At 41.4% G+C, this 144,179-nt stretch overlaps 2 protein-coding genes across 9 annotated transcripts in view; one reads left to right on the forward strand and one right to left on the reverse strand.

The window, feature by feature from the left end:
• The first annotated feature begins 39,415 nt into the window (after positions 1-39,415).
• SMPD3 (sphingomyelin phosphodiesterase 3) lies at positions 39,416-106,196 on the forward strand. The gene is made up of 7 exons (XM_034788569.1): positions 39,416-41,038; positions 69,229-69,304; positions 82,948-83,103; positions 89,249-89,338; positions 92,264-92,327; positions 97,940-98,102; positions 101,406-106,196. Exons 1-7 carry the CDS (start codon positions 39,695-39,697, stop codon positions 101,505-101,507), a joined length of 1,995 nt encoding a protein of 664 aa, XP_034644460.1. The 5' UTR covers positions 39,416-39,694; the 3' UTR covers positions 101,508-106,196.
• A 21,436-nt stretch (positions 106,197-127,632) lies between these two features.
• The window catches only part of PRMT7 (protein arginine methyltransferase 7), a 43,186-nt gene continuing 26,639 nt past the window's right edge, over positions 127,633-144,179 (reverse strand). For 4 of the 8 annotated variants that reach the window (XM_034788839.1, XM_034788835.1, XM_034788836.1 and 1 more), the window contains 7 exons: positions 143,388-143,435; positions 140,637-140,726; positions 139,049-139,210; positions 132,040-132,114; positions 130,276-130,436; positions 128,479-128,575; positions 127,688-127,849 (listed from right to left, as the gene is read on the reverse strand). In XM_034788839.1, the coding sequence (XP_034644730.1) occupies positions 127,688-127,849; positions 128,479-128,575; positions 130,276-130,436; positions 132,040-132,114; positions 139,049-139,210; positions 140,637-140,726; positions 143,388-143,435 (795 nt within the window). Of the gene's footprint in view, positions 127,850-128,478; positions 128,576-130,275; positions 130,437-131,420; positions 131,623-132,039; positions 132,115-139,048; positions 139,211-140,636; positions 140,727-143,387; positions 143,436-144,179 lie in introns of those variants that run through there. The other 4 variants (XM_034788834.1, XR_004648052.1, XM_034788838.1 and 1 more) reach the window with 4 other exon arrangements.

Raw genomic sequence — 144,179 nt, forward strand, 5'->3', positions numbered from 1 at the left:
GACCCTCCACGGGCCCTGGCCCCGCCCATTTCCCCATCCCTAGCCCCGCCCCAACTCCGCCCCTTCCCCGCCCTAACTCCGCCCCCTCCTCCCTCCCACTCCCAGCCACGTGGAAAGGGCTGCCCGAGCGCTACCAGCTTCATGGTTGGGCGCTTCCCCTCCCAGGCTCCAGCTGCGCTCGGGAAGCGCCGGCCGGGAGCGCAGGGTCTGGGGGCTGCTCGGCAAACCGTGAAGCCGGTAGCACTCGGGCTTTGGGCAGCCCCCTTGCCTCCGGACCCTGCGCCGCCGGAGCCCAGGAGGGGAAGTGCCCGGCCGGCGGCTGGGGTCTGGAGGCAAGGGGGCTGCCTGAAGCCCATAGCGCTCGGGCAGCTCGGCTCTTAAACAGAGCCGAAGAGTCGGGGAGGAGCAGAGCCACCATTTTCCCAGACATGTTCGGCTTTTTGGCAATTCCCCCCGGACGGGGTTTGAGTGCCGAAAAGCCGAACATGTCCGGGAAAAAGAGGACGTATGGTAACCCTAGCAAACAGCATCTTTTGCTCTGGCAAAGTCACTTCATATGTTACCCTAGTAGGCACTGATCGGCCTAATATTATGCAAGTGAAGGTGCTATTGTAACGCAGGAAGATACATGTGTGCCACCTTTAATTTTGTGAGCATGGTAACGAAGCACGTGTAAATGTGATGGTATAGCCGCCTGAGTACAAGCTGGCTGCAGAACCTTGGGTGCATGCTGAGGTGGCTAGCTCACGCTGGAGCCCAGGCAGCTATAGCTACATGACTATTGGTACCTGTGCTAGCTAGACTAAAACTACAATCCCACTCTCGCTTTCAGCATAGACATACCCTTAGAATAGCTGGTCTTTCAGGGGGAGATTTTCAGAGGCACAAAGAGCAGTTAAATGCCTAATTCCTATATAAAGTCAATAGGAGTCGGGTGCCTAACTCCCATTTGTGCCTTTGAAACTCTCCTACCCCCCTTTCCAAATGGTCAGGTGAAAATGCTTAATAGTATATTTTGACATTTCTTTATATACTGTTTTAGAAGGATCCAGAATGGACCTGTCTCCAAGTCTATGAGAAATTTCCCTCACTCCCCCTTGGGATCATTGCACAGTAAAATTACCCCTGCTGATTCCAGAGCTGCTGTGATGAATATTTAAGCATGGCATTCTGTGCAGTGGAGAGAAAAGACTGTATGAAGAGAACACTGCTGCAGCCTTTTATTCTATTCTTCTCTGTCTCCACTATTATATTTTATGGTAAATTAAAGTGTGTGTGTGTGTGTGTATGTGTGTGTGTATATGTGTGTGTGTGTGTGTGTGTGTGTGTATATATACACACATATATATATATATATATAAAAAATATTCTGCATTGCGTGAATGAAAGCACTCCCCCATAGAGCCATTAGCACCAGACAGAGGGAAGACAAGCAGTGTTAGGTAGGCAGACCAGAACCAAGAAAAAGCCCCCAATTCTTTCCTGCTATTATTAAGCTGCTGTGTAATCACATAACAGCATTACCAGCCAATATTAATATATGCAAATATACAATTTAAAGTTTATGCACACCTACGCACTCATTAATTCACACAGACAAAATCTTAGTGGAAAAGTCAAGCAGGCATGTGCAGTACAAATGAACAACTCACATAAAGACTAAGATTCCGATCCTCCAAGTTGTTCTGCCTGAGCAGGTTCCCAGAGTGTATGCCAAGCCCTGTTAATTTTATCAGGGCTCAGCATGGGTGCAGGGGTCTGCCCATATGGAACAAACTAGAAAGATTGGGGCCTATGGACAAATTCTGCTCTGAGATACATCTAGCTCCCATTAAGTCTATTGTAACCTAATCTGAAGGAGGAATCTGGCCCAGAGGAAAAAATACAGCATTATCAATTGTAATGTGGGCCATGGTCTGCACTTAGTTACAGTTGTGCAGCCCCACTGAGGTGCAAAAACTGCACAAGTGTAATACATGTAGAACTGGGCCCATTATATTCAAATAATGTGAAGTATGGGGTTGGGCATTTATCATAGCCACACTGTTCAAATACACTGATGTGGTTTGAAGAATTGCTAATATTTAGTAATTACCATCTGATTAACTACTAAGCATTTCTCATTACTTTGTGATCCCACCCTTGCACATACATGATTTTTATAAGAAAAAATACTTGGATTGTAACTTTACTGTGTCCCATTGATTATTCTCATTCCACCAATTTTCAGTGTTGCCTCTTATATCAATATCCTTATTTAATATGAGGCACTCTATTTCACCCATCTCATTATTTAGACTTCTAGCATTTGTATATTAAGCACTCTAAAAAACTTGCCATTGTCAGCCAGTGAATGCCTAAGGGTGAAATCCCTCCCGGAGGGCTTTAGTCTGAATTAAGAAGTATGTAGGCCTTGTGCTGGCCCTCTGTATAGGGGTGAAATTTGGCACCCATTCAAGAGCCTAGGGGATGGGGGGGACTATTTACAAACCACCAACACAATGAAAGCCTTTGCATTTACTTGGATCGGCATTGGATCAGATCCAGAGATAAAATTACTCAGTCACTTGGGAACCCAACATGTGTTTCTTGGGGATTAAAACTTCGTTACAATAAATTTTAATCTGTAGGATGGAGTAAAGTGCTACTCACCATGAGTATAGGTGGCAGAATTGGATGATAAAGGACAGACTTGACTGACAAATAAGATAGTAATATACACGAGGAAAGCACAGGGTTAAGGTAGGACATAGATTATGGGAACATGATGACATGGTTAGTGGGTTAGGGATACATACATCTAGGTGGTTCCAGAAAGCTTTCTTTTAAGTGTAAACAATTTGCATAAGTAACAGTAAAAAATAGCTGGGGAAAATTCTCTTGCATCTCTCCAGGTGAATTCTTTCAGTTGCAAAGGATTTGAAGGGGTAAAGTCTAAATTTTTGCTTTTTTATTTGCAAGACTGGGAGACTGAGAATAGATTTGGACAGAGGAGAAAAGGAAATGTTTTGATAAAAGGTCTGAGGGGGCTTACAAGAAACTGATTGTGGTATTAAAGACTAACTTTGGGGGGAGGAGGGAGCGCTTTTAAATATTTACTTTTAATCCATGAATGCTGTGTGACTCCATTCTTCTCTAGATGTAAAGTGGAAATATTGAAACTTAACTACATTTGCTAAGTACTTTGAGATCTCTAGATGAAAGATGCTATTTAAATACAAAGTGTTGTTGTTGTTAGTTAAATTGGGGCTCTTACTTTCTATGCAATAATACCTAGTTGATTCAAACCCCTTTAATCTGAGACTTCCTTTCATCTCCGTTTTCATTATGTCAATTGGTTTGAATCACTTATCTGGTCATTTCCCAATGATCTTAAATCCATATTATTTCTAATTGTGTTTGTTCGCCAGAATATTTTGACTAACCTGGCTTTGGTAGTGTTTATATTCAAAAGCTGTTAGTTAAACTTTGTATCAGTGGAGTTGCATAACTGTAAAAGCAGTGTAACCAGTCTCACTCCAACCCCATTGTGGACTCCTGATACTGGCTCTGACCACTGGACCTGACAGCCATGACTTAGACCTCTAGGCCTGATCATCCCCATCACAGTTTCTGACAACGGGAACCTTCTGTCTGAGGTACATGAAAGGCTGTGCCCTTCACTAGTAAATCTAAGCAAAATTCTCATGGCTGCTATCACTGGTCCAACTACACTGGAATAGTAGTGGTGGGAGCCCAAGTATTAACAAAACTGTAGCACCTTCCTGCATCTTAACTACCTGGTAATGAAACCCAGTCAAGAGTCAGTTGAATTGACCCAGAGCTTTTCCCATTATGTCATTAAGCTGCTGAGGAGCTGTGACGGGTTGGATCACAGAAACCCCCTTGGGAGCTGCCACCCGATGTGCAAAGGCTACCTCTGCTTCTGTTTTCCCTGCCAGCTCAGGACTTCAGCACCCTGTCTTGCTGAGCCAGACACTCCCGTCTGGCTCCAGACAGAGACCCAGGGTCTGAATCACTTGTCCCAAAGCTGCAAGCTTACCTGAAAACAGGTCCCAGTAGTGTGCTTGTCTTTAGCACTCAGATGCCCAACTCCCAATGGGGTCTAAACCCAGATAAATCTGTTTTACCCTGCATAAAGCTTATGCAGGGCAAACTCATAAATTGTTCGCCCTCTATAACACTGATAGAGAGAGATGCACAGTTGTTTGCTCCCCCAGGTATTAATACATACTCTGAGTAAATTACTAAATAAAAAGTGATTTTATTAAATACAGACAGTAGGATTTAAGTGGTTCAAAGTAGTAACAGACAGAACAAAGTAAGTCACCAAACAAAATAAAATAAAATGCCCAAATCTATGCCTAATCAAACTGAATACAGATAATTTCCTCACCAGTTCCAGAGTGCTCCCTTTTACAGTCTCCTTCAAGTATCCTGGGGGTGGGGGTGGGGGTGGAGAGGCTCCTTCTTTAGCCAGCTGAAGACAAAATGGAGGGGTCTCCCTCGGGTTTAAATAGACTCTTGTGGGTGGGGACCCCCCTCCTCCTTCCTATGCAAAGTCCAGCTCCAAGATGGAGTTTTGGAGTCACCTGGGCAAGTCACATGCTCCTGCATGACTCAGCCTTTACAGGCCGACGCCATTTGTCCATATGGTGTCTTGCATGTCTCCAGGAAGACTTCTTATGTGGATTGGAGCATTCCAAGATGCATTGTTCTCCAAGTGTTTCCTGATCAGGTACTTAACCTGGCAAATTCCTTCCTAAAGATGCTGACCAAATGCCTCCAAAAGCTTACTTAGAAACCAAGCAAGCATACAGCCCATATTCTTAACCTCAAGTAGAAAATGATAGATATATGTACAAATAGGATGAATAGATATAGTAGACCATAACCTTTATGGAGATATGTTACCTGGCACAGGCAGCACAAAACATATTCCAGTTATGTCCTACATACATTTATAAGCACCCCCTCCCTATAAAGCCTTATGGGGTACACTGTCACAGGAGCCTTGCCCTGCATTAGGGGAACCAGCAATGCAGCTAAATGGATTGTAGCACAAGTAAGAATTTTTATCGGTGGGCATTAAACTATGGTGCAATGATTGGTTTCTCTCTATTTTGAAAATTGCATGTTAATTGTAGGGGATTTTGTAACCATCTTGATTCAGTTGATGAAATGAGATGAGCCTAAAACAAAAACAAACTTCCTGAAACCAACATCTCATTCTCAGTGTGACTGTAGTGAAGATACCTGACAGTAACCCTCCCAATAATGCTCTCTGTCCACCATTGAGAAAATAAATTAAAGATATTATGACTGTCTATTACACTGTTTCCAGTAAGAAAGCCACTGTGTTGGGCAAATGCTTGTTCCTAATGGGCAAGTATAGTGTCCTGTGTTGTTTTTTGTTTTGTTCCTGTTTTGGCTGAACAAGTTAAAATACAATAGAATCAAATCCAGTTTTGTTTGCATAGTACTCACAATAAAGGTAAGACAAGTCCCTTTACAAGGAATGAGTTAACCCTTGAGGGCTCAGCCAAATGCTAGTTCATCATTTAGCAGTAAGGCATTCCCTGGAAAATATCCCACCCTCTGACTCCTGCACCTCAAGCAAGCTTCACAATCATCATCACTGTGTACCATTATTAAATTGTTTATTTAAAACTTCTACTGTGTGTGTGTGTGTGTGTGTGTGTGTATAGATAGATAGATATAGATATAAAATATAACCCAGTGTTTCTCAAATGGGGGTCGCCGCTTGTTTAGGGAAAACCCCTGGCAGGCCAGGCCGGTTTGTTTACCTGCCCCGTCCGCAGGTCCGGCCCATCGCGGCTCCCGCTGGCAGCGGTTTGCCGCTGCAGGCCAATGGGAGCTGCTGGAAGCGGCGGCTAGTAAGTCCCTCGGCCCGCGCCACTTCCAGCAGCCCCCATTGGCCTGGGACAGCGAACCGCGGCCAGCTGGAGCCACGATCGGCCGGACCTGTGGACGGGGCTGGTAAATAAACCGGCCCGGCCCACCAGGGGTTTTCCCTACACAAGCGGTGATCACAGTTTGAGAAACACTGATGTAACTAGTCCCCCTGCTGGGAAGTCAGGCATATGTACAGTAACTCGTCATTTAACATTGTAGTTACGTTCCTGAAAAATGCGACTTTAAGCGAAACGATGCTAAGCGAATCCACTTTCCCCATAAGATTTAATGTAAATAAGGGGGTTATGTTCCAGGGAAATTTTTCTTTTCCCATCAGCATAGAATCTGAGCCCCTCCATAGGAGACCTCCAGAAGACACTCTCCAGGAAAGCTAAAGGTCACAAGGCACGTTTTGAAAAGAACAAGGAATAAACCTACAGCCTCTACTCTCCTGTTTCAAGTCAGGAATAGCTGCCATTAAATCTGACTTGAAACAGGAAGAAGAAATGCAAAGAAAAGAAAAGCAGAAAGAAACAGTGAATCATTGGAAATCCACTTGGACCTGTTCACATTGGGCTTAGTTCTGAAGTCCTTGTATTGGCAAAGAGGGGTTTCGTAAGGACGTCAGGGTTTGGGGCTCCAGTGTGGCACCTGAACCCCCTCTGAAGCTGTGCTCCAGAGCGCAGTCTTAAACTGTGGCATGGAACAAGCTCCTTATTCCCCTGTCCCTCTTTTTCTTTGCTGCATTAGGATTGGTGCTGCTGCGGATTATCACAGTCAGTTAGTAATAAAGAATTTCAATCCAAAAAAAGAGAGCATGCGCACTGTTGGGTTATGGGAACACCAGTGAATTGCATAACTGACAGTCGCATCACGGTTGCTGATCTGACACCACATAACAATAATGTATGATGGCTAGAGATACTATGATCTTTGAGCCCCTCCATGCTCATGTTCTTTAGCTGCTGTATTCATTGCTGGTAATTCAGTAGGCTAGGAAACCACAGAGAAAATGCATCTGCTGACCTTCAGTGAGTGCTTTGGTCCCCATGCTGAGACACTCGTTGAAGCAGATGGGGTAGAGCAGCATTCAGTTTGAAAGAATCTCCAAGAGAGGATGGATTTTCAGACATTTCGAAGTCTGGGAGGCATAAGAGTAGGCCCTGTTTCAAGTTTCCAGGCATGAGCATGCATGCGATTCATGAGGGCATGTCCTGTCTGCTTTGTTCTGCCTGCTGGCTCTGCTATTGTGAGCCTGCAGAGTATTGAAATGGACAACAATCCTGCCCATAACCACAGGATCCTCATAGATTTCAATGGGAAGCCCACGGGGTATTGACACATACAATAATCTAGTGCCGAAGCCCAGGATTCCCGTAAATTTCAGTATTCTACCAGCTCAAATCAAGTGAGAATAGCAATTAAAGCTAGAATACCATACAGCATCCATGCACGCTGTAAAATGTATGCCCAAAAAACGCATGAGGCCTAACTCCCTGACGGTGTTTTTGTCCACCCAGAATCAGGGATTTGTTTTCATTTTGGTGGGATGATAGCACTGTGGTATCAGATGAAATTTTTTTCTAATATAATTATCTGGAGTTAGGGGTACAGGGTGAGAGCAATCCATTTTCTGTCTGTGAAATTTGACAGTATATTTAAAATGTTTAAATGTAGGCTGTATCTCCAGCCTGGAGGGCAGGGGAACAGGCTTTTGGGTTTTTTTGTGAGGGTCTGACAAAGGTAGGGTTTTTTATTTCAAATGTTTTTGTTAAGTAAACTGGACAAAAATTGTGCGTGTGGGTGGAGTTTAAAGAAAGAGAGGATGCTGCTTTTTCTTCAGCCTTTGCAGTTCCCCACTAATGTTTGGATAGGTGGAAAGAGAGTGACTGAAACTCCTCTGTTGCCCAGTAGCTAAGAAGGAGAGAAAGCTCTTTGGATGACTTGAAAACTGCATGCTTAAGACCGTGCACTAATCTGCTACTGAACTTCCACTGATGTTGGTCGGAGCTGCACATGCAGACTGAGGACACTATATAGCTCATGAGCTCTGTATCTGTGCTCACACATAATGATTCTGCACTTGTAGTAAATAAATAGATAAATAACTTATAGTTGTAGATTTGTCACGACATCTAACTAGTATATGCATTTCCCCAGTGAATTTCCTCAGTAACAACACAATCGAGGAATAAACCCTATAAAACAATCTGATCAACATATAGCAAATAATTATGACAGGAATAAGCATTTATTCATAATAACCAGCAAACCTCTATACTAAACGTTCAGATATTTAGATTAAAATTCAAGTGAAGCCCAACCACCGCTAACTAATTTCTTGGAAATAATCATTGCTCAAGTGCATATTGAACTTTTTCACCTGACCATTATAGGAATGTGTTTAAGTGCTGCTCCTCAGTGAGATGTTAATATTCAGATCATGTCAGTGACCTGCTCACAAGAGCTGAAAGACCATATATATAAACTGACATAGGTTAATGATCATTTTCAACCTTAACAGGATGGGAATGCAATATCTTTGATGTATACAACAGACACTTCTAGACAAGAGACAGGAGTCAAAGAAGGGAATAAAAGAGATTCAGGATTTCTGGGGATAATACACAATAACTGGTTGATCAGTAAACTAGTCACCCAACAGTTACAAAACTGACTTATCTGATAACATAGAGGCTGGGATTTTCATAGCAGCATGGAAGATACTCATCTTGCATTACTTTTTTAACTCAGGAAAAACTTCTCCAGTCCAGACATAAAATCCCTGGCTGAGATTTTCATATTAAAGCATCAATTTGGATTCCAACATCACTGTTTGAAATCAAGAAACCAGTTAAACTCTCAACATCTCTCAGCTTCTTCATTTCAGACCCAGCCTTCAAAACCAAATGATGCTCCCAGAAAGTTTTCCCTGAAGTTGTCACAGTAACAACGGATGATCTGTCTGGTATGTTGTGATTCCTGGGAAAGCTCAAGTGTTTTGCCTCAGACAGAGAGCAGCTCTTTCATAAACAACTAGAGAGTTCAACCTAAGGGTGATTGAAAAACAAATGCATGTTTTAAAATATCAGCAGTTGTACCAAAACGCAGATTTACCTAGAGACACTGACAGTTTATACTTGGCGGATAATGCATGCACCACAATAAGAGATCTTATTAATATTAAATACCTGTTTAATTAGATGACTGGGAAGCTCCTTATGAATTTCTAAAACTTACACGATAGCAAGTAAGGGAATACAATTAAAAAAAAACCCAAGAATGCATTACAAAAAGTACTTTAATATTGGCAAATTGCTGTTTAGTTTTACTTATGATGTATTAGTAAATTAATTGTTACTGATTTTGTAGACATAAGAAAGACTTAGTAATAGATCTCAATAGAGCCCTCTTTTAAATCTTTGCTGTGAAATTGGGAGAGACAACCAATATGTTGTGCAGCTTACTGAAGAACTGACAAGGAAGTTTCTACTGTAATATGTAGCTGAGGAGCCTTTATGTATATTTTGATGTATCCACAAGATTATTCTCCTCTTTTTGAACACTCCCTCCTGCCCCCAGCAGTTATTTAAAGGTTGGGGAACTGAAATTCTCTGCTTAACCAGATACAGCATGTTCTGCAGCATTTTAAGCCTTCTCAGCTTGCTCCATCACTCCCATCAGTGTGTCTTTAGGATGAAGTCAAAAGTTCACATGGATTTGTGAATCTACTCTGGCATATCCAGCTACTACTGTTGCAGTCAGAATGCTGGATACCTTAACTATTTTTGTGTCCAAATGCCTTATTTCCATTCAAAGATAGGGGGATAAATGTGCATGCAAAATATGCAAAAAATGTGCGGTCATTGGGCCTGTAGATTTATGCCAATAAGCTGTAGTGTATTTTGGTTTCTGTAGGGTTACCATACGTCCAGATTTTCCCGGACATGCCTGGCTTTTTGGTCCTCAAATCCCCGTCCTGGGGGAATTGCCAAAAAGCCGAACATGTCCGGGAAAATGCTGGCATCCCTTCCCCAGTCCCCTGCTTACCTGAGCGGCTCCGGCAGGCTGCGAGCTGCCCAAGCACTACCGGCTTCACGGTTTTCCGGGCAGCCTCCAGACCCGCTGCGCCCCTGGCTGGGCGCTTCCCCAGCGCAGCCAGAGCCCGGGAGGGTAAGCGCCCGGTCTGGGGCGCAGCGGGTCTGGGGTCTGCCTGGCAAACCGTGAAGCCGGTAGCGCTCGGGCAGCTGTTTCGCGTGGCTGGGAGGGAGGAGGGGGAATGCAGGGCGCTCAGGGGAGGGGGCGGAGTTGGGGCGGGGACGTTGGGGGAGGGACGGAGTTGGGTGGGGCTGGGGCAGAGTTGGAGCGGGGACTTGGGAGAAGGGGCGGGGAAGGGGCGGGGCCCGGGCCCCGTGTAGTGTCCTCTTTTTTAAAAACTTAAATATGGTAACCCTAGTTTCTGTGATGTGGGTACTCATGTACTAGGAAATCGGCTGAGATCACCAACTTAGTTCACGTGGACTTCTGAACACTCTTTTGAGGGTGACTATTTTTATCATTTTTTACTCACAATATTGCCTGTTGAGGCCTAAATATTTCAAGGTGTCTACTGATTTTCATAGATTGCAAGGACAGAAGGGACCATTGCAATCAACAAGTCTGACCTCCTATATAACACAGGCTATCGAACTTCTCCAAAATAATTCCTAGACTCTAGAGCATATCTTTGGCTGGGGGGAGGAGGAGGGACTTCAGTTTTTGGATGCTTTAAGTGGCCTGATCTTCAGAAAGCGCTGAGCACCCACTTTTTGAAGGGCAGGGTGCTTGCATATGCCCATTGTACTGTAGGTGTGTGCGCATCCCATGCACAGGTCACAGAGAGGTTTCCTAGCAGTCATCCTGCCTACAGCAGAGGTCCTTGAACTACAAAGTAAGAGTATTAAGGGGAGAGCTGTGCCAGTCCTCTTTCAGTTTCTTCCCGACTTGCAAACTGCATGCTATCATCTGTGGTTGGAACTTTTATGTTCCCTGAGAACACAAACTTTTCACATACTCTAAAAATCTTTATTTTATTTTATTTCAAGAACTTTTCGTTCTGTTTTGTTTTGTTTTCCCCAGTCAGCTGGGCCTCTGGGTCCTGCCCAGTATTGGAAGAGTCTATGCCAAGGTCCCAGGTTTAAAACCATGCTCAGGCTGCAGAAAGCCTATGCTTGTCAGTGACCTTCATTCATGCTGTCTCAAGTGCTTAGGTAAGGGTTACATTAGAGATGGGTGTTGTATTTGTCCTGGTTTTAAGACCAGGACAAAGGAGCTGAGGGAGGAAAGTCTCCATTATGTCCTCATGGAGGCTACCCTTAAACTGGCATTGGAACCCCTGTAGTGGTCCAAGGGTAGTTCTTTGACTCCATCCTGAAGTGCTCCCCCAGCTTTGCCTGCATACAAGACCCATGGGAGATCTGATACTGCAGAACAGTCTTCTTCGAGGCCCAAGATTTCAGATCAGGCCCAGTCACAGAAACATAAGAAGAATTCAGCATTGGTTTCTTCAAAGTCCAGAACCCAGGATTCCTCTATAGAAGATCATTCTGGTACCACAGTTCCCTGGTACCAGCTCACATGGAGAGATCTGAGTATCGACTCCAGTGCCCTCCCAGGGACCATCAAGACTGGTTACCTCTCTGGTGGCAATGGAGCAGTCATCCATGCTCACGGTGGGAGAGAAGCTCATGTCTGTACCAACTATGCCAGAGGCTTATTCCACAGCCAGGGACTTGTTAAGCCTGTTGGTATCGTCATCACCATTGCTTCAGGTCAAAGTCCCTTATCTGGCACCAGTGCAACTGCTGAGACTGTTGGCACCAGTGCGCTCCATTTTGATGCCATCAGCTTTGAGCTCTGTACTGCCTCCTTCCACCTCTTCTGGCACAGTACTGGATCCCCCACACTGCACATTCCTGGCAGCCAGGAGGCAGTGCATGCTTTCCCTGGTACTGCATCCCCAATGCAGATTTAGATCTTGGTCACCAAGGACACCTCCAAGTACTGTGCCACTTTGGGTCAGGATACTCTGATTCTTCATCAGACTGCGAGGTAGCCTCTTAGGTGTCTCAGTGCTGAGAGTCCAGCACTTTCTGCCAATCCCGTTCCTGCACATATTGGCCTGGGTTGGAGAAGACTTCAGTCAGGGATTGGGACACTTGGCCAGACATGCCTTGGGGGATGCCTCCAGCATCCAGATCTAGATCACCCCTTCCTCATATGGAGCTTTCCCAAGGGAGAGCCTTCTCTTGCCGGTATCAAGAGAGCGGTGATGATTGGTACCAATCAGTCTTCAGATTCCCAAGCTCAGGACTTACTGCAGCCTGCCCTGGTGCCACAGGAACAGCCTCAGGAGAAATCTTTTCCTTTCCTTCAGGCATCCTCATCAACTGATGAGACTCTGATACCAGAGGCATCATCCTCAGTTCCTGATTACTTCAATACATATCAGGAGCTCTTCTTCAGGAAATGGTAGCTTCTCTGGGATTCATGTGGAGGAAAAAACTTACAAACTGACATTCTCCATCCCACTGTGGAAGGAAAAGCTCTGCCTATCAGCAAGGCCATTATGCAGCCAGCCAAAACACTCTGGCAACCCTCTTCTTCCAGTCCCCCTGTGGACAGACAAATGAAACATAAATACCAGGTTCTGTCCAATGGGTCTGAGCAGTTCTATATACATCCCATACCTGGCTCACATTGAAGGAGAAGAGCTGGCAGAGATGGGCTAAGGCTACTCCTGAAGAAAAAGACGCCAAAAAGCTCAACCTATTCGGTAGAAAAATTTATTCTGCAGCAAGTTTACATTGCCAGTCACCATTTTTATGCTCATACAAAGCACATGGGATCTTTATAGAGGAAGGTAAATATGCAGCATTTATTGAGAATACCACAGTTAGCATATGCTTTTTAGACACACACACCTACACACATAGTCCTGCAGTGATGTTTATAGTTACCAGTCCAGAGTCTGGATCAATCTAGTGGCCAGCCAGATTGGTCGCAGAGGGGAACGGGGCTCTATCAGTCGTGATCCGATGCTCCTGGAGTATGGCAAGACGAACCCAAAGTCCCATGGCCAAGCACCCTGTTCTTTTATAGGGTTTTTTTTCTCTGTTGAAGCCTATGGATTTTGCTGTGTCAGTTTGTGACCAGTTACTTCTTAATTGGTATAAACATTCCAATTCACCTCGAGAGGGTCATCCTGTTCTTTGTTCCAATTTAATCAATTGTCCTTAGGGGTGCCAGCCTTCACCTCGGGGTCGTCAATCTGCCCTTCATTATGGATGCGCGTTGATGATTCTTTGATGTCCTTTAAGTCTCTTCACGCCTTCTTCCTTGACTCTGGCTATAACAATTGCCTTCACACCTTATCTTTTCCTGATGCATGCATTCCTCATTTACACAAATAGATTGAGAATACAAACAGTAGTATTTTATATTGAGCAAAAAGGCATTGCAAATTAAACCTTGCTAAGTTTTACAATCAATAACCAAAACAATTTACATTGAGACCCAGGCCTTCAATGTTCCTCTAATCTACTTAACATAGCTACAATAGAGAATCCTGTCTCTTACTTACTAAAACCTTAAAACAAAGAAATGTATATTTAACTTGAGTGCCTAATTTGTAATACATATAGGAAACCATTGCATTTCCTAGAAGGCTAGAGACACTATGGTTATGTCTACACTACGGGATTAATCCGAATTTATATAATTCGAATTTTGGAAACAGATTGTATAAAGTCGAATGTATGTGGCCACACTAAGCACATTAATTCGGCGGTGTGCGTCCATGTACCAGGGCTAGCGTCGATTTCCGGAGCGTTGCACTGTGGGTAGCTATCCCATAGCTATCCCATAGTTCCCGCAGTCTCCTCCGCCCATTGGAATTCTGGGTTGAGATCCCAATGCCTGATGGGGCCAAAAACATTGTCGCGGGTGGTTCTAGGTACATCCTCCCCCATCTCCAGGGAAGCAACGGCAGACAACCGTTTTGCGCCTTTTTCCTGGGTGAACAGTGCAGACGCCATACCACGGCAAGCATGGAGCCCGCTCAGCTCAAGACAGCAGTCATGAACATTGTAAACACCTCGCGCGTTATCGTGCAGTTTATGCTGAACCAGAACCTGCAAAACCAGGCGGCAAGGAGTTGGCTACGGCAGCGCGGCGGTGAGAGTGATGAGGACATGGACATGGAATTCTATCAAACCGCGGGCCCCGGTGCTTTGGAGATCATGCTGTTAATGGGGCAGGTTATAGCCGTGGAACGCCGATTCTGGGCCCGGGAAACAAGCACAGACTGGTGGGACCGCATAGTGTTGCAGGTGTGGGACGATTCCCAGTCGCTGCGAAACTTTCGCATGTGTAAGGGCACTTTCATGGAACTTTGTGACTTGCTTTCCCCTGCCCTGAAACGCCAGAATACCAAGATGAGAGCAGCCCTCACAGTTGAGAAGCGAGTGGTGATAGTCCTGTGGAAGCTTGCAACGCCAGACAGCTACCCGTCAGTCGGGAATCAAGTTGGAGTGGGGAAATCTACTGTGAGGGCTGCTGTCATGCAAGTAGCCAAAGCAATCACTGAGCTGCTGCTACGAAAGGTAGTGACTCTGGGAAATGTGCAGGTCATAGTGGATAGCTTTGATGCAATGGGATTCCCTAACTGTGGCGGGGTGATAGATGGAACCCATATCCCTATCTTGGCACCGCAGCACCAGGGTACCCAGTACATAAACCGCAAGGGGTACTTTTCAGTGGTGCTGCAAGCACTTGTGGATCACAAGGGACGTTTCACCAACATCAATGTGGGCTGGCCGGGAAGGGGTCATGATGCTCGCGTCTTCAGGAACACTACTCTGTTTAAACGGCTGCAGCAAGGGACTTACTTCCCGGACCAGAAAATAACCATTGGGGATGTTGAAATGTCTATAGTTATCTTTGGGGACCCAGCCTACCCCTTAATGCCATGGCTCATGAAGCCATACACAGGCAGCCTGGACAGGAGTCAGGAGCTGTTCAACTACAGGCTGAGCAAGTGCAGAATGGTGGTAGAATGTGCATTTGGCCGTTTAAAAGGTCGCTGGCGCTCATTACTGACTCGGTCAGACCTCAGCCAAACCAATATCCCTATTGTTATTGCTGCTTGCTGTGTGCTCCACAATCTCTGTGAGAGTAAGGGGGAGACCTTTATGGCGGTGTGGGAGGCTGAGGCAAATCGCCTGGCTGCTGATTATGCGCAGCCTGACACCAGGGCGATTAGAAGATCACACCAGGAAGCGCTGTGCATCAGAGAAGCTTTGAAAGCCAGTTTCATGACTGGCCAGGCTACGGTGTGAAAGTTCTGTTTGTTGAAAACCTGCCCTCTTAATTGACTCATTCCCCCCTTAAATCACAGCTTGCTTTTAAAGGAAATAAAGTCACTATAATTTAAAAATCATGTATTCTTTATTAATTGATTATAAACATAGGGAGAGAACCGACAAGGTAACCCGGATGAGGTTTGGATGGAGGATAGGAGGGAAGTAAAAGGCCACTGAAAAAATTCAATATAATGACAGCCTTTTGGTTGGGCTGTCCACTGGGGTAGAGTTGGAGGGTGCACGGAGCCTCTCCCCCACCCCCACCCCGCGTTCTTACAAATCTGGGTGAGGAGGCTATGGAACATGGTGAGGGGGGAGGGAGGTTATGCAGCGGCACTCTGTTATCCTGCTGCTGTTCCTGAAGCTCCACCAGATGCTGGAGCATGTCCGTTTGATCACGCAGCAGCCCCAGCATTGCAGTCTGCCACCTCTCATCTCGAGCGTCCCTCATGACCTCACGTTCACTGGCATCTTTCCTGTACTTAGATACCGTGTCCTTCCACTCATTCAAATGAGCTCTTTCACTGCGGGTGCATTCCATTATTTCCGAGAACATCTCGTCTCGCATCCTCTTTCTCCGCCACCTTATCTGAGATAGCCTTCGGGACGGAGGAGGGAGGCTTGAAAAATTTGCAGCTGCTGGAGGGACAGAAAAAAGAAGAGAAGTTTTTAAAAAGATACATTTTACAGAACAATGCTTATACTCTTTCATGGTGAAAAACACTTCACATTATATAGCACATGTGATTTCAGTACAAGGTCGCATTTTCCATCTTAATATTGAGTGCCTGTGGCTTTGGTGTTAGAGATCACAGACGCAGGTCCGGGCAACCGAATTCGGCTTGCATGCAGCCATGGTAAGCCATTGTCTTTCAGCTTCTGCACCCTCCTTTCCCACATACCAAGCAAAGCCCGTTGACTGCTGCGGTTTTCCTGTTAACCTTCAGCAGCAGAAAACAAACTACCCCCCCCATCCAATTCTCTGGGATGATCGCTTTATCCCTCCCCCAATATCAGGGAAGATCCCTTCAGAAACCAAACTAACCCCCTGCCCCCGCCCCCGCCATGAATTATCTGGGATGATCGCTGTATCCCTCCCCCCTCCGCGTGGCTGGTATCAGGGAAGATCCCTGCTACCCAAAGGTGAAAAGCTCAATGCCAATCCCCCCACACCCCGCGCTTGGCTAACTGCAGGGAAGGATTTCTTTTCAGCCACAGGCAAACAGCCCAGTAGGAACGGCCACCTCTGTCCCCTTAATTAAATTCTCATATTTCAACCAGGTTACCATGAGCGATATCACTCTCCTGAGGATTACACAGTGAGATAAAGAATGGATGTTGCTTGAATGCCAGCAAACACTGGGACCATACGCTGCCAGGCTTTGTCATGCAATGATACCAGATTACTTGCTACTAGCATGGTGTGGTCAAGTGTCCTACCATGGAGGACAGAATAAAGCTGCACTGCCCAGAAACCTTCTGCAAAGGCTTTTGGAGTACCTCCAGGAGAGCTTCATGGAGATGTCCCTGGAGGATTTCCGCTCCATCCCCAGACACGTTAACAGACTTTTCCAGTAGCTGTACTGGCTGCGAATGCATTCCAAGTCCTCAGGGCAAATTAATCATTTAAAAATGCTTGCTTTTAAACCATGTTTTATATTTTAAAAGGTAAACTCACCTGAGGTCCCTTCCATGGGGTCATGGTCTTGGGTACTGGCTTAGGAGGCTTGGGAGGGTACTTCAGTCAGGCTGAGAAAAAGATCCTGGCTGTTGGGGAGAATGGAGTGCTGGGTGCTCTCCGCAAGCTCGTCCTCCTCCTCCTCCTCTTCCCCATCCACAAAATCCTCAGGTGTGGCTGATGAGATTACCCCCGCCTCGGAATCCATGGTCAGAGGTGGGGTAGTGGTGGTGGCTCCCCCTAGAATTGCATGCAGCTCAGCGTAAAAGCGGCATGTCTGCGGCTCTGACCCGGAGAGACCGTTTGCCTCCTTTGTTTTCTGATAGGTTTGTCTGAGCTCCTTGACTTTCAAGCAGCACTGCTCTGAGTCCCTATTGTGGCCTCTCTCCATCATGCGCTTGGAGATTTTTTCAAAAGTTTTGGCATTTCATCTTTTCGAACAAAGTTCTGCTAGCACTGAATCCTCTCCCCATATAGCCATCAGATCCAGTACCTCCCGTATGGTCCATGCTGGTGCTCTTTTTCGATTATCGGCCTGCATGATTATCTGTGCTGATGAGCTCTCTGTGGTCACCTATGCTCTCCTGTGCTGGGCAAACAGGAAATGAAATTCAAATGTTCGCGGGGCTTTTCCTGTCTACCTGGCCAGTGCATCTGAGTTCAGATTGCTGTCCAGAGCGGTCACAATGGTGGCTCCCGGAGGCCAATACCATTGAATTGCGGCCACACTAACCCTAATTCGAAATGACAATATTGATTTTGGCGCTACTCTGCTTGTCGGGGAGGAGTGCAGAAATCGATTTTAAGAGCCCTTTATTTCGAAATAAATGGCTTCGTTGTGTGGACGGGTGCAGGGTTAATTCAATTTAACGCTGCTAAATTCGAATTAAACTCATAGTGAAGACCAGGCCTATGTCCTTCTGGATGGGTTGCAGCATCTTCCCAACATTAATGCTGCGTGAAAGCTCCTTGTATCTCTATAGCAGAACTGGTACTCAGCTGCTTTGGTGTTTCAAGAATTTACATGAAACATCACAGTGTCTGTTCAGTAATAAATGGACAAATGAGTGTTGTGCATCCAGTGTTACTAAAGTCTTGAAGCCTGTGACATTTATTTAAAAATATAGCACTGGCAATAAAGAGTATTAACCTGTGTTTTTAAGCATATTGCTTTTATAACATAATCTACCCCTTGATTATGAAAGTAGGCCATGTTAGGAGCCCTGAGGGGATGCAGCTTAAGTACATGAGTGGGTAGGAGGACAATACAAAATTGATCATTATTAAAGTTATTTTTTTCCCCTGGAAAGCCCATAAACCTCTTTGTTGTTTTAGCGTTCCAAATATACTATTGAGAGCAACACAATGGAGGAACATTTGAACTGAACTGTACCCTATTAGATACTCAGTGACTAAAGTACTGGAAAAGGAATGCTAAGCATGAGGTTCCTGGCCCTCTTCAGTACCAATCAACTTTTGTTTCACAGCATTTCATCTCACAGTAGATTCCGGATAGATTCCTATACTTGGTAAAAGATAATATGTAGACTGGCATTGAGCATTAGTGACTGCAAAACTGAGTGGGCTGAATGGCATTCTTGAAGAGACCCAGCTATGGAGAGACTGCTTAGAATTGGTTGACTCAAATTGTTTGTTGCAATCAATTACCCAGGGAACTTCACACTTCTTTCTGTTGGAGACCTGTTTGCTGATTGATCCTGGTGTGTGTGTGTGTGTGTGTGTGTGTGTGTGTGTGTGTGTGTGTGTGTGTGTGTGTGTGNGTGTGTGTGTGTGTGTGTGTGTGTGTGTGTGTGTGTGTGTGTGTGTGGACAGTGGGTCCTAAGCAAGTAGTCAAAGTGAACATTTCACAATTTCTGGTGTGTGGTTGGTTACCCATATCATATAATGTCATTTTTCCTGCCTGACTGGGTGACTGAAACTGGCTGAATAGAAGGATAACAAATGGTGAACAGCCAACATTCTTTTTCGCCTGGGGAAACATGGGTTGATATTAAAAATGGCCATTCCCCAAACATTTGAGCAAACAAAACCTGCGTGTGAGAATGTTTGTTTGCAAATAGGAAATAAGAGATACAGAGTCAAACAGAATAGCTATTTGGAATCCAAACAAAGGTTCGCAAACACAACGTTTTAAAAAAATATTTAATCAGCTTTATTTTGTATGTCCTATCACAAAGACAAAACTAGGAAGTATCTGTTTTCGGGTGTGTCTAGAGATAATGTCACAGTAAAGAAAGTTCTGAGTGCTGTGGAGAATATTCAGTGTGACAATATTTAACCTAATAATTAATGTCTGATTTTAAAGAAAGGATTTCATTCTTAGATAAAGTTTTCAGAACATACCAAATTTAAATACTAATCCATAGCATTGCATATTCCTGCTCTTTGTTTTTCTTTCTCTTGTAATTTTAGTGGTGTATGTAAACATGTATGTTCATATGTGTATATAATATATATTTATAATTGTACATGTACATAAGTCATGGAAAGGCTACAGATAATTATATACAAGGAATCATGTTCAAGAGCCCTTCTAGAAGCAACCATGCTTAAACATAAATGTTTCTAGACTGCTGTTTATCTAGATTGGAGTTGTCAAAGAGGCCTGTGAGACTTGGGTGCCTAAATCCTTTACACTCTGAAAATTCCAGCCCTAAGGGCATGAGCAACAGCAAGATCTTACTGCCTTTACTGCTCACTATCTGTGCCTCTTTGCTTCAGTGAAGTCACACTGGTCTACACTGGGGGGGGGGATTGATCTAAGATACGCAACTTCAGCTACGAGAATAGCGTAGCTGAAGTCAACGTATCTTAGATCGAATTAAAATTACTTACTTCGCGTCCTCGCGGCGCAGGATCGACGGCTGCGGCTCCCCCCCGTCGACTTTGCTTCCGCCTCTCGCACTGCTGGAGTTCAGCAGTCAACAGGAGAGCGATCGGGGATCGATTTATCATGTTTACACTACACGCGATAAATCGATCCCCGATAGATCGATCGCTACCCGCCGATCCGGCGGGTAGTGTAGACTTACCCTGGGCACAGCTGGTGACAGAACTGTCACTTACAAAGTGATTGGCTGTGATCTTAATCACAGGGTGATGAATTCATTGTATGCTCAAGACAAGATGTGCTATAAGGAAGAGAATTCTCATTAGAACATATCTTCAATGGTAATACCAAAGGGAACAATTAAAAATGCTGGACAAGCAAAAATGTCCTTTGGTACGATAGTTCATAGCTTAGGGAGACTGGATGCTTAGGAAATTGCTAATGGGCTATCCAGCCTTTTATCTCTATGTCATCTGTTCAGTCCAGCACAGGCAGTTATAGCCAAAAGTTGAACCAGCTGAAGGCTGTTTATTGCCCCATGTGAGTTTATAGTCTCCCATCCCCAATAGATAGATAGATGTCTCTCACAAAACTATTTAGCATTGCCTGCTAACAGTGAAGGAGCATGGAGATAACTACCTTCTCCACAAATTATGATATAGAGGTACTTGTATAATATACAGATTTGGGGCATGTCTTTCAGTGGCTGGACCCAAAGATTTTAACAGCCTGCTACATACAGTCAAGGGAGTTACTCCTTTAGGTCATGTTGTAGTAGCTTGTACTTCTGGTTCTGAGCATCCAAGTTTGTCCTGTTCATGAAAATGGTTTCTGTATGTATGTGGCCATGGCACACTGGACTTTCAGGTACTTTATATACTGTACTGTTCTCTGTGGATACCCTTCAGTTCCTAGTGCTGAAAATCTATCACTTGTCTGAAGCTAAATTCACATGATATACACCTCTACCTCGATATAACGCTGTCCTCAGGAGCCAAAAAATCTTACCGCATTATAGGTGAAACCGTGTTATATTGAACTTGCTTTGATCCACTGGAGCGCTGCTTTACCGTGTTATATCCGAATTCATGTTATATCGAGTCACGTTATATTGAGGTAGGGGTGTATTAGGAGTAGAATTAAATAAGGGTTCTTCTTTTAGCAGGTTTGCTCTTGTGTTTGTTCCAGTTTTTGTTGTTGTTTTTTCAGTCTTACAGTTCACACTTGTGAACCCTGCAATAATTATCTCAGAAATCTACTGTGTTTGACTCCCATTGATAGTGAAGCTCATTAGACCCCTATTATAATTATTACCCTCTTTATGTACACCTTGTTAAACACTTAAAAAGCTAGGAATCCAGGGGGTGCTGTTTTAAGAATGTATTTAAATTATCAGGATGAATTATGTAAAGTGCTTAACAGTATGTTCCCTCCACTTCACTTACAATTTTACAGAACTCAGGATGCATAATAATCAGTTATTCTGCTTACCAGTGCTCTGATGCTCAGTATGCATTTGCTTCATTAATGCAAATTTGTCTCTGGAAATAATCCCTGTAAAGGCTGGGTGGGAGATCTAGGCATGACCAACTAAGGGCTGCTTTACCTGCAGCATTTATATGAGTGTACCTGATAGGACCTGCAAAATATAGCACAGGCACAGGGAGTTCCTAGCAATGGCACTGCACACAACCAGTAACAACTAATGAAGAGAACTGTGGTTGCCATTAAAAAGCCAGCAGGTGCCACTTGGTCACTATCATTTTAACCTATTCAGAGTACAGTGAGACAGTCAGACCACCAGTAGGTGATAAGGGTGGACTTTTTTAGTGGCAACCACTTTGATGCCAAACGGAAGCACTTGCACAAAATTAGGCTTGGCAGAATCTGATTTTTTTTTAATATAACTTCACCAGCAAATAGCGATTTTTATTTTTAAGCATTTTTTAGATTTAAATTGATGAAAACTTGCACAGTTGCATGAAATTGGGGCGGGGGGAGGAGAGAAGCCAACATCACATGTTAAAATATACAAAGTAAATTTCCTTAATTCAAACTCTAATAAGTTCTCAAGCATTATTTTCCTTACTTTGCCTATCTGTACATTCAGATTATCATCTATGGAAATATTTTGTTCTTCAGTTTGTTTGTACAGTGAAATCACTGTTTATTGGCATTTACCAATACAAATATAATCCTCTCAAGCCTACTCATAATAGAATGGGAGTTCCATTTCCACTGGGTTTCATGACCAAGATATCTTATGGCAGAGTTGAGCATGTGACATGCACAGCTATTTATCCTAATAAAAAGCAAGAGAGAGTCCTGTGGCACCTTTAAGACTAACAGATGTGCCACAGGACTCTCTGTTGTTTTTTACAGATCCAAACTAACAAGGCTACCCCTCTGATACTATCCTAATAAAGAATCTGCAAGGATTCCTTAATGCTTTTAGAGATGCATTTCTGCTACATAAATTAACTCTTTAAAAATTATATGGGGTCCCACATTTATCATTGCCTGGTGATTTCCAAATCATTTGTTTAGTTATAAGTAAAAACTTTCAACGCTGCAGGCTCATCATTGGATTTGAAAATCTGCTATCTTTATGGCTCATGCATCTCCAATAATAAAGATTCTACAAATGCTGCCCTCATTTGCACCCGCGCAACCCTATTAACTTCCGTGGTGATTTACAGATGTTACTGAGGGTACCATTTGAAGATAATGGGCCGCACAAATGGCCCTGTAAATTTTATTTAGTTAATGAATATATTGATGATCCACATGCCCCCCCATCCCCAAATCAAGTTCAGTTCCCAGAGTTGTGCTGACTCTGCAGGGGCTGATTAGTAAAAACAAAATTTTTCACATTAAACTTAGTTGCTCTAGCTCTGAATATACACACACAAAGCAGCCCTGTTGAATAAAAAGGCGCCATTTTTACATGGTCACTCTTTTGATCATCATCAAACTTTAATCCACCATGATCACTTTTTCAATTAAATAATTATACTACCAAGATATTGTCTTGCCCAGATATTGTTTTCCTAATGGCTCCTCTTCAATACCATTATAGCAGTAGAACCGCAATTGAGAAAATAGGGATCTGGGAGATGTTTGTATGCTAAAAGTTCTGAGGACCATACTGTTCATATTGGAGATAAGCCCAAGTCTAAATGAAGATGCAGAGTTCCAACACCTTAAAAATCAGTGTTGTTTTGATTTGTTGAGTTTGATTGATTTGTTGTCTCATCTCCTACTCTAGTTAGGCACATAGCCTCTGCTGATTGGTTATGTAACAACTGCTGTTTTAGTTAAACATTTTACTTTCAATTGCAAGTAAAAGAATTTATGACAGTGTTGGCTCAGTAAAATTTTAAAAACCCAGTGTATTAAATATTAACCATATTTACCTTCAGTTCAGTGCTACTATATCTTCATATGACGATGCTAAAAGAAAACTGTAGTTATTAATTTTAAAATGCTAAATATTCTCTAGAAAGAGTATGTTTGTGTATAAATATACATACACACAAAGATCTATAGACCTATAGAAATGATATTTCAAAACAGTTTTTAAAAATCCTATCACTAGTGCCAATACTTCATTAGATGGGGTCACCTCTTCCGGAAAAAAGGTGAGACAGAAAATGCACCTCACCATTGGAACAAATGGAAGATTTGACACTTTCAAAGCTGTTGCAACATGAATTAAGAAAAAATAGAACTTTGGTCAATTTAACTATTGGTTAACTCATGACTATAACCACACGTAACTGAAGGACAATTAAAATGACAAAATTTAAGAAAAATATAGAATTTAACCTCCAGAAACTTTTGAGACATCTAATTTCCAACTGATAACAATACTGAGATGCATTTCCTGTGCTCTAACATGCAACACCAAATTATCTGAATAGTTGCTTGTTTGCTTGTTCATTAATCTTTCTATTATATTTAAGATGCCAGTAAAAGTCTCTTACTAATATATTATTTTGTATTATATAGTGAGGTATAATGACACAGCTAGGGTTACCCTACGTCCGGATTTTCCCGGACATGTCCGGCTTTTTGGGCCTCAAATCCCCGTCCAGGAGGAAATCCCCAAAAGCCGGACATGTCCGGGAAAATAGGGAGGGAGAGACCGGCGGTGCTCGGCCAGGGGCCGGAGCCGCTGGGGCCGGCAGTGCGGGGCCGGGTGGTGCTCGGCCGGGGGCAAGTGGCTGGCGGTGCAGGGCCGGTGGCCGGCGGTACTCAGCCCGGGGGCTGGGCTGGGGCCGGCGCTGCTCGGCCCAGGGCCGGCGCTGCTCGGGCCGGGGCCAGCGGTGCTCGTCCCGGGGGCTGGGCCGGGGCTGGCGGTGCTCATCCCTGGGGCCGGGCCGGGGCCGGAGCCGACGGTGCGGGGCCCGGGGCCGGGCGGTGCTCAGCCGGGGGCCAGTGGTGCGGGACCGGCAGTGCGGGGCCGGGGCAGGTGGTGCTCGGCCGGGGGCCGGCGCCCCAGGGCCCGAGCCAAGCCGGGCGGGAGACGCCTGGGCCAGAGCCTATTGGACGCGCCCCCCTCCCCAGCTTGCCTGCTGCTTCAGGCTTCCTGCGAATCAAATGTTTGTGGGAAGCAGGGGAGGGGGAGGGGCAGGGGGGCGAAGCGTCCAGGGGAGGGGGCGAAGCTGGGGCGGGGCCAGGAAGGGGCGGGGCTGGGGCAGGGGGCGGGGAAGGGGCGGAATTGGGCCGGGGCCCGTGGAGTGTCCTCTTTTTGGACACTTAAAATATGGTAACCCTAACACAGCTGCCTCTGACACAGTTTTGCTTGCCTGTTTTCTTTTAAACAAGGATCACTTTTCAAACAACAGACATGAGCAGTAGCAAGATTGCTCTTATTCTTTCTCTTCTTACACAAAGATTTAAAATATTTTGACTGGCTGGCACCAGCAGCTATAAATGAGAAAAATACTTCTGCGGTTTCACACTATTTGGCTGTGCTAAATGTGCCCACCCATTCATATATATAAACACAATGGAGCACATGGACTAGGAACCTCTGGAAATTTGAGACTGAAAGGCAGCACTGTAATGCAATTAGAGACATTCTGACATGAGCGAGTATCTGTTAGCAAACAATAAGAACAGAAGAGTTATAGACTATAGACAAGAAACCTGGTTCTTGTCAATCAGTGTCAATACATTTCAAAAGATGCTTTATTAGTGAGCAGTGCTTCCTATACTAAAGCCTTCCGATCATACGGAACATATATTTTGTAATTTTTCAGGATTTCTAAATAGGATTCCTAAAGGAGAGGAACAGATTTTATCGATACTGATTTTTGTCTTTTGAAAAACTGTAAAGTTATTATGCTTAAAACTGAAAAAGAAGTTTAACTTTAAGATTAAGTAGGAGTGTGTTGCGATCAGCCATTTTTTCTTGTAATGTGAGAGTCGGAAAGACTGTTCAGTGATGCTCTTTTGGGACCATGAATAAAAAGTAAATAATTGAGAGCAAAGCTGATGCCGGATAGCATGTCAAAGAATTTCATTATGATGGGGAATTGAATGGACAGCTGCATATGCAAATGCTAATTACCCCCTTTGTATGTATGAAAGACTAGAAATGGGTCTTTATCAAACCCTTGGATCTGAACCCATGTGAATGTCACACATTTTATGATCCAGTTCCTGTTCCAAACTGTCTAGCAGGTCCTCATCACTACACTAAGCCCCAGCCTCTTAACCATGGCTCTAGAATTCTGCTAACTTTGGGAAAGTTCTGACCTGGATTCTGATCCAAACTTTGATTCCAGTCTCCCTTGATCAAAATCAGATGGGATTATCTATCAAATATTGTAGGCACCAGTGCTTAAGAGGAAAATATTTTGAAAAATCTGAGCAAAATTCAGCCATAGCTTGTTTTAAAATGTCAAGAAATCCCTCTGTTCCCCCAGCCAAAGTACAGGTTAACTAGACTGAATATAAAAATCCTATTATGCTATATATCTTCTCTGTTGCATATATGGATATGAAAGAATTAAAACAGTCTAGTCTAACAATGTTATAGTGATGGAGTGGGTTTAAAAACTAAACAAAAAACATTTCTGATAGAAACTGGAACAGATTTGAAATACCATGATGCAAGAAGTAGTGCCCTAATCTTGCTTAAATTCCTGATTTACGGAAAGTCAAATTAAACTGGTTGAGGATGCAGTGAGCTGTGTTTGGTGAATCTCAAAAATTTGGGTTTCGATGAGAATTTCAGTGGTTGGATATTTCTTTGTAAATCTGTCATGAGGACTGCAACTCTTATGAAAACAGGGTATCTCGAAAGATTCTCAATACATGCTGTTTCTGAGCCTGACCACTACTCGGTGAATTTTGGCAAGCGCTGACTCTTTTATGATCACCACCGTACAATATTAATTCTTTCTGCTCAAAGGCAACATGATCAGGATAGGATATGGGAGTGGGAGTCAGGAAACCTGATTTCCATTACCAGCTCTGTTTCAGACTCTGTGACACGTTGGCCAAGTCATAACCTGTCAGCCTTTCAACTTTTCCATATGTGAATAATTGTAATTAATTTCTCCTATGTACTTTGAGAGCAGTAGATGAGAACCTCTATAGAAGTACTATTATTTATTAGCAAGGACTTATGTGTTTACTGTAGCTTACAGTAACTTGTTACCAGGTGGTAAGAACCAGTTCAGCAGTATAAAGAGACCAGTGCTATGGAGAATGATCACTGATTGACCCATAGTTGGCTAATGAGAAGCTTGAAGGTCTTGGGTGTCACATGAGAATGAATAGCCTCGCTGCTTAATGGGAAACCCCCACACAATGTATGTAGCAGATGTTGTATTCTGGCCTCTTTGTCAGTTTTAGCAGCGTTGGTGACATATGAATAGGAAAAGTTTTCTCTCAAATTCTGGCTCTGGCAGCCAAAGTTAATATTGTTTTCCCTCACTAAGATTAATTAAACAACCTGTCCACAAAGATCAGATTTATTTGGCCATTATTGAGTTATACCAGCTCCTATGAAATAGGAGGCTAAACCAGACCAAAAATGATTTTGTAAATAGAGCCCATTCCAGTTCTATTGTATAAACAGAGCTTAGTAGCACAGATTCACACGCTTGCATGCTGTGGTTGACCTACTACAACTCTGCACCAAATAAGGACTCAAAATAAAGATTGTTCTACTTTTCAGGTATTCAATGAGATCAGCAAGTGGGTGGATGAGATTTTTCCAAGTCCTGCCCAATAGCAAGTCTCCCTTGAAACCCCTAGTTGTATGCCTGCTGTTTTTCCACACTTGGCAGAAGTATGTTATAGAGTCTTACTTCCATCACTTGCCAGTCCAGGAGACTGCGAGAACCTTCTTAGGATTTATTGCAATGCGCTATTATAGGAGCATTCTGAGAATCTGAGAGGCACGTTCTGTGCAACAGCATAATATATGAGCAGAGGTAGCTTTGGATTTTTTATTTTTTGTTTGTTTTATTTTTTGCCTATCTCCTCCTCAGTTTGTATAGAACCCTAAAATGCAGGTTTCCACATGGCAGATGTCTAACAGCTCGGGTTGTTTGTACAAATTCCTGGGGCACACACAAACTTGGATGATGCAAAATTATAGGCCATTTTTGCAAATTTGACACTATCTTTTCAAAATGCTTAACAAAACTGCCCTAATCATTAATAAAACACGCATTAACAAAAGCCATTTACTGAGCCCTCTAGCCTAAGAGTATATGCTCTACACTGCTATGCAGGAGTCAGAAGTTTGCATCACAGTCCCAATCTCTTGCTCTTCAGGGTGGAAGTGTTTGGGAGTACTGTGGTAGAAGCATATCCATCTCTTGGGGCTGAGAGAGGAGTATCCTACATCACTCAATCATAATGCTTCAACTGATTAAAGAACAGCCTGGGTGACATCCCATAAAGACTTCACGTGGAAGAAAAAGCGTAATGACATCACCCACAAAATAAGGGTTTTAATAATGAAGTATGTATCCCTGGTCTTTATACATCACTAAAAGAATTGAGTGTGCATGTTTGTTTTCATGCCCACATAACTTGGGGCTTGCATTTTTGAGGCACTTCCATTTGGAGGTTCCATTGATAGGGCAGAGGACTTTAATAAAATTAATGGCCAAAATTCTTCTTTCAGCAATGAGGATAACTGAGAGCCTCCATTCTCTGCCATACTAAACTCTGTGAAGTTCTACCGATAATGCTAAATTAAAGTTATTTTTGACATCTTATCAGCTACTCATTCTAGTGTCTGAGAAAATGCTTCTATCCTTTCTCTTTATTGTATGGCAGTCATGCAGAGCTCTCCAAGCAATACCACAACCCAAACAAGTGATATGTTTGTTCTCATGCATTGTCCAAATGCACCTGTGTTCAAGGTCATGTCCCCAGCCAAATGAGAATTAGTAGTTTTCTAAAGCAATGCATGTAGCTCACTTGTGACATTTATTCAGGTTTCATGAGACAGTTTGCAAAAGAATAAAAAATGACATTGCACAGTTCTTTTACCTAGAAACATGCTTCCATCTTTTTTGTTATGATCCTAAATCTGCAACCTAATTTGCATGGACAGACCCCAATTAAATCAATAGGGCTCCATTTGGGCACAATTGTAGGATTAATGCCCAGATTATGGGGGGCATTGGTTGTGATTCCATTGTTAGAGCTGAGCTTTACATTTAAAGCAATGGTTAAATCTCGTATGACTGAATGATATAGTGTATTATCTCCAAATTTACAGCACTTTCAGTACAAAAATAAATTCTCAGAAATTTTAAAACAAATCTGTTGCAATGGGGCAGAATCAAGGCTACTTGCAGGGCTGGTCAAACATTTTTAGCAATTTTGATTGAAAAAAGTGACAATTTTAATTAAAAATGTATCCCATTCTTCAGCAAGCTCCCATTATTTGTCTTATAAACATGCATTAACATGTTTGGATTTTAAATCTAAACTTAACTCTGAATTTCCTGGATATACAATACTTGTATTCTGGTTAATTACGATCATTTAAAGTTAATGATATGTACTTTTAACCTTAACTCCAGTTTGATATAGGGTTTGAGGTTTTTTTGGTCTGAGAATTTGTAGAGAATTTGCGACTGGTAAAAATACCTGATTGAGAGCTCTGGAGATGGTAGTAGTTTCCTGTCTATCCACACAAGAGGCAAAGCACAGTGCAAGCATCACCATTTGGACCACCAGTCGGTCTCAGCTCTGAAATAGAGAAACCCACCTCTAGGTGTGAGAGAGTAGCTTAGGTTCCATGCCAGTTCAGTGCTTAGTTTCTCTGCTAAGGGAGACAGGAAGGATGTCAATTAAAACCAAATGCTGTGTTGAGTGAACACAACTGCAACCGCCAACTCATGTTATATAAGCTGTTAAGTAGCCAACAGAAGGTAACTTTCTCTTCCTACTGATCTGACTGTAATAGAGTTGGACAGTTACCCCAGGACTGAATTAGATCTATAAAGTTGATATGTTTCGTATCCCATTCCAAATACCCTGAACTACCAAGGCTGTGCCAAAGGGAGTTAGGTGCCCAGCTCTCATACAAATTCAATAGTAGTAATGTGCCTGACTCCTTTAGGCTCCTTTGAAAATTCCAGCCCAAGTCCTCAATACCTTTTTGTTCTTATAAAAGGTTGCAGAGTGTATAGCACTGAACTCCTCAATAAGCATGCCAAATGCAGTGCTGGGTCCATTCATTTAAACAAAAAGTTAATCTGAGCATTTGTGGATTTTTGCTTCATTTGCTGGCTGACAGCCCTGGATAGGCATCCTACAAGACTTATGAATACACATTTAAATACATTTTTACAGGATAGCTCAATTAAACTTGACAGCATGTTTACAATGGGTTACACCTGATGATAGCGTATAGATTCAAGTTACAGGGCATTTGGAGATTGTTTGATTAGTTCATTTTAAAAGATCATGAAAAATGTGTCAAATTCACATGAAAATTCAAGTCTGTAACAACACGCTTTCCTCCCTGCATAACAAATCCTTAGTTAGACTGTATGCAGCTTTATTCATCTGCGTAAGTAATGCTCTTATTTCAATACCATGTGCCATAGACCCTGTGGGGATTCACATCCGGGAGTTGGTGGTGGGTAGAACTTGCAAAAGCTGTAAAATTCTCATTGACTTCAGTGGGAGTAGACTGAGAGTGCTTTTGAAATTCTCTCACCGTATATCTACAACGACTGCCCAGAGCTGCATCACCATGTCATGTTCTCAAATAGGACAACAGGATTTCAGTAAAAATTTTGGATCTGTAATGATTTAAGATAGCAACCCCTATCTTTAGGGTGCTTAACACTTTCCATTATAAAAGATACTTGTGACTTTGTCTTTGAGAAAGTGTCACAGCCTATTGTTTGGAGACTTCTACCAGTGTGACACATATGCAAAACTTCCAGCAGTCCCAGTTTTCGCAGGACTGTCCTGCTTTGACCCACAAACCCCCTTGCCCTGTGCTGATTGACGTGGCTCCTGTCCTATGGGGCTGGCTGGGTTTAGCTCCCCATCCCAGGCATTGCAACCCAGCTCCAGCGATCAGGTTATAGTGCTGCTTGGATCTGGGGAGGGAGCCAAATTTGAGCGAGTGGCATTGTGACCTCCTGCGCCATGTCACAATGTCATGCAACGCACTTAAATTTTGCTTGGCTGGCCCCCCATTGGGGTTAATAAGAAGAACCTCTGTCTAGAATTAACACACATTCTCTAAAAAATCAAGATAGTATTTACTGAAATATTCCAGAAATGTGCTTTTTCCCCCTCACCCGTTTTAAATCAGTGAACAATGAAACAGTACAATACAACTGAGGTATAATATGGCATACACAATACAGCTGAGCAAATAATTAAAATTAATTGATTCAGTTAACATTTTCTCTTTATTTACATTTTAGAAACTCTCATCACTAATGAATCATTAGCAAAATCCAAGTATTATACTAAGGAAAAATAAAAATATATATTATGTAATTTTGTCAGATAATTCAATTAACGGTATCAACTCAGGAAAAAGACCTGAGCATCATTAACTGTCTATGCCAGAAGGACAGGAGACCCTGGATGTGGTTTAATTAGGTCGCAACTTTATTAACAACTGTCTGGGAGTGAACTGTGCAGGTAAAAGTGTATACTGCATGATCATTTCAGTATGTAACTGGGGGACTTCTGTCAGCCTTCCCCCTTTGCCATCCTGGTCCGCAGTCTACCCACTACTTGGACCTTACTATCCCCCCCTCAAATGAGGGTTAAGGTGAGCTATAAAGGAGAGGGATTGACTCCCTGCCATGCCAGTCACAGGAGCCCAGATCTCCCACCCCCCATTTCCACTCCTTTAATAAATACCTTCTTCAAATCCTTTACCAATGCATTTATCTGATCACTGTATCCCTTCACTGTGGACAGTTCAATGAAGACATCTGCTCAATGTGCAGCAGCAATCAAAAAAGCAAACAAACTGTTAGGGTGCATGAGGAGTGTCATGGACAATAATATCAAAAATGTCATCATTATGCAAATTAATAATACACCTTCACCTGGAATACTGTGTTCCGTTCCAGTCGCTCTGTCTCACAAAGGCAGAAATACAGGGGGTTCTGAGATAGGTGGCAAATGACTGGAGGTATGAAAAACTCTTGTGAAGACAGATTGAAAAGATTGGGACTGTTTAGAGAGGAGATGAATAAGAGGAGACATGATAAGAATAACGGACATGATTTGTTCTTGACAAATCCATGCTGACTAACCAACCTGATAGCTTTCTTTGACAAAGTAACAAGCTTTGTGGATAGAGGAGAAGCAGTATGTGTGGTATATCTTGACTTTAGTAAGGCTTTTGATACTGTTTTGCATGACCTTCTCATAAACAAACTAGAGAAATACAACCTAGATGGAACTACTGTAAGGTGGGTGCATAACTGGTTGGAAAACCATTCCCACAGAGTAGTTATCAGTGGTTCAGTCAAGCTGACAGGGCATATTGAGTGGAGTCCTACAGGGATCAGTTCTGGGTCCAGCTCTGTTCAATATCTTCATCAATGATTTAGATCAGTGGTTCCCAAACTTGTTCCGCCGCTTGTTCAGGGAAAGCCCCTGGCGGGCCAGGCCGGTTTGTTTACCTGCCGTGTCTGCAGTTTCGGACGATCGCAGCTCCCAGTGGCCATGGTTCGCTGCTCCAGGCCAATGGGAGCTGCTGGANGATGGGAGACAAAGTGCTCAAAATTTTGCAGGGCTGTCTCTCTGAATGAGCACACTGGTAATGACAGGTGAAATAGAATTTTAGGATCATTATGGGAGAATTCCAATATTACCGTTCAATTCGTTTAGCAGTGGGATACCATTAATTTACTCACTTTAAGACGCTTCTGTTTTGCTATATAAGCATCTTGGAGGTCTGGATTTTCTTTGGCAAGCTTCTTTAGTTCAGATTCTGTGTTACCTATCTGGCCTAATAAAACAGAAACAGGAATTATATAAAATCACCCATTATATTCATGTTTTCATCCACAAAAATTAATGAGTAAGTTATGGACGTATTGGCCGCCACTTCCAGCAGCTCCCATTGGCCTGGAGCAGCGAACCGCAGCCACTGGGAGCCATGATCGGCCGAACCTGCGGACGCGGCAGGTAAACAAACCGGCCTGGCCCGCCAGGGGCTTTCCCTGAACAAGCGGCGGAACAAGTTTGGGAACCACTGATTTAGATAATGGCAAAGAGAGTACACTTATAAAGTTTGCAGATGATACTAAGCTGGGAGGGGTTGCAAGTGCTTTGGAACTGGGAGCTGCAGGCGGCCGTGCCTGTGGACAGTCAGTGTAAACAAACTGTCTCGTGGCCCGCCCGCGGATTACCCTGATGGGCCGCAGGTTGCCCACCGCTGATGTAGACAAACACCTGTCAGGGCTGGTGTAGATAATATTTAGTCATGCCATAAGTCCAGGGGACTGGACTAGATGACCTCTTGAGTCCTATGATTCTGTGATAAAAGTAATATATACAGAAGGTAGATGGGGAACTTCTATTCTCCCTGCCTAATAAAGATGAATTCTGGAAGTAAAAGATAAATCCTCATGCTTCAGGGCGTACATCAACCTCTAATCACTTGTGCTTAGAGGTACAGCTGGACAAAATTTTTCATCCAAAACTTTTTTCCCCTGAAAAATGCAGATTTGAATTGATCAAAACATTTTGTGAATTTGTGTTGAATCGGCTGAATTGTTTCAGTCAAAAAAATCAAAATGTGTCATTTTGACAGTCTGCAAACAAAACATTTAATTTTTTTTATTCAAAATTAATTTTGTTTAGAAATATACTTAGTTTAAGTTTAAAAAAATTAACATCTTAAAAAGGTGAGCCAAAATATTTAGTTAGACTGGAAACAAAATTTACAAAACTTCTTTGGTTCGATGAAAAATTTGATTTTTTTATTTTTATTTTTTATTGGGTCAATCCAAAACAGAGGGTTTTTTTCAATTTTTTGTAACAGCTAGTGAATCAAAAGATCAGTTATTTACACAACTCTAATTTGGAGGGAACTTTGCCTAGGGACAGGTTATCTCATAACTGCCTTTTACAGGAGTTCTTGAGCACCGTTCTGAAGCAGCCAGCACTGGCCATAATCAGAGAGAGGCTATGGAACTAGATGGACCACTTGTCTGATCCAGAATGGCAGTTTTGGGTGTCAGCTTCACCACAGAGAGATGCATTGTCTATAACAATAACACCATTTAAGGTCTCTGAGTTCTGTATTCAAACTCTGTGTTACTATTCCAATTTATTTATAAGTTAATCAATAGATTCTAAGAGTAAAATTTTCAAAAGCTCCCAAGCTAAGTTCCCTCTAAGCTGTACGGCCGTGCAGCTGCCTATTAAGCTCCGCGAAGGCGCTCAGGGCTGTAACGGGAGAGATGCCTCTCCCCAAGCTCCGGATCTGCTGTAGCACCCCTCCCCTGACCCTGACCCAGCCCAGTCCCGGACCTACTGCAGCTGGGGGACAGGCATCCCTCCCCTGGCCCCGAACCTGCCTGGCCTGGACCTGTCGCAGCCAGGGGAGAGGCTCCCCCCACTCCCTCCAGCCCAGGTGCTGCTGTGCGGGAAGAGAGCTGGATGGGGGAGTCCTCTCTCCCCACTGGAGCCACAGGGAGCCCAACTGTACCCCAAACCTCTCATCCCCAGCCCCACCCCAGAGCCCACACCCCGAGCTGGAGCCCTCACTCCCCTGCACCGCAACCCTCTGCCGCAGCCCCGAGCCCCCTCCCACACTCCGAATGCCTCGGTCCCACCCCACCACATGAATAACAAAATTCATTCCTCACATGGGTGGGAAAAATTAGAGGGAACACTGCTCCCAAGTTGCTTAGGAGCTTAAAGCTCATTGACTTGAGGGATTTAAGAGCTTTTTAAAATTCTACCCTTTACAGTCATGCAAATTTGATTGTAGAATGGTAATTCAGAAACCTTAAATTGTATTGTAGTTACAGACGATGCTTCTCTTTGTGGTAAAGATGACTCACATAGGACCTGCCATAGTGGATCAAACCAGTGGACCATTTAGTTCAGTAGCTTAAGTCCCATTTTCAAAAAAGGCAGTTCGGAGACTAAACTCACTGTAAGCCAATTTGATGTAACCTTCTAAGTCACTTAGGTGCTTTTGAAAATGGGACTTATGCTCCCAAATCACTTAGAGTAAAATTTTCTGAAGCTCCTAACTCTTCATCAAATCACTATGCAAGTAGATAGAGAATTTTTAATTTATTTTTTAATAGGTGCATCTATTGTTAAATTAATAAAACATGCAAATAAACAATCCAAGGAACCACTAGAGCTTGTGTCTCTCACCAAGAGAAGTTGGTCCAATAAAAGATATTACCTCACCTTCTCTTTAGTGCACTTTTGGGGGCACTCTAGATAACAGAAAATACTAATTCTAAAAATCTTTAGTTGAAATCTTTTAACCAGATGCCTTGCTATCACTTCAACCAAGAACTTCCACACCAGTAGGTTTAAAAAATAAATTAAGTTCTTTTTTTAAGACTTCAAACATTTAGTAAACAACTAAAGACAACTGCTGTTTACCTTCTGTGTGCTATAAGAATACGTTTCATTGCACGATCTTCAGTTCTCCCTTAATCACTCCAACCCCTGTGAATAAAGCATTGGATTACCAAGTAATATCCTTCAACATGAGGAATTATGCACTTAGCCTCAGATTTCATTTAAACCACTGCTCTAGGAGAAATATTACTGACGTCATTGTTCATGTTTTCAAAACCACAAACTGCTGCTGACACATACAGAGCCCTTTTCTTCTTAGCATCACAGAGAGCTGGAGTGGCACAAATTTCACATTTCTTCCTCTCTTTTGTTCTGTTTGTTCATTTGCTCTTTGTGCCTCTTGGAGGTGATGGGGTGTGGGGGGGCGTGTTCTGGTGGCTAAGGTACAGGAAAGTCAGGGATCTGAGATCTGTTCCTGGCTCTGCCACTGATTGTCTGACAGGGAAATCACTTAACTTCTCTCTTTGTTTCTGTAAAATGGGGATATTTTACTGCGTCAGGGGTATTGTGAGAGGTATTTTTAGTTTGGGCTAGTTTGTCCCCAGTCCTTCTGTATGTTTGTGTGCAATAGGTAGGACATGTGTTGCCGTGGCCCTTATTGTTTACAAAGTTCTACATTCTTGCTAAATGTTATTAAAACAGTGTCAACCCTACATCTGAATTGATTTGCTTTTGCCATCAGAAGTCCTAGTCAACAATATTTTTGTACAAATCTCTTTTTTTTTTTAATAGCATATTGAGATCATGGTTTGAATGCAAGAGTTCTTTATGCTTGTATAATCGACTCTGAAGCCATTTTCATTGATCATATTATGGTTCACTTGAAGAATACTTAACATGCAGTTTATTGACCCTTAAGTCCATAAGAGACTTGCATTGAGTGTGTGAAGGCCTACTCCAGTTAGCTTTTGTGTGTCCTGTCATCCAGTAGGTGTTGACTATATTATTTACAAAACTGACACCAGGAATCATATGTCCTCCTGGGAGCCATTGGATCTACCATGATCTATTTAAGGATGCTTTTGTCCAAGGAAAATTAATCTGATAAATTATTATGTCTCTATCATAGTTCTATTTGTTTGGTATGGTATTTTTAAAGAGGTAGAAAAGAGAGGAAATATTAAATTCAAATTGAGCTTTTAGTGTAGAACATAATCAGTCCCACCAAAATCTTACATATCATTAGACAGAAAACTGGAATATAAATCCATGTTCCACCCTCTCTTCCCATGCCCCAAACAATTGTGTGTTATTTACCCGGGAGACTGTTGCAGATTAGAGCCTTTCAGGCCTACTGGGTAATTATGTAATTAGGCAGGGATTTAAAAAAAAAACATTTTAAGTACCCAGTAGATTAGAGAGGGTTCTTCACACATCTTCTTATCTACTGAATAATGACATAATTGGATGGGGTTTAAGTTACTTTGATTTGTACATGCCAGACTGGAAAGACTCCTTTCTCTGTAGTCTCATTACATTATTTTAAATGCCCTAAAATCTTTTGGAAAAATTCAGGAGAGCAAATTTATTAAATTTTTCTCCATCAGTACCACCCCAAAGTCCCAACAACAGTTAGATGGTAAATAGTAAATCAGTTGCTTGACACTTGAAAAATAAGACTTTTCTTTAAACTAAGTAACTGATTTTGTTGTTTATGATATTATGAAAAAATGTGTTGAGCTGATTTAAAAAAAAATTGACACTTCTCAGTCAGACTCTGAGAGGCTGGAGCAGTTCCATCTGCCCAGAGAACTGAGAGACTTGTAGGGCTCACTGAAACTCCAGTGAATAATATTGGCTTCCTGACATTAGCAAAGGATATGGTTAGCTTTTGAGTGATTGGGAGAATATGACTCTTCTCAAATTGAGGACTTGGTGTCAGCTATTTAGGCAAAGGGACTCCTTTTAATTTTTCATTTGAACCCTCTTTCTAGTGTCGCTATATCCATACTTGTGTGGAGCATTGATGGTGAGCCAAATTCTCCTCTCTACACTATTTTTTTTGCTGATGTATTACCATTGACTTAAATAGTTACTCCACTAGTGTAAATGAGAGGAGATTCAAGCTGATAGAATTTTGGTTGAAGGGCACCCCTGCTTTTATGAACACTCTCATGGGATCTTTACTGTTCACATAAAACAGACAAGAACTTCAGCTTTCAGGCATCTTATTCAGCAAAGCATTTAAGCATGTGGTGAAGTTCCATTTAAGTCAATAGGAGCTTAAGCATGTGTTTAAGTGCATTTCTGAATAGGGATTGACTTGAAGTCTCATCCATCTGACCGCCACACAGTAAAAACTGTCCAAAAACTCAGTTCATCTTCCTTAAAAGGTTGAACAACTGAGCTGATGCTGAAACTTTAACCTGTGGTCCCAAGGAATCTAGAAACAGATTCAGATCTGATGCATAGACTTCTAAGCTCTTTGCTCCAGAGAAGGATCAGACAAAGATTTGCAAAAGTGAATCTTATCACATCCTCCAAACCAAGCACTCTAGACATCCATTTTTTAATTAAAATAATAGGGAATGTTCCACATCCTTAGTAAAGGTTCAGATCCTCCTGTACTATCACTGAAGTCAATGGAAGTTCAGCCTTTTACCTGCATGGAAGAAGGAGTGGGGCTGAAATGTAATTTTTGGGAGGAACTTAAATTTCCTCTTTAATGTGGTGGTCAGATTTTACAAGGCATTGTCATATAGAAAAAAAAATCAGCCTAATGACTGGGTAATGTAGATTTTTGTTTGCACTTTCCAAAACAAAACAGGCTCGTTGCCAATGATAGTTTTGTGTGGAAAGAGAATTCCAGTTCACCTTAATGATCATTGGTTTCAAGTCTTCAATTGTAGAAATGTGATGTGAAGGCTTTATCACAATGGAAAGAAAACCTAGAACTAGGGAAGAATTTCTCATCCCTTTTAAACAGATAACATGGCTGGGAAAGAGGGAGAACTACTGAAACCACAAATGATAACTGTCTTTTTTTTTTTTTTATTACTGTAGACCTATACAGGAGACTTTGAGGCTGCAGTCTGGTACTTCATGTTAAGCATAGCAAAGAAATGTGTTAGCGGTGGCAACATAAATCAATACTAAGAGCTTGGCCCACAGGGAGGGAAATTTACATAGTGAAAGAAAATTGAGGAACTGTGTTTTTTCCGCTAATAATATATCAGTGTAGTGTCTAACCCAAGCTTCTGCACATGTTCACTCTCTCAATAGCTAGACTTATTCTTGCTATGTAGTTGTTTTGCTTGCTATAACACATTTAATAGAAATGCCCATTAGTTTCTGGCCCTTATAAGACCTAAATATGCACTAAACCACTTAAATTCACTGTCAGTGCCCAAGTAGTCATCAGTGGATCCAGCCCCAAATATTAACTGTGACCATATTCTCTTGCAATCCTCATCTTGTCCCCTCCCGAAGTATGAAAGGAAAAAGATGAACATTGTAGCATAGCTCACTATATCCCTGCTCTTTCTCATTTGGTAGCTATGCCTTTAGTCAGCATGGCTTAATACTGTAGAAATTCTAGGTTTTAGAATTATAGAAAGCAATTCTAGAAGGGAATTTTATTCCAAAAATTAATAAACACTTGTCACTCCATAGTCTTATTCGCAATGTTGACAAAGACACTGATTTAAATTTATTTAGCCTAAGGTGAAGAATCTAAAATCCTTTTATTCACACTTACTCTCTTATTTCATGCTCCTTTATCATGGCTATACTGATTACCTACCTTTTCCTGTCTTCACTGCTGTCCACCTGTTGGTTAACTCCCCTGTTTCTAGGTTTAAGCAGAGTGGAGTTGCCATAATTGTTGCTACCCTAATGCAAATTTTAGAGACCAGCATAGCTAAGACTTTTTTGTTTTGGTAAACAAGCATCAAATTGTTCTCAGCCCTTTATCACAATGTGCCTTTGCCTTCAAACCCACATCACATAAATCTTTTCTTGTTCATTCAAGGACTTTTATGTCACTCCAAGACTGATTAACTTAAGTGATAAGATGCTAAATATAATACTGTTTTAGAACTACCTACAAATAACTGGCAAATAGAATCTGATGAGATGTAGATATATTTGATTTAAATAACAGTGCAGCCTTCAAAGAGAGAGAGATTATAAAATTCAAAAAAACCTGCTAATGTAGTACTCAGGTTAAGACTTTAAATGTGCAAGAACAGAGAATTCAGTGTTATAATTTTCATGGCAACCTTAAGGTCATTTGCATTGAATGGGCCAGATTCAGAGGTACAAGTGAATAGAGTTACTGCAGATTTACATCCAATAGCTGAAAGAAGATATCACCCAATGTTTAGCAGACAGTCACATTGCCATGTAAAATGAAATGACAACAACCAAAAGGAAAATAACCATTGACTTAGAAGAAAAATTGGTATGAGTGTGGGAAAAACATGCTTCAAACCTTGAGTAAAAATTAAGTATATTTTTACTTTTTTGTCTCTACAGGTTTTTCATCTGCCGCATCTGAGATTCATTATGGTACCTTGCAGTGAGCAATGACCTCCTCTGAAGAATATAGGTGCCAAAAAGACAGAGAGACAGTGGCCTTGTTTCCCTCTTACTTGACAAAGTGAAATGGTGCTCTTAAGGTGATAAGTGTTTACTACACTTGGAAACCCAAACTGTTGGCTGGACGATTTTTCCCTGACCTCCACCCCAGTGTTCTGATGGACGGTTGACAGTGACATCATGTAGTAGTCCCTGAAGTGTTGTCATAACTGAGTTGCAATGGTTTTATACACTTCCCCATTTCCCAACAGCTTTCTATCAGTTCTGCATTCCTTTTCCTGGGGCCTGATTTTCCCATGTTATTGGTTTGCAGACAGGCTTGTGGCCTCCTTTGTTCCTACCACCTATGAGAAACGACAAAGGGCAGATGATCCGTGCTACTTTCAAGCACTCTGCATCATTATTACCACTCCCATCTACTTGGCACTGCTGGTGGCATCTCTTCCTTTTGCCCTGATTGGCTTCTTGTTATGGTCACCTCTCCAGTCAGCTAGAAGGCCATATATCTACTCCAGGCTAGGAGACAAGAGCCAGGCCAATGGCGCTACACTACTTACTGAATGGAAAGCTACAGGCAATGGGAAAAGCTTCTGCTTTGGTAGTGCCAATGTTTGTCTGCTACCAGACTCTCTGGCAAGATTTAACAATGTTTTCAACACACAGGCACGGGCTAGAGAAATTGGGCGGAGAATCAGAAATGGGGCAAGCAGACCACAGATAAAAATATATATAGATTCCCCCACTAACACATCCATCAGTGCAGCCAGTTTCAGCAGCTTGGTCTCTCCCCAAGTTGGAGATAGCACTAATCGTGCTGTCAATGTAGGCATCAAAAGGACATCATCTATGGAGTACAAGGGAGACAATTCTGGTTCAAATAACAGTGAGGATAGCAGAGATGCTAAAGCTGGAGGGGAACTAAATGAAGGAGAGGACAACAACACATGTATCGTGCGCATAAGTGGGGAGGATAATGGCCACATTTCAGACCCAGAAGTGGATGCCATTAGTGGCCAGGCTAATATCAGTAGCCCAGCAGAACACTCCTTGGAAGGTGAAAGAGAGAGTCCAAAGGGTCAAATACCCAACCATAAACAGAAAGAAGGAGATTCTGGGAGTTTAGACAGCTACACTGCCTCGCGAGAGTCCCTGGTTAAGGTTCGCATTGGAGATGGCACAGTGGACCAAAGTAACATCAACAACAAGCTCCTTTACAAAGCCTCGGTCATGAAGAAGACCTCTGTGAGGAAAAAGAAGCATACGGATGAAATCTTTGACCATGAGATCTCTGCTTTCTTCCCTGCCAACTTGGACTTCCTGTGCTTGCAGGAAGTGTTTGACAAAAGAGCAGCAGAGAAGTTGAAACAGCAGCTCCATCACTATTTTGAATACGTTCTATATGATGTTGGGGTCTATGGCTGCCATGGCTGCTGTAGCTTTAAGTTTGTTAACAGTGGCCTGCTTTTTGCCAGCCGCTACCCGATTATGGATGCTGCCTATCACTGTTACCCCAATGGAAAAGGAACGGACTCCTTGGCTTCCAAGGGGGCCTTGTTTCTCAAGGTAAGGCCCTTTCTTTTTGAAACCTATAACTGTCTCTAGTACATGCTTGGTTATAAATCAACTGTATTGCTGGTCAATAAACTCTGTTAGAGATAGGTCAGAGAAGCAGTGATCAGATCTGGATTACATTTACGCTAGAATTTGTGGCTTAGAGAATGTACTAAGATGATAGACATGCATGAAACGTTGAAGATTTGGGGCTAGGGTTTGAGTTCAGATTTAAGGGTGTCAAAGTATCAAGCACTTCTCTTGGGATTTTGCTCTCATTTTGAAGAAATCTCTTTTTAATAAAACATGTATGCTTTAAATAAGCCTCAAGAGAGACACATTAACAGGTGAGGGACAATGACACTAACAAATTCACTCATGCTGTGTGTTTACGGAGCAAATTGGGGATGTTTGAGGGACAGTCAGCCTCAAAACAAAACAAAAATTAAAATTATTTAATGAGATATGTGAACTGCCTTTTTAGCATGTAATGATGCCTCTCCCATTGTGTGAGGTGATAGTTAATAAAGAAGTAAGCAAAACCAAAGGAAAATGTTTGGCACTGAAAATTATGATAGTAGTTTATGCAGAGTGAAACTTGTAGTGGAGGACAGTGGTGAGTACCAAGTGCAGAACAAGTGGACCAAAAGGTCTGGGGAGCCTGTTTCACGTAGTGATCATTCAAGAGGGTTGTCTTGTAAAATTTCCCAGGCTTTGGAGAGCACATCTGAGATGCTTCTCTTTGGTAGGACGGTTTTCTACACTCAGAGTGCAGCTGCCCATTCTATTTTCCACTTCAGAAGTTTGGGAGCATTATGTTTTTTTCACTTTCTTAGGATAATTAATTTAAATAAGATGATGGTTGTGAGAATATGTGGTTTGAAGTAAAGAGTTGTGCTTGTCAGGGTCAGAGGAGGGAGATACTAGACATCTCCATGAAATGAGCTGGTTTTGCAAGACTGGCAACACATTGTGTTGAATTCTTATGAGATTGGCTGTATATCTCACTAGAAACTAGAAACCAAACCCCTTCTCATTTTGGATTTGACCAAGAACCAAAACTGTAAGTCTAGGCTCAGATCCAGGGTTTCCAATCTAAACGTATCCAAAAATCCCCAGGAGTATTAGATTTCAGGTTCTGGCCATTGACATAGTGTGAGGGGTTTTCCCAGGTTGCAACCTGGACTGTGGGACCGCTGAGTCCTCTGTCCCACCAACCTGGGCTCCCTCTTAAACTGTGATGCTGTTGGCAAGCTACAAACCTCTGGCAGGTACTGCACTTACGCAGACATCCACAGGCAGGGACACACCCAACTGAGTTGCACGAATGCTTCTCCTAACCACTCATGAACCAACAATAGAAGGCTCCAGCCAATTCCCCCCAGCTCCCCAGCCTTGAATCCCAGAACTGTACTACCTTGCCCTGGACAGAAGTCTGACCAGTTTAAGTTCATTACCCAGCCTGACCCTTCCTCGACTTGGAGAGGAGACACACTATCTTGTATCTTGAGCTGAGATTTCCCATGCACTTCAACCAAAACACACTGTTTTAGGTAAAATATAAAACAAATGTATAAACTACACAAAGAGAGATTTCAAGTGATTATAAGTAATAAGTATAGAGATCAAGGTTGGTTACCTAAGAAATAAAAGTAAATTTGCTATCTGAGTTCTGTAAACTAAACAGGATTTGAATCGAGCAGTGTCTCACCCTGATAGTATAAACAGGTCACAGATCTTCAGTACTCAGGCTCGAACTCTCCTCCAGCCCAGGACCACCCTTCCCTGTTCAAAGTCTTTGTCCTCCAGATATGTTTCCAGGTGTTGAGTTGTGGGGAGTGTGAGGCCAAGTCATAATGTCACTTCTCTTGATAGTTTCTTCCAGCTTGCTGGAAAGATCTATGCTTGTAACATGGAGAACCACTCCCATTGATCAAGCATCCTCCATAGTCTATATGATCTCTCTGAGAAGCCTTCTGGGATGGTTGTTAGGAGTGTGGATTCCCTTTAATGGACCATGAGCACATCTGGCTACTCCATTGTTGTACCTAAAAGGCTGGTTGTGGGTGTTCCCAATCTCAAACATTTCAGTAACACACACAGCGCAAACTTCATGACTTCACATACAATGATAGCACATACAATCCAACAGGATATTAAAGTTTAACAAAGCAAGAATTTTAAAATGATACCTCATAAGGCATACTTTGTACAAAACATATCATTATGTGACAGTGGTGAATATGGGGGTTCCAGGGTGCTGCTTTAAGGTACAGAGTGCTACACATACCTCCAGTTTAAGAATTATTTCTCCAATAATTTAAGTCCAGGCTTTCATTTACAAATAATAAAATGTTTCAGGTGCTCAAAGCAGATACATTTTTCTTGCAAAAGTCCACCTTAGATTGTTCAGTACAGCTTAATAAGGTTCAGTGCAAGTGATGAACAATGGGAGTGCCTGTAATTTTGTCTATAAGGTCTACGGGTGGATGGATAGCTGATAGAATGTTTTGGTAAACCCTAATAACAATCAAATCAGAACCTTTAAATATGGGAATTAGAAGATAAGCAAACATACACATACATATATAGTTTGTAATAATTTACCATTCCTTATATATATTACAGAACCAAAATCCTAGGTCTGTACACCATGAGCTAATGAGGTTCACGTTTTGGATCTGAATTTTGTAGCCTGGGGTCGTTTTTTATTGATGAACATAGCTAAAGTTTGTTCTCTAATCATTCAGAGCTGCATACATAAAATGAGCATAAACTCTCTAGAATATGGAAACTACTCAGGTCACAATGATTCCACTTCAATTTGTGCATATATTAAGGATTAAGAGATTGTTTTTAATCTGCTTTCAGCTGCCCATTGCTGCGTCATTGATTTGTTACCCTGCTAGGAAGTCAGCAGTGTTTCCATTCCCTTGCAGAAAATTAAGCCTCTTTTCCAGATACCATTGGGATGATAGACTTAATTATTGATTCAAGTTCTTAAAGTCACAGTTTACCAGAGGATGAGGGACCAATTTACTATAAAGACTCCTGAAGGGCCAAGATCACTTAAACTGGTACAGATCTCAGACCCAGCCTGAAAACAATATTTGTCTCATGCCTGTGTGATTCTGACATGTATTTTATTCCCTGAAATGTTTTTTATTCTGAATTAAGTGTACTGTGTGCTATGAAATGCTTTTCAGTTTGCATTGTACATTAAGTGGTCACAGATCATTTTCTTTCATGAGAAGATGCAGGATGATCTATGTAGTTTAGTTTGACACAACTTATTTGTTTAGTAAAAGAAGTTTTTAACACTTTGCAAACAGCAGAGTTTATGTATTACTGAAACAATAACCTACAACAAATGAGGGGCTTGGATATTATGGGCCTGAGCCAAAGACCACTGAAGTTAGCGGGAATCTCCAATGATTTCAATGGGCTTTAGATAAGGGTTTATATGGGGATGTCTGCATCTGTACAGAACATATAGTCCTGCAGACATCTCTGCAGCTGGGAAGTGTATTTCCTGCAGGAAGCAAATACCATTCAGTGAAACACACCCTGGTATTGTAAAGCTCTAGAGCTCTTATCACAAAGTGACATAATTAATTTTGTTGTGTTTGGAACAATAGTGATGAGATTTCATAGGACAGACAACTGTGTTTTTAATAAAAGCTTAACTAGACTACATGTGAGGAGAGGCCAATCTTGGTAATTTTCAGTAGAACTCTGTTCCTAAAAGTCATCCAAGTGCCAGTACATTAAACCAAGGGAGCACTAAGTTAAATCATCACATCATCAGCATAAAATCTATCTGATTGTAAGATACTGTTTTTTGCCACACCTGAAAGATGTCTTTTCAAATTAACTATTTCACAGAAAATATGGTGACCATGCTTAAGAGTAATACAGGAGAGTAGCATCTGAGCTTCTCCCTTGACCATGGGGGTGTTACCAGATTTGCCCATTACTTTGGGGTATGCTCATTTATTCGGGTTACTCCTCTGGGGAAGGGTGTTCTGTAATCCTGTCAATGTACTGCTTGTGTCACTTGTGTTTACATATGAGCTCTACTTCTCCCTTCTGCAAGTCCCCTCCCAATGGAGCTAGCTTGCAGGACCTAGGGTCCCTAGGGCTGGGTTACTCCCACCCCAGAACCGGATGAACACCCACACACCCACACGTACATTAACAGAGCAAGTCTGAGCGGACTGGGTCAATCAGCACTGTCAAGCTGACCCCTTATATGTCTCTGGACTCACTGGGCTGGAGGAAGCAGCACTTTCAAGCTGTCTCTCCTTATATGCCCCTGAGCTCCATGGACTGGGTCAAGCAGCACTTTCAAGCTGTTACCCTTATGCGTCCCAAATTCAGCACGTCCCTATCCCCACTTCCCCAACACAATTGTACTGGCAGTAACCTACTCGATGAGCAAACTCCACAGTATTTTGGGCGCTGCAGGGATCTTTAGCTTAGGTAAAAGAAGCGTTGCTGTAGAGTGAATGGGGGAAGCTAAAAACACAAACAAGTAAAGTTCAGCAAGAGAGAGAGAAGTTTAACCATAGAAGTTATTTATTGAATAATAGTAATAACTACACAAGGAGGACTAAACCAACATAACATACATGATTAAAGGTTAATACCTCAGGTAGAAAGGAAAACAGAGAGAGAGAGAAAGAGGGGGGGTCTCACCCACTCCATGAGGCTTGAACTGGTCAGGGTTCCCAGATGATGGTGGTAGCTGAGGGTTCTGAATGCTGGAGACAGGCAGAGCCCCCAGCACGATCAGACAGGAGATGGAGTTCCAGTGGAACTGATGCATAGTGTGGATCTAAGCATCAGAACCCTGACTAGAGGGTGAGTAGGGATTTTTGTAGAGAAATTACACTGGTTCAAGGGAGAACACTAGATTTGTTTATAGGTAAGCTGATGACTCAAGGGTTTTCTTTAGACTAGAAAATAGGAGCTGATCACTCTTGGCTATGGGTGGTGTTTTCTTCCAGGGAGCTCACAATGCAACTAGGTTGCTTCAGTATTTGGATATCAATTAAGGATTCATTACTAGAATTGATCTGATAACTGCTGAGCTGGGTGTGTTTGCAGGCGTAGGTTCATTAGCATCTAGAGCAGAGATTCCCAGGATGCAGTGCTTCCCTGCTTTTTCTGGTCCCAGAATTCAGTGTGGTTTTCTGTTCTCCATTCTGTATGTAAATTGAGATGTCTTCCTGTCCCATCTTTTATGCAGATGAGGCTAGGGGAGTTGTCTCTGCTCTCCATTCTGTATGCTAATGTAGATGTCTTAATCTTGTCACCCTTATCAGGGGGGGTCTAGGTGTGTCTCCCAACGCCCTTCACTGCTCTCTGCAAGTTTTCTTTTTCTGATGGGTTTTGGTTTAAGCAGAGGCTGGGGGGGGGGTGTCTTTCATGAGTCTGGCTGGATACTGCACCCTAGTTCCCCAGGAACACAGAGATGTCTGGTATCAGGGGAGCCACGTGGCCATGAGGTAATCAGCTGCCTATTTCCTTCAAGCTGGAACATTGTGTGTTTTATAAAGGTTATAACATGGAAAATGTCCCTGACATAACGCAAGGTGTCTGGTAGTCCTATTCTCCACTAATTTTACAGGCTTCATCATCTGTCTCTTCTTAGTCTAATCTCATTCTTCATTCTCAGCCTCCAAATGCTCCCTGGAACCCCTCTTCAACTTGCTGTCCCCCACATGCTCATTTTGCAACTATATTCCCAAGCAATCCTCATCTATCTTCTCACAAAGTACATTCTTTAGAGCCTGTTTTGATTATCCATAATCATTTGGGAGCCAGTGATTGGAACTGGACGTTACTAGTTTCCAGATTAAGATTTTCATTTACTGGTAGTTATTCCCACATTGCTTTGGACCATATCCAACCTAATCTGATTTAAATTAAGGGTTTATCTCAGCATGAGTTCATGTAGTCTTGTTGAGGAAGAGCCTAGCTGCTCCCCATTCTAATGTCAGGGATGGAGTTAAAATTACTCCTTATGCAGGCTGGCATATTGCAGGATTGTGAGATTATATTCTGTCAGCCTCATGTGGAAAGGAGAACATTCTGCCATTTTAGGAAGAGGAAAGCTATCTCTTTCAAAAACAGAGTAGTACTTCAGAATCTTCCCCTTACCTCTCCTGTACCACAGATTCAGTTGTCAAGGTAAAAGAGGAATGCCGTCTGTACTACGGGGAAGAGGACAGAGGATGGGGGGGAAGAAGAGTTGATTGGGGTGAGTGTCATGGGGTCGCATATTTAATCACATACAGTTTCCAGCCATCATGATGACAAACCCTTAAACCTTGCAGAATCTCAGAAAAAAAGCTAGCTTCCAAAATCAGAAGAATGTTCACAGGGGAAAGGAGGGTATGGGTGTGCGTCTTATTTTATTGGTACCATCTGTCCCCTGCTATAGAGCAAAGGCAGCAAGAAGCTAGATTCAATTCAAATTAAATTCAAAACTATTTGAGATTTGATGACTGAAACTTTGCATTACAAAATGAGGCTATTTCACCAAAAAGTTCCCTACATTTCACACACTTGCATCTTTGAAATGGGCCCTTTTTTCCAGTGAAGAGGGAGCTCTGTTATACATTAGGATTACCCAGCCCCCGATTGTGAAGTTCTGGATTTTGAGAGATTTGTGTAGACAAACAATATAGTTTATCTGGGGCTATAGATATCTGAAGTATCATTAGTAATATCCGTAAAACACTCAGCTCTTACCTAGTGCTTTTCATCCATAGATCTCAAAGCACTTTACAAAGAAAGGTCTGTATCCTTATCCCTATTTTGCAGAAGAAGAAATGGAGGCACAAAAAGCTGACGTGACATATTCAAGGTAACATAGTAGGTCAGTGGCAGAGCCAGGGCTAGAAAGAGAGAGAGAGAAATGGAATTCAGAGCCTTTTAACATTGGTTCAAACCTAGCTTGATCAGTGGCGGCTGACTTGATGCCAGCTGACTGCTTTTCATGGGCCTGCGTAAAGGTGAATTTTATACGTCTGGGTAAGGGTGGATTTTATAGTCCATCACAGAAGCCATCATCGTCCTTGGCACTTTGGCTGGCAATTTCATGAGCTAGACCATGGATTTGGCATGGAAGCTTGAACTAATTTCTCCTCTGTAGGTGATATCTCCGGGTCAAGATTAAGGCATATTAATAGGCTTGGCAGAACTCAGTTTTTATTATTTTTCAAATGTTGACAATTGATACTGATTTTTTTTATTTTTTCCCCCTGATTTTTAATTATTTTTACAGTTGTGGGAAATTGAGAGGGGTAGAATTGGGATTAGGGGTAGGGCAGCGCTGACAGCAGGGCTACAGAGGGTTGCCAGCACTGATAACAGGACTGCAAGGGGCTCCCTATGGGGCAGCAGGACCGAAGACATCTGGGCAGAATGTGCAGGGGAAACTAGTTCTGGGCCAGCAGAGCAGAGACCCTGGGCCAGGGTTGCAAGGAGGAGAACAAGCTTTCGGGGGAGGCCACCCCACTTCTGACCAGTTCCTGCCCAGGGTGGGCTCCAACACTCTTGGCTGGTGAGAAAATGAGCAGAGCCATGACAGCAGACCAGCAAAGGGCTCCCTGTGCTGCTTAGGGTGACCAGATGTCCCGATTTTATAGGGACAGTCCTGATATTTGGGGCTTTTTCTTATATAGGCTCCTATTGCCCCCCACCTTTTGTCCCGATTTTTCACATTTGCTGTCTGGTCACCCTAGTGCTGCTGCAGGGCTGATGGCACTTGATCCCAGCAGGTGCAAGGTGTAGGGAAGGCTGCAGTCCTGGTGGGGCAGAGCAGAGACCCCTGGCCAGGATTGCGAGGAAGATGAGCCTCCGGTCACTGAGGAGACCTCCCCACTTGAACGGCTCCATCCCCAGGCAGGAGCCATTCAGCAGTGGGATGGCCTCCCACACAGCCGGGGTTTGGCGTTCTCCTCATGGCCCTGGCTCAGGGTCTCTGCTCTGCCCTGCCAAGACTGCAGCCTTCCACAACCCTGTGCCTATAGGAATCCAGTGTCACTGGCCTTGTGGCTGTGCAAGGAGCCATCTGCAGCTCCATTGTCACAATACTGGTCCTTCCCTCCCTCCCATAACCGCAGGGCTGAAGAGCATTCTCTGCGCTGCCGCAGGTCGGTGACATCCAATCACTGCAGGCACAAGATGTTGCACCGAGTCACCTACTGTTACTGATGGAATTTTTTTTCGATTTCAATGTGTGAGCTGAAATCGATGTTTACTGACGGCTCTCGGTTTAAATAGAATCCTGCCAAGCCTATGTATTAGCAAGGAAGTGAGGGGCTGTTGCTCCCTGTATTCTCCCTGTTCTATGGATAAGTGGAGAACTTAAGTCTTCAGAACTGTCAACCCAGCACCTTGTACCCTTGAACCTCCAGCAGTGTTCTCCATCTCAAACATGAGGATCCCTTTGGTACATAATAAGAGAGATCTAGGAGAAAAAATTGCTACTCACATCTAAGAGATAATTTAATGTGTAATGCATTAAATCAACTGGTCTCTGCTGCCACTGAAGACTAATGAGAAAAAGTTAACAAACACGCCAGAAAACCAATCCATTTTCATACTCTGACAACTTGGGACTTGCAAGACTCTGCCTTGGATTTGGTGACATTGTGTTCTAGCACAGAGTTCCCCATTTGTTTATAACTCCCTCAAGACACAACCTTGGACTCTGTTTTGCAGATTTTACGTTTCCTATCATAGCCTTTAATGCTGTTTCACTCCAAAAAGGGCAGAGATATTTTTGCAAAGTATGACTGGCACGCTTGCTCTTCTGTGCTCAGGATACTGTCTGATAAGCCAGATTGCCTCCTGAGTGGATGAAAGTGAATACAAGCGGGACCTTGTGTACGTACATGGTAGTCATGAACTTTGCTTTAACATGAACACATTCACACACAGGCACACACTTTTTTTTGTTCTACACTCAGCTGAAGAATAACTTAACACATGCTCTTTTATATACAATTTATGATACTATCTCCACTAGGTAAGGGAAAAAATCAAACAGTTTTTATTCTGAACAAACAGTGCACTGTATTTGTCAGAAGGTGAGGTTTTATCCACATCCTCTTTTAAGCATTGACTTTTCTCATCCACTTGTTCCACCCAAGAGTGTGTGCCATAAAATTTGTCCACTTCCCTGCCACTGAAACTCCAATGCTCTTCCAAGCTGGGTTCTGATTTTTGATATTTTTTTTGTCTGCATTGTGATATCATTTTGTACCCTATGACCTCAACTTCTTTCCTACCCCGGTACAGGTTGGGGATCTCAATAGGCTGTTAGCTCCCCATCTCACTATAATACATTCTGGCTAATATTAACACCCTGTATCTCTCCCCTTCTGAACAAAGACTAGCACAGTGCTGTAGTGAGGTGTCCTGGTATGCGGACATCTTTACTTACACATAACATACTACAGAATACATCATGTCCTCTGTTACTATGTATTTGTGTCTACTTCGTAGATGCTTACAAATACAATGTTACTGCATAGAACAGAAAAATGGCTTAAAATAAACCAGTTTATCTAATGGTTTAGATAAACTCAGAAATGTGTACATTTCTGTATTGACAGTGGCCTGTTCTTTATAAATCAGTGTTTCTGCTGAAAGGACAAAGACAAGAAAATATTTGTGAGTTCTCATCAGGGATCCTAGTTTTCCATGATAAAAAAACCTCAAACGTCTTCAATCAAAAAACATAAAAATCTGCATTTTTCCGCAACTAAAATGAAATCTGACTGTGGGACCCCTGCTGCCCGGGGCTGAAGCGTCAGTTTCCCATACTCCTGTGTGAGCATTGGAAGTACGGGGTTATACTGGATGTGTTTTTATTTTTTACAAAATATAAAAATTAAAGATTCTCTGTAAAAATGCAAATTTTGCATTTTTCCATGGCAATGGATTTCTTTAGTTTTCATCAACACAAGATATTTCTACACCGTGACAGTGCCTGGATAAGCTGGCTTGGGTTTGGGCTGCAGGGCTAAGGATACCAGTGTAGACATTCAGGCTCAGGCTGGAGTCCTGTCTCTGAGACCTATCTTCCTCATGGGGTTCATGGAGCCTGGGTACCAGCCCAAGCCTGACTGTCTACACTGCAGTTTTATAACACCCCTGAACCCAAGTCAACTGACTCAGACAAACTGTGGCTTTGCTGCAGATCTTTTATTGAAGTGTCGATACACCCATAGTTTTTCTCATAGAGCAGTGTGTTCTATGGCATTTTGCCCTGCATTTGAGTGGGAAAACTATGCCACCTCCTAATCTTAATTCAGAACTCTCTGAAGTGGGAAGTTTATTTGAAAAGGAGGCTCCAGTTGTGTGCAATTTCAATCAAATAGTTAATGGAGCTTTCATCCACAGTGCCTACTAATTGTTTAGTAGTAGCAGCAGCATGACATATAGAAAAGGAGTGTAGTTTCCTTGCAGATCAAGCACCATCTGGTTCATAGAAATGTAAGGCTGGAAGGGACCTCAAGAGATCACTAGTTCAGGCCCCTCTTCCCTCCCGCCCCATGTTCAGGCAGGGCCAAGTAAACCTAGAGACCATCTACTAAGGTGAGTTTGTACAACCCCTAACACAGTGAGCTACACATTGTGAGCTTAGAACTTAAGGCAATAAGATATAAGAATAATTTCCATAACCCACTACAAGTACAAGCACCTAATGAATGTTCCACACTTCAGGCAGAAAGTTTGCCAAACCAATCATACAAATAAAACTAAATGATGGTAACTTATGGTATCTGTAATCACATTACGACTTAGTGTTCTACAAAACATAGGTATTTGTTGAATGTGCTATTGAAACAGAGAGTCTGGTGAAAAAATACCAGGAAGAGCTGGTGAGGGAGAGTGAAGAAACTTTATCAAAGTAAAAGCTATTCAAATCACTAATGTAAAAAGAAAATCTCTCCCTAGAGGGTGATTCAAGGAACTCCTCTTCGATCTGCTAAAAGAAACCTCCAGGGAGTGACAAATGCTAAAAAGTGCATTTCAGAGCAGACTTGGAATAGAATCAACCGCATTCAGAGCTATTGGCTGTCCTATAATCTATTATGGAGATATTAGTAGTAAATCCATAATTAACGATGTGTTGTGCTGTGCACCTGAAGTAGAGATTAAAACTCTTCTTTTGGGAATGTATGAAAAATATAATGTATCCTCACTAAAACTACAGCACTGACTCTGAAGAGTCTGAGTACAGAATGAATTTCTGAGAATCTACAAGTAAATCTGTTCATTACTTTAGGAATTGAAATTCCTATGGGTTCATAAAGAAATTTAGCAACCAGTTTCAGACTTTTTTATTTTTTCTTTCCCTCAGTGATCTCAGTAACACAACACCTTCAAACTTCTGATATACTTAAAACTCACTCTAATCTTGTGCATTGTTTACATTTGAATATTTTGTTTTAGGACATATGATCACTTTTTCTCATTATTCTTCATAGCTGAAGTTTATCTTGCAGGAGAGGCTGAAGGATACAATAGTTTCCTACTGAGAATTCCACAAAGAACTGCCTTCTTTCAAAATAGCAGCCATCTTTCATTGTTTTCAATGGGACTGAAACCACAGCTGCCCTCAGTTGGTGGTCATTTTGAGAAAGATCTCTCATTGTTCTCAGTGGTTGTCTGAGTATCCTAACTCTGCATGTACATACCCTTAAAATGTTTGGAATTCTTTTAAGTTTAACCTGTGAATTTCCTAGGGTTATAAAGCTTATTTTTGGAACAGTTACAAGGTCCCTGTAGTTTACCTTAAATTGCAGGTATTTACTCTTACCTTTAACTCTACTTAAACATAGTTTTTGTCTGGGAATTTTATATTTATTCTGGCAAATTGTGAAGCGGTGATCATATTTGTAGCCGAATCCAGCAATCCATCAGGACTAGTTAGGTTTTAGTGGCTTTCTTGATAGACGCATTATTAGGATAGAATCCAACAAATTACACAACACATTTATCAAGAAATGCTGCTATACAGGGTCAACAATCACATGGTCACCAAAAGCTTCGGTCGCGTGATAAGATTGCCAGTAATGGACACAGAGTCATAGAATCATAGAATATCAGGGTTGGAAGAGACCTCAGGAGGTCATCTAGTCCAACCCCCTGCTCAAAGCAGGACCAATTCCCAACTAAATCATCCCAGCCAGGGGTCCTTCTTTGTCAAGCCTGACCTTAAAAACCTCTAAGGAAGGAGATTCCACCACCTCCCTAGGTAACCCATTCCAGTGCTTCACCACCCTCCTAGTAAAAAAGTTTTTCCTAATATCCAACCTAAACCTCCCCAACTGCAACTTGAGACCATTACTCCTTGTTCTGTCATCAGGTACCACTGAGAACAGTCTAGATCCATCCTCTTTGGAACCCCCTTTCAGGTAGTTGAAAGCAGCTATCAAATCCCCCCTCATTCTTCTCTTCTGCAGACTAAACAATCCCAGTTCCCTCAGTCTCTCCTCATAAGTCATGTGCTCCAGCCCCCTAATCATTTTTGTTGCCCTCCGCTGGACTCTTTCCAATTTTTTCACATCCTTCTTGTAGTGTGGGGCCCAAAACTGGACACAGTACTCCAGATGAGGTCTCACCAATGTCGAATAGAGGGGAACGATCACGTCCCTCGATCCGCTGGCAATGCCCCTACTTATACAGCCCAGAATGCCGTTAGCCTTCTTGGCAACAAGGGCACACTGTTGACTCATATCTAGCTTCTCGTCCACTGTAACCCCTAGGTCCTTTTCTGCGGAACTGCTTCCTAGCCATTCGGTCCCTAGTCTGTAACAATGCATGGGATTCTTCCGTCCTAAGTGAAGGACTCTGCACTTGTCCTTGTTGAACCTCATCAGGTTTTTTTTGGCCAAATCTTCTAATTTGTCCAGGTTCCTCTGTATCCTGTCCCTACCCTCCAGCGTATCTACCACTCCTCCCAGTTTAGTGTCATCTGTAAACTTGCTGAGAGTGCAGTCCATGCCATCCTCCAGATCATTAATGAAGATATTGAACAAAACCGGCCCCAGGACCGACCCCTGGGGCACTCCACTTGAAACCGGCTGCCAACTAGACATGGAGACGTTGATCACTACCCGTTGAGCCCGACGATCTAGCCAGCTTTCTATCCACCTTATAGTCCATTCATCCAGCCCATAGTTCTTTAACTTGCTAGCAAGAATACTGTGGGAGTATTCAAAAGCTTTGCTAAAGTTAAGGAATAACACATCCACTGCTTTCCCCTCATCCACAGACCCAGTTATCTCCTCATAGAAGGCAATTAGGTTAGTCAGGCATGACTTGCCCTTGGTGAATCCATGCTGACTGTTCCTGATCACTCTCCTCTTCTCTAAGTGCTTTAGAATTGATTCCTTGAGGAGCTGCTCCATGATTTTTCCAGGGACTGAAGTGAGGCTGACTGGCCTGTAAATCCCCGGATCCTCCTCCTTCCCTTTTTTAAAGACGGGCACTACATTAGCCTTTTTCCAGTCATCCGGGACCTCCCCCAATCGCCATGAGTTTTCAAAGATAATGGCCAATGGCTCTGCAATCACATCCGCCAACTCCTTTAGCACCCTCGGATGCAACGCATCCGGCCCCATGGACTTGTGCTCGTCCAGTTTTTCTAAATAGTCCCAAACCACTTCTTTCTCCACAGAGAGCTGGTCACCTTCTCCCCATACTGTGCTGCCTAGTGCAGCAGTCTGGGAGCTGACCTTGTTTGTGAAGACAGAGGCAAAAAAATCATTGAGTACATTAGCTTTTTCCACATCCTCTGTTACTAGGTTGCCTCCCTCATTCAGTAAGGGGCCCACACTTTCCTTGACTTTCTTCTTGTTGCTAACATACCTGAAGAAACCCTTCTTGTTATCTTAACATCTCTTGCTAGCTGCAACTCCAAGTGTGATTTGGCCTTCCTGATTTCACTCCTGCATGCCTGAGCAATATTTTTATACTCCTCCCTGGTCATTTGTCCAATCTTCCACTTCTTGTAAGCTTCTTTTTTGCGTTTAAGGTCAGCAAGGATTTCACTGTTAAGCCAAGCTGGTCGCCTGCCATATTTACTGTTCTTTCTACACATTGGGATGTTTTTTTCCTGCAACCTCAATAAGGATTCTTTAAAATACAGCCAGCTCTCCTGGACTCCTTTTCCCCTCACGTTATTCTCCCAGGGGATCCTGCCCATCAGTTCCCTGAGGGAGTCAAAGTCTGATTTTCTGAAGTCCAGTGTCCATATTCTGCTGCTTTCCTTTCTTCCTTGTGTCAGGATCCTGAACTCAACCATCTCATGGTCACTGCCTCCCAGGTTCCCATCCACTTTTGCTTCCCCTACTAATTCTTCCCGGTTTGTGAGCAGCAGGTCTACAAGAGCTCTGCCCCTAGTTGGTTCCTCCAGCACTTGCACCAGGAAATTGTCCCCTACACTTTCCAAAAACTTCCTGGATTGTCTGTGCACCACTGTATTGCTCTCCCAGCAGATATCAGGGTGATTAAAGTCTCCCATGAGAACCAGGGCCTGCAATCTAGTAACTTCTGCTAGTTGCCGGAAGAAAGCCTCGTCCACCTCATCCCCCTGGTCTGGTGGTCTATAGCAGACTCCCACCACAACATCACCCTTGTTGCTCACACTTCTAAACTTAATCCAGAGACTCTCAGGTTTCATACCGGAGCTCTGAGCAGTCATACACCTCTCTTACATACAATGCAACTCCCCCACCTTTTCTGCCCTGCCTGTCCTTCCTGAACAGTTTATATCCATCCATGACAGTACTCCAGTCATGTGAGTTATCCCACCAAGTCTCTGTTATTCCAATGACATCATAGTTCCTTGACTGTGCCAGGACTTCCAGTTCTCCCTGCTTGTTTCCCAGGCTTCTTGCCTTTGTGTATAGGCACTTTAGATAACACGCTGATTGTCCCGCTTTCTCAGTCTGAGACAGGAGTCCTCCCCTCTTGCACTCTCCTGCTCATGCTTCCTCCCGGTATCCCATTTCTCCACTTACCTCAAGGCTTTGGTCTCCTTCCTCTGGTGAACCTAGTTTAAAGTCAACATCCACGTAGGTCATTTGTCTAGGGCCCTCAGATATCAACTTTAACTACTCAGATATCTGTTGGAAAAGTAATACAGCAAAATACAAAATCTCCATTTAGTTCTTGCACTGTACCTGGGACAACTTCTAGGTTCAGCAGGTGGGGGAAGTAACCAGGAGGTCAGCCATTTTAGACTGGCTTCTGACTAACAGGGAAGAAATGGTTGTGAATTTGAAGGTAGAAGGCAATTTGGGTGAAAGTGAACGTGAAAGCATATGTAATTCTAAATATAGGAAAGAATGAGAGCAACAAAGTAAGGAAAATGGAGTTCACAAAAGCAGACTTTAACAAACTCAGAGAACTGGTAGGTAAGGTCCCTTGGGAAGAAAATCTGAGGGAAAAGGGAGTATAGGAGAGCTGGCAAGTCCTCAAAGAGACACCAACACAAAAGCACAATAGCAAACTATCTCAATGCAAAGAAAATATAGGAAAAATAGTATAAAGCCAATACGGCCCCATCAGTAGTTCTTTAATGACCTGAAAATCAAAATAGAATCCTACAGAAAGTGGGAACATGGCAAAAGAATAGCAAAAGCATGTTGGGACAAAATCAGAAAGGGTAGGGACACAATTAGTTATACCTAACAAAGCACATAAAAGGCAATAAGAAGGGGTTCTATAAATACATTCAGAGCAAGAGAAAGATAAAGGGAAGGAGTACTTGTGGCATCTTAGAGACTCTAAGGTGCCACAAGTACTCCTGTTCTTTTTGCAGATACAGACTAACACGGCTGCTACTCTGAAACCTGTCATAAAGGGAAGTGCAGTTCCACTAGTTGGTGGGGAACGAGAGGTAATAATGTATGACATCAAAAAGGCTCAGATGTTTAATACCTATTTTGTTTAACTTGACACTAAAAAGGTTAATTTTGACCAGATGCTTAACACCGTTAATATTAACAACAAGGGTGAAAGCCTTTGTTGGTCAGAAGGTGGAGATGGATGGCGGGAGAGAGATCACTTGATCATTTCCTGTTAGGTTCACTCCCTCTGGGCCACTTGGCATTGGTCACTGTCGGTAGACAGGATACTGGGCTGGATGGACCTTTGGTCTGACCCAGTATGGCCGTTCTTATGTTCTTATGTTCTAACACAAGCCAGAATAGGGAAACAACAGGCTAAAGAATATTTAGATAAGTTACATGTATTCAAGTCGCAAAGTCTGACAAAATTTACCCAGGAGTATTTAGGAACTAGCTGAAACAATATCGAAAATATTAGCGATTATCTTTGAGAGGTCATGGAGGACAGGTGAGGTCCCAGAGGACTGGAGAAGGACAAATATAGCACCTCTTTTTAAAAAGGGGAACAATGAGAATTATAGACCAGTCAGCCTAACTTCAATATCTGGAAAGATACTGGAACAGTATCAGTTTGTAAATACCTATAAGATAACAGATAATAGGCAAGATGGATTTGTCAAGAACAAATCATGCCAAACCAACCTAATTTCCTTCTTTGACAGGATTACCGTCCTACTGGATGGGAGGAAAGCAGTAGACAGAATATATCTTGGTATTAGTGAGGCTTTTCATGCAGTCACACATGATGTTCTCATAAGCAAACTAGGGAAATGTGGTCTAGATTAAATTACTATAAGGTGGGTACAAAACTGGTTGAAAGACCGTACTCAGAGTAGTTATAAATACACCCTGTAAAAGTGGGAGGATCTATCTAGTGGGGTCCTACAGGGGTCAGACCTGGGTCTAGTACAATTCAACATTTTCAGTAATGACTTGGATAATGGAGTGGAGAGTATGCTTATAAAATTTGTGGATGACACCAAGCTAGGAGGAGTTAGGAAAACTCTCTATTAGGATGGTTAAGTACTGGAATAGGCTTCCAAGGGAGTTTGTGCAATGTCTATCATTGGAGGATTTTAAGAACAGGTTAGACAAACAGCTTACTACTAAATAGACAAGGCAGCAAAAGATGGCAAAAGTTGTATAAACCACAAGCAGGAAGAGCAGTGTGATGGCAGCAAATGTATCGTGATTTTTGTTGCAGTGTGGTGGGTTTTCTTAGGATGGGATCAGCTGAATGGAAGAAGGCATGAAGAGGACAGGAAGTTAAGATGGGTGGTCTCTGGAACTCGCAACATTCAGGAAAGCAGCCAACCCAGAGTAGGTGTTTAGATTTGCTGGTGCTCAAAGATGGATTTCAGCATTGGTAGGAATCATATGCCTCTTTGGGACTGGGAAGGGGTGAGTATGTATGTATAAAGGTAGTTTACTTATTTATTTTGTGAACTGAATAAAAGATTATTTGGGGATCTGGGCTGAGGGCTGGGATGGTTCTTGATTTTTTTTAATAAATCCGTTACCTCCATACCTGCAGTTATCCTAATATGTATAAAAGGGGCATATACTGCCATGCATAGCTTTGTTTAAACAACTTTTAAAAGCAGTTCCATTTAAGTCAGGGAGGTGACCTAAATATTTTCTACACACTCAACCTCTGTCATCATATAATTTTAATGCAAAAATTATTTAGTGTCTGCTAGGCCTGGATGTGTCAGACACTTGTGTATTTTGGGGTTTTTTTTTGTCAGTTTTTAATACCATGTATCTCCACCCTGTTACAATTAATATCTTTAAGAAGGATATTTTTCCCTCTTTAGTGACAGGAAAGTCTGAATTACCGGCCCCGTCCTTTCCCTTTTTGCGCTTGGGAGAAGTTAAAATGCCACGAGGATAGGGCATGGGTGGAGAGATTATGGAGCATAGGTTCGGTCCTTTCCACAGCCAGTAATTGCTAGTTAATGGTATTGATTATATTCAAATAGTTTCACTTTCCCTCTTCACTCCACTTTAAAACTCGTGCAAATCTTGCTAGTCATATTTTCCCTTGCGGTTGTTTCAGCATCATATTTCCCCCCCACTTCAATGTGGAGTCAACTGCCGTGACATGAACTCAGAGCAGTAGTTGGTAGGATGGGTACCAAAGAGAGTTTTGAGCTAATCTCACTAACATTTTAACTTATATTTAATTTATTTAAATTTAACATGCTTAAATAATATAGTAATAATAAATTATTAATATAACATAACTAATGTATCTCCTTTAGAAACTACAACAGATCCCTGAAGGCAAGAGAGACAGAAAGCTGCCAAAATAGTAAAATAACGATTTTTGCAGATCTTGTAGAACCTATCTAAGCTAATCAAGAGATACTACAGACTGATGGTGTAGGAATAAAATATATCTTCTTCGGAAGCTACACGGAGTCATTAGGCTTGGTCACCTAACCCATAGGATAGCAATGCAAGGGAATCACCAGTAGAACTGGTTGACGTTTTTCCATTCCAGATGTTTTTCAATAGAAAAGTTAGTTTTTGTTTTATGAAAAAAGACTGGTTTCTGCAGAAAATTTAGACTTATAATCAAAGAGCAGAACAACCAAAAAATTTTAACTGAAAATGTTCAGGCAAAACTCAAAAACTTAATTTGGACATGTTGAAATACTTTTTTAGACATTTTTGGTCAAAATGATATGGTTCACCATTTGTAAATCAAAATATTTTGGCTTGGTTCAACATTAAACCAATTCCAATATAGCAGAATTCTTTCTTGCAATATATTTTAAGTGCTTTTTCTAATCTAGTTTAGATATTCCAAGCAATGGGATTTCCACCACTTTTCTTGGAGATTATTCCAGTCTAATTAATCTGTGAGGAAGATTTTTCCCGATATTCAATCTAAATTTTCTCTTCTGGTAGTTTCATCCCCTTATGGTTAATTATATCTCTCAATAATCCCTCTGCATTATTGGTTTTTATGGGAATTGTAGATGGCCATCATATCACCCCTTAAATATAGCTTGGCTATGGAATGTGTATATAGCCCTTCACTCATTCCTCATAAGTGAATCCGTCCAACCCAGCAATCATTTTGTTGCTATTATCCTTTCCAATATGTTTGTACCATTCTGGCTCTTAGGTGCTTAAAGCAAATTCAGTATTGTATTCGATTTATGGCCTTGCCTCTTGACTGTGATTTGAAAAGACAGGTTGTAACTTCAGTATCATGCAAGATTTCTGAACCCAATCCTGAAAGTGAAGTCTTCAATTAAGTATATAAATAGCTTTGCCTAGTCACAAGAGCTGAGATAGCTTCATGAGAAGCAATTGCTTGAAAAAAAGAAAAGGAGAAACTGAAGGAAGAAGATAGAAAACATCTCTCAACAATAGGAAGTAGGGTTTGTCTGCTGCAGAGAAATTGCTCAGATATGCTGGTCAGTTTCCCTGGATTAGACATGTCCCTTAGAGAATGTTTTGCCATGGGAAATGGTTGAGGCACTATTGATAGACGTATTCATTAGGTGATTTGTTGAAACAATTTGAGAGATTACTATCATGGAATATTCTTACTCCAATCACAGGGATAAATTAGATACTCCCGTTTTTTCCCTTTATTATGTGCGTTGTCTCTCAATATGCATCTATTACTATTAGCTTTTATATAGAGATAGATATTTAGCTTTTATTTATACATATGCAGACTCTTTCTCCCTTTCTCAACAGCTCTGTCTATAACTCAAACTCACACTTTGTGTTCTTATCGAGATTTCTCAGTATTCCCTTGCATTTGAGCCACGTTGACAAAATATAATTAGGAGGATTTTCCTGTAGTGATAGCCTACTGTGCTATATATTATAAAGTCTATTTATGTGTCATGCTCCTGTTCTTAATCTGGGATGCTTTATTTCCATGGAAAATAATAACACCATTCAGTCTACTTATATATCAGAATGGAAAGCCCCTGTTTGAGTAGTTTGTTTGAACAGCAGTGCTCCTAAACACAATTTTTGTTGTTAAGGAGAGAGTAGTATTGCTGTAATCTCAAACCACTGTGCTTGTCAGTTTGAGCTAGTCTTACCTTGCTGTATTAAGGTAACTGACTGGAGTTTTGCCATGATGTTAGGCAAATTTATCATGGAGCTCTATCATTTGGAGGCAGATCTTCAAATTAACTCATGTCACTATGACAGCTTGTGTTTTGTTATTCATTATAAAGGCAAATTTAGAATCTGAATGGGCAGCCAAAGCCTATCAAATGAATGATTTTTCTCACCCATAACAGAGGGTGCTGGATGTATACTGTATCACACAGTTCCTGTCTTTTGGAGGGATTTGCGGCATTACATTGTTTTCTCCCCTTTTCCAACTTGGGGCTTCTCGGAAATCAATGTCTTATTCTGTTAGACCCGACTCAATGCTATGGTATTTTGGGGAGTGGTGTAGGAAAAGAAGGAATCCCCTTTCTAGGGCTTTTTATTGATTTCAGTCTCCTGGGAATGAAAATGAAGGCTGCAGAGCTGTTTACTGATTTAATAGTTCACAAGTGAAGGTCCAATGTAAACAAGGAGCAACAGAGACTTATGCTTGTTTCCTAGCAGAATTGCCTCCTAAACCCTTTTTGAAATAAAAAGCTCTTTTCAGAGTCTTACTTGCTGAGTAACTAACAAGCTTCAGATTTCCAATGGTGTAACAGAGATGAGAATCTGTCCTTGGATGTTTCCATACCTGTCCTAATGTTTGATTAATGAGTGTGCATTTATATCTTGTTTTACCTTTGCAGATGTACTATGAACTGGAACATGTTTTATATGTTGCAGTATAATACTGAGAGAGGTACTAATTTTGCATTTGTCAATGTACAATTATATAAGCAGGACACTTTATTCAATCACATACACATTCTCTCAACTTGAATTCAGCTTTAGATAACATCAGAATTTAGCAGGATGTATGTATGTATGTCAAGTATAAGGGGGTAGCCGTGTTAGTCTGTATCCACAAAAACAAAGAGGAGTCTGGTGGCACCTTAAAGACTAATAGATTTATTTGGGCATAAGCTTTCGTGGGTAAAAAGCCCACTTCTTCAGATGCATGGAGTGTGTCTTTTACCCACGAAAGCTTATGCCCAAATAAATCTGTTAGTCTGTAAGGTGCCACCAGACTCCTCGTTGTTTTTGTAGGTATGTATGTATCTATGTATGGCCATTATAAATTAGCTCCTCTTGCTGTGGTTTACCTAACCAAAAATGGTTTGGAATCTTTAAAGGCATATTTTAATATTAGTTTATTGGAATTTTCCCTAGTAGATACAGTTTGAGAAGGAGTCTATATCTCATATAGATACACTTCAGAAATGTCCACATGAGCAAATATTGAGCCTGATACTGCAATGGGATTTTGAATTTGCATGGGATGCAGTTTCAGGCACTTCTTCACAATCCCATGCCATTATAACAGGAGACTCAATAGAAGGTTGCAGTGGCAGGTGACAATAAATTATGCATTTTGAGCTATGTTTTGCCTTTAGGCACATTCCAGAGTAAGGGTTGGTGTGAAAATGGCACCACTGCAGGAGTGTAGCCCTGAGAGGCACTGTGTACTTCAGGCACCCCTCTGCAATGCAATTCCTGTGGTCCTCTGAGCTGGGGCTGAGGCAGAAGTAATCTATTACAGGCCTGTAGAGCACAGCATATTCCCTTCTCATGTCTTGCCAGCTTCACAGTGGGGAACATCAGAAATGGAACCCTGGTCTCGTCCCCACACCTGGAATCACAATCTGGGCAGTTCTAATGCAACTAGAGTTAAGGGTCTTACTCTCCCATATTGCCCTGTGCAGCTGTATTAGAGCCATAGTGTAGCCCGTAATATAGTTTTCCAAAACTGCCTAATTTGGGGTTCTTACTCTTGCATTGATCAGAGCAAGGTTTTTCCTTTAAGTTCATATGTGCTGTAAAATATTCTCTGTAACAAGACAGAAAGGGGGACTGAAAGGCCATTCCTGAGATTATTGACACCAAACATTTGTTTTAGTGAGAGAACCCAGGATATTTCCTGCTGTCAGGCTAATAGTCACATGATATGAAAATCAGTTGTGTTGTGACAATGGTCATATTTGACACTTATCACCCTTCAACCTGAAACATACGAAAGGGCACTTTAAAAGCTATTGCTTAAATGCTCCATCCTTTACTATGTGAATAGTCCATGGACTCTAATTGTGGTGCTTTGGGATGTGGTCTGCAATCGCACTGTCCAGACGCTACTATTTTGTTTTGTAATCTAGGCTCTTGGGGGTCCCACATCCCCAGTCTTATGCACAGTGAGTGTATCTTACTTTGCTAATAGTCCCATTGAATAGACTACAATATTTTCAAAGGAAAGGTGGGAAGATTGGGCCCTGGGTTCAGTAAACAGGGTTTATGTGAACTTTAGCCTGCGGTCTATCTGACATTTTTGGAAAACACTGTGTAGGATAATGCCTCAAGGGACAGTCTTCTAGATTATCTGTTCTGATACTGACCTTCTAGCACCAACAATGTAGTTCAGGTAAAGTTAATTCCTATTTGGGTGATTTTGAATTGGGTTGCCCTAGTATAATTGCTATTTTCTCTACAAAAGTGGATTAGAGAGCACCTTCTGTGTTTGGCAGCAAGAACAAGAACTAGACACTTATTTCTTGTCCCAGACTTGAGCAATCTGCTGGTCAAATACTGACCACATGACTGAGTTCTGTGAAGGTGGAAACTCCTCCCAAAGCTAAACTAACACATCAAGATCTGTGTTGCAAGGACAGTGAATGCTCTGGGTTGTTTTCCCACTGTCCTGCCTGCAGAGCTGTCCAGATGGCATTCTCACAATATAATACAGCCATTAAAATGGAGCACTCTCAGAGGAGGCGCAGTATTCAGCAAAACGATGCACTGCTTAGGTGTACAATTATAGGGTTAGCTACTAGACCTCCACAGTATTACTATCATGGCTGTCCATACTTTAGTGCTTTTTCATTTACAGAATAACAAATAGAGTCTGTAATCAAATTTTATTTAATAATATTTAGTTTGCTGGGGATTTTTGCTGTACTGGGCTAGAGGTTATAAGAATTTTGTTTTCCCGTTGTAACCATGGATCTTTTCTTCCATCATGTCTGCTTACAGAGATCCTGCCCAATAGTTTAGGGTAATGGTGCCACTCAGTGAAACAGAAAAATCAGCTCCCTGTTACAAAATGGCAGAATTTTAAGTTTGGGAAAAGGACTATGCAGCAAGCACTTGAACATTGATACTGTCCATGGAAATATTGGCCATGTTAACTTTTTGGCTGTTACTTGGTACTATTTTTTTTTTTTTGGAACTTCAAAAACAGCTAGAGAGACCTCTTCCATTTCTGTTCACACACATACATATTATGCTTGTACTTTTTGTTTCGGTGTGAGATATGTGTATAAAATACAGTTTGATATATAATGTAAATACAATTACGTGTACATACATAAATCATAGTTGTGCTTCTCAGATCAATTATAAAGGTAATGTGGCATAAGTGATTTCATTCTAACAGGCCTTTTCAGCTGGCTATAAAACTTACTCAGACTGACCTTTCAGACTGAAACTTTCCACGTTTGGTCACAGCCTGAAAGTGAAAATGGTTCCGCCAGTTTTGGACACAGAGGTGTGAAGTGTACACTCTTGCCACAATAAAGAACAATTTTGCAACGTCTGTTTTTCCCTTTGCAGGGCAGAGTGGGAGGCTCGTCTCTCCTCAGATGTGGGAGAAATGTGTAATTTGCCAGAAACTCTAGAGGTGAAGATGTCCTTTTTGATAGTTGAGTGAAAAATCTCGTTTCGCTTGGCTGCAGTTAGATGGCTTGAAAAATATATATTGTGCCCTGGTTTGTATTATAGGATAGAGGCTTGCTGTTCTTAAACTAACAACCCCACAATGTTCTATTGGTGCTGCACCTGCTGCATAAGACTCTCATTTAATGTGTACGTGAAAAATGGTGTGCATGTAATGAGGCAGCCTGCAGGAACAACTGCAGTAAGGCTCCTGCAAGAGTTCGTGGCATCCAGCCAGGATTCCCTCATATCCGTGTGGATCTGCAAGGATCCACTGGCTTTGGGGTAAAACTGCTGAGTTAATTCCAAACCTCCCCTGTCTTCGTTCCCCTTCCACTTCAATTAAGAACACAAAGTCTGAACACTGAATTTCTCTACCTCTGTGCAAGTGTAACCCATCTAGGGCAACGAAAGTAGTTTCTATAGGAATTTATATACTATTATATTAAAAACACTTTCCATAAAGCCACCTATAGTCTCAGCATAGCATCTCTATAGAAAAGCATCACTTAGCTGGAAATGATCTTTAGAGTAGTTAACTGTGTGTGAACGGTAATGAGCTCCCAAAGTCCAGTTGGAAAACTGGTTAAAAGATGAGTGAGGAAGCTAGGCCCAGAGCAATGTAAGATTTTTATTATGTGCCTTCTTTTTCCAGACAGAAAAATAATGAACATTGACAGGACATTATCAAGCATAAATGACCTGTAAATTCACTGCCTGCAAAGCCTGTAAAATTAATAGGATATTTCTCAGACAGTTGGAGAAGCTGAAAAATCCAAATAAATGGACAAAACTCTACTCCTCTTAAAACCAGGTTGCATTTTTATTTAAGGGTGTCAGATGAAATTTAAGGTGGCTTCATCAAGTCCAGTGATACAGGAGTCATCAGCAAAGCTATGGGTTTTATTTTTTTGAGGCTCTGATAAAACTTTCCCTTCCAGGAATTTTCTTTGATAGCGGTACTGTATTGTTTTAAATCCTGATCAGGAAAATCAAGCACCTGCAGCAGCTTCTCTGTTCCATTCATCTAGGGCCAAATCCTGATCTCATTTAAGTTGGTGGGAGTTTTGGTGTTAACTTCAATGGGGCCAGATCATATTCTGTACACATGCTCCACCCTTATTCAGTTTTTAAAAAATCCATCTGAAGTCATTGTCTATCAAGTGATTTTCATGATGTTCTCTTGTATTATTATGTTCTGTGTTCATAAGTTCTATGCAAGCAGACCTTCCTCAGAATTCTACTCTCTAGAAATCTGGTAGAGGGTTGGTTTGATTTGCATGCAGTATATGTGCCCTCCGTCTATAAAGCATAGCTGGTAGGTTTCATCTTAGTCTTGCCATTGATGACTATTTCCCCATTAAGGGCTAAGTTGTGTCTGCTGACCACATGCCCTCATTGGGGTTTTACAAAGATGCACCACTCTACGGGGAGAAGTTTTCAGACTCCTAGGAGGAGTGTCCACATTATTGTACTCTTTTAAGGAGTGTAGCGTACTTCCTCATCTTTGGGTACAGCTGGCCAGTACTTTGGGGGAACAAGCCATGATTCCATTACAGCAGGGCTCCCACAAGAACTAGCTAATGATCAGTCCTTATGCTTTCATGAAGGCAGTGACTGCAAATCTGCCTAACCCTTACACAGATCATATAAAGTATGGGAAAGTTCCTCACTTCATAGATTCTAAGGCCAGAAGAGACTATTATGATCATCTAGTCTGGTCTCCTGTACAACATAGGCAATAGAATTCCCCCCAAAATAATACCTAGAACAAATCTTTTTTAAAAAAACCCAATCTTGATTTTAAAATTGTCATTGATGGAGAATCCACCATGACCCCCGGTAGATTGTTCCAATGGTTAATTACTCTCACATTTAAAAATGTACACCTTTTTTCTAGTCTGAATTTGTCTAGCTTCAGGTTCCAACCATTGGCTCTCATTATACCTTTCTCTGCTAGATGGAAGAGGCCATTATTAAATAGTTTTCCCCATGTAGGCACTTACAAACTGTAATCAAAAAGTACCCCTTAACCTTCTCCTTTTTAAACTAAATAAATTGAGGTTTGTGAGTCTATCATTATAAGGCATGTTTTCTAATCCTTTAATCATTCTCATGGCTCTTTTCTGAATCCTCTCCAATTTATCAATATCATTCTTGAATTGTGGGTACCAGAACTGGGCATAGTATTTGAGCAGTGGTCACACCAGTGCCAAATACAGAGGTGAAATAACTTCTCTACTCCTACTCGAGATTCCCCTGCTTATGCATCCCAAGATAGCATTGTCTCTTCCGGTCACAGTCACACTGGGTGCTCATGTTCAGCTGATTATCTACCCCTCAAATGTTTTTCAGTCACTGCTTCCCATGATAGAGTCCCCCATCCTGTGAGTATGGCCTTCATTCTTTGTTCCTAAATTTAGCCATATTAAAACTCATATTGTTTGCTTGCACGCAGTTTACGAAGTGATCCAGATCACTCTGAATAAATGATCTGTCCTCTTCATTTACCACTCCCCCAATTTTTGTGTCATCTGCAAATTTTATCTGTGATGATTTTATATTTTCTTCCAGATTGCTGATAAAATTGTTAAATAATGTAGGGCTAAGAACTGGTCCATTGGGACCCCACTGGAAACACATCTACTTGAGGCTGATTCCCAGTTTTTAATCCATTTATATGTGCCATGTTCATTTTACATCATTCTAGTTTTTAATCAACATCCTGCAGTACCAATTCAACACCTTGCAGACATCTAAGTATATTATATCAACACTATTACTTTTACAACCAAACTTGTAATCTCATAAAAAAAGGAATCAAGTTAGTTAGACAGGATCTATTTTCCATAAACCTATGTTGTTTTGCATTAATTACATTATCCTTCTTTAGTTCTTTATTAATCGAGTCTTGTAACAGCCGCTGTATTATCTTGCTTGTGATCAAGGACAGGGTGGCAGGCCTATACTTACTTGGCTCATTCCATTTACTCTTTTTAAAAATCTAGCACATTAGCTTTCTTCCAGTCTTCTGGAACTTCTCCAGTGCATCAAGACTTATTGAAAATCAGTATTAATGTTCCAGCAAGCTCCTCATCCAACTCTTTTTAAACTCTTGGATGCAAATTACCTAGACATCCTGATTTTAAAATGTCTATCTTTTGTAGCTGATGTTTAACATCCTCCCAAGATGCCAGTGGAAAGGAAAGTATGTTATCACTATCTGATGAGACGATACCATCTTTTTTTCCCCCCCAAATACAGAACAGAAATATTTATTGAGCACTTGTGCCTGTTCTTCATTATTATTGATAATTCTAGCATTTCCATCTAGTAATGGACCAATACCATTGTCAGGATTCTTTTTGTTCCTAATATATTTTTAAATCTCTTCTTTATTATCTTTCTTTTTTCACCACTATTATTTGGTGGCTGAATAAGACTGAGGCAGATCTAGTGCTAATTAAGATTAAAAGAATAAAGCACAACTTAGTTCTAGTGCCTGTGTGTCCTCCAAGAGGTTTGTCTTACAGACCTACAGTCTAACGTGTGTGTGGGAGAGATGGAGTACACTACACTGTAGCAAAATGGGCTTCCGAAACCCCCTCTACACCTACCATGGAAGTAAACCCTTGTAAGGAAGAATCCCCTACCTGTGTTTTAGAGGGTCTGGAATGCCCTAGTTGGGGGGGAATCTAGAAGAGTGAGGAAAAAATTTACATTTTCCCTGCTCTGGTTGACAGGTACAGAGGCTGCTGCTGTGAAAATCTGCAGGAGGAAAATGTAAATGTCTCATTGAAACACAAAGCAAAATTCTCCAATACCTTTACTCCCTCTCCCCCATCAACAAAAAACAGTACTGGGCAATAGAGAAAATAATGGGAAAACATAGTGAAATAGAGAAAATAGTGTACAGTTTTGTTTTGTTTTCCAAAGCCTCCTTCCCTTTTTCTGAATTCCAGTTTTCTGTAAATGTCTAGATTTTTGTGTGTGTGGAGACTGCTACTTAGTCTCATGGGGTGCTTCTGCGTGGGGTTTTAATCCTGCACATGCCAGGAGGACCTGGGAGGCTTGGGGCTGGCAAGTTGTTTGCAGGCAGATAACCACTGAGATGTGGACAGGCAAGAGAGAGTAACAGGGAATGCTTTGCAGTTTGAAGTAGCAGTGGACAGAGAAGAAGTTAGGCAGTGAACAGACAGGACAAGTAGGACTTCTATTAAAGCAAAATCTCCTGTGGTTTTTGTCTCTCTTAGATCCATTTAAGTGCTTAAAGTGGCATTGGAGGAGAGAGGGAAGGCGTAACTTTCAGGGGTATAACTCAAGAGCTCCTATTGAACAACTGAAATCTTGTATTCTGCACAGGACAGAGGGCCTTGACCATAGTAGTGACATGTTCATTAACAGCCTTCTTTCTTCCTTCCTTAGGTGCAAGTGGGAAATACACCTCAGGACCAAAGAATTGTGGGATACATTTCCTGCACTCATTTGCAAGCTCTGGCAGGTATTGTCTCGATTTCCTTTTCTCAATGTTGTTCTCATGGTGTTCCTAGTTCTGTGCCGGAAGTTTCTCTAATCAAGTGCAAGAGCAGCATATTAGCAAAACATCTTTCCCCATCCTGCATTTGTAACAGTGTCATGCAAGTAGCAAGGGGATGGAAAGAGAAAATAAGATATATGTAAAAGCCACACATCATAGATTCTTCAGCCACTTCTTGAAACACAACCAAAAGTTGCACACCAGTAAAGATTTTACTGATGGCATGTTGGGACCTGAACCTGGGTAGTGCTGAGCTCCCACTACACTCTTTTGGCTTAAAAATTAAGACTGCCCATCACCATGCCAGATCAGGCCGATAGGTATCAAAGCAACTCCCAAGCATTAGCTATAATGGAGAAATAAACCATTTATTTTCTGAAGCATTTGTTGTTGAGCCAAAACTGTCACTATTTTATATATTACGCTGCAACTCTCACTGCTGCACCAAGAAGAATAAAAAAAAATTGTTAATGAAAATACCATAATTGGTCAGGAATTTTCCATGAAAATGTTTGAGACAGAAAATATAATTTTCACAAAATTGAAACATTCTCATGGGAAAATGGAAATATTTCAATTTTCTGTTGGGAAAATCTAAAGAAAATATTTAGTTAGGGTCAGATTAACCCAAATCAAAACACATTTCTGATCAGGCAGACACATTAATGTTGAACTGAGATGCCACAGTTCCTAATGGTAATTGCCTATGGGCCTGGCTCCCTGGCCTGTAGAGGACAATAGTGGCATGAAGAAACCAGACCCCTAAGGAGAACTGGGGGCATGAGACTCCTGAATTCAGCAGCTCAGGGGGACACAGATTACTGTCAGACCAAGTCTACACAAAATATTTTGACATTCCCAAATCAACATCGTCCAGTCCATGAAAAATTTTGAATTTTTCATCCCAACTTGGGGACAAAAACAAACTTTGAAATACCAAGTTTCTGATTTTTGACCTGCTCCTATAACAAGATTTTTCCCAGAATCAAAGGTATAGTGTTTTCTGAGACTCATTGTAACACACCAGAAAATCATAATAAAAGTTTATAAATAGAATAACTTCCTGCACCCTGAAAAACCATGCTAAGTGAAGCCGATCAGTCATCACACAGAGCAGTTCAAGTAGAAATCAAAAAGTTGGAAGAAGCCCAGATTCTCTGCCTGATTTTTGCTTGCCATTTCCAACATAAATTGTTAATAAGTTTATGCTCTGTTTAGAAAATATTGCTTGTCCTATTTTAAAAACATGTTTCACTTCTTCGGCTACTACCATATATAGCTTGCTATGTTATATACATTGTTTCATGAAATGATACATGATGCTGGAAAGTAAAACAAACTATATAAAATAGAATAAAAAGCCCCGCAGTGGCTGGGAGACTATGAATTGTATATGTTTGAACTCTTTTTAAAAGAATGGGGAAGATGTTCTTTATCAGCAGATTTCTCAGTTCTTCTTAGTGTATGTATCAGTGCGGATCCCACTGTAGGTACATATGCCCCTTATGTACATGAGACCAGAGGCTTGAATAGCAGTGTCTGTCGGGGCTGTGCATGTGCCCTGCATCTCCTTAAGCTCTCTCTGTACAGCGAGACAGAACCTGGAAACGGTCTGACCAACTAAGCTTTACCACCCACTAAGTCTTTTTGAAATTCTTTGAGACGTTCAGAACTTTTCTGATCCATTGATAAAGAACCACGAACAAAATCAACCCATCTGGTAGAGCCTGGTAAAATTCTGACTTTTTTTTTTGTCTCCCCTCCCCTACTCCCCCAAACAATGCAGATTTGGATCAACCAAATCATTTAAAGAATTTATGTCAATATTGGCTAATTGTTTCAGTTGAAAAACCATTTACGATTAAAAAAGAGAGAGTCAAAATGTTTGACATTTTCAAAATATTTCATTTCAAAATTACTTTTAAGTTTATTTTTTAAATTAAAGGTAGAAAAGCTTGAAATTTAAATAAAACATTGTTTTGGATTGAAAGAATTTTTCAAAAGGTTTTTGGACTTATCAGCTAACCAGAAAAATTTCCTACCACCTGGACTGAATGTTGACAGACAGACTGTCTTGTATGCCCCCAGTCGGTACAGAGCACCTGAACATGGCAGATTCTACACCTGCAGATTTTAAGCCCTGCTCTTCTTGCAAAGGATTAATTCCCCTGTAAGATGGATACAGCAGATGCCCCTTCTGTTTAGGAGAGACCCATATACTGGAGAGGTGCTTGGTATGCACACAACAGCTTTAATGTTTGGATAAGATGTAAAATGGAGGGATCTGAGCACTTGTGACTATGGCACTTACTGCAAGATATGTCCTGGCCAAATTCTGTTGTAAGCAGTTATATATCTTTTTATACCTAAAATTCACCTTTTTCATTAAAATGGAACCGGCTATAGATTTTTTTTCATTTACTGCCCTGGAACTGTTTTATAGTGTTCCTGTTATTAAATTACTGCTTAGAACCATTCCAGAAGTAGCTGCATTTCAGTGGTAGATGGAGTGTTCCTTTAATGAGGCTTGAACTTCTTACCTACCTACTTCACAGGGGGATTACGAAGCTTGGTTGGTTCTTTCATGCCTGTAAAATGTTCAGCAATCCACTGATAAAAGCTGCTTTAAAAGTGCCAGGGATTATTGTTTGGAAGGTGGCCATCTTCTGGCTTGGCTGAAGTCAGAGACCTTATTGCAAATGTAAGGATAATTTTTTTTCAGTGAAGTACAACTAACACTTCAGCTGTTAATGGCCCAGGAGGAGTTTTCATGTCACTATTCATGTGAATAAGTGGATCTCCAAACTATATTATTAATTAATTTGAAGATGCTTCCTGTTTACAAGGTAACAACAGTCCTGAATGTACTCTGAGGTTGACATGTTTACAGCAGAACAAATCAACCAAAAAATCCCATTTAAATCTTCAAGGATTTAAGCTGAGGAGTTTTAGCACAGGATATGGTCATTACACAGTGAACAGACAGTACTCCGAAATTATTATTATTGAATTACAATTTGTAAGTAAATATTCATATTTTAAATGAAAGAAAAATACAAAAATCAAGATGAGCCAAGTTGACAAAGGGTAGGTTTTATTAAAAACAAAAAAATTAAAAATCCACATTTCACTTTTCATTCGTTCCCCACTTGTCACCAGCCTTCACCCACTCCCATGTTTTTTACCACCTTATTTCCCTTTTAAAAACAGCATAGTTTTTCCCTACAGATAACCAAGGCCCTCCTCTCCAGCTTTATATTAATCAATGGGAGCTTTGCTAGTGACTTCACTGGGGCCAGGAACTCACCCATTGCTTTTCAAAAATGAATGGAAAGGAGAAGCTGTGATTTTCCACTAGAAACACAAACAAGCCATTTATTCTGGGCAAAAAGGCCTGGCTGACCTGGAGGAAGTGGGAGAGCGAACCCAGAAGGTTTAAAAAAAATTTCCCTTTCTGTGGTTTGACAGTTTGTTTTTTGTTGCTCTTTGGTATTTCCCACCATGCTCTTCCTTGTAAATGGTGGCGTTGAAGGGATTAGGAGCATCTTTCTTGCTGGCAAGAACTTGAAAATGTTGAATGCAGGAACTAGTTAAAACAGAGGATTTTGTCTTTTTCCAAATCAGTTGTAGAGACATAACTGTAGAGCAATTAGTGCAGATCTCTGTACTCTGGTTAAGTAATGATGTTAGCCAATCAGACACAGAGATTCTGAGTCTGAACAGTTACTGAGAATTGCGTGCCTGGGGGCAAAGAAATTACAGTTTCTAGTTACAGTCCGGCATCCCTATTCTAAGATTTGCTGGGACAATTCTGTTTCAGTGAACAGTAAGTGAGTGGTTTGTGGAATGACTACTTGGTTGGCTACTCTGTATTCTGGCAGGACTTCTCCATTCTTAGTTGTCATTAGTTTCGCATCAGAAGCTATTGATTGCTTGGGTCTGGTAAGACTGAGTACCACCAATAGTCCCCCTGCTGCTAGATACACAGTGTAGAGTAGCTGTCGTGCAGCTCTGGACTTCCTGCACTCCTGAAGGAATTCTTCATGGGGCTGGCCTCTGAGGATCAGTTAACCTTAGTTTCCCAGATGTGGGGAATGGGGCTTCTTCAAGTAGTGTCCCCATGAGTGCCCCACTTTAGGTGCGCTAGCACCCCCTGCACCTTTGATCGGAGATTTCTCATAGCAGTGTCTGTTCGTCCCGCGCATGCGTGTTAGTCAGTCTTAAGTGCCCTGTGCCATTTTTATATAGCACTGCACGGGTGAACTGCCCTCAGTTCTGATGGAGCTCTGGCCATTGTCCTATTGAGATTTCCTCAATCAATTTCTTGGTCTTACTGATATTAGTCTTAGTGGTAGTTTTCCATAATTAGTAAATACTTTTGATATAGATTGTTTTCTTTAAAAAAATTTCTTTTTTCTATATAGTATTTAGATATTAGATAGTTACTACTACTTAGTGGGAGATAATGCCCAGTTCTCCTGGCTTCATGTACTGTCTGTTGTGCTGGGAGGTGATCCCGGTCAGCGATGGGCACTCCTGCTGTATCCATTGCCTCGGGGAATTGCACATTGCTCAAAAATGCAGCTTTTGTCTGGCATGGAAATCAACACCCAGAAAAAACAGGGAGAAAGTTTCATCTCCTTATGATGGAGAACTCTCTACATTCAACCTCTGACCCAGGCCTAGGAACACTCACCCTCCCCCGTATGTTGGTCCCCAAGCAAGTCTGCTGCCTCTGAATCCCACACTTCCAGGGTATCTAAGAGGAAGACACAGGACTCCTCTCATAAGCCCTTGAAAGAATATGCCCCGGCTTGCCATGCCAGGTAGAGAACCTCTCTCTAAAAAGCAGAGGTCATTGGTTTTCTCAGCTACCACAGCACTACTAGCTCTTCAGTCAGGTACTGTTGAGGCTCTCGGTTCCTCAGGACCCAGGGCACAGCTAGACTGCAAGGCAGCAAAGCCACAGGCCCAGAGAGACCATCGTTACCATTTGATGTGCAGAAGAAAAGTGAGATTATTTTACATTAGAATTAATGTAATTAAGGTGAGTGAGTGGAGGGAGTTGTTCAGCAGATATCTGTCCAAGTTGCCTACTGCTAAAAGACTTACGGCTTGTTTACACTACCACTTAAGACAATGTAAGTTACATTGCCAGTGGCTTTTTTGAGCTTTTGTAAGTTACATTGACTTAAAACTGTGTCTAGGCACTCTCATGAATACAAGGACAGATCCGCATCCAGGTCTGTTCCTAAGAAGAGAGATCCCTCCCTGGCCCCGTCCAAATCCAGTGAACCTTAACATGTGGATCATAAGGAGTCTTAGACTGCTTAAGACTTCCAAGAAGGAGGGTAAAGCGTGGAAGAGAAAAAGATCTGTTGGTGGCACCAACATCTAAACATAAAGGCTGACATCCACCAGTTTCATCAAAGACTGTTGGACTTGATTCTTCAGTGGTACAGGCCCACCCTTCTAAGGATGGGCCACCCGCAACATCTCTGGATGCATTCGAGTGGTCAGTCCCGACTGCAGGAATACCCCAAACATCAGGATGTGCAGACACTTATTCACCAGACGATATCTTTTTCTGTTATCCTCAATCCCCTCTCCTTTCCGGCCCTTCTGAGACATTGACACACTGATGGACGAATCTATTTTGGTAATACAGCAACCCTCTCCACGCTAACCCTCAGGCATGAGCATTCACCCTCCAGTACTAATGTTCCCGTCAGTGGAGCAAGAGTAGAATTCCAACTTGGATGAATCAAACACTCCAGCCGGTCATTCATCTCCTCACAGATGAGTCTTAACAGGGAGGTGAGGAGATCCAGATGCAACTTTCCCAGGGACTCCTGGTACCCAATGCCGTGGGATCCCCATTAACCAGTCAATCCCTCATAGGCCAGTGGGACCCATATGGCAGGTGCCAGAATCCATTCATAAGTCCTACTGCACCTCTCCCACACAACATCTCCTGGATCGACGGGCTATGAGGAAGAGGAGGAAATCATCTCCAGATGAAATGATCACTCAATCTTAATCATCTCTGCTGGACGACCATAAGCAGTACCAGGCTCTACTACAGAAGACAGCAAGTTACTTTCAGATACAAGTAAGGTGGCACACTCAGAAGTGAGGCCATCTTAGAGCGAGCCAGCCAGAGTGGTTTGGCATACTTGGCCTTCTGAGCCCTTACACCTAAAAGAGTTGAGAGGCACTAATTCATACTGGCCAGATGAGCTGAGTTCCTTTTCACCCACCCAGTGGTCCACTTGCTGCTGAGGCAGGCAGCCATGGAAAGAGCAAGGTCACAACATCCTAGCACCACCCTGGCTGACAAGGGCTCAAAGAGGTTCCACCTTTCAGGAGGAAAGGTATTCTCCTCTACAAACCTGCAATGCTTTATCACTATCAGGCTTTGTTAGCAAAATATGATTTAACAACTACCATAGGCTGGCAGACTTTACAGGACAAACGTCCCCATGAGGACAGAGCCCAATTTTAATCCTTCATTGAGGAAGGTGAAATAGTGGCAAAAAATTCCTACCGGCTGCAGTGAATCCAGCAGTCAAGGCACCTAGAGAGCTAGCCACTGGTATAGTTATAAATAGGGCCCTACCAAATTCACAGTCTATTTTGCTCAATTTCCCGGTCATAGAATTTTAAAAATAATCAATTTCAGAGTTTAAGATGTTTACATCTTTGAAATTTCAGAGTGTTTTAACCATGGGAATCCCCACCCAAAAAGGGGTTATGGGGGGGCGGTCACAAAGCTGTTGTAGATTTAGGGTATGTCTACACTGCATTGTTAACTTGGATGTGACACTTCTTGAGGCATCCTGGGCTGATAGTTGGGAGTCTTGCCTGTACTAACTGGTTGTTAGCTCCCTATGGATCCCTCCGCCTTCTGGCAGTTAGCATCAAGAGGTCGTCAGTCACACCAGGTTTACAATTGCTGGACCCAGGTCTGATGGCCATGCTAATGCATCCATACTGCACTACGCAGACCTTCTGACTCAGGTCTGAAGTTTGACCTGTGTCCACACTGCAAAATGGGCTTGGACCAGAGTCACAGCGGGACTTAGACTCTGACCCACTCCCTTTAGCCAGGTCATAGGACCTGGCTCCTGGGTGCTTGCTGAGCTGAGTCAGACTGATTTGTATGTGGACAGAAGGCAGGTTTGGGCTCAAACCTGAGTCAGAGCCTAGGCTTAATGCGCAATGTATATGTACCCAAAGCCACAGAATGAATCAGTGGCAGAGCCATGAATATAATCCAGAGCCCCATCCCCTGATCTATTAGACTATGTTCCCACTGGCATAAAATCGTAAATCAGAGTTTTCACCTTGGGGAGCTTTTGCTGCCCTTCACATAGCTGCACACTTTAGTGGTGTTAAGTTATGCACGTTGTTATCCAGGCTGAGCTGAGAGTAACAGTCCCCTTTAGAAGATATTCAGATGCACATTTTTCATTGAGTATTCAAAGATATGTTACCAAATTATCAAAGGCATTAGTCACATATCCTGAAGGCTTAACCTCACATTCCTTACATTAAAACCATTAGCATAACTCAAAACACCCTTTGCCATCTGTCTTAATGTAAGCATGCTTGCTCAGTATGTTTACCAAATATCCTGACATATAAACCAATGTGCATATATACAAGTTCTCTAATTTCCCTTCTGAACACTAATAAAAACCAGTGATGTGGGTATAAACCAACACTTGTCCCCTCTCTGTGCTCACCATCTTTGGGATTAGAAAAGCCTATCTGGTAACTGAGGTGAGGAAATATCTTATATTAGGCCAAGTTCTGTTGACGAAAGAGACAAAACCAACAGAAATTGGTCCAATAAAAGATATTACCTCACCCACCTAGTCTCTCTAATACTATGGGACCAGCACGGCTACAACAACATTGCAAATATCTGGTAACAGACACATTTGCAAGTCTTATAGGACGTGCATGCTATAAAACACACACTTGAAGTTCTTATCAGGACTACCAGTGCAGATCTCACAAGATATGCATCTAAGGAGGTCTCTTCCTTAACCTTACGCCAAGGAGTGTGTGGTGGGTGTTTTCCCCAAGCCAGAAAATCCCAGCTTTCCCGTCCCCTTTATGCACGTAAGTTAACATCTTGACATTATGGCTTACTGACCATATATGGCTGAGAAAAAGCAGATATGTATTTTATAAGCACAAATAACCCTCAGTATTAAACAATCACCATCTGCATACCGTGTGATCAGTGAAAGCAGATGTCTGAGATCGTCTTGACATGCCTGGGACATTTTAAAACACTGAATAATATAACATACAAATCAAGCTATTTCATCATAACGAGTGATTCTGAGCATGTTGTTCACCATATACTCGGAGCATGACATTTCAAATCAAATCTTCATTTCACGTGGAAGGAAAGAAACATTGTTCTTTCTTACCTTGACATGTTTATCATTTGGAGGCTGAGCCAGCTATCTCACTGGGTTCACACTGTAGTTCCAGAAAATCAAAGATAATCATCATTTTTTACGAGTATCATGCACAGCTTGTTATTTTGTGTGTAGCAAAAAGAACAAAAGTGGGAGTGAGAATACAGTAATAATTATTTTAGGAACAAATTTTCTCCCTCTCATCCACCCACCCCACCAGTCGGACTTTTACTGGCTTTTTTAAAGTAATTACAACAACTAAATTTGATTTTGATAAAATCTATTGATCAAGTCTATCATTTAGGTTGGAACACACAGCAGTGTTTTCTGCGTATTTCCTCAGAAGTGGCTGGCATACTACTGGGAGCTATAAAATAAATGATTTTAAAAGTGTTCTCAATGAGCTCCAAGATGGATTAGCTATTGTATTCCTTTGGTAAAATATACTCTCATATACTTTTGTGTATAGTTCCTTTCTTCTACTCCAAAACCCTAGAGTAGTTTAGTAGCTAATATGGATGATCAGAGACATTCCTGCTATATCTTATTCAGCTGAGAAAATGTTTCCAATCAGTCAAAAATGCACAAATATCCAGAGATGCCCAACTGGAGTGAAAGCTGAGCACAATTTTTTTCTTCTTTGAGTGTCCAGATGTATGGATCCACCAATTTTTTCCCAGAGGAACGTCATTTTTCAAAGATATGCTGAATGGATGGAGTATTATTGGTAGCACAGGGCTAGTTTTAGAAAATTATAAATTATCTGAAAAATCAGGCCACAGGGCTCTCAAATTGGGTACCCGTTTTTGACATTAACATCTGTGCTTCAGTTGCCATTAAAAGGGGAGTTGTGAAGCTAAATCCATCAGTTTCTGTGTAGCACACAGATGCTAAATAGGACTGGAAGGGACTTCCTGGATCATCTCATGCAGTCCTTTGCTATTTCAGGAAACAGTGTCATATAATCAGGGGTGAAAGTAATTTACAGGACTTACTGGTATTGCCAGAGTCCTGAGGGGTGCATGGCCTCAACCGGAAGAGGCGGGGCCTCTCAAGATTTAAAGGCCCTGGCTGGAAGCAGTGGTGTAGCCAGGTTCTAACATCAGGGGGAGCGAACACATAAAAAAAGGCGCCACCCGACATATCAAATTACTAATTACATACTTTTAAATTCGTTATACATATTTATTTGTACTTAAAATGAAAGCACAAGAATGATCCAGCCACGGAAGGGTTGCACAGCTGGCATTTCACAGGAGAACTTTAGATTATACTGCGATATACTTTAGATTCTAGAAAGTAAATCACAGAATACAGTAGTTTGTAATTGTCACCCCTTGCCCCCGGAGCAGAGCGGCGGCTCGGCTGTGGCAGAGTCATTCCCCAGGCTGCCGCTGCTCGCGGAGAAAAGATGCCTCTGAAGAGAGACCACAAGAAAAAAACATCCTCCCTCCCCCCCTTTTCCTTCCTTCTCCACCTCCTCCGCCGGCACCAGCTTCATAGCCACTAGGAGCTCTGCCCACCAGATTGTGGCTTTTGTGCTGTTCTGTTGAGGTCCCCTTGGATGTCCTGATGTGAGAAAACGGAAAGCTTGGAAGCCGTGTTAAACTTCCAAGTGACAGGTGCCTATTGTAGTGCTGCACGCTTGGTTTCCAGCCAATGGTTCCCTTATTTCTTGGTGGCATATTAATTATTATTAATAACAAGTCCAGTAGGGCCTAGAAGCCTCACGTGAAGTCAGGCTGTGCTAGAAGCTGTACATATAGAGTACAAAGAGTTTACAGAGGGTGGACGAAAGGAAGTATCCCCATGATTTGGGGTATGTTTACACTGGAAAAGGGAGGTGTAATTTCCGGCTTGTGTAGACATACCAGTGCTAGCGCTGATCAAGCTAGTGTGCTAAAAATAGAAATGGAGCCACAGTGGTGCAAAGAGCTAGCCATCCTGAGTGTGATCACACCTGAGACCCTTGATAAGCATTCAGGTGATTAGCCCCTCCTGGTGCTCATGCCATTACACTTCTATTTTTAGCACTCTAGTTTGATCCGAGCTAGCACCAGTATGTCTCCTCCAGCTGGGCATGATGCCTCCAGCTCCAATGTAGACGTACCTACAGATGGAGAACAGAGGCACAGTCAGACTAAGTGACTTGTTCAAAGTCACCCAGGGAGTCACTGGCAGAGCTGTGAATTGAACGCATGTCTCCGGCTTCCATACAGTTGGATTGCCACTTCACCTGGAGGTCTCAGGACAGTAATAGGCTGATTAGGCCTCAGCTGGACTATTGTGTCCAGTTCTGGGCACCACATTTCAGGAAGGATGTGGACAAATTGGAGAAAGTCCAGAGAAGAGCAACAAAAATGATTCAAGATATAGAAAACATGAGCTATGAGGGAAGATTGAAAACATTGGGTTTGTTTAGTCTGGAAAAGAGAAGACTGAAAGGGGACATGAGAACAGTTTTCAAGTACATAAAAGGAGGAGAGAGAGCAGGAGAAAGAAAAATTGTTCTTCTTAACCTCTGAGGATAGGACAAGAAGCAATGGGCTTACATTGCAGCAAGTGAGGTTTAGGTTGGATATTAGGAACTTTTTCCTAACTGTCAGGGTGGTGATCCCTGAGCCCTTTCAATCCCCGCCATGGAAGCCAGTGTGGTCCAGCACGGCGTACTGGCTCTTGCCGGTACGCCGGACCAGACCGGACCGGCTTACTTTCACCTCTGCATATAATCCTGTTCATAAATTTATCAAGCTTCAGCTTAAAACTACCCAAACGTATTGTCTATGAAAATGAGAGAGTCCAGAGATATCCAAGGAGACAGTGGAACCAGCACAGTATATAAAGCCATCCTAGCAACCCCCAATAGGCTCAAATCCTGGTTCTAAACAGACGTGAATGGAATCTGCTCATAACATTGGCCCTACCCAGTCTTGGCATAGGAAAAAGGAGATGATGATCTGTGGTATTTATTTAGATGGAATATATGGGCCCAGAGAGTCAAAGGTGTTAATACGATCCTTTAGCTGTCCAACATTAAATAGTTTTAAACAAAGTTTTATATACAGAGACCTCAGCCTGCTAAATACTATGGCAAACACAGTTAAAAATCCTTTAAACCTTTTATTAAAGATACAGAAAATGAAGAAAAAACAGTTAAAGCATTTGAAATGTAACATATTAAGTAAGGCTTTTATTTTAACAACATCCTTTGTTCCCTTTCCCTTTCTCTAAAGTTAGTCTTTAGAAGGAACAAACCCCTTGTCTAACAGTCTCTTAGAGGGTATTCTTTTGGGGTGGGAAAGAAGTTAATTGAGATGGGCTGGAGCTACCATTGTTGTTAAAGTTCGATCCTGTTTCCTAGAAAGCAAAACAAGACAAAACACACACAAAAGCAGAAGAAAGAAAATGCAGGTTCTTTCTCTGGTGTTTACTCTCAATTACAACTTCACTGCTGGCAAAACATGGGCACAGCATACAGGCTTTTCAACCACTACAAGAACTGGCAGATTTATACCAGCATCAGGCTGTTTAGGGGATTGCTTTTATCTCCCTCTCTGCTCACAGGCTTACAGTAATGTTGCAAAATATGCAGTCTTGGCCGGCTAAGCCAGACTCTTGTTAGAAGACAAAACGAGAAGCATAGGAAACAGAAGAAAAACGGTGGGAAAGGAAAAAGACACACTGGGTTCAGGTGACAGTCTCACATTCCTGGTGGCAGTCAAGATTCAGCCAGAACTGGTGGAGGTGGCAATGTCATCCGTCCCTCTGTTAGCTTGGTCTGGTAAGGACAGCTCTTGGGATCAAGACTACGAAGGCCCACTGATGTTACAGTGGATCTCAAGGATAAATGAAGGTGGCAACCATGATAGTGAAGCTTGCTCTTTTCCCTTCTTTTCATCAGCAGTTGTCCCCCTACACTTCCTCTATAACAACTTTGATCTCAAAGCCTCTTTTATTTTAAGGACCCTGAAAGGGAGTGAAGGGCGGAATAGTCCATCCTCCCACTATTTTGTCCACCAGCAGGCCTAATTTCTGATACCAAGTTTGGTTCATTGATTTCTGGGCTCACATTGTTCTTGTTTATCTGGCATGCTCACAACAGTCCTTGAATTACATCAGTAGGTCTTTTTGTTTGGACTGATTCAGTCTCTCTCTTTTTTGCACCTTTCCCCACCAACATTTGTTGTTAGGTTATTGAAACATTTTATTAATTTTCATTCACTTTTCACAGATGAGCTCACAATTAGGATAAACTAATTCGGTCGTTTGTGCCCACTACTCAAGTTGGAAGGCTGTTCCAGAACCTCACTAGTATGATTTTAGAAACCACCTTCTAATTTCCAGCCTATTCCTGGTCATTTGTTGTCGTGCCAACGCTGTCATATAGCTTAAATAGCTCTTCTCCATCCATGGTGTTTACAGTGGTGCATGCCATAGTAAAGCCCCTGGGGAAACTTATAATTCTGTAGTCCGAGGAGGATTTGAATGGTTAGCCTCATATCAAACAATGAGTATAAAATGAAATCTTGACCATCCATTCTGAGCACTGAATGGAGTGGAGGTCCTGTGGACAAATAGTTTGTGATCATGTAATTAAAGACTGTATCATAATGCATATGCAGCCTTAATTCTAGAACTTCTTAACTTATGAATGCTTTACTTTGCAACCTTAACATTATACAAATTACATATAAAAAACTACATTTAAAGAGAGTGTAATTCACCCCGTGCAGAGAGCCAGCAGAAGGTCTACAAACTATTTAAGTCCCATTTCAACCTTATGTCAAGGACTTACGCAGTGTGTAGGCCTCATGCAAGGTCTCTGCACAGAGGATGAATTTTATTTATACTGTCCAAAACAACACCAGCCACTTTACATACAAATAGTAAGATATTCCTTGCCCCAAATTGTTTAAATATACACCATGCAGTAGGGGAAAAGATGCAATACAAGGGCTTGTTTTGGGAGGGGGTGGGTAGGAGGGGTTGGAGTGGTTTTGTGCTTTTATTTTTTTTATCTCCCTCCTGCGTTTTTTGCTTTATGTCCCTAACAACGTCTGTTAGCTGCACAAGAGGAATGCAGCATTCTGAGTATCTATCTGTAAAGTTAAATGTTGTTTTAAGCACATTTCCTTGTACTCAGGCTTTTTCATATTGTGCTTCCCGTAGGAGACACTACAGTTCGATGTGAGCAACTTGATCTGCTTCAAGATTGGCTGGCTGATTTCCGAAAATCTACCTCCTCCTCCAGCACAGCCAATCCAGAGGAGCTGGTGGCTTTTGATGTGATCTGTGGAGATCTCAACTTTGACAACTGCTCATCTGGTGAGACAAGCTTTTCCCCTTCCTCTTGAATACGTAGCATCACAGTGAGCTACTAAGATGTTGTAATGTCTCCTCTAACTGCTTTAGAGCAGGGATCTGCAATTGTACATGGCTTGCGATCACATTTAAATAAGAATAAATTGCTATAAAAACTTTTAAAAATGGGAGTAAAGATTGTTAATCTGAGTGGGCAAACCCAATGTTTAAGAGATGCCTATTCATTAAAGGGGAAATTTCTAAGGCACAAAGGGCAGTCCTATCATTTGTGCCTTTGACAGTCTCCACCAAAAGCTAAAAGAATCAGACAGGTAGCTCTTACCTGCTCTGCACTTTTATTGTCACTATGGCACCTATATACCCTTTCTTTCTAGTTACTAATATATATCAACAGGCATATAATCACTGGGTACCTGTGGAAAAAAAATCTTACATAACTCTGTAGTTAAAGACTATATCATAATGCATACGCACAAGGGGGCTGAATTAATGTTCCGAAGGCAACTTTAATTCTGGCATTTACTATCTTTAAGGACTTGACTTTGCAACCTTAATATTCTTTTAACTTATTTTTTGGAAGTTATTCCATATATGGAGGGCAAAGGACACCATTAAAAGTAGACATTTACTACAAACAGATGTTAAATTTGCAGTGGAATTCTGAGTAAAGAATATCTCACACAGTAGGGTAAAGTCAAACATGATACAGTAAATGTTATTTTTAATGTGTATGTGTTTGCACAATGTGTATAGGCAGTTACATAAACGGATGTTAATTTATTTCAACTGGCTCATCACTACACTAGCTGGGCATACCACAGAAATTAAAAAGAACAATTATTACCAGCAATTGGCACAAATCAAAAAATCCATCCCAACTTCTACCACTACTGTCTGTTAATTTGGGATCCCCTCCAAATTATGTTCTAAAATTAAGAAATATTCCAAGTAAAAAAAGTCTTGCATTATGTTCCATAAATAAGTGAATCGGGACTCTGGTGGACTGTAGGAGAGCGCAAATTTCAGAACCAAAGGCTGTCTACTAGTGATGTCTTGCTGCTTGCTCAAAGGAGTTTAAACCTGGGCCCAAACAACAGAAGCTTTTCTAGAAAAGCAACTGATCTGAAAGGTATAGGGAGAGGGGTTGTCTAAGACAACCAGCATTATAGATACTAGCTACCACCACCAAGTAGCAGCTTGGAAGCCAGCACAGAGTATAAATCACAGGTGATGTATATTCGTGTGTGCGTGCTCCACTAAATAGGCAGGTAATTGCAAAATGCTCTTGCTGAAGCAGCCAAATGACCTCCAATGGTAGCCTAAATAGAACACATTATGGTAGTCCAGCCTGGAGCTGGCAAAAGGCATGGAGAGGGCTACATCTGAGAGGAAAGGGCACGGTGTCTGAGCTACGGCTACTATGCGGGCATACGAAGAGATGGATACACTAGGACCGTCAGAGTGTGAACCAGTGAGACCAGGGGTAGGAACAATCATGATCACCGTAAGTCTCTTAATATGTTCTCTATTGTGCATATTGGTTTATACTGTGCTTTTAGTCAGCTAGGTTAGAGATAAATTCAAGCTTCAGTGCTCAGATTGGGCTCTAAAGTTTAGGACCAGCAGGTTTATGGATTCTTAGTCACTGTTCAGGCCCATTTGCTTAGTGGAGATATTAGTGTCCATAGGGAATCCATCCCCTCTAATGAAGCTGGGTGTACCAGTTATGTCAAAGAAAAAGATATCTCCTGTACAGTCCAAAATAACTACTATTCTTTCATATCATGTCTTTGAATGTGCTTTTCTTTTAAAACTGTTGATGAGATCGATATAGTGCTAATCACCACTGCCGAGGTTAATTAAGCTGGTTTGGATAGATAGTTGTTCAAATGAAAAAATTCAAAATGTTGACTGCCCCTGCATTGCCTGGTCTTCTCTCATATTTACATGTGCTACTACTTGGCAGCCAGGATTCTCAGGAGATGAATAACCTATCATACTCCGCTTTGGATCAAATGCTCACGGTCAATTTAGTTATTGCATCTCCAATCTCAAATGAACCCTGAAGTTGAGTAGAAAAGTATCTGAAGAACAGAACATGAAGTTGGCAGACACTCTGACTTGGCATCTGGAATTATGAATCAACATTCTAGAGCTGAAAGTCAAGATTTGTTGACCAGAGTTTTAGTAAAGCAAAAATTTCCCTATGCTTTATTAGCTCAGAGGTAAATCAATTTTAGCTGAATTCAGATACATCCAATCAGAATTCAGTTATTTACATACTTGTGTAGCTTTGCTCCAAATCTTAAAATTGTTAACCTCTGATGAGATTAAGAAACTTCCTGGTTTGTAAACATGATCATTTCATCCAATGAATGATCTAGAATAATCTTTTTGTACAATATGTAGCAAACATAGTATGTGCATTTTAGCCAAGTGTCAGATGTTACTTGGTTGACAATATATTTTTATACTTGTGAAGCTGGAGTACAGTGGTTGAGTTTTTGTAGGCATGTTTGCATAGGGGTTTAAATTATTGAAACGTAACCATTGTTGAAACGTAACCAATGCTAACAAAGTAAAAGCTGTTCTTAGATGTGTTGCTAACAATTAAAATCATTAAAAGCATTGAAAATCTGTTTTATTTTTGCTATTAATGCAGTTTACTATTTTGCATTTTTGAAATGGAAGTGGAAATTAAGTTGATCACTTTCATTTTCTATTTATAGTCAGTCTCACTTTTTGGTTCTCATGCATTAAATTAGAACAGTGCTGCAGTGTTTATGTTCACAACTCTGCAGGGGAATGTTTTTAATGTTAAAAGTCACAGATCTTTGTTAGGTAATGTACTTCAGACCGAAAATGTAGGTTTTGTATTTTTAAGTGCTAAATCTTGGTACAGTATTTACCAATTTTGCACTGTAAAGAGTCTGGAAGATTTTAAGGAAAAAAATTAACTGAATATTTTTAGACTTGCCAGCTCTCTTTACAAATTGTGAAACTGTAGAATAGTTTGTTTCCTCCCGTGAAAATCCAGCTCTAACTCTGTGTTGAAAGTTATACCATTAATCCATCTGACATTCGCAAGTTCCTTAGTCACCCCATGTTTTAGGGCCATTTGCAGCAAGTCCTTTGTACCCTAGTACTAGAGAGGTATCACACTTCTAACATCAGTACATTGAATTCTCAGTTATCAGGAACTTTATTATAAGGATGTCTTTAATGTCAGGCTGATGTAGTCTGACTGTGATGGAAATCTATTATATTCTAAACCTTTTGCTACGAGATAAAAACCGGTTCAATGAGAGGGGCTAGGCTGTACCTCTCAGCCATGAATAGTAACAATTGCTGCATGGTAGTGGATTAATCATCACAGAATTTTATTCCTTTCCATGGCTTCTCCAATGAAGGTTTGTAGGCATCTGAAACCCTGAGACAGAGCAAAACTTGAAGAAATAAAATTGCAGATTTCATCTGGTCCTTAAATAAAAATACCTGAACAAAATCAATAACCTGCTGAGAGAGGAGGGATTTGATTTAAGTGTACCTGTCAAATCTTAAATAACCTCGTTTTCTGCAATTCCTCCAAGACGTCTCTGCTAATTTATTACTGCCTCAGCCCCAGAATCGTCTTGTGGTTCTAAAGACGGCAACTTTCAAAGCAGCTGAGACAATGCGAGTGCAATAGTTGAACTGGAGCTATGAGTTCTCAGCTCAGTAAGATACACTGAACAAAATGCAAGAATGGGATCCTGTGGCTCTATAGGTAGGGCCAAAACAGATACAATGACGCAAAAGCCTATAACAGCCTCGGGACAGTGGATGTTTAGTACGAATGTGGCTACAGACTGAACATGTTTCCTTTTTCTGACCCCTTCTAGTTGGAATTGAGATAGTCACACAACATCATCCCTTGGCAAGAATGATGTTGCTTTCCTGTAGAAGCAGGTCTGGTTTGCTCTGTTGATGCAGGGCAACGTCGTCCTTAGGTGATACATCTAGCTCAAACTTCAAAGAAGTTCCCCCTCCCTTGTTTTGAGTGTGTCCATTTTCATACACATTTATGGATTTTGTTGCCTTGACAATAGCCTGTGACAAATGACATCATTAGTTCCAAGTGCAGGGACTTGTGAATGTTCCAAGGATCCCTAGAGGGAACTTGAACTGTTGATAAGAAATTCTAAAATCTAAAATGGTGGAAGTGCTGCAAAGAAGAAAATTATCAAGGGACACTGCCAGTTTAATAGGTTTTTAAAAAAAAATTACTGGATTTACAGCAGTGCTGGTATTTTCAGTTTGAGGGTCTGATCCTGCAAATACTACTAGATATGAGATTTACTATAATAAATAGTACACCCTGAATTTTAATTCTCCTAGCTCCTTCATCCAGTGCCAATAGTACTAGTTTGTTGTTACATTAAATAATCTTAGAGGCATATATTTGCTATTAGACTTGAAGTAGATAAATTGGTACTAATTATGCTCCTGGAGAAATTAAGCATTGAGAATGCATGTGGTATGCTGCTTGTAATTTGGACTACTTTAATACTACTTTAATACTCAGGATAACAATATCAACACGAAATATCATTTTTCAGTCAGTTATGTAACCTAAGTGTTTCGTGAACAGTGCATCTTGTGAGGCAGTCAGACCACAAGTTTCTAACTTCAACAAATGCGTTGCAGATGTGTTGTACATACCCAACTCACCATCGGTCCTGTCAATATGAAGCCAGCGGGTGTAGTTCTGCACTGCCTAACATTTAACACCTACATTGTGTCGTCATTTACGTCAGTACACAGCGCAAGGCAATGGAGAATCAGGCCCATTAATTACTCCCAAAAATCAGATGGGCAGGAGTTCGCAGTGAATCTTTTGTTGTTGTTGTTGTTGTTGTTGATACATTTTCTTCAGTTTTAAAGTGCTCTATTTTCCAACAGTGACTCTTTGTTCTTAGTGGAGTTTTGTTGGCGGGGGCAATTATTTGGAGAGTTCAGGCAGTGGAGAATAGGATATTAACAACTAATTGTATACCGTAGCACCAACCAGCTCCAATGACATTAGGGCTCCATTATGCTGGGTGCTGTACCAATGCATAGTAACAGTAAGGGACAGGTTTTTAAAAGGTATTTAGACACCTAAAAATGCAGTTAGGGTGCCTAAACAATTTTGAAAAATTCCCCACTAGGCACCTATCTGCACCTCTGTGTGCCCAAGTCCCTTTAAAAATCTGGCCCTAAAGAGTTTAGGGTCCCTATTAAGACAAGATGCAACAAGACAGTATAACAAGGGAGTGGAGGTGACCAGGGATAGGAAAGTGGCCTATTTTTCATGATTTACAGTTTTGGAGGATTTGAAATATACAGGTAACATTTTTAATGCCATTAATCTCAACTGACCTAAGGTCTTTCACCTTTAGGTCACCAGTTCAAATCCAGCCCAGGTAATTAGTGCCCAAAAGTCATCATTTGCAGTCTGTTCAGTGGGCCAGTTGAAATGAGTTGGTGATATTAACCCAGTTCCTCAAACATGTGCCACCACATCAACTGGCACTAATTGGTATGCTGTTGGCAGTCTTGCAGACTAAAAATTGAAAGGGCCTGGAGACTGGTCCCTCCAGGATAGGGGCTACGTAAATTACCCAAGCAAGATGGGAAATCCACATTGCCATTGCCTGCAATCAAACCTGTTTTGAAGATAAATAAGGGGCATCAGTTCCTTCAGCTGTCAATTTAGCATTAAACTAGTGATAAATGGGAGACATTTAGGAAATGCTTTTGTCAAATCTGAGGACTAAGATTTAGAGAATTTATAAAAATGTAGCTCATGGTTAATAAGAATCTTGACTACAATTGTGAGTTTTGGTTTATTTGTTTTTTTTTTAATTCATTACAGAATGTTGCTAATATCACCTTAGAAACCAAAATGAAATCAGGTTCCAAATTAAATCTGTGCTCTGTAGTCTTGACCAGAAAGGTTGCTTCAGAGTGATGGGAGGAACCTCCTCTCCCTTCCAGGGGCACGAGCTGAGGGGACAGATCGGAGAGTCAAGTTTGTCTTTTGCATGGTACCAGTTTTTGCACTGTATTTTAAAGCTTGCACTATGTGATTGATTTGCCTTTCCCTGGACTTGTTCTTTCCTTGCAGAGGACAAGCTGGAGCAGCAGCACTCCCTGTTTACACGCTATAAAGATCCATGCCGGCTTGGTCCTGGGGAAGAAAAACCATGGGCAGTTGGTAAGGTTTTGTCTCAAACTGTCAGAGGCAACCGATTTTATCCTTATATGGCCCTGAGACACCACCTGCAGGCAGCATATGGTATAACTAAGGGGCAGTAACAATTAAGTGGGGACTAAAGATTTACAAACCATGGTTTAAAAGTGTCATGTCTTTTGTAAGCCTCAGAGTGCTTTATTGTATTATAAACTGTACCCAAATAGTGGAGAGTTGATTTCTACCAAAATGCAGCCCCTGCTGGAATTGAACATGGCATCAATTTATAAGATTACTCAAGTACCCTGCCACAGTTTAGCCATTTTAAAATTAGTTTTTAAAACCCAGTTGAACCATTGTGGTTTCTCTGTATTCCAATTCTAGTCTCTCAGTTACACCAAGCTATTTGTATGTAAACGGAAGCATTCAACTTATGATTCGATTCTTCCAGCCCCATTAATTGCTGATGTTCTAAATCAGTGTTTGTGACAAGATAATTAAACAATTCGATTGGCACAGTTTTCATTTTCACATCCACTTCAAACTGCATACCTTAATAAAAATTCATTCCTGGTGTAATTCCACTGATTTCAACTGAGTTACACTAGAGATTACTTTGCCCACTGCACTTCCATGAAAAACTTTAAAAACAGGAGTGATGATCGAGATACAAAAGGAGCGCTTAAACACGATAAAGTCATTGCGGAGAAACTAAATGGATTCTTTGCTTCAGTCTTCATGGCTGAGGATGTTAGGGAGATTCCCAAACCTGAGCCGGCTTTTGTAGGTGACAAATCTGAGGAACTGTCACAGATTGAAATGTCACTAGAGGAGGTTTTGGAATTAATTGATAAACTCAACATTAACAAGTCACCAGGACCAGATGGCATGAACTCAAATGTGAAGTTGCGGAACTATTAACTATGGTTTGTAACCTGTTCTTTAAATCGGCTTCTGTACCCAGTGATTGGAAGTTAGCTAATGTAACACCAATATTTAAAGAGGGCTCTAAAGCTGATCCCAGCAATTACAGACCGGTAAGTCTAACGTCAGTACCGGGCAAATTAGTTGAAACAATAGTAAAGAATAAAATTGTCAGACACATAGAAAAACAAACTGTTGAGCAATAGTCAACATGGTTTCTGTAAAGGGAAATCGTGTCTTACTAATCTATTAGAGTTCTTTGAAGGGGTCAACAAACATGTGGACAAGGGGGATCCAGCAGACATAGTATACTTAGATTTCCAGAAAGCCTTTGACAAGGCCCCTCACCAAAGGCTCTTACGTAAATTAAGCTGTCATGAGATAAAAGGGAAGGTCCTTTCATGGATTGAAAACTGGTTAAAAGACAGGGAACAAAAGGTAGGAATTAATGGTAAATTCTCAGAATGGAGAGGGGTAACTAGTGGTGTTCCCCAAGGGTCAGTCCTCGGACCGATCCTATTCAACTTATTCATAAATGATCTGGAGAAAGGGGTAAACAGTGAGGTGGCAAAGTTTGCAGATGATACTAAACTGCTCAAGATAGTTAAGACCAAAGCAGACTGTGAAGAACTTCAAAAAGATCTCACAAAATGGCAAATGAAATTTAATGTGGATAAATGTAAAGTAATGCACATTGGAAAAAATAACCTCAACTATACATACAATATGATGGGGGTTAATTTAGCTACAGCGAGTCAGGAAAAAGATCTTGGCGTTATTGTGGATAGTTCTCTGAAGATGTCCACGCAGTGTGCAGAGGCGGTCAAAAAAGCAAACAGGATGTTAGGAATCATTAAAAAGGGGATTGAGAATATATTATTGCCCTTATATAAATCAATGGTACGCCCACATCTCAAATACTGCGTACAGATGTGGTCTCCTCATCTCAAAAAAGATATACTGGCACTAGAAAAGGTTCAGAAAAGGGCAACTAAAATGATTGGGGGTTTGGAATGGGTCCCCTATGAGGAGAGAGTAAAGAGGCTAGGACTCTTCAGCTTGGAAAAGAGGAGACTAAGGGAGGATATGATAGAGGTATATAAAATCATGAGTGATGTAGAGAAAGTGGATAAGGAAAAGTTATTTACTTATTCCCATAATACAAGAACTAGGGTTCACCAAATGAAATTAATAGGCAGCAGGTTTAAAACAAATAAAAGGAAGTTCTTCTTCACACAGCGCACAGTTAACTTGTGGAACTCCTTACCTGAGGTGGTTGTAAAGGCTAGGACTACAACAGCGTTTAAAAAGAGAACTGGATAAATTCATGGTGGTTAAGTCCATTAATGGCTATTAGCCAGGATGGGTAAGGAATGTTGTCCCTAGCCTCTGTTGGAGATGGATGGCAGGAAAGAGATCACTTGATCATTGCCTGTTAGGTTCACTCCCTCTGGGGCACCTGGCATTGGCCACTGTCGGTAGACAGGATACTGGTCTAGATGGACCTTTGGTCTGACACGGTATGGCCGTTCTTATGTTCTTAAGAGTGGTGGTTTCACTTAATTAATTACCTTGATTTGATTGATTGAGGAAGTGGTTAGAGTAGGTCAGATTGGGTAGTTTGCCCGGAAGGTTTAAAAAGCTTCGGGGGAGAGGGTTCTGTGCAGGAGGCAAGGGAGAAGAGACACTTAAGGATCAGAAAGAGGGAGGGTGGAGGAACTGAGTGCAAGCATTCCCATCCTCATTGCTATTAGGGAGGGGTTTTTGCATTCATTCTGAAATGGACGAGTCCAATTAGATCAAAAGCATTAGCCTGCATGGGCAAGATACAGTCCCTGAAGGGAGGACATATCTTAAACCAATAGCACCCTTGTCCAAAGCAAATGCAGAGTGAGTATAAAATGCTATCAAATCAGAAAGGAACACTTTCTGATTCCACTCCCTTTGCACCACTACAACTAACTACACAAGGTGCAAGTAGCAATAGGTATGCTGAGCTAGTCACGTGTTCCTTTTTGTTCACAGGTACCTTGTTAGATCCTGAAGGATTGTATGACGAAGAAGTGTGCACTCCAGATAACCTACAGAAGTATGCACTCAGTCTCTCTTTCACTGTTTACAGACAATTCATTGAAAAGCTAGTTTGTCATTTTCCATTTAATATTTTAATTCAGGTGATAAATGACTACACTTTACTATCCGATGGCTGTTTGGTGGCCTTTGAGAGATGTGTTGCTTACGTTTGATTTGGCAATAGCAGCAGAGGTACTAAGGATTTAATTAACTCTAGACACTGTACTGACTTTGCATCTCTAGAGGTGGTCCCGCCTGACCCGCAGGAATACTGTGAATGTGGCATGATGTAAATATGTATAGATAATAAAAGGTTAAAGCACTATAGTATTACTGCCCAAGCCAGATAGGGGAGTCATGCTGTCTTATGGCCAAGTGAAAAACTTCAGATTCTAGAGATGTCACTTTGACATCTTTAACCAGCACTAGATTTACACCAAAACATTTTAAAAAAATAAAATGGCTGTGAAGGGGGGGTAAAAACAAAGTAAACTCTGGGTCTAACCAACCTGGAATTTTGGGCAAGTTTGGATCATGACTCCAAACCCTGTGGCTATTAACCATATTATCAAAAGAGGCATGCACTACAAAATTCAAAGCTGGTTAATATTCAATGAATTCACACCTATGTATACATTCAGTTTGTAGGAACGGGACAATAAAACCAAGTTTTGAATGCTACCAGACTAGGCATAGCACAGCCTGTTTGAAGATCTCTCCACAGCTGACCAGTCCAGCAGACTTGGTACTAACAATGAGGGAACTAGTTGAATAAAATAACTGGCCCAAGAACTAAAACTCAACCCAGACTAACCCTATGAGGTTATGTAGATTCTGTCATAGTAGTAGAAAGCTCCCATAGTTCATTGTACATAAACCATGAATGGGGGAGAGGGGGGAAATGATCATCACATCAAACATGCCATGGGAAAAAGAAAAGCGGAGTATCAGCCAACAGTACTGGCCTGTACTTGCAGTTTATTTTCATGATATGTTTGATTTAGCTGTGTGTCTTGGGCATGTTCCAACTCACTGCTGCAAAAGACCACTTACCAAAGGCTGACGAAACCTTAGGAGACATTTCTTTAAGGACTATATGAGGCCTATGCTTAGATAATATACTGTTGAAGCAATTCTGATGCTAGTTTAGTACTTTGCTGAGCAACATCTTTAACAGACAAGCACATGCTTGTCCTTTGGCCATCTTGTCTTCATTAGTAGATTGTATAAATCATAATAAGTATAGAAGAGCCAACTGCTACATGTATCAAAACATACTTACCGGTACTTTCTACGGTGTTTCTGGAAGTCTATAAATGAAATATACTACGGTGATAATAAGGTTGTCTGAATAGGTACTGGGTTAAATATGTGAAACAAGGGTAGTCATGAAACTCAACTAAGTTAAAATTTAGTTGTATGGAACTTACTGATTTTAAAAGATAAAATCTGTGTCTAGCCTATATTCAACAATTTACAAGCTGTAGCCTGTTTTAGGAACACCGTATTAATAAGTAGCCAGGAGCAGTTATTAAGGGCAAACTTTTTAACAGGCCTCCAAAATCTACAAATCTATTTACATTTGCAGATTTGCCTGAGCAGGCCAAATGACCCCTCTCTTACATGCACATTTGCAGGCACATCCATTCAGATGTACAAGATGCAAAACTATCCTGTACTAAAGACATTTATGCAAGTAAAAGAGGGGTCTATTTGGCCTGCACAGGCAAATCTGCAACTGTAAATATGCATGTGCACGTGATTCCCCATTTTATGGCTCCAAGTGCAGGCATGGAGATTTACAAACTGGAGCGCCCTAAAATTTCTGTGGATTAATTTTCAAGGGGTCCTTTGGGACAATTTGTCATTTAACAGATTTACTGTTCCTATTAAAATAAAAAACAAATATACAAAAAACCCAACCATAAAAAAGGAGCTATTTGAACTTAGTAATAAACATGGGTCACATTGATAAATGGTTTATAAAGGATTAATACTTAGTTACATACATGAATAAGTGAATAGTATAGATGGCTATGAGCAATCCACTGAACTCTTAATTTATTAGCCATTTATTCAAACTTCTGTCATTTATTAACTATTTAGAAATTATTTTATGTGCAACCGTAATATAAAGTATGACTGAAAAAAGGTGTTCAGGAGTTTTGTTACAGGATTAAATGAAAGCTTTACCTGCTAAGATTAGCATCGGGGCTCCTCTTCTCCTGGAAGACTTAGCAATTCCCTCACCCTCTGAAGTCCTCATCCAAAGCCTACTGCAGTCCGTGGGAATCTTTCCATTGACTTGAATGGACTTTTAATCAGGCCTTAAAGGAGGACAGGGATTTTCATTCATAGCTTTTCTGAAAGTGATTTAAGGCTTTAGAGAGGCCATCCCCTATAGGAGGGAACCATTGGAACTTGAATTCAGGCCTTGGCCAGTGATTTGCAGGTACTATTTATAACAACATTTATCTGTAATTTTAGAGTCCACATTACATTAATGATTTTAGATTGTAAAAGTTAATTAAAATGCTTTTAAAAACCAAATCAAAGCTCATTCATAACTGATATAGAGGTGAAATGCATAGAGAATCTAAAATGGTATCATCAGCATAAAGATGGAGAGGAGCTTCCAGCTGTCCGACTTATATTGTTAATGTAGATGGCAAACCAGATTGGGCTTAAAATAGATGCTTGCAGAAATCCTTCAGTAGTAAAATTTGGCTTTGACATAAACCCATCCAATTTAACAAACTGTTTATATTGGCATAGGTAGCTCTGGGAAACGGTTCAGCAAATCAGGAGTCAATGCCAATCTCCTACAGTCTATTAATAAAATCACATTAATTGCTTTAGATAAGTCAATGAAGGTACAGCACAGACTTGTCCCTTATTAAAAGGATAAGTAATGGGAACTATCATACGAGCTAGAACAAGCTTGACCCCCTGATTAGCAGAATATAATAAGCATCAATAGTGAGCAAGCTGTTTATTAACTCATTTTTCTGTAAATCTGGGACAAGTTAATAAGGTAGATATTGATCTTTTACAACTTGGACTCCACCTCTGAACAATGGTTCAATGTAAACACACTTCCATTTTGAAGGAGCCTTAGCTGTAAAGCTGAGCTTTTAATTTAGGGCAAGTAATTTCTTCTCACAGAAGGTGAAATTTACCCTGATGCAGAGGGCCAACACAAGGCCATCTGCATCATTTAAGCACCACACAAGGTCGGTGGGGTGTGGAGTATTCACTGGTTGTACAGAAGTACCAGGACTCTATACTGGAACAAGGTCTCCATAGTCCAGCACAGAAGGCCCCATTAGGGACCAGTCAAGAGATGAGATTCAGATCTACATTTATGAAGATTCAGTGGCCCCAAAGCAATCTGTGTGGAGAGAGTGTGGCCCACAATTCCATGCCACAAGCTGGAACAGCAGCAGAAAGGCTGTGGGGCCTGCACAATTTCCTGCGCCCCTGGGTTGTGGGATGGCTTACCCAAGCTTTGTGCAGGTGGAGTGAAATTGACTCCAGAATGTCAGACACCAGATCACATTCTCTCACTCATGTATCATACTTTTTGCAGGTGTGGAGTCATCAGACAGTCTGATATTCAATATTAAAAATGAGCTGTGCTGATTAGCTGTGATTGGCCACTATAGTCACATGGTATTGTTTCCATGCTCTAATTGGAGGAGTCATAACTTTTGTAATAGGCAGGAAGGTTTTAAAAAAAGCCACCTGGGGGTATTAAATCTCTCAAGGTTTTTTTAAACCCTTTCTGTGTCCTAGGTCTTATCTGAGGCATTAGCCCTATAATGTGTATATCATATTGGCCAGGCATAACTTATTACATTCACATGGAGTAGTTATGTGCTACTTCTGTGGCATGGCATACACCTTCTGCACCTGCTGTGTCAAGCAGCAGCCCCTCACATATAAGTGATCTGAATTTTACTGAGAATACAGGTGCATGAAAATTTAAAATTCATTGTCCTGGAATATTTGAGATGAAAATTCCTTTTCCATAAACACTTGGGTAGATGACTCCATCGCTGAAATGGGCACAGGAAGTGAATGTAAAAGGGGTGCAAGTGCAGCTCAAGCAAAGTCATCTTTTAAATGAAGTGACTGCACAGATGAAAATTGTGGGGTTTGGGTTTTTGTTGCAGTATTGGTCCAGTTCTGCGCAGCTTTTGCTCAACTTTGTTGTTTAATTTTCACTTACCAAGTCTGTGTGGGCTGCTGCTTTTCAATGGAGGTCAGCTTGATTAGAGCCAGATCTTTCTGAAAGTCTCATTTAGATTCAAGAAAATGAGCACCGTTTTCAGGAACAAGCTGTAGAATGAACAGTCTGACTCTCCATTTCACGGAATCACGGAATCTAGTAAGCTAATTTAACACAATTAATCACATGACCGTCCAAATTTGAAACATCCTATATGAAAGAAAATTTCCTTTTATAAAATGGTTATTAAAAATAATCTGGGCTTAGATAACTATCAGAACATTCATATTTAAATTAATCAGAGGAAACAAATGAACTGCAATACATTTCTTTTCCATAGACTTAATAGCCAACCATAACATGTTGTGGTGGATTATCATCTTGTAAAGGTGGGTATAAGAATCAACTTTAGTCAATTATAATTTGCATTTACTCCCAATTCGCCAAAAAACTAAAACAGTCCTCTTAAGTGTTGCAGTTCTTGCCTTGTCCCAGGTCAGATTCTTTTGAAGGATGGAATTTTGAGAGATGATGATAAAACCAGGGACTATTTCTCTTCCTAACTTCAAATCATTTCATAAGAGTCCTGTGCTTGTCACCCTTTAACACACACACACACACACACACACACACTTAATCCTTTCATGATCATTTTAAAAAGCCAGGACATCAAAATGTCATTTTTTTATCAAGATGAACTTAAAGGCTTTGTACCTGCTAGGACCCAAGTTCATGGCTCAGTGTTTCTGCTGCAACAGTTGATGATGTAGCTTTAAGATGTAATCAACTTTTACAAGGGAAACCACAGACCTCTGAGCTCAGGTTCTGGCAGGTAAGTAAAGTAAATCATTTTCAACTACATTCAACATTTTAGCCCCGATTTTCATAAGAGGGCATGCACAAAAGGGTGTACATATCTGCATGCCTAAATTAACACTCAAAATTTCTATGATTGCACATGCTGATGACCAGTTAAGTTTGATAGCCTGCATATGGCGTTGCTGAAGGTATCTGCAAATGCAGTAATTGTATATACAAAATTCACATGGTGGATCTTTATGCCAATATTCTATTTTCCTTCCCAATGCAAAACTCCTATTGACATCAGGGTCAGATCCACACACATAGTGGAATATCAGTATTGAGACTCATTGTGAGAACGTCCAAGCAGAACTGTCCCCTCAGTCAGCTGCAGATTAATATAACCTTATGCTGTAAAATGCATGCCTGAAACAATGGATTTCACTCCGCTACTGGTTACACTGTAGACGCCTCCGGATAGCACAATGTGTGTGTGTGTGTGGGGGGGGAGGCTGCAATAAAAATACTGCTGATAGCTTATTCTACTCACAGGGAGCTGGGAGATATTTAACAGGCTTGTGTTTTTTGTAAACCAGGGTGCTGGAAAGCGAAGAAGGGAGGAAAGGATACCTGGTCTATCCCACCAGCAAGAACCATTCTTCAAGTCAAAAGGGGAGGAAGGCATCACTAAAAGGCAGTGGGAGGAGGATTGACTACATGCTTTACACAGAAGAGGGTGTCTACCTGGAATGGAAAGTGGTGAGTTCTACAGTGAAGTGAACTGTAACTCAGAATGTAAAGTGCTTGGATGGCACACAAGGCCCTGCAGATTTGCTCATAGGGCTAAATTCAAACTCGCATCTCCAAAGGGAACTCACCATTCAGACCCTCTCTCCTGCTTCTGTCCTGGGCGGTCTGGGACTTCTTGGAAGTAAGAGACGGTGCCTTTGAGGTGGGGTGGAGTAAAGAGGTTAACCGGCTACTCAAGTGTTTAAGCAACCTAAGATAATGTTTGCCAAACTTCCATGAGCATGGGCTCTGTTCAAGAACGCATCAGATCTCAAAAATAGGCTCAGTTCAAATGGGTTTGATTCTAATATCTCACATATCCTGGGGGTAGGGATAGCTCAGTGGTTTGAGCATTGGCCTGCTAAACCCAGGGTTGTGAGTTCAGTCCTTGAGGGGGCCACTTGGAGATCTGGGGCAAAATCAGTACTTGGTCCTGCTAGTGAAGACAGGGGGCTGGACTCGATGACCTGTCAAGGTCCCTTCCAGTTCTAGGAGATGGGATATCTTTATTAATTATAATTATACATAGCACCAGTGAGTACATCGTCTACTCTACCTTACTTCATGTTTATATAGTGACTAGCATAATGGAATTCAGTCTTAGTAGGGGCCTCTAGGGTGGTAGTATTATTAGCTACAGTAATACAGATAATACTGCATATGGATTCTTGGAAAGTAGAAGGATGTTATAAAATAAAAATGGGAATTTTTTTCCCTCCAGCCTTAAATTTGGCAGGGGTAATTTTGGGGGGGCAGAAGGTGCTTTTTCTTATGCCCTCTAGCATTACTCTCTAGTTTTTCATTTGATGGTCACCAGTTTTTGAACTTTTTGTAAAACCTTATAGAATATCCTGGCCAGTGTAACATGATATAATGATAAAACAAATACACTGTGAGTCTAGGAGATCCTCAAAGTAATTTTAAATCTGCTATGTGATACTATATGCAGAGTTGATAAAGCTGCCGATTCTTAAGGCTGCCCGAAATGTCTCATTATAAGGCCACTGAGTGAGGCAGAAGGGAAAAAAAAAAAGTGATCACGTACTTAAATATTATCATAATACATGCACACAAGGGATCCAAATTAAGTCTGCATGTAGTTTTTTGTGAAATTATATAATTGGTGCAGATAGTGGCATCCTATGATGCCTGCAGCCGTATGCATAGTGTGTACCATTGGCAGTGGTGAGGAGGAGCGTCACTGATAGCCCCGCTGCCCACTCAGGTTTGGCCTGGTAGCCCTTCAATTATGTCTTTGTCGCCAAAATTAAGTGAGCAGCATTGGGACCACAGTGCACAGGGGTTGCAACACTCCTCAGATTTTAGCCTATGGCTCCTTTGTCACGATGGAGGGGCTAAAAATTGAGTGGCATTATGACCCTGTACACGTAATGTAGCGGCTTTGGGGCCAAACCTGAGTTGTGTGGTGACGCCTTGTGCAGCAGGTCGCAACACCAGTTTGGCCCAGCTGTACCACCTCATTTGCCCCATCATGAGAGAGGGGCAATGGAGCCAAACCTGAGTGGGAAAGGGGTGACCAGCACTGCTGCTTTGGGGCCAGCTCCTTCACTAGGGCTCCCTGCCACACAAGGAGTCTGCCCACCCTCGCCCTTCTTCCAGAAGCCTGTGTCCCTCCTCAGAGATGGGAAGTGACACTGCACCTGGGCAGGCCGGGCTGCAAGGTGGGGGCTGAGTGTGGCACAGATTTGGTGGATGAAGCACTGGGATCAGCAGCTGCATTGGGGATGGCTCCACAGGGAGAGATGGTGCATAGCATGGGGAAAAATTGTGGGGGCATCCCTGGAGACCTCAGTAGTTAAAGTTGCTCCAACACTTCCCAATAGAAGACCACGTTTTTGGTACCTTATAATTTTGCCAAACTTCAGTCAATTTGGGCTGAAATTTTCTGTGCCAGATGTCAGCCTGATTTTTTTTTTCCCCAAAAGAATTCAAAGTTCATCTCTTTCTGAGATTGAGGTTAGGGGAAAACATACTTTGTTTTGTCCAGGTTAAAGGATTTGCATAGCCATTTTATTGACAAGCGCTAGCTCCTCCATGCTTTGATGCAGGAGTTTGTAATTTGACCGTGCGGGGGAATAAGTCTTGTTAGGGTCTGGGGTGTGCCTTTTGCCATCCCTGTGAACAGCTATCCAAATTATGAGCCTCTGAAAGTCTCAGTTCACAGATGCTCACAGACTCATTAAAGTTTGGCAGCTAAACTGTCTGAAGGTTCTGTCTGCACTGGGCATGCACCACCCAAGGGCTGTGGGGACTGAGCAGGACTTTCCCTGCTATTGTTCCTCCTGGCTGCTGGGGACCATTGTGACATGGGTCCAGAACTGGGAACAGGGAGACTGTCTCCTGTGCTCTGAATATCAAAATGCTCCTGCTGTTGAAGTACAGTTGTAGCACAGAAGAGGAGAAGGAATCAGCTTGACTTGAATTCAGAGGGAAGAGCCTGGGATGAGGACTGGGACAAGGACAGACTGGAAGGCCAAGTGGCAGAAGACTCTGTAATAAACTAGAGTACACTCCTCCAAATCTGGGATTGAAAACAGGATTCCTGAGTCTCAGTATTCTTCTAGGGCTAGCAAATAGCTTTGATGCCCACTGGCAAAATGTGTGCCATATCTCCCTCTAGTGGCTGGCCAAAGAGTTTGTCAACTTACTAGTGCTAACAAGCGTTCCTCAAATAGCAGAGGTCTGTGACATAGATTAAAAGTTCTAACCCTGCTGATATCAATATGGTTACACATGACCGAATTTGTTTTTTCCTGTTTTCCTGTGTCCTTAAAAAAAAAACGTTACATTAAAGAAGGTTGAGGTTGCTAAGCACACAAGAGTTAGGAAATGCCAAAATTAAGGTTGTCTCTACAGCCTTAAATTCAGCCACATCATGCATATGCATTATGACAGTCTTGAATTACATGAGCACATGCTATTTTTCCCCAAACGGGATACCTGTCTCATCCAGTAGGTGTGTGTGTGTGTGTGTGTGTGTATATATATATATATATGTATGTATGTTACAGGTGTAACCTTTGCACTCCAGCAGACAGAACCCCACTCCCAGAACACTGATTACACTCTCCCCTGGAGCTTTCTGTGGCAGCTTACTCCACCTCTAGCACAGTGGAGCCACTGTCTTTGGGTAGCAGGGAGACAGGTTTGGGGCTTAAGAAAGTAAACTGGGAGGAGATGAAGAAAATCTAAACCTGGTGCATTTTTAATACCCTGCATTGATTTTTGCACTCCCCTTTTGTTCCTTTGCAGGAAGTGGAAGAGTTCAACTTTATTACACAGTTAGCAGGTTTGACAGACCACCTGCCAGTCGCTATGCGTCTGATGGTATCTACAGGGGAAGAGGATTCTTAAAACTGACCAGCGTAGACAGAAGATTAGAAGAGGAAAGTTTCAATTTATGACCTATATCAGAGGATAGGAAAGAACTTTTCTGGTGCCACGTTAGGAAAGATGACTAGACCTGACCCAAGCTATCCCCCTTCCCCCCCCCACACACACAACTCAACTGGCTTTCAAGTTCCTTCAAAATGTACCAGCATCGGAGGATATAAAGGGAAGAAACTGTGTGGGTTGGGACTAGTAACAAACCATTGTCACAAGTTGGTCAGGCAAGAGGGCAGGGCTGTATCTCAACGCTTTCACTGTGGACTGAAAGGAACCAAGATGGAAGTCCTTATTCCTTTTGAACCAGTGCCATTCTTACTAAAACATGTTTTTATACTAATATATAGCACAATTTAGTTTGTAATCCGTCTGTGAGTTAGTGCTGCTCAATGGATTTTTGCATAATATCTTTGTGAAACTAAGCTAAAGCTTTTTTTTTTCCCCTCCTTTTCTTTTTCCAAGCCTGTTAATGTCGTAGTAGCATGCCTGCATCAGTAGCATGCGCCCGCATTGCATGCCACTCTAAGATAGTCATTAAGATACCATGGGGGAAATAAGAATAGAAATGGGAATTCAAAATCTGAAACTAGCCAAAGAAAAGCATTCTGGGACTGGCTAAACATTTTCCAATCGACTTGATGGGCTTCAAAACAAAAAGCTGTATCCAATTGGCAAATAAGAATCTTACTTTTTCAAAGTCCTCCATTTAAGGATTATGATTAAAAATCAGACATTAAAGTTTAGGAATCCAGTCTCACAATCCTTACTCCAACTATATTCCCATTAAAATCAACAAGAGTTTTGCGTGAGTAACAGCTCCTGAATAGAGCACAAGTTTGCTATCCACAGGATATCACTTTTACTTTGAGAAAGAATATGGTCCCCTTTTAATGTCATAGGCTTCCTTTCCCACATTTAGGGCAGTTCTGATTTACAGTGTACAGTAACAGAGAATATTATGGTTATTTTGAATAGATTCACGTGGTACCATTGGTAATACCAGAGTCAATTCTCTACCTTGACTGGATACAATGAATAAGGAAGGCTTTTAACAAACATGCGAGACATAGGAAAAACAAAGGAAGTGACAATTTCGGAGAACAGATGAAGAAAGAGTGTGATTGACAAAAGACTGATTAGGACACTGATTTTCAAAGGAACAAAAAGTGGTGGCAGACTAAAGAAAGAAAAAAAGGGGAAGTGAAATGTGAAGACTTCTGTAAAGGAGAAAATAATTTGTAATGTGTGGAACACAACACTGCATTCTTTGTGCCCTCAGTCTTCGAGTTTTGGCCAGTTAATTTGTATAATTTTGGTGGTGGTTTTCTCTTTCCACTGCACAAACATGTACATCAGCCCCTTTGTTAGCAGCGAGTTCTCTCTTTATTGTCCCATCCCAGTACCCTACCCTTTTCACCTTCCTACCTCCCCGACTCATGTAATTCAAAAGTGGGATTCATAACTGAGCTTCTCGGCCCTTTGTCCATGTAGGGAAGTAAAACGGGGCAAGAGCAAAGGAGGGGATGGAAGCAAAAGCGAACACCACACTAAAGAAATAGGCTTCTCTTCCTAGGGAGAAGAGTATTCTGCTCAAAAAGGATACCTCTGGGCCCACACAATCCGCTAATTACCTGGTGCTCCTTAATCCAAGCCATTCATTTCTCCCTAATCTTGTTCCATTTTTACAGTGTTTTCCCCATTCTCTACCATAAATATTGAATTCACATCGCATCTGGGCCCAAACATGCACCAGTTTAAACAAACAATTTTTAGCCAACCGGATACAAACATCTCTGTGAACACTTACTGTGCTTTAGTTTAAACCTGCTATAGACTTAAACTGAAATAAGCCTGTTTAAAACAGAAACAAGTCCATGCAGATTCTTGCATCAGTTTAACTACCTAAATTTAAAAACCAAACACTTAGTTAAACCTGTGTCACTCTGCATGCAGAGAATCCCTTAGTGTTAATGAAAGAGACAGATTTCACTGGCTAGAGCCAGGCAGGTGCTAGCAAGTTTTCTCCTCACACAGCTCTGCCATTGCACCTCAATCTTGACCCATCACATCCCTCATTTTCCAGTCCAGGGCTCCCTTGAACACATTCTGCCTCTCACAACTGAATTGTGCCAAACTGCATGGGGGTTTGTGACAGATAACAAATGGAGACTAGAAAGAGACCAAATTTAGCACCCCTTTTGGTCTAAACAAGAATTGAAACCAAGTGCCAAGAGGTAGAAGCCGAATGCACTACTTATTTCCTTCTGTAGCTTTCTCTGTATACACAGAGAGCGCGCGTGCACAGTTTCCTGGTTTCTTAGCTCTGCAGTTAACTCAGAAAGACTTTGAAAAAATGCTTGTAATCCTATTTTCTATCTTGCTTGTATTTTATTAACCTTTTTAAAAAAAAAAAAAACACACAGTACCAATAGCAATTTGTGTACTGCCCAGCAGCTATGCTGCCATATTGCTATCAGTAGTAGAACTAAATCTGAGGTACAGTATTTTTCATAGCTTTCCTAACAATGTAAATTAGTTTGATATCAAATTCACTGAGTATCAGTTACAGTTGCTGAATTTATTGACACAATGTGGGATGTAAACAAACAATTACTGCCAATGTTACGCTATTTACAGTAAAAACTAATGTCTAAATTACTTTGTTTAGTTCTGTGAAGTCATGCTGACTCTAAAACACAGGCACTTTCCTTGCCCTTTTGAGATAGGATGAGAGATCTTTTCAATTTTGAAGTAAGCAGTTTCTTAGATTTTGATGTTCTTAATTTTTCAGTGCTCTCTGTTTTTAATGGTTGATAAATGGATAGTTGTAAAACAGTCTCTATTTAAAACAAAACAAAATACACCACTAACCAATATAGTTAGTTGTTACTAATCTTATGGATCTAACTTTGCAAGAGGATGATGCTGGGAGGTGCAGTATTGTGACTCCATTGTACAAATGCTCTTTGCTTTATTGCATCGATCCTGTGCCTTCTGATGCCTTGATACACTTTGGGGATTTAGAAAATGCATTTAGAAGATTGTAGAACACACACTTCCCACTCCAGAGAACAGTGCACCACGTGAAAGAGGAACAGAAACCATATTCTCCACGCTGACTCAAAAAGAACCACTCAGACAGCCACTCTATTGGCAGAATATCCATCCAAAAAAGCCTTAGAACCCAGGTCATGTGATGGGATATTTTCATTTTCCCTTTTTTTTTTTCTATAAAATAACTACTACAGGAAATTAAGACGCAAGCAGTTCCTCTAAAATAAATTCCAGCCTGATTAAGGACAGCGTGACTAGCCCCCTTAGCAATATATAAATTACAAAGGGTTTGAGTTAAACTTTCAACAGCTACTCACCCTATTAGGCATAGGAACTTCAGGTCTCTCTAAAGAGTGGGTGATAATACTTCTTTGTGTTTAATAATGTATCATCATTGAACATCAGTGCCAATTCTTTATGGGATGACTATGGACATTTTAGCTGAAGTGTCACATAATACACACACGCCCTGAAGCTTCTACTTGTGTTACACTCAATTCTCATTTTACAAGAGCAGGAGAATGTTCCTTAAGTAAGTATAAACTAAGGATAGCATTTTTAAAAAGGCCTAAAGGTGTTAGGTGCCCAAAAGAACAGGCTTTAGCCTTTCTGGGCTCATTCAAATCTGGTTAATCTATGCATGATTTGTTTGCTGGCCTGGGGCTCTGAAAGGCATCACTGGACTATATGCAATCAAATGAGATCCCACGCTACAGCCTGCATCAAGCACTGAGGAAGAGTGCTTGTGACATCATGGCTGAATTCCACCTAGTGTAATGTTGTACTTATGAGAGTTATATTTTGGCTAATGTATTCTGATGGAGTTGGCTTAGCATGCAGTTAGACTCAACTTAAGCAACCATTCAAGCTACCAACAAAAAATGGGCTGCTCGATAAAGGTGACCTAATAAAGGTGAATTTTACTCAATATTGGCTTCAAGAAGAGTTGCAGGTACTCTGCATCCTGCTGAATTAAGGTCACTTTGAGGAGAGGATGTTGCCGAATAAAAATTCTCTTTTACACCTCACTGCAATGTCTTGTTCCAGCAGCTGACGCAGCCAGGCCCTGACTCCTACCTGTTGGCTAAAGCATGAAGTTTTATTATGGGTCCTGCAATTATTTTCCTTTAAAAAGTTGTTGTTTTTTTTAAATGGCACTTGTCCAGTGATTCAGATTAAACAGATCTGACTGTCCTCAGGTTAATATGAGCCACTCCCAGGCCACTTTTGGTTGGCCTGAGTTCATCCCAGCTCAGAAAATTATTTTCCCCCTCTCCTGCTCGGTCAAGAGGGATGAAAGGAGAGGAACGCATAGGAGTCAAGAGTGTTGAAGAATTTCTGGCTCTCCTCCATCACGACGAGGGTCACTAAAAATAGGTATTAAGATTGTCCATAATCATCTTGTTTTAAATATGACTATTAATCTTGATGTTTTTTAAATATTGTATTAATGCTGAGGTTTAGAAACCCAATATAAAAATGACTTTTTTATTTCAATGATTTTTTCTTTTGGTATTGTATCCTTCTGGGACCTAATGTTTTTTATATGGTAAGCACACAGCTGACATTTTGTTATAAATGTATAAAAAACAAGAAACCAAACATGTTCATTGTTTTCTTTGCCTGTAAGAAAACCACAGTCTAACACCTGATAAAAACGAGATATTTTGGGGAAAAAATAGCTTTTTTCTTTACTGGTGCTGAAAGGAATTAATGGTTGATGCAAACAAGATAATAAAATTTCAAGGCTCAAACATTTCTCTGCAGTCCACTTATTACTTTGGTTTCAATGTGTTGGAGTCTAAAAATATTAATGCTGAAGAGAGTCTAATGCAGCTGATAAAACTATGATACAAACACACATAGGAAGACATTAGATTGCAGAGCTCTTCGTGACGGGAACTAAACTACTGAAGGAAGGGAGAAAAAGTATTAGCCCTATTTTATAGATGGAGGGATCAGTAGCACAGAGATTAAGTGACTTTCACAGCATCCCCCAGGAAATCTAGGGTAGACCATAACACTGAACCTAGATTTCTCAAGTCCCAGTCCAGTGCCTTAGCCACAAGACCATCTTCCTTCCTCTTTCTATAATAGATGCTAATTGCAAAGGAAAACTTCACAGAGCCAGTGTTTCTTGGTATATAATTGTAAATCTTGGTACCTCTGTGACTTTAGTCCAATCCCTGAACCAGTTAGTATAGATTCAAAAAAAGCCTGTGCTTTGAGTCAATTCAGTTAAAATTAATCAAAAAATACGAGTGTTCAGCGTTCAGTTTCTATTGACTCACTTCACTTTACTAAGAAGAGAATCCACTATGGTGTTTCAGCCCTTTTTGCCCATTCCCAAAAGCACCTGAAAAGAACCCTACTCGAATTTTTTTTTTATTCTTTGCTCACAGAAAAAGAAATCACTAGACTACAAGCCAATAAGAATCTGTACAGTGCATGCATTTCTTTTAATTAGCTAGGAAGGGACCTTTTCATCTTGTGAAACAGGAGATCAGAGACTGGCCCCTGTAGCCTCCTCCCGTATTACCCCTTTGATCCTGTCTGCACCCTACTGTCACTGTTGCACCTTGGGTTGGCAGGCAGTTTGACCATTGCTGTGGTGAACCCCTGGGGTGTCAGACTTACTCCTTCCTTGACATTCTTCTTGGTCTGTACCTCTTCACCACCTGCAAACTTCTCTCTTTACCAGCAGCAGTGTTAGCTCTCACATGTTATTGTTTTGCACTGCAATAGGACCTAGAGGTCCCAATCAAGATTAGGTCCCCACCGTCACAGGCATTATGGAAACACACAGATACAATCTCTGTCCCAGACAGTTTACAATCTAATTAGTTAAAGGCTTATACAATACTTCATATGTATAAAGCACTATGACAGAATTATAGCACTGCTAAGAATTAGAATTCCCCCCTTCTCCCCAGTTTTTGATTTGGTTAATATGAGTTTATGCACAGCACCCTGAGCTTCATAGAAATGGGGTTGCTTTATGCATTTATACTCAATTAGCCTCAGTTAGCTTCTAACTGCCCGAAGCTGGGTGTGGATGACAGGAGATGGATCACTCAATGACTGCATGTTCTGTTCATTCCCTCTGAAGCACCTGGCATTGACCACTGTCAGAAGACAGGATACTGGGTTAGATAGACCATTGGTCTGACCCAGTGTGGCCATTCTTATGTTCAATTATCTCACCACACAGGATGGGGCTGTAGAATTCTTCACAACAGTTCTGAGCACATATTCTCTTCATTCTCATTAAGTTGAGAGCCTGCCTGAAAACTTATTTCTTGCCAACTTCAAATGGTCATTTGATTACAAAAACAGGGGGGTACCTCCCACGTGCAGGTTTGCTGAAGACAGACTCCTGCTGACTCTGTCCCTGTGGCAGTGTTCCAAAGTCCACTTTTAACCTCACTCATTTCCCAAATGAGCCTCTGTTATAGATTATCTCACTTACTTATATACCCCTCCACTTCCATACCTTCTTCCTCCTCTCTCTCATGTCAATTGGCCTTTGGTTCCCAGAACTTAGCATCACTGGAAATGAAAACCATTGGCATCTGCTTCAGGTGTACACTATTTGAAACTGGAAGTGACACAAAGCATCCCCTTATATACATTACTCCTGGGGGAATTCTGCGCCAAAAATTAAAAATTCTGCACACAATATTTTAGAATTTGACAAATAAAATATGCAGAAATTACAATATAATCACGAGTTTCAATTATTTTTGGTCATTTATTTCAAAATACCTGTCAGCAAGTACATCTAACAATACAGACAACAAAAAAGATTCAGGAAATGTTTTTTGACAAATAGATTCCTTACTAGGCACATTAATACAGAACTCTGAATAATAATTCATTTAAACTACAATACAGAACTGTATTTCCCCACACCCCTCAGAACCGATGCAAAGGCTTGGGGGAGTCAGGGGTAATGGAGGAGCTGAGGGAGAGGAAAGTAAATTGCTGGGAAGGAGCTTAGGTGTGAACTTGGAGGATTGTGGGTATTGGTGGGAAAAGTATGGAACAGGGTTGTTGTTTTTTTGGGGGGGGGATTGTTAGGGAGCTTTCCCCATGCTGACCCCTAGCCTCTCCCATTCAGTCAGGCACATCTGTCCTCCTACCCCCCCCCCCCCGTGTTCCTGCACTCCCCATGTATCCTTCCATCCCTTGTCCATGTGTCTCTGCCTCCACCCCCACTCCCCCCATCCCCACATGGCCCTGCATCCCCTCCCCCATCCCTGTGTCCCCGTACCCCCTCCCCATCTCTGTGCTCCCACCCAGCTAGTCCCCTGTCCCTATGTGTCCCTGTATCCCTCCCCCATTCCCATGTGTCTCTGTGCCCCTACTCAGCCATCCCTATCCTATGTAGCTCTGCACCTCCTCCCCCATGTGGCCCTGCTCCTCCCTCCCCCTTGGCCCTGTGCCTCCACTCCCATTCAGCCCCTGCCCCAGTCTGTCCTCCCTCACTAGCCCTTATGAGCCCCTGTCTGACCCCACTCCTACCACTCCATGCGGTCTCCTGATCTGGCCTGACAGGTGCTGTAAAGAAGGCAGGCTCTTTCTCTTCCCCAACTGTCCAGGAGTTGCTGCTTTGTTCTATCACCACAGTGCCCTCTGGTGGGCAAGAGGCAGAACTGCAACAACATTTCAGCAGAAGCTTTTTTTCTGCGCAAAAAAATAAAAATAAATGTAGCTCATTAATTATGCACATGTGCAGTAGTGCAGAATTCCCCCAGGAGTCATATAAAAACACTAGAGTAAAACCCCAAAGCACCACTATCTCTAATTTATTGTGTAGCATTTTGCATTGTTGCTGTAGTACAACAGTAGTTTTTACCTCCCGTTTTGGCAGGTTCCCCCCCCCACATTTATATAAAGACCCTCACTCAAAAAAATCAGTAGAATCTGAATCTGCAAAAGGAAGAATTTTAGTTCACCCTCCATACTGTATGTGTGTAGGATGGGTGTATAATTCAGGCCAGTTCACTGCTCAGAGTGCTCACAAGTGTGTCAATTAACATTAGCTGTAGGGATAAATTTTGTGGTGTGGACGCGTGCTGACTGCAAAATGGGAAATAGGACCAGACCATTTCACACAGCCCACCAAATATTCCCATAGTAAGAAAAGTTGGTTCAAATCTCTATCAGGTTAAGTAGCAAACAACAACCTAGGCTGTATCTCCCATTACAGACTTCTAGAGTCATCCAGTCCCCACCGAGGAAGAGCTTTTAAAAACATTTTAAAAGTAGATACAAATGCGCAACACCTAAATTAGCAGAGCTTTGCACAAAACCCGAACCAAACACTGCAAATCATGATGTAACATAGTCACGTTAATACCACCCAGTAAACTTGTAAACTCAACCTCATACTGGAAAAGCAAACAGCAGACACACGTTTGCCTCTGACACTTTTGCAAAGCATAGCAACAGAAAACGTCAGTCTGATGAGCTTTGGAGGGAACCCTAATGCATTCTTCACTGCTGTGCTGTCATTAGCATAGTGAATATTGATGTCTCTGACCACTTTTCATCTAGCTAAAATGGAATTTGCCTCACAGATACGTATGCCAAGCACTATATTAGCTAGTAATTGATACAAATCCATTTCCTTTAACTATATGAAATGCAGGGGTTATTACTAGCTTACTGCTGTATTGTGTCAGAGGAGCTGTGCTGCTTGCAAATAATGGTGAAGGATAGAAGTGCATTTCCAAAGAGGAAAAGGATTACAATTTAACCTTGTTAAACCACTGACCCGTGTGAATGCCAAGCAGGATAATGTGTGCACATGGTACAGTGCAGTATGCTGACTATGGGATGAGCGTGTCTGTGTCAACAAACAGCTTTAATAATTATAGAAGCGTTTCAAATTATGGACAAAACGGCAGACACACCCTATATGGGAAAGAGAAAACTTTACAATGGGTAAAGGACTAAACAGTGGTTTCATGATCACGGCATAAAGTAGCAAAGTGTGTCAGTAGTTCAGGGTACAGATTTTAAAAACTGGAACTACAAATATAATGAAAACTACAAGCTATGTGCCTAACATTGCCGCAATCATTTTTGCTTTTGTGTTGTAATCCTTTCCCCCACCCTTCATTTGCTTTTGTTTAAAATTGTAAACCCTTCAGGCCCAGGAACTGTTCTCTTACAATTCTGTGCTCTATTTATATGATGAAGCAATACAGTCATTCTAAACTATTGTAGTTACCACGGCACCCATATCACCTTATGCTGGGATCCCATTGAGCGCTCACATACTCAGTATGGGCTAGCTCAGTTCTTGAATGGGAGACCTCCAAAGAATAGCTAGGTACTTGTGGAAAGTGATGGATTCACTGTTCAGTAGAAAGAACAGGAGTACTTGTGGCACCTTAGAGACTAACAAATTTATTTGAGCATAAGCTTTCGTGGGCTACAGCCCACTTCTTCGGATGCATAGAATGGAACATATAGTAAGAAGAGCTATATACATACAGAGAACATGAAAAAGTGGAAGTAGCCATACCAACTGTAAGAGGCTAATTAAGATGAGCTATTATCAGCAGTAGAAAAAAAACATTTGTCGTGATAATGTTCTCTGTATATATATATCTTCTTACTATATGTTCCATTCTATGCATCTGATGAAGTGGGCTGTAGCCCACAAAAGCTTATGCTCAGATAAATTTGTTAGTCTCTAAGGTGCCACAAGTACTCCTGTTCTTTTTGCGGATTCAGACTAACACGGCTGCTACTCTGAAAACTGTTCAGTAGTGGCACTTATCCATATAAGCATGAATTCTGAATGAATCCTGCAGTGGAATGTAAGGGACAACGTGATGGTGAAGGTGCCGTCTTTCACATGGGTTGGAAGCAGAGATCCTGACTATTTTTTTAATTAAAGATGCCAAGGAATCACAAGAGTTTTGGGGCGTTGTTAACTTCAGCATCCTGGCCAAATTACAATTTCAATAACATTCTTGATACCTAAATTCTCTCTACTATTTCAACTGAATATATTATTCTTCACTTCTTGGTTTAAACTACAATTGTGTAGTGTTGCAGTGTGCTGCTAAATACTTGATGCATGCCAATCAAGAAGTGGTTGCATTTCATTGGTGGTTAAAGTGATCTCTTTGGGTGAAATCCTGGCCCTGCTGAAGTCAGAACTCCCACTGAGTGTTTGTATGGCAGATGATTAAGCACATAAAGCCCTTTGGGATCCCAAGGGATGAATGGCAGGACACATACAAGACACTAATTAAGTTAAATTTATCCTTAGTCTAATAGGATGCCAGCAACTGTGCTCAAAATACTTTGCTAATGACATTTACTATTTTCCAATGTACTCAAACTAATTCTCTATACTAACCTACCCCCAAAATAAAGTTGTTTATAAAAATGGCAGTTCAGACTCTGGTCAAAATCTCTTTTTGGTTACATATAATTTCCCTTTGCGATGTTTGCTGGAGAAGCTATTTGTAGCCATGGTACACTCTGCTTTCTAATAGAGAGGGTCTTGTAGTTCACAGCAAGGACCTTATGCTATAGTTGCTTCTTTAACTACTTGGAACGGGATTGCGTGAGGGGGACTCTTGGCAAATAGGACACATTGCTGCTTACCCCAGTGAGGAATTCTCCACTAACCCTCAATTGGCCTCTAGTATGTTTCCGCCTCACCTTGGAACCCTTCCCAGCTCTGCTATTCTATGGACCGACTGTTTGCTCCACTGTTAAACGCCACATTTACATGTTCTAACTTACGTGTTGACAGAAATAATAGCGGATAAATATTGTATGGCCAGTCAAAAAATCAGGTTTCTGTCCATCCAAAGCACTCAGGTGTACTGGATTTTTGCAGAACATTCCACATTTCAGCTAAATCAGCATGTCCACTAAACCTTAAGAGGAGCTACGTACACACAAAGAGGTCAAGAGGGGAAAAGGCCCATTGGTTTGCCCTGAAAATCATTCATTTAGAGAATACGCAAACTGCTGGCCGAAGACATTCCAAGGGAAAAATCAAAGAGGAGGCCATTTGCATGCATCTTCCTGCTGGGGAGGGAAGGGAACTGTTCCTCCTGGAAGTGTTTTTCCATTTCTTTAATCATGGATAACCCCCGGATTCCCCCCCAGGTTTTAGATATTCAGGGCCAGACCCAATCAGGGTCCAAGACAACAACTCAATGAAACACAGTGATTATTCTAATCAAGTTTGTTGCTTAGGACTAGAAAGGTGTGCCTTTACCATTGTCTCATGACAGAGGCAAAAAGCACCAACAACCTTCCTCCTTCTTTCATACGTAGACATCAGAGCTTGATGTCTAAGTTTGTGCCCATTTGTGGCAACTCTGGTAGGGTCGGAGAGCGGCCTCTAGAGCCTGGTTCAAGATCTACAATCAAGTAGACAAGGAGGTAGATGCAGAGCTGGAATCCTGAGTCTCCTTGGGGTGATTCCATTCTGTGAGGACATCATTTCTAGCTCCCTGACAGCACGGATAACCTGTGCATGGTAAAGGGTTAGTGGTGCTCTTGTCCAAGAGTTCATGAACTGTTGTAGCAAAAAGACATTGTCAGATCAGCAATGGTGTCAGCAGGAGTGAGATCCCTTCCCCGACTACGAGCAGGCCTTTTCGCTGGCACTGTATGTTGCTTCCTGACTGAGAATGGGGTACCAGTCAACCAGAGATGTAACAGGTTGGTTTCATCTGGTCACAGCTCTCCAGGCAGACGTAACAGTAACGGCATCTCAAAGGTCTGGCAGAACTACATGCACTAGCATATACAGCCTGGAGACTGGTGTATAGTTCAAGCAGCCCCAAATAATAAGAGTGGCAAAATTCAGCTCCACGTCAATAAGCTGAGTGTGGTGACTGAGCCCCCAGACCACACAGCAATTTTCAGCTAGAGCAAACAGTAGAGCCAAAATAGATGTACGAAGGACTGAAGGGTCTGCTCCCCAGGAGGTTCCGGTAGTTTTCTTTTCAAGGTGATATGGAAAAATTCTTCATTTTCAGGTGTTCCTGGCGAGGGCAATATGTCAGGCTACAGTCAAGTTTTACTCCCAAATATGTGATAGCTGGTGGGAATGGCAATAGCCATCCTTGGACATGGATTGAGATGAGCTGATGGGCAAGATGATTGTTTAGGTGGAAAGTAGTTGCCCCTCTCTTGGTTTCACTAAAAATTACTTTCCACTGCTGAAAGTAAGTGGACAAAGTATCCATGTCTTGTCTGAGATTCTCTCCAATCCTGTGCAAGTTGTTTCCAGTGTCACCAATACAGATGTCATCAGCATACAGTTTTCGGCCTGTTTTTCAGGAAGGTTGTACGTGTATATATTGAACAAACAGAGGCAAAATTGACCCTTGTGGAGGGCCACTGTGGAGCTGTTTAGGCAACTGATTTTCTTCACTTGCAGGATGAAGCTTTGGTTATGAATAATTTCTTGGATGAACTGCACCATCAGCCTACAAGTTATGGCTGCAGCATTCTGGCAGTCAAGACGACGCACCACACAGCACTGGAGGCTGCTGTCGGATCAGCCAGCACTGCACCAATTCTATTTCCTTTTTCAAGTGTATTTTCTATGTCTTGAGTCATACAAAATCTTGGGTGCATCGTCCTCTCCTGAATCGAGTCTGAATGTGAGATTTGACTACCTCATTAATCTGCATCAATATTAGCCTCTCCATCAGTTTATAGGTAACAAAAGGCAGAGAAACTGGTTGGTAGCTCTTTGGTCTGTCACAGCTGTTCCCAAGCCGGGGAAACCATTAACAGCTATAACCTTTGCTCTGCAAGTGACTTTTGAATGTTATAATCCTAGGGGGCAACAAAAATCAAAGCAGCCATCTCTTGGTGATTGGGTCAAAGTGAGAGATGACCTAGTTGTGGAGGTTATCTAGACCAGGAGCCTTGTTAGGCTGCAGTTGATGCATAGCCAGGTCAAGCTCTTGAACAGTAAAAGGAAACAGCAGGTTTGCGTCCACACTCATAGCCTTCCATCTCTCAACAACCAACATTTTAACTACGTCTCAAAGTTTTGTCTTGAACAGGGATTTTGCCATTGGCCACCAGCTGTGATGCAATGGAGTTTGCTGTGACTGGGTATTCTCTCTTGCCCAGACTAAAATCTCAGCTCAGTCTCTGAATAGTTTGTCAGGCTTTGAAGTGAATGCATTCCGGGCACAACGTGGTAACAGTATCTTTCCATCACTCTTGCCTGGTTTGATCATAAAGGTGAAAATGGTCTCTACTTTTATCAAAAGCCTCCTTTTCGTTCTTGCTGGATCTAAATTCCTGGTATAAGCTGGTTGCATCAGATGACCATCCAGTAATAAATTGTTGATGAAATCGCTGTATAGATTTCTTTACAGCGGCCAGAACTTTATTGCAGACACTGATGTTTTTTGGAATATCTGATTCTGAGTCTTTACCCACAAGAGACTCCAACTTGGATTGGAACAGATCCCAGATTGCTTTCTGGAAATTCCACTGAGGTTTTTGGAGAGTGCTTGTTGATGGATTTGCATGTCTCTTGTGATCAGGCATGGCTGATGCTGGAATCGAGGAAACTTATCAAGCACTTTACACTCTATGACCACAAGGTGTTGTCTAGATGTAGAAAAGGAAAAGTTAAGAAAAGAACTCAAGGTCTTTATGTCACTGTAGAAAGTGCGTGGCTGCATAGGATCACATAGAAGCTGCAGGCCAACCATCAATGGCCACTCCTCTAGCTTTACTTTATCCACATCATTAACAGGGCATACTGAGTGGGAATTATGTGAATTAAAATTGCCACATTAGACTGAAGGTCCTGAGAAGGCGGGTAAGACAACAGTAGGCCAGCTGGAAGTTTGTAGATGTTAATAACAAAAAATCAGGTCCTTCACTTTTATAGCCTACCAATCAATGACATCATTTGGATCTGATGCTGGAATACTTTCCCTAACATAGGATGCCATTTTGTATTGTCTGTGATGGAAGTGAGAGACAACATCAAAGCCAAGAATTGATAGTTGAGTCTGAGTAGTAGAGTGTGTTTCCTGAAGCAAGATGATGTGCGCTTTGTATTCTGCAGACAGCTGGAGGAGGACATCCCTCTTAGCCACTGAGATTCCCTCAATATTGAGGTGCAGCACCTTGAGAGCTGATCCCAGCACCAAGATTTGTGATGACAGCCTTGCAAAGCTTCCCCATATGGCCCCAGACCTAGACACTGCCTGAGAAGGGAGTTTTGCCAAGAGGATTTGATAAATCAGTGCACCTCCTTACTGCACTAGCAATCCCAGTACAGGGCTTTTTGAGGAAGGTACAGTTCCCAGCACAATGGGATCCTGGTCCATGACTAGGACTCCTAGGTGCAATTCTAATACAAATAATACATTTAAGAGGGGAGGGAATTATTTGTTGCTTTCATTTATTAGCTGGCTGAATTAGTTTGTTATCTGTACAGGGAGATACAGAAGGGAGAACTGCCACCTGACCACCTTCAGATGAATTCCCTTCCAGTGTGCAGTGGGCCAGGCAAGTGCAAGAAGGTGGCACTTGAAACTCCCTGTTCTGGCTGGGATCAACCCAGCCCTCCTCTGCCATGGGAGAATTCACAGATCCTGTTGAACACCTAAAACTTCTTGTTTTTTAAGTGGGACAACTGTTCTCTTCTGAGCCCTGATGAGGAATGTTCAATGTTGAGTTTCCTAGCTACCTTGGAACCACTCCAGTTGTGCATGTTTCTGAGAAGAACAGCAGGTCTAGTTCTGCTTATGAAAAGTACAAGTTTAAATATGTTATTCAAATGGTACCTTTTGCTTTACTATAATTTTCTTGCTATTGCTAATAAATCTTATTTTTAAACAATTATTTTATCTGAAGTCCATTGGCTGGTCAGGTAATTTCATGTAGGCTGCCTCAAAAGACAGCAAAATCCCTCAACTCTAAGAAGAGGTCAAGAAGGCTACAGGGTGTGTGAAGCCCTGAGTCCCATTGAGGAAGTCAGTTTAAGGGGCATGGACAGAGTTGTCTTCTCTTATTAAGCTCCATAATAAAAGGCTATGGGTGTGTGAAGACAAAGAAAAACTGCAAGTTGGCAAGGATGTCTTGGCTATAATGTGCTACATAGCTCTGAATTGCTGATCTGTTGGGTGATTATATGTTTATGTTAGTGTGGCAGACTGAATGACTCAGCTGATTGGCTGTGTGACACAAGGAAACAGCAGGGTTCTAAATGGGGATGTATTCTCCCAATGACTGATGCTACAACAGGCCTAAAATCATAGTTAGCACAGAAGGGCCAAGCTCTGATTTTAATCTGTGCACAAACCTCCCATTGACATCAGCATGAACTCCACTGTGGATTGAAGAATATCGAATTCTGCATACACGCTCTACACCACAAACCATCATGGAAGGAATTCAGCACTCTCCAGAGAATAAGCCCTAAAGCCCCGTTCTAGGAACAAACAGCTCCTCAGCTGTTGTAAAATGACATTGCTCCATTGAAGACAAAGGCGCAACATCAATTTACACCAGAAGAGAACCTGGCCATAGATATAAGAGCAGCCCTCTCCATCAGCATTGTCTCATCCCCATGCCTGCAAGTCACATCATACCTTCTCCTTCCATTACTGTTAACATTTGGTTATTATCTGTATTACATCATTGCTTAAGTGCCAACTAAAATCAGGGCCTCATTGTGCAGACAGTGCACAAACTTAGTGAGAGAGAGTCCCTGCCCAAAAGAATTTACCATTTAAATAAAGACAGACACAGAAAGTGTTCTCTATTTTACAGACAGGAAATAGTGGCACAGAGAGATTAAGTGATTTCCCCATAGTTACACAAGAAGTCTGTGGCAGATCCAAGAACTGAACTCTGATCTGATCCCCAGTCTGATGCATTAACCACAAAGTCATCCTATTCGTTATTAAAAACTAATGACAAAGTCTCTCCGATTCTGACTGTCTGATTCCCCATTTCATCCTTTGGAGTGATTATGAGTTTTTGACATTTATTTCTGTGTAAATGCCTAGATCTGGTATCGGGCCCCTAGGGCTGGTGGGATAGACTGGTTAATACAAAGATTGCCCTTATAATTAACTTATTCTGCTGTGCTGCTAGTATTTCTGGGACTGTTCTAGGTCAATTATGGCATCATGCAAAAACAAAATAAATGCACTTATGGAAGAGCATGGGCGGGGGTAGGGGGGGAGAGGGTGTCATGACCCCAGCACCTTCTTACAAGACAGCGATGCATGCTTTAGAATGCTGATTTGTAAGCAGGTAGGAAGTGAGAGTCTGTGAAAGCAAGCAGAACCATCATACTGTACTGGGGCCACTCTGGTTCTGTCAAAAGAGCAAATTTGACATCAGTGGAAGACCCATGCTGTATGAAAGTTTCCCAGAGGCTTTCCCCTTTGAGACAATTTGATCTCAATTATTTATTTATAGCTGGAGCGTTCTAACACTACAAAGAAATTTTTAAGAGAAAAGAAAAACTTGTATCAAGATAAACCTAAAACACTTAACCACAAGACAATTCACAGGTCACCCTGAAACTCTGACCTTCACACTTCCTGTTCAAAGACAGGATTTCAGACAATGACTATACGGTAATCTGCAACATACATTCCAATACTGGAATGAATATCCCTCACCCACTGAGATTTTCCATTCTGAGCCAAATGCACCTTATTTGAATGGGGACTCTGTTAGCTTATTGGCATTTTAATGCCAATGGAGGCAAGGATGGTACATGCTTTGTTATAAACCCCCATCTATCCCCTCCCCCGCTTCTCTCCACCCCCCCGCCGAAAGTTCATGTTATTTTGGCCAGATGCAGCTCCAATGGTAGAAAGAAACATTTTTAACATCTAACCTCATTTGTAGGCAGAGAGTCTTTTTGTTGGAGGGGAATGGGAGTGCTTGACCACCTTACCTTGTTCTGGGATACTTTTTGGTTTGTGCTGCACTAATTAGTCTGTGGGGACTGAAAGGTACAAATACACTAGCCCCCCAGTGCAGACAAGGTCATGTGTTTCATCCAAAAATTGGATCACAAATGACACCACCAACAACCACCATCACTGCAAAGCAGCAGCAGAGCTCGGCAACGTACTCTGCTCCTTTCACCTCCGAGGAGAAAGAACTCAGACTCTCGTCCTCTCCCTATCAGAACTACCTTATGCAGTAAATTCCAATCTCAGCTAGGCATCTAGCCTCCACATGTGCCACCACCAATCTTAATGCACACCTTTATGGTAGGAAACAACTTGGTTAACCGATGGCTTGGCCAGCCGTTGCCCTCTCATCCTCTTCCCCCACAACTCCAATACAATGATTTGCACTTCGTGTGTGGATGTGCATATGGACATGCATACATAGTTTCCTGCTTCCCCCACTTCCCATACGCCTGGCTCCAGGGATGAAATCCTGACTCCATTAAAGTCAATGGGAGTTTAGCCACTGACTTAATGGCGCCAGAATTTCATCCCAGCACTCTTACAGCAGCAGCATCTGCATGGTGGTCCCTGTACAAACTCGGTGGAAAAAAGGACTTCATGCACTACCAGACTTGGAGTCTGGAGAAATGAGATCCCAGTCTCTTGGAGGACCCTGGGACACAGCTGGCATGTGGGAGGACAGTGGACATTTTATCGGTAGACTGGGGAGAAACCACTCCAAGTCATCAAGCTGTAGGAATGGATCTACAAGCAGATACCTGAGGTCAATCCCATTGGCACCCTTACCTAACACACTATCAGGGCAATATTGTCTCAAGCGCTTCCTGATAGCCAATAAACTGCTGTGATAAAAGGGACCAGGAATGGTTATGTCTTAACATAATGACCTGCTCCCATTCAAGTTAGCAGCAAAGCTCCCACAGGATGCAAGCCCAATCTCAAAGAAATTGTGCTGCACAATTGGTTTGTTTTTTTTCCAAATCCCCAACCAGACACCAGACCCCATCCAAAAAGCAAGACATTCACTCCCCAAGAACAAAGGAGACTGTGAAAACATAAGCATTAGTATGCACACAGCACGATGCATAATTGTATGGTGCTTAAATACTGCAGCTATATATATATCGGTGCCTTAAAACAAAACCCATCTTCAGTCCTACAATTTGTTCAGTAACCGACCGGGCCCAGACACTATGGCTTAGAGCTGCTTTCAATGGTTTTAAATGCATTTCTAAAGGAAGAACTGAGGCTCTCCTCCAAACTGGGCCCTAAAAGAAACTACTTAAACATTTCTCCCTCCATGGAGGGACTGACCATATTCAGTAGCACATACACCTCAGAACATTTTCCTTCCCCTCACAGACTTCCCATTGAAAGGCATGAGACAGAGGTTTCATTCATGGGAAGTATGGGGTCACAGGAGGTGTTCTGCACAGATATGCAACAACATCAATAAGGAGAAAAACTGACCCAGTAACATTCAGGGTGTTGATTACACAACCACACACAGGGGAGTTCTAAGGTAAGGCCATTGCCCTGTCCTTAATTCCCCCTGCTTGGTACAGTGCCCAAGCAAGCTGGGCTACACACCAGCCGTGACACGGAGTGGGGCATTATTCAGGAGTAACAGGGTGGCCGTATTAGCAGGGAACTTTCTTGCCTTTCTCAGTTTGAAAAGTCACAGTGGTGTATGTGTACACACACACACACACACACAAGCTGTGAATTCAGGCACCTTTATCACTTTATCACAAAGAACTGGCACCTCCTCTGGCCCAGTCACAGTAAAAAGCCCCAGATCCCGCTCTCCTGACGCTCCGGGGAGGCCCCACAGACCCCTCGAGGGACAGCCCGTCAGTGGGCATCGGATGGCTAGTGCTGCTGCTGAAGTGGGCTGTTCCAAACCAGCTCCACACGTTACCATGATTATGAACCCAAAGGGGAATTAGATGAGGTAAAAGACACCCCCCCCCCGCATTAATGTACCTACAGAGTTTTGCATGCGAGAGGTAGCCTCCCCCTACAGCTCACCTGAGAGGGAACTGCGACCGGTTCGGCCGGGAGGTTTAGCTGGACTAGCTGAACGTATGACAGCCTCCCCCAGAATATGTGCCTATCTGGCCTCACACCAGCCCCCTTCAAGCCTACCTGGGGGTGTCTGCGTGGGGGAAGGTCTGCTCCTTCCTCCAGCCTCTTCAGAGCCACTAGCCCCCCACAAAGCCGGGCCAGCCTTGGGAGTACAGGGCCAGCAGGAGTCCTGTTACACCACCAGCTGATGCAGCCACCTGGCTCTCAGAGCCTGCACATATCAACTCTCCCACTGAGAAAGTGTCTCAAAATGGTGGCCTGTGCTAACCCCTGAGCATAGGGGAAGGCTCAGCCAATCAGGGAGAATCACCCAGGCAGCCTGAGTTCAGGTGCTGGGGGCTGCATGCAGGGGCATTCCCTCACCACAGGCCCTTGTCTGGGGCCCAGATTGGCTGCCACTGAAGTCAATGGTAACACAATGTTAAATAGGAGCAGGGGGAAGGCACTTTAGGTCTAATGATGTGGGGAAAACACAAAGGGCTTGAATTCAGCTGGTGGCTGGCAAGTGAAGAAGGCAGTGCTTTTCTGTGTTGTAATCAGCATTGTAAAGTGCTGTTTTAATGCCTGGGGATATCTGTGATGTCAGTATAAGAGGGGTAACGTGTGCTGTATTGAAAACTCTGTTCAAATTGTAGGCGGTCACCTTAAATGTCAGGGTTGGCTGGTTTGTTTGTTTTCCTGGCCCTGCTTGCAGGCTAGGAAGCTCTATAGGGAAGTGTTTGTCGGGCCTAGCAAACAATGAGCCTGTGCGAAGCTGGAGTGTACTATGCCCCTCAGATTTAGGGAGCAGCCTGTATTGTGTCTCTGTTTTTGATTCTTGTGAGTTAGCATCTGAATGTTAGGACATAACGTAATGTTGTATTGCAACCTTCCAACAGGAGTATTTAGGTTTTTATCTATCCTTTCTGTATGTCATTAACATAAGGCTTCAGCATTTTGCAATCACCATTGCTTGGAGATGGTTGTTTTAGGGAGATTTCCTGTTAGGATTCCTCACTCTCCTGCCCTTCTAGCTGCTTGTCTGCTCTATCCAAATTCTCATTTCACTGCTTCTCACCTGCAGTTTCTATGTTGGAGCTCCTATACAGTCCCTGGGGCACTAATAATACTGGGCACTTCTGTCGCCTCTTTCATCCAAAAAAAGAACAGGAGTACTTGTGGCACCTTAGAGACTAACAAATTTATTAGAGCATAAGTTTTCCTGTTCTTTTTGTGGATACAGACTAACATGGCTGCTGCTCTGAAATCTTTCATCCAAGGATATCAAAGAACTTTATAATCATTCATTCACTAAGCCTCACACCATGCTTGTGAGGTAGGAGGGGGATTATATACATGGCTCTCACCAGCCACGGTGGAATGACAGCAGCTTTAACAGCTCATAAACACACTACAAGAGGGAAGGTAGGGGGATCTTGATGCAGCATTTCCTAATGCACTTGAGAAGGCTGTTGAAGTCCCCCCTGCACCCACATGGGCCCTAAAGGCTTTTGTGACTCTTTTGCTGGGCCCTAAGACTGTGGATGATTCCCTGTAGGCTTCAGTAATGTGTAGTGAATTCTTGCTTTAATTAGACATGGCATGTACACTAGGCAAAAATGTAGCTGAGTCATTAATCTAAGTAGGATGTTGGTGCAATACTGTATGCAATCTTGCTTAAGTGAAACCCTGTGCCACAAAGTCTGAGGTGGAGGGCAGTCTCCTCTTACTTGGAGTAATTGCAAAGCAAGGCCCTGATCCTCCAGCTGAGTTCACCTGGGTGCAGAGGTCTGCCCAAGGAGAATCAGTTGCAGAATCTGGGCCTAAATTGTTGCAGCCAGGAGGGTAATCATCTAAAATCATTATTATTACTCTTATCCATCAAGACAAGGAAGTGCTGAACCCTGTCATTTCTGCCTGAAGCTGGTGAAAAACAGGAAGATAATTTCATGCCACTGGGTCAAACATCAAGCCCTGTTGTTAAATCCTTGTTTTCACCTGATTTTCTTGCCACAGGTGTGAGGGATAAACCAATGATTTGCTGCTACCAAGCCTCTTTGCTGCATCTCACAGTAAAACTTCATAAGGTTGCAGTATTGTATGTGCATTAAGGAAACAAACAATGAAAGCAGAGCAACTGCAAGTCAGGGCATGACTTTTATTCCTGAATCTGTCAGAGGTACGTGGCCTTGAGCAAATGATTTAAGCTCTAAGGCCCTGATCCTGCAATGAGCTCTGCGTAGGTGAACTACTACATTCACACAGAGCACCATTAGTTTCTTAATCTGAACAATGGGGATAATGCCTACCTATCTCTCAGGGGCTGAGAGTCTTAATTCACTAATGTGTAAAGTGCTTGTAGCTCTCTGGAAAGAAGGCGCTGTAAATCATTACTATAAGGCCCCAAACACACACTGACCACTCTCTGTCAGGGGATATTTCTTGTCATTCTTCACATTTGATGGAGGCTCTTTTTATGATGCTTATCTGTTCATTATACGGAAGTCCATAGCAGTCTTGTTAGCAATGGTAAATTGCAGTCTTTTAGGGCCAGATTTTTCAAAGTAGGTGCATGCATATATGGTGTGTCTAATTTAGCACCAAATGTACACACAAGCCAGCCCCATTATGTACTTTTCTGAGGGGAGAGGTAAGCCTAGAACAGCTCCAAAAATACATTTAAAAAAACAAAACTAAAATGGATTAGAAAGTGAATTTTCAGCACCCTCCAGTGGCTCACTGGTGTCAGTCTCAGCTGCTCTAAGGAGTATTGTTGTTCCTCTTAGTTACTAAACATGGAAACAATGACAGTAACACTTATATGTGAAGACTGAAAGGAAGAGAGAATGATTTTAGAGCAGATTATTACAACCTGGAAAAAAAAAAGTTAAAACTGAAACGTGAGGAAGGTGCTACACCCCCATGTACCTTCACATCCAAAATACTCACCTCACACTACCTGTTCATAATGATTTTGGCAGACTACAATATATCTGAATAGGAACTATGCTAATTGTCTCCTAGTGCCTCCATGAAAGAGTGACTAGTTAAATCCTGAGCCTCCTGTATATAAAAATGTAAGCTATAATTCTCCCTGGTGGTTTCTACTGCTGATCGCCTACAAGCTTGGGCATGTCTGAGCTGGGATCAAACCTGCTGCCTGTTGTGGCAGGGCTGACTCTAGTCATTATAAAGCAATCTGCAAAGCTTGGTCTGCTTATTTGGACGCCGCAGCTCTAGCTCAGACACTACATTAGTGCAGTGCTGGTGTCAGATCTGGGAATAAATGGGAGTTTGAGCATTGCTGTTAGGTAAAGCGTGCTTTTCTATTAAAGTGGCTTATTTCTTGGTGTGCCTTGTGGCATAGTACAGAGAGAAAGAAATGTTTTTTCTTAAAGATATGTACGTCGGGGATGATAGTCTTTTCGGAGCAGTGGTTATTCAAGCAATTACAGGTAGTGCAGTACCATAATTCCACCTGGAAGGGTCCACAGCACAGGGAGATCAATACAGCTGTTTGGACATGAACATGTTGCATCTGAAAGCACTCATTTCCCACCAAATCATTTAGATGCTTAGACATCAGAACAATTACATTAGGTACACAGTAAGCATGTAATGTCTTGATGTGTGTTGCATGTCAGAAAGGCAAATGGTGCCTCAAATTTATGCATCAGATCACACCATCTACTTTGTAGGCATCTGCTGCCATACCAACAGAAGAGTCTCATGCAGATCTGTCAAGTCCATAATTGTGTGCATATCAGTGCTTGTCTAAATATATTGGGGCCATCTGCAAATAGTAGTGGTGTTGGCCCTCAGCACTGCAGGTTGAAATAGGATCAGAAAAGCCTGCTGCACATGTCCACTTGATGTGGTCTTTTACCACAGAGGCTAGAGTTGCAGTGCTCCACCTTTTCTCAAATTGCAGCAACATCACTGTGCAGGGGGCAGTTTGAAATTTTAAATTCCTTTCCTTATGTGTGGATGGTGCATGGGTTAACTTCTGCAGCTTAGGTCTGTAGTACAGTTATGCATATTTTAGCTTTTCCCATTATAAAGGAAACATCTAGCCCCTGGTTTTAATTTACAGCTTGATTCTGGTGTATCCACCCCACTATTAAAACCCAAAAAAGATTTTTTTCAAATTTTAGTTGATGGGCAGAAAGAGTCCCTCTAGGTCACTATGTTCATACAGGGCCTAGCACAGTGGCTCTCTGGCCTCCCCCATACAAATAATAACCAAGTCTACTTCCAGTAGGAGTAGAGATTTCTTCTTCTTCACTACTCCCTCAGGAGTTAACTAATTTGACTCTAGCAAGAATAACTCAGCCACCTCCTTGTATAAAACTTATTTCCCATTGCTTAATCTGCCCTCACTCTTCTCTTTCTCCCAGAAGGTTATTTCCCCCATCTAGCTGTTATTTTTAAATCATTCATTTTTGCCATACGGCTACAAGTCACTGTAGTCAATCTTCTCCTGTACTTATTTTTATTTTACACTTTTAAAAACCAGTGAATTCTAATAATTTCTATTGCTACCCTTGGCTCCTCGATTCCCTTTAGAGCTTTGTAGATCTCTAGTAAATATCTTTCCCAAACCAATTTAAAAAAAAATCATTTACCTACTTCCTACCATCTCTTGCAAACTATGACCCAGATCATCAGCTGGTGTAAGTCAACATAGCTCCACCGTGACACCAAACTGCAGATGTGGCTCTATGCATCTTCCTGGCAACCTCCTGCTACATTCATTGACAGTATTAGGGGGTAGCCGTGTTAGTCTGCATTCACAAAAACAACGAGGAGTCCAGGGGCACCTTAAAAACTAACATTTATTTGGGCATAAGCTTTTGTGGGTAAAAAACCCACTTCTTCAGATGCATAGAGTGAAAATTACAGACACAGACTCAAATATATATTGGCACATGAAGAGAAGGGAGTTACCTTACATGTGGAGAACCAATATTGAAGGCCAATTCAGTCAGGGTAGATGTGATCCACTCCCAATAATTGATGAGGAGGGGTCAATACCAAGAGAGGGAAAATTGCTTTTGTAGTCAGCCAGCCACTCCCAGTCCTTATTCAAGCCCAAATTGATGGTGTTAAGTTTGCAAATGAATTGTAGCTCTGAAGTTTCTCAGCAGACTGGGAGTGGCTGGCTCACTACAAAAGCAATTTTCCCCTCTCTTGGTATTGACACCTCCTCATCAATTATTGGGAGTGGACCACATCCACCCTGACTGAATTGGCCTTCAACACTAGTTCGCCACTTGTAAGGTAACTCCCTTTTCTTCATGTGCCAATATATATTTGTGCCTGTGTCTGTAATTTTCACTCCATGCATCTGAAGTGATTTTTTTTACCCACAAAATCTTATGCCCAAATAAATGTTAGTCTTTAAGGTGCCACCGGACCCTTCATTATTCATTGACAGTGCTAGAAATAACATCTCTCTTCCCCCTCACCCATCCTACCTCTCAAAAAGAGAGGCACCTGAATGGCAGAGTGTTGCTGTGTGACCTTATTAAACTTTATTCAGTACAGAATGATTTCTATCACACATACTATAGGTATTTATTCCTCACCAAACTAGGTTTGCTTTTGTACCAGAAATATTCAGTGTTTATTTCTTTACCCTAACCACAGTAGCATACTTATTCTTACTCTAGTCAATCAAGAAAAAGTCAACTATTTATGTGAACTATTTATTGATTCCAGTGTGTCCATGTCTCATACAGTTATTGCCCTTTTCCTCTGCATTAACTTTGCTTCCTACATTTTTTTTTCCATGAGCAATATAGTTTCATTCTATATTCCTGCTTGTAGCTTATACTAGTGGACAAGAATTGGGCCCAGTATCAATCCTTGTGGCATTCTGTTCATTATCGCCACATTGAACTGTTCCACAATCAAGTCCAAGGTGTTAGATAGCCAAGCTAGTTCCCTTACTTGTTCTAATAGATTATGTATGTTTCAATGAGGTAGTCATGTAAATTTGAGGTTAGAAAGCTTACAGTGTAAAGACATCTGAGGAATTCTTCCAATTAGGGTAAAACGTTTTCATTGTAATATCTACAGTGGTGGATAGATGGTCAGAAATGGGCCCTTACATACCTGATCATTATGAATGAGGATTGAATACAATTCTATTTGGTAACTTAGCTTGCATGCTTCATTTCTGCTCCTGATTAAATGGTAAAGTATCTCTATTTACAGAGACTACTACCACCAACTTGTCATTTCCAATTTATCTTATATATATATATATACACACACACACACACACACCTTCTAAATTCCCATTACTCCCTTCCAGTTTTTTTGTCTGCAGCAGTTTTCAGTCAATTGTTGGGTAAAGGCCTCTTCAGAGCTGCAATGCCTTAGACACTGGTTGAATCCAAATGTTGTCACAAAATACTTTATCACAGACAACTTTTCTGTAATTAATCACAACCTGCAAAAGGTTTCTTGGTTATCTTTAAGTGGTGTCCCTTTCCATATTAAATGCACTACTTCATGAATTTTCCAACATATCCCATCATGGGATTTCTACTGATAGAGTCTGAAGTCAACATCCCATATTCTGAATACAACAGTGACAGGTGCTATAGAAAACAGAGGTAAATAGATTAATTTTACTGTCCTAGCAAGGGACTAGATAAATTACCAGGTTAACTCATTTTCAACTAATGTCAAAGCAGGATTTAATCTGTTCATCCCTTAGGATGCTAAATTAATGTTTAAGATTTAAGAAATTTGCTTTAGATCTCCAAAATAACCTCAAAGCACTTCAGTTCTCATGCTATAGCAGGCAATGGCAGATGGATTTATAGTCCAATCAGCATTATGCCATCTGGCAAACCCAGCAAGTGCTTTTCTCTCTCCTTCTCCAGTTGTGTACTTTGAAAACAAAACCAGATATAGTTGAGGTAGGTTACAAAGCAGTCAGCTTGATCACAATAAAATCTTTGCTGTAAAAAGGAAACACTATCACCATCTCTCAATATATTTATTATAACTTAGAAAAGTGTCAAGTAAAAGCAGAATGTTTTATGATAATGGTTTAAAACTCATGGCAATCTCGCCTGTCTTTGGGTTAAAATTTATAGCGTAAATGATAGCACTAGGGAGGTCTGTCAGAGTTTCTGGTTCAAGTGCAGAACTGAAGAAATAGACAGCTTGCTTGCAGTGGGGATTCCATTTGCAACTGCCCTGTAGAAAAAAAGAAAAAATAGTGCACGACTCCAAGACACTAAGCAGTAATACCCTGATACTCTTAAAAACAAGAGAAAAACAATTCTTGTCACCAGTCCAAACACACAGATCAACATTAACCATTGATTACATCCCTGTCAACTCTTACAGGAGTGAATATATTATCCATTTCCCCCACTGCAACATTTTGTATTGCACAGTGCAATGTGAAAAAGAAAACAATCTGGTCACAGCACACTTAGGGTGCGATGAAGTTAGTGAATATTTATTGTTCTTTTCCCTCAAACGTTTTGCTTTTACTGAATTAGGCAGAGCAAGAAGAATTAATCATAATTTCAAACTACAAATGGGTCTGAGCTGTGAATTTTAGCTCCAGAACTACAGGAGTGTTTGGATTTGGTTCAGACCTCTCTGTTTAAACTACTTTTTTCACATCTAAATAGACAATTCTACTTACATAGTACTACAATGAATTGTAGTGAATAACTAAATCTAATAAAAAGCAGCACCAAGTAAGAGAGAACCAAGACTGTGTGTCCAGGAGAGGTGGGTATTTCACTGCTGTAAGCCTATAAACCTTTTCCTTCCTCTCAAAGAATACAGGTTAAATGAAATTAAGAAAATACCTTTTCATCTGAAATCTGCACAAGTCCTGTGCTCACTGAGATATCAGCAGTCAGATGATATTCCATCCACAGAACTGCTCCATGGCTCTTCCCAGTCCTGGAAAGAAACAAGTAAATTGATTCTTTTCTGATAACTTTATAGAACACTTGTACCTAAAACAATGGCTCTATTTTTTGTGAACACAGTATTTGTGTTTTATGGTATTCACCCAATCAGTTGCCTGGGGAGGAGCTGAGTAGCTGAATAGGTCAGTCATGGATGGCAACTGTATAACCAATTGCTGACCTGTAAGTCTGACAAAATGCAGGGAAATGATATTGGAGCAGGCCATGAGTGTGTGTGTTTGGGTCCGTGATGATTAAAAATGCGTTCCAGGTTAGTAGGTAACAAGGCACACATTGACAGGGAATCCTCCTCCTCCTGCCTGGAAGGTTGGGTGGGAACAGATTTCCTCTGCCTTCATACCACATCATTTCCCCCTTTTTTCCTGAATCCTACAGATGCCTTTACCACATCTGCTGTTTCACTTCACCCACCTCCTGCTCCACAGAGCTTGGCTGGAAGAGATAAATACAGGACCAAGTCTGCATTCTATTTTCCACCGAGCCCCCTAGTGCCTCAGGGGCAATCTCTGGCAGTATGGCTACACAAATCATGCTGCCAGGGAACACAGCTGGTGCTGAAGCACAGGGAACGTGCACGGAACACACACAGATGAGTCTGGCCTCTCATGGATCTCCATGATCCACAAATAACTCTCAAGTACCTGCCAACTTTGGGGAAAGACTTTACGATCTATTCTGTAAGGTGGGGACAAACCTCATCCTTGCAATAAAATGAGAATTCCTCTCCTATCAGGGGATCCTCGGAGTCTTCTCTACCAGAGCTCCGTCCTGTGAGTTTTACCACAAGAAGGTATGATCTGGGCCACGTAAGTACCCATAAAGTGTGTATCACACAGAGAAAGCCAAGTTACAGACATTTATGTTAGCATGACACAGTTTTGCCTTTAAATTTGAAGAGCAGAAGTCCTGAAGTAATGGAAGTTCAAACCAAGTTTTTTTACTTACAAGTTTTTTGCACTAGTTACACAGTATTTCAGAATTATAGCCTACACTGCAGAACTATTTGAAGTTACTTCAATTTTAGAGACATGTGGCTATGAAAAACCAGTTGGAATTATCTCAAAATACACGCTGCATATAATATTTAAGTAAATGTGAACTAGCTACCTACAAAAATTGATAATTACAGCAAAGAATGTTATATACTTACAGCTAGTAAAATGAAACCACCATAATTTGGAAGATAAACCATGTGCTGGTTCAGAAAGAACTGATCAACCACAGAACAGATGGTTATATTTGGAAAGGGGAAATAAACACCCAGATCTTGGTCTGGTTGACCTAACCTATAAATTAATTCAATCAAACGGTTAATATTTAACTCATGGTAACATACTCTATATCCGTTTGCTCATATCCTCCTCCTTAATAACAGTGCTATTTTTAAAATACAAGTCCCTTTTCCAAGAAATGATGTACCTCTAATCTCTGTCCCAATTCCCTTTTACTTCAGCTGACAACTGACAGATCGCTACCCACGAAGGTAGGTAAAGCCTGGGTTTGAGGGTAGGCAGCAAGAAGTTACAGTGGGGTGTAGTTTTGAGTTTCTGTGGCTTTTGCAACTTCAGGTCACACGTTTAATACTTACCTGTTATCTGTAGTAATGTATAAAGCATTTGAGTGCAAGCAAAGGAAAAACTCATTATGCTTTTCTTAGACAATAATTCTCACCTTAACAGATTTACAGAGCCATCTGTGCTGAGAGTTTGTTGTGGTACAGTCAGTCTGAAGTCAAATGTCATAACCTCTTGGGGGTCAGACAGTGATTTGCAAGGGTATTCCCACAATGGGTGAGGCTCTGCCTCTTTGGACTCCCTAAAATTCAGAGAATTCTGAGGAAAGAGAAAAAACCTGGTAAAGACAATCAAGTTTGCATCTGACAAGTACACTCCTTAATCAGTTATGCTGGGTATAATGTATGATGTGGTTTGTGTGCCTCCTAGCTAGACTACAACAACATAGATAAGCATGAAGACATCAGCCCTTCAAAGATTCCAACTAGTATACAGAATGCTGCATAAGTCTCATCAGCAACACAGACTATTGCAAAAACATCAGAACTGTTCTTCCTTCTCTAAACTTGATATTCTATGGGAAGCAAGTCAAGTTTATGTCTGTCCCTATCTTCAAGGCTCTCAATGGCCTGGCCCAGGTTGTCTAAAAGATCACCTAAAGCTCCAGCATGAGGACTGTGGTCAATAACTCTGGTCCTCAAGCACAATAGAACTTCCGATCATAAGGGTAAAGCTTATTTTATACAGGAAGCAGAGATTTCTGAGCTTTCTTAGGTGCCAGTCTGAGGTTGTGGAACCAGCTCCCATCACAAACCTCATCACTTTCTGTCCCAAAAGCAAGGTACACTTCTTTGACCTGCATTCTCTAGCACTCACATTCCCTAGCAGCATTTCCATAAAAGTTTTAAAATGTAGCATTCCAAGACTCCATTGCACACACAATTCTCCCCTGGGAAGAGGAAAAGAGAAAGAATGACCCACACATTGGTTGCCCCAACTTTTTTGTTAACTGTAAAATCTGTATTAGAAGAACCTTCCTTCCTATCCACTATACTTCATAAGAGTATTGCCAAGTTACTTATACATTCATTTAGTTTCATGAAAACTCTGCTCTTGATAGAAAGATAAAGCAACTACTGGGACCTACCTACAGAAACGCTCTCATTTAACAGCTATAGCTCCACAGCAGATGAAGTGTCTCTATAACTGGTCACGTTAGAGAGGTCTTTCAGAAATGCTTGAAAATGACCATACACAATTTTTGCAATAAAGCTGATTAGTCCTCAGGCTTTCCAAGCTCACCTCGTTACTGGTAATGGGACATGCCAGTAAAGTTGGTGTCAAAGGATTAACCACTACTAGCCACGACCGCCAGTAAAGTTGGTGTCAAAGGATTAACCACTACTAGCCACGACCGCCAGTAAAGTTGGTGTCAAAGGATTAACCACTACTAGCCACGTCTCATCGCTGGTTCTTGGAAAGCGTCTGAGTCTAAGTAACTGCACTGATTACAAGGGTGTGAGGAAAAGAAGTTAATAAAACTATTGCTAGATGATTTGATTTCCAGCATAAAACGCAATTAACTTTGAGAATACATTTTCTAATCCCTATTTTGAATCAACAAAGACTATGTTTTCTGAATGCTTGAAGACAGCAAAACAGCTTTGTCAGATCAAAAAGAAATACAAGGCTAGAAATCAAGAAAGGATTTCTCCCCCCAGGAATTACGTTATGTCTAACTGAGAATACCACTGACATCACTTTAGGATGAAACAATGTTCTGTGTGTCACATGCACAGATGTAAAACACACATTATTCACTCATATCTTCCACTAAATTACAGCTCTTTTTCCTTGTAAAGTTAAAACTTAGCTATAATGTCACATTTTGCCTAAAGACTTTAGATGATCCCTCACTTACCTTAATCATGTCATCCATAATGTGAACATCAAACCCTTCACAGGTACCACATGGGCTTCGAATTCGCCACAAGTCCTAAGGAGGGAAAACAAGTATTCCTTTTAGGGAAGAATTTTAATTATGAATCAAGCTCTTAACTATATACTGCAGCCAGTTGAAAAAGATAGGAAAAGTATTTTTTTTAAATGTGTTCAGGCCAGTTGAATCAGGGGATTAATAATGGGACATATCACCTTCAATCTTTAGGTTGTAGGACAGAATACAGATCCCGTTCAGGAGCAACCTAAGGTTTTTACTATCTTCGTTTGTTGGCTTTTGTTAAAGAATTGGTCTCAGTTCAGTTTCCAGAGGACAAATCACAAGGGGTATCTTTTTGCTGTCTAGACACAAAGGGCATGTAGACTGTTATCCTTTCAGCGGTGGATCCTCCAGGTTGGGAGGCATGCTTATGGTGTGGAAACTCTGCATTTCTTCCACCTCTGCAGTTCCATCACTGTGGATTAACACGAGACTTCAGCTTTCTGGCACTTTTCAATTTAATTTTTTCCTGTAATTCTTACATGAAGACTGACAATTTAAAGTGCTGTAACAGCATTTCACCTCAACCATTAAATTGAAGAAACAAAACCACGTAGACCAGTGGTTTTTAACCTGTGGTCCACAGATCCCTGGGGAACTGCAGACTATGTCTAAGACTTTCAAAGGGGTCCAACACCTCCATTCAAAACTTTTTAGGGGGTCTGCAAATGAAAAAAGGTTGAAAACCACTGATATAGACAAGCAGTTTTCCTAAATGAAAGAACATTTCAAATGTGTATTTTAGTTTTATTGTTGTAGCATAGGACTTCATTTTCATTCTTGCTTCCTATTTATTTGCTATTCAGCTATATCCTGATAAGACAAACCAAACTGAGTTTACTGAAGATAAATAAATTCTACATTAATCATATTTTGTTAACCCAAAGCATTCCAGCCTCTGAAATCAACCCACCTATATGCATCTATGAAGTCAACTTTTTTTTCCCCTTCAGCTAGACTTTTCCCACTCATGATCAACAGGAAAAAACAAACTTTTCTTAAACCACATGGTCCAAATGCCTGTCACATGAGTATTTTGGTTCATGTTTAATAACCAGAGCTACATTAATGATAAGGCAACACTAGAATCAAAAGTTGAAGCCACTGAGAACTGGAGGGGTCCACAAGTGAACATTTTTTACTAAATTTTCTTTTTCTGGCTGTAAAGTTTGTTGCACTATTCCAGGCACAATCATACCAAGATCATCTACAAAATTACCTATTCTAGCTGGTTGAATGAATTTGGACAGACTAAAAAAAAAATTTTTTTTTGTGGCAGATCTAGTTTCAAAACACTTGCCTGAAAGTTCAGAGCAGCATCTATACATTTCACCCAGTAATAAGTACACCTTAGTACCTATCCTGGACGCATTGCGAGATTACTAAAAATCAGGTTTTTAAGGAAATGCATATAGTGTGTAGTAGTGTTCCTAAATGACACTGTCATCTAAAATAAACCAATATATCAATTCTATTTCTACAGCCTGGAATCTGTATTACAATGATTACAAATAATAAGCAATCTTTTAATACAAGTCAAAATGCTACCATACAGATGAATACAAAATTACCCTGCCCGCATACTCTGCCTTGCCTACTGGAAATCAGGAGGCAAGGAAAGAGGGTATACCGAAGTCAAATATTTTGGACAAGTAGACTAGGGGAGTGAAACAGGTTTCTGGTAAGGTGCACTGGTCCCAAATAACAAGTTGGATGCAGGAAAAGTGTTTTGTTTATGTAGTGGACGTTTGAAGAATTTGGGATTAATGCTCTGAGAGATTTTTGCATATCCTTAACAGTTTTGTTTCAGAACTAAAAAAATGCTACTGTCACTAAAGGTATGGGTGTTTTTATAGTTCATTGAACTTTTATCACTGTTCAGAGCATAAAATAACAAAACACTACCTCTAAATGCACATACTAGAAACTTAACAGAGCAGATAATCAAATTGCTCGAAATATGATGTTATAGTCATAAAAATGATAATATTGCCATTGCTTTAAAACAGCGGATGTGGCAGTTGTGCAATCCTAGAATCATAGAATATCAGGTTTGGAAGGGCCCTCAGGAGGTCATCTAGTCCAACCCCCTGCTCAAAGCAGGACCAATCCCCAGACAGATTTTTGCCCCAAATGGCCCCCTTAAGGATTAAACTCACAACCCTGGGTTTAGCAGGCCAATGCTCAAACCAGTGAGCTAGCCCTCCCCATTGGATATCCTGCATGCATATCCACAACCATTCCTTCTGATGTAGGCCCTATTGAACGCTTACACAGGATGAAGCTTGAACCCCATCTTGTATTTAACAACATGGGAATGACATTTTGAGAGATGTGGCATTAATCAGATTAGAGTATGGCTCTAAATCATTAAAACCTGCATTTCTCAGATATTATGCCTTCGATAAGGCAAGATGCAGTTTGTCAATGGAATAAAATTTATCTTTTGACAATAAATGCAGCATGGTCAAACTAAACCTCTGTTTGTAATTTACCATACTACTAAGAAACCACAGAACTAGAAGCACAGGTATAGTTCTGAATCTGGTCCCCTAAGACTACATCTTACACAGCAAAGAAAAAACCCCAGTTACCGAGTGACAGCCAACTCGGGCTCACAGGGTTGTTTCATTGCTGTGTAGACATCCAGGCTTCAGCTCTGGGAACCTCCCACCCCACAGAAAGTCTACACAGCAATGGAACAGCCCAGCGAGTCCAAGTCGGCTGGCATTGGCCGGCTGCGGGTTTTCTTTGCTATGCAGACATACCCTCACAGACCAAAAGCTGACCAATTATGGAGCCTTTGTGGTAAATAAATCCTATTGTACTCTCTAGAATCTTGTGTTCTTCAGTCAAAAAAAATGTACATCTTCCACTCAGGTTGGGAGAAAAAGCATTTAAAATACCTGGGATTAAATTATTCAAAATCGATTTGTCTTTCAGAAGGAAAGTCCGATATATTAAAGCCACAGCTACAGAATCTTTCAAACAAGATGTATAGGCAAGGCTCTAAATGAAGGATGTAGGCATTATTACCTTCTCAAGCAATTACCTGCAGTTTTGCTAGCTTCGCCCTCTCTTCCCCCAATAGATTTCTTTAGAAATCTGAACTGTTTTATGGTTCCTCAAAATGGACATTAAACCACCTTTGCATGCCTGGTGAGTTTATTTTACCCATCATATAGTTCTTTGTACTCTGCATTATGAACATATATCAATATTCCCCTGGATATTTGAACACCACCACCCTCTGAAGCTATGAAAAGCAGCATTTGTTATGTCATCTGCTTCTTTGCTTATTAATGTCACATTTTCCTGCAGCAGACTCCAAAACCTGATCTCAAAAGTCCTTTCGAGTTGGGGCTCTCTTTCTTTCTTCCTCACCATACTTCTCCCTCCAGTCCATTATAGTTCTTACCATAAGGGTTAAGAATCCTAAAATAATTGTAATTGTAGGCTCAGACAGACACTTGGTGACAAAATCAGATTAAAAAAAAAACTTTAAGATTGGTCTTCAATGGCACAGTGAATGCAGAGATAACTGCCACTAAAATCACCTAACAGAACGTTCTGGGAACATGTCAGTGTTCCAGATGACTTGCTTTTGTACCTCGTTCTTTTTCAAATTGAACTTATCTGAAGAAATGCCAAAGTTTCATAATATCCCTAACTAAAATCTGTCTTACAGCATGCATGCTGTGTACTGAAATGTTTCTGAACCTTTAAACAGAACACAAATTGGGCACACGGTGCTTTGATGAAAAACGCACACTCAGACAAGCCATTACAGATGTAAGTGTTTAGTCTTCCACAGCATGATTAGCCCTTATCCTACACATCAGATCTATTACTTCAAAGAGTAGCATTACTTCAGAAACACTGCAAACTGTTTTGTATTCTCAGAGCAGCCTAGACAGGAAGAGTAATAGGGTCCTAGGAAGAAAGAACAAACACCCCTGATCATCAAAACAAAGCTGAACAGTCATTTTAGAGGTCCATGGTATCAGATGCTACAGGAAATCTGAAAGCATGAAGACCTCTACAAAACGTGAGTGCTAGTTGCACAAAGTCTTTCCAGAATTCACAAAGAACTTTTACAACTCATTATTAGAACAGACAACACATAGTATCAACTGAGGATCTGCCTCATTATTTCTTCAAAGAGGAATGAGGTGGGGGAGATATGCAAGGCTCTGTGAACTGCATATAATTTTGACATATTACAGCCTCTCCCTTTCTTGTGGCAGGATTCTATCACTCAGACAGAGGCAGAGTTATTTCCTATGAAGGATTTTACTAGCTATAGTGCTCTCAAAATTTCCCTTCAGCAACAGTTACTGGAAGACAGCAGCTTTTATTGTATCTAATGGGTCAATGAACAAGTAGTATTTCAGTTCAATGGTCATCTATTTACAAGACTGCTGTGCCAACCTTTAGTGGAGGAGCAAACTCACCAGTTTCAGAAAGACTCATTTTATTCCCATTTATTGCTATAAACAGTTAGCTCATCAATGTTTCTGCTCACACCAGGTCTTGTTCACTGAATTTCTACTTTACAGAGGTCACAGTTATGCCATGAGCCAGATAAAGACTGTTCTAAATTATGCTGAATGCATCAAAAGCTAGGGTAATTATGAAGCATCTCTAACCAGCCTTCTATCCAATAACCTTTAGTACATTTGAAAGGATTTAGATCAATAAGTGGAACAAGTAATTTAGTGCAATTCTCTGGAATGGTGGTGAATTTCCCCCCCTTTATGACATTTGTCTTTTGGGTTTTAGATTGCTCTGGATCTTCTAGGGTTATTCAACAGTGGCAAGTATTAAGAAATGTACGCTTAACCTTTTCTTTAACTGCAGTCATCACTTAGGTTATATTTTGTATAAAAACTGATCAAAGAAATGCCTACAGAACAAATGGTTTCTGCTCTCCATTCATTCATGTTGCAGGAAGAAAAGGTGAAAATCAGCACACTCTCTGAGGGAGGGGAGAAGAACCCCACTACTATCTTTAGCACCATAAGATTTGTTAAATTACAGAGCTTTCTTGTACAATGAAATTTATTCAAAGCAGCTTAAATTTTCATAAGTGACTATGATGGTTGGTGCTTCAGTTTTTGAGTGTTCAACTTGACACATCATACAAGGGCCCAACTTTCAGAGGGTAGGAGCTCATCACTTTGTGAGAATCAGGCCTTTTCAATAAGTCTTGAGCTGGGCATCCAAAAGTTAAGGCACCCAAAATCATTAGGAAAATTTAGGCCATGTCTATTTTAAAGCCAGGCAGGTACAGAATTCTAAACTAAGTAAATATTCTAACATCATGGGTTTCACTGTACATGAAAAAATATCCAAGGAATATTTACAGTATTAGTTGATTACCAAAACAAATTTGCTGCTTGACACACTTTGTTTAATCAAAAACAGACTTATGTTTCCAAAGCAGACAGCTTAGCAATACCAGTCAGGTTACATGGACCTGCCCTTCATGGATTTGTTCTCAGGAAGAAGAGCTAAACATCAAATGGCTGGATATGAAGATGAGTGTACAAGAAGTTTAAGGAGACTATCCTGCTCTAAATATGTATTTAACTGCCACTGCCAGCAAAGGGAGCTGTGCACGCTTGTGTGTAACGAAGGAAGATATAACCCTAAGTCTGCAATGTTCTACTGTGCACCTTTATTCTTAATGGAAGAAAACTCATTTATCTATTGTTCTGTTTTCTGTGAGTGCAACACATTAATGTTTTGTAATGTTATATTTTATAACACACTATATTTGATATGACACACACTTGTCTTTTCTCAGGATAAGAAACTTTTTATATGATGGAGACAAAGGCAACACTGATTAATAGCTATGGAAAGATTAAGGCTCAATACAGATTATTTACACATACAAAAGACATTATACATTTTTAATGAACTACAGATGTCTTGTCTGAATGGCTTTTCTACCCTCACTACGAGTGATAGGTAAATTTGGCTAGAGATGTACAGGGAGGTAAATACACACGTCTTGTAAAACAGGGACTAATCCCAGGTCTCCCAAATCCTGGGTAAGTGCAAAAACTTGGACCATCCTTCCTCTGGTCTACTGTAAAGCAAATCCGCATGATCATCATGCATCTCCTCATTTGATCAACTTGAAAAAGAAGTCACTTTTCTCTAAGTTCTTTTAAAAACCTATTGTGGTTACAAGCAACACCTATGATTCCTAAAATAGAAATGGGAGAGGAGCTAGTACATAAGATAATTATTAAGATGTGGTCCATGAGATGAAAAGGTTGAGATTCACCCCTCCACTAGAATGCTGCAAACTTAACATTAAAAATTACTATAAAGTTGCTGTAGCCTGCCCAGTCTTATAATTGAAAAGTGTCATTTATAGTTTAACTTACAGTTTTTCAGAACACAGCACTTACTGGCAAAACAATTTTGATTTATTTCCAATAGTTTCTCTTCACTCTACAGATCAATTTAAAAATATTCACACCATTTAATTGTAAAAAAAAAAACCCTTCCGTTTCAAAGTAACTGAGAATCTTGGTTTCTGCTGTGCAGAGGGAATGAAAAAAATAGCAGTGTTTCAGTTGTTGAATGGTCTTTAAAAAATGCAGTCTTCCATTCTGAAGTGCTTTTAACTCTCTGAAGCACAGCTCCTAATGAATGTGTAAAACAGTGTGTGCCACGCAGACTGCTAATTGGTTCTGCCAATAAAAAATAAGTTCAGGTCAAGATAAGGACTGAAATGACAACACACTACCTTCAATCTGAGATGTCAAATTGCTCTCATTGTGCTCTGTTGTGATGCTGAAAATACAAGGTGCTCAGATATGATAAACCTGAAATGTAAAATACTGTTGACGAGAGCCAATTTGGTTCAGTTTTGACTATGTAAATATAAACTGCATAATTCCAACCATCTCACCTTGAACTCCACGACCATCATGTAAAGGGAAGCAGACTGTGGCAGGACAGTGACACCATTTGTGAGGTGGGCTGCCACCGCTGTCCTAGCATACAGAAAGTATAGGTTGTGCCATGGTAACAGGCTTGTAGTGAAAAACGGTTCTCCAATGAGGACTGAGACCTTGACGAAAAGGAAAGGCAAAGCCATTTTAAAAAAGGAATAAAGACTCAAATAAACAAGCAATTTACAGAACTCCTAACTTGTCATATTGCAATGTTAGTACGTAAAGCCATCCAAAAGTGAGGCTCCCTTTTGAGGCTGCATATTCTGTACTGCAGAATAGACAAGTGTATCTGTTTTTTAGAATTCACTGGCAAACAAAGGTATTTTCCTATAATACTAAGTGTGAGGCAAATGTAATTATGATTAGATGTGAAGAGTTTTGTAACTGAATTCTGATAATCTGTAGTATTTGAACTTAAGGATGTGAGCAAGCAACACTTCTAGACAGTCAGTTTTTGACCCTGGGTTCAGGATATTTAACTGTTCCACGTAGAGCTCATCCACATATAAAAGTTGTGCCACTCTGGCTTTAACTTATCCCTTAATGTGAATGCAGTTCTACTGATACAGATGTGCTAATACAAGTATAGCTTATTCTCATGCAAGTATAATGTACCTTTATACCAGTAGAACTATAGCCTTGCTAGGGGATGATTGTACAACTCTTGTGCTTAAAAATAAATCAGCACACTAACCAACAGTAAGTATTACCATAACACCTAGGAGCCCTGCTCATGGATTAAGATCCCATTGTGCTAGATCCTGTACAAACACAGAACAAAGAGCTGGTTCCTGACACAAAGAGCTTGGAACTTGTGTATAAAACACGAGATGATGATGATGAATACTGAGAGGTGGAGAACCACAAGGAAACAATGAGATAATACTGGTCAGCATGAGAGGCAGTGGTCTCAGCACATCAGTCGCTTAACCAGTGTCAAGTTTTTTGTGGTCATCATGGCAAAGGAAAATTTTAAAGGAGGGTTTTTTGAAGGGGGATGAGGTAGCGTTGCAGGTGTTTACGGGAAACTCCTTCCAAAAATGAGAGGCAGCGTGGGAAAAAATACAAAGGTGCTTGTTTAGAAATGTAACAAGTGAGTGATGGAGGCTGGCATCATGGGCCAATCAGAGACAGGAGTCAACTTCTCAACAGTGAATAATAGAGGATAGGTAAAGTGGTATAAGGCCATGAAGGGTCTTGAAAATGAAGACAAGTAGCTTTGTTTGATGCAAAGGACAAGGGGGAACCAGTAGAGGGATATAAAGTGGGCATGGCACGGTGAAAATAACAGGTTAGGAAAATGATCTTTGCAGATACATTCTGAAGGGATACGAGTGAAGACCAGGCCTCATTTATTTTTCAGTGGGACAGAATCTGGACTACCTACTCACTGTTACACCAAAGACATAAAGAGAATGCACAGACAGCTTTGGCTTTAACAGCATTGATTGGAGCTATTCTATCCCAATAGAAAGGAAAGGTACTTTTCAGTCTGTTTATTATAAGTATTTTTAGTGCCAAAACAGGACAAGTGTTACTTACCTTTTTATCTTCCAAATCAGAAGCAGTCAGTAATTCAGGACGTTTCTCTATTATTTTAATTTTATCTCCTACATGGTTGGCTTTAAATATCTTAAAGAGAAAAGTAAGTCATTTATACTTTTTCCTTTAGTACAACTTTGAGTGTTTCATATTTTGACTTTAGAATAAGCTACTATTTTAAACAACGTTCTGAAGATGGAAACCACCATCTGGAAGGTAAATTCATAAACCCAAACTAATTAGTGGTTCTTCTCAATGTGAGCATTCAGTAAACAAATACCAGAATAGGGAAAATACTTTTGAAATATATATAATTTTATTTTAATTAAGTAACGATACATCTACAGATACCTTGTTTCTGGGCATGAGTGATTAAAATTTAAGTAAAAACTATGCCACGCTAGATCAAACCACTGATATATCACATCAGTTATCTGGCCTTTGTCATGGCCTATACCTGATATTTCACTAAGACAGGAGTCAAAAGACAACACTGCACCAGGCTGCAGTAAGTGTTCTGTTTGTGTGGCATATGTTCATGTTGGAGACTTCCTGGTGTTAACAGAAGAATCACTATGTCTACCGCACTGTTATTTTTATATGTATCTATACATATACACACTTTTGTTTAATGATCAGAATTGTATTTTGTTACCAGAACACTACATCATAGCATCACCATTAGTTTCTCATTTTTAACGTTGGAATCACGGGACTGGAAGGGACCTTGAGAGGTCATTTAGTCAAGTCCCCTGCACAGTATTTTTTAGACCATTCTTGACAGGTGTTTGTCTAACCTGCTCTTAAAAATCTCCAATGATGGAGATTCCACAACCTCCCTGGGCAATTTATTCTGGTGCTTACCACCCTGACAGGTAGGAAGTTTTTCCGAATGTCCAACCTAAACCTCCTTTGCTGCAATTTAAACCCATTGCTTCTTGTCCTATCCTCAAAGGATAAATGAGAATCCCATACCTGGACACCACCATAGAAAACTATATTTCTTTAACACAGACACTGCAGTCTGGAAACTTTGCAAATGTGAATGGTTTCCTACGTTTTTCACAAAGTCGGAGACTTACATTTCTCAGGATCTGAGTCAGCAAGGAGATACTAGCTAGGGTTAAGGAACATATCAATGCTTTATGCTTCCGGGATTAAATCAATCTCTATTAGTGATTAGGATGAGATCTTCATGTGGGGGCAGATTATCCTCCAACTACCTACTGCAGGGTTTCTTGCACCTTACTTTGAAGCATCTGGTGCTGGCCAATGTCAGAGGCAGGATACTGGACTAAGGGTTGGATCGAGTACAGCAATTCCAATGGTCCCAGTATTAACTGGAGTCACAGGCATAAACCTCAATACAGAGATGACATTATCCCCAAATTTATTTTCCTTATAGTGCCTCACAACCTTGAAGAGCTTATGTGAATACTGATAGCTCTTTCCATATATACCACAAACACAATGCAATACATATGAGATGCTACTATACTAGAATAATCTGCTTTATTATTAAAGGAACCTAAGCATAGATATCAGAGGTAAATAAATCAGCTGTATAAATTTTTAGACTTACTGACATCACCTGAATTCTCTTAGCCATAAGAACGGCCATAGTGGGTCAGACCAAAGGTCCATCTAGTCCAATATCCTGTCTTCCGACAGTGGCCAATGCAGGTGCCCCACAGGGAATGAACAGAACAGGTAATCATCAAATGATCCATCCTGTCACCCATTCCCAGCTTCTGGCAAACAGAGGCTACGGATCTATCCTCCATGAATTTATCTAGTTCTTTTTTGAACCCTGTTATAGTCTTGGCCTCCCCAACATCGTCTGGCAAAGAGTTCTACAGGTTGACTGTGTGTTGGATCATGGATGAGTACAGAATGCATGGATTAATAGTCCTCCTTATACATCAAAGCCCTTTTCAAAAGTAGATGTTAATAGCCACATTTTCCAGAAAAAGAAACAGAGAAAGTGACTTGCCACCGTCACACAGCAAGCCAGCATCAGAGTTGGGAACAGAAACCTCTCTCTCAATTCATTGGACCATACTCCTCATCTCCTAATGTAGTAGTGCACCCGATTCTGTGAGATGCTGAACACACTCCACTCCCATTAGAATCAATCAGAATAGAGGGCGCTTATCACCTCTAAGGAGGCACTCACCCTTTTGCAGAGTCAAGGACACTAACTGCATACTGTGACCTCAGTAGAGCATTGTGGATATCATGGTGAGTCCAATCACCTCACCAGGTGATTCTTTGTAGGTCATCTGACCTCTCACAGCTACAGATGGTCTAGCTCCAAAGTATCAATAATACTGCTGCCAAACACATTATTTGGTTTTGGAGGACAGATTGTTTTTGGAGTGAGGGGGATGGAGGAAAAAGATGGTCAGTTAGACACAGCTTTTGCTCAGTACGTCAGTTTTGTAACACCTGACAATTTTATTCTCACGGTTTCTACAGGAAGGGGACATTTTGAACACTGACTACTAGAAAATCTGAAGGCAAATTCAACAAACTCGAACGACTGATGCTACTTTGGTATATTACACAATTTTTCCAAGGAAGTCTTGTCAAATTGGATAATCAAATATGTTAAAGTGGATTTCATTCCTGGATTGCCAATGCACCCATGACCATCGTTATTTATCTGGCATGCCTTGTGTGCTGGACATGAGATTGTGAAACCTATAGGGAGTCCACTTATTTGTTTAAGTAAAAGGATTAACTACTCACTTTCTCCATGAGACAATGGGATACTGCAGAGTTCTCTACTGTAAACACCTAGAGAGAAAACTGTACAATCAGTCATACTGGCTTAATCACTCAAAATGCATTAAAATGACTTCATACCTATTCAGTGTTATGGTTTTGTGGCATGCTCATAAATATCCAAGTGAACTACACATGCTCATTTTTAGCTCATGACAGCAACATATATTTCCCTTTTGTCACATTGTCTCTACATAATACGATTACTGCAGAACTACAAGTTAAACTTTGCTTGCACAGCTGTAAAATGAACAAAATTTGACTGTAGAACATTGATATTTGTTCTAGTCTTTCCCACAGGAAATCTATCTTATTTTCTTAAAATTAAATTGCAACAGAACCTCATTAATCCAAACTCTGGTTAACTGCAAATCCAAAAATCCACACTACATAGATTTCAGAATTTGCAGTTTATTGAAGCACAGACTACCAAGATTCTGCTACAGTTGGGGTTAGGAAGGACAGATCACACTGCCTGTGGGACAACAGATGTGCCATTATGTCAAGTCCTGGTCCCACTCCAGTACTTAATGACCTCCTGAAACAGGGGTAGGGCACTTACAACTGGCCATAATGCCAGTGCTCCACCCCCACTGGGTCTCACTCCTTGAGTGTGGCTTAATGGGATCCTACTGTACTAGTTGGAAATACCACTAAAATGCACTACAGCATACACACCTTTTGACTTATGGGCATCCAGTCTAGACTTAGTCAAAATGTTCCTATATTTGACATCACATTAGTTCTCATTTTTTC

This window comes from Trachemys scripta, chromosome 13, assembly GCF_013100865.1.
Source record: "Trachemys scripta elegans isolate TJP31775 chromosome 13, CAS_Tse_1.0, whole genome shotgun sequence".
In the NCBI taxonomy this organism is placed as follows: domain Eukaryota; kingdom Metazoa; phylum Chordata; order Testudines; family Emydidae; genus Trachemys; species Trachemys scripta.

Excerpts from the sequence above, each read along its gene's own strand:
- SMPD3 (XM_034788569.1), top strand. The coding sequence starts at position 39,695 with ATGGTTTTATACACTTCCCCATTTCCCAACAGCTTTCTATCAGTTCTG. Across the intron at positions 69,305-82,947 it reads TCATTTGCAAGCTCTGGCAG|GAGACACTACAGTTCGATGT; the intron begins GTATTGTCTCGA and ends TGCTTCCCGTAG. Across the intron at positions 89,339-92,263 it reads AGAAAAACCATGGGCAGTTG|GTACCTTGTTAGATCCTGAA; the intron begins GTAAGGTTTTGT and ends TTTTGTTCACAG.